The following is a 144,179-nucleotide window of genomic DNA, read 5'->3' as shown; positions in this document are numbered from 1 at the left end:
CAATAAATATTTGTTGCATGACTGAGTAAGCCCTTAAATCAGTCTCTTGTACTCAGGTAAGAGATCTACTTAATGAGCTGGAGAACTACTTGGCATCATATAAAAGAAAAAGTAAAATAAAATAAATAAATAACAAAGGAACCTATTTTACTGGACTTTTGTTTTCTGTTCAGCAGTCTTTGAAGAGCCCTGCACTCGCTTGCTTCCATTAGGAAGAAACTTCTTTCCACTGTTCTTTAAAAAATATCTAGTCATTTTACACTTCCAACAGGAGACACCAGTGCATGGGGCAGCACTGATTGATGTATTTCTCGTGTGAACTTGAAACCTGAGACGTATGTACCTGAACTACAGATTAATCAACACGTGAACACGGGCTGCAGTGTCTAACTGATTAATTATGCTGAATGATGGATACGGGTTTAATCACTTTACCTGATAGATGTAGGGAGCCTGCAAATGACAGTTACCATATCATTTCTCAATAAACTGCTTTCTAACCAGCTTGCGGCAGAAACTTCAGAAGTTGCTGTTCTGGGGATGGGGGAAAAAAAGTATAGTATTTTCCATGCATCACTTGGCATTTCTACTAATTTATCTCTAAGTTTGTTCTTTGGCTAAAAAAATCATACTTATGTGAACACAGTAATTATCCAAGAATTCCATTGTCTGGAAATCTGTCTCATCAACTGGAAAACATAATTTAAAAGGTTAATAGGATTCATAATCAAATTTATAATGTTAGGGGAATAAATAACTCTTTCCTTAAGTTAGAAAACCAGCGACTAATGGTAAAAATCAGATGTCTACAAATAAAGAGGAAGAAACACACCTACAAACCACCTCTTCTGCTCTTAAGAGGAAAATGCTACCTTGATTTACATAAGAAAAAGGGAAGAGCTCAGTGATCACTTCTTTAACTGAAAACAAACAAAAAACAAGATGTATTATATAATTAATATTTTCCTTCTACACAATTCAGTGGACAGCCCTAAGGAGAAAATGAATAATATCTGGACCAACGAGATTTAACAAATTGGTAGCAACCCCTCCCACAGACCATGAAGTTAACTCCTCTTTCCTTTTTCCTTTCACTGCATTTGGTACCTCTATAATAGTTTATCATCTGTCATACTAGTGACACTAGTTTTGTCACACTGTGATAATGTGAAAAATGTATTAGAGTTATGGATGTACATTGGACTCTCCTTCATTCTAGGTGGCCTAGAAAACAGTGGCCATCATATCTTATTTAATACTGTTCTTGGGGCGCCTGGGTGGCTCAGTTAGTTAAGCATCCAACTTCAGCTCAGGTCATGATCTCACAGTTCATGAGTTCGAGCCCCACGTCAAGCTCTGTGCTGACAGCTCAGAGCCTGGAGCCTGCCTCAGATTCTGTGTTTCCTTTCTCTCTGCCCCTCCCCCACTCACACTCGCTCGCTCTCTCTCTCTCTCAAAAATAAATATTTTTTAAAAAATGCTGTTCTGTACAATGTTTAAATAATTCCTTACTGGTAGTTGGTACTCAAAAAATCTTACTGAATTAAGTTGAATACATGTACAGATTCTGCAGAGGAAAAAGTTAGTTTGTCCATTCCTGATCTCTGTAACTCCTTTCAGCTCTATGTAAACTGCCTTAAACTTCAGCCTGACTCTCCACCCATAGAGGGCTACTTTCTAATTTATGGGCAGAGTCCAGCATTAGCTGTGAGTGCCAGGGTATCTTCCAAGACACCCTCTCTTACTCTCTGTCACTTTGCATAGGCCATTCCTGAGCCCTCTGCCACGCGGCTCCTTCATGAGCAAGTCTGTCTCCCTGTGGGGCATTAGGCTGAGCCTGCTAACAGAGATGTGTAAATTAATGCCCACTGCTGAAATCTCAGCCTAGTCAAGAACTTGAGTAATCACATTTTCTGGAAACTTCAGTTGCTGACATCAGGTCTTATTTTTATATCAAAACTTAAACTCTTTCCATTATTTGTTCTAGGTCTAAAGCAGCCATGGTGAAGTTCCCACACTCAGCTGCACCAGGGAACAGCCACTATTCAAGGAGCTAAACCAAAGTACGGTGGTCAGGGTTCGTGCGTGACTGGCCTGAGACTTCAACAGACATGTGAGCAGGATCTCTGGGGTTGTCTTTGAAAGTAGAAGAGTAATGGCAGAGGGTCAGGTTCAAAAGGCTGTTTTGTAGCAGTTATGAGGTTATCAAGATAACAAATAATTTGGAGAGGGAGTTCCTTAACCAATTCCTTCTTAACTTCTGTAAGCTTCAGTTTCTTCCTCTAATAGAGATATTACCTGCTTTGTTGTAAGGTTTAAGTGGTGAGGGGAGAAAGTATATAAAGTTCCTAGTATAGTACCTTGTTTGTTCATACTTAACAAATATTTTTTTAAGTTTATTTATTTTAGAGAGAGAAAGAGAAAGCAGGGGAGAGGCAGAGAGAGTGGGAGAGAGAGAATCCCAAGCAGGCTCCACACTGTCAGCGTAGAGCCTCATGAACCGTGAGATCACGACCTCATCTTGACCTGACTCAAAAGTTGAGCACTTAACTGACTGAGCCACACAGGTGCCCCAGTGCTTGACAAATGTTAACCACATTTCATTTTCTCTATTCGTGTAAGAGTGAACTGCAGTTTACTCAAAAAGAAAAAAAAAGCAGGCAAGAGAAGTGAACATAGCCCTGGACGTGACCACTGACCTAGGAGGAAGGACTGAATTGATTCAACCCTAAATGGTGCTGATTCCAGTCATGAAATAAGGAGAACTATATAGCCTTACTCCCTGGGACACCTAACCCTGACAGACTCTCAGTGTTGTGGTGACAACCCCAGACCTGTGCCTTATGCCAACTCTGCTGCTACAAGGCAAAAACTGGGCACAGAATTTACAGACAGGCCACTCCTAACATTTGCAGGACCCAGGACAAGAGTACAAATGGAATCCCATGTATCTTATATCTAAATATTTAAAAGTTACAAATAAGGCTATCATACCATTAAATAAAACAGGTTCTATTCTCTGGTGTTACAGATATCCCTTCCTATAACCAGGAAAGTCAGGTTTGAACTTACTATTCTTGGATACTTTAAAGTTTCCTGCTGGAATGTGGATGGTACAGGGAAAGCTATCTCCAAACCCTTGTCTGGCCCAGCTTAGGTCTTCATGGTGAGGGTCTTGCTGCATTCCACCCTCTTCAAAAAGAGCCTCTCAAAAATCCATTGGGCATAAGCATAAGCAAATTGGTGGCTTGGTCTATTTTCAGGTGTAAAGGATCAAGGAGTAGCCTTGTACAGCCCCTGGAAGTTGACGTGGGGTCATGTGGCATGGACAGGACACTGGGTACTCGGGGTATGGTCTAGAAAAAGAGGTACTGTCAACAGTGAGGACATCCCCATGGTCTTATGCTTTTTCTGATTTCAGCTACAGGAATCTTCTAATGCCCAGGTCCTGAGGAAGAAGTCTTACTTGCCCAAGTCTAAGGCCAAGATGCTTAACTGATAGGTTTGGTAACAGAAGGGAAGACCACTCCCTGAATGTAGGAACCACAGCCTCAGGTTACAAAGCAGCATGAGTTATGTCCAAGGATATAACATCTAATAATCAGTTCCTGAGGTGCTGTGACAGCGGCTTGGGAATTTTGCATTGGGAATTCTTTTAATTTCTTTTTTCTCTTTCCCTGTTTTCTTCTCTTTTTTTTTTCCTGGCTTCCGTGTGTGCACAGTTATTTTATTGTATGGAACTAGCTAGATCTTTTGCCACTCACATGATAGGTATGTAGTCCTTGAGTCTTTTTATTAGAAAAATTTACACATAACTTTTATCTGGGTAATCTATCAATATTTTTATGTGAAAAAGCATTGAAGTGTTCTTGCAAATAATACAGCCCACCTAAGACCCTCTGACCAAGGTTCTATCTACAAAAGACAATACAAGATTAAATAGATTTAGAATAAAGATTTAAAACTTCTAAACCTGTATTCCATTCCATTTTACACCTAGAAGAGTTCTCCAAAGCAAGAATTGGAAAGTTAGCTATCTATCCAGAATTGCTACATTTGGTGAAAAAAGTCTGAATGACAGGCAGTTACTTAGATACTAAGGCTTTTATTATTCAGATTATTATGACACTAACATTAAGATGGTAGTTCTTTATAATAAGTATAATCACAGCAATTTTAAGTTGGTAGAGACTTAAAAATGATCAAAATCACTGTGGTGGGAAGTATATTTGAAAAAAAAATTCAAGTGGTTTAGTTAGTTGCTCACTGTCCTAAGAAGAGACACTGGTCTCATTTCTTCTTCATTTTTTTTTTTATTTATTTACTTTGAGAGAGAGAGGCAGAGAGAGAGGGAGAGAGAGAATCCCAAGCAAGCTCTGTGCTGTCAGCATGGAGCCTGATGCAGGGCTCAAACCCAGGAACTGTGAGATCATGACCTATGCCAAAATCAAGAGCTGGTCACTTAACCAACTGAGCGGCCCAGGCACCCTTCAGGTCTTCTTTCTAGCTAAGTGTAGGTCTTAGTCACTTTGGGCTGCTACAACAATTTACCATAGAGTGGATGGCTTAAATAACAAACATTTATTTCTCTCATTTCTGGAGGCTGGGAAGTTCAAGATCAAGGTACTGGCAGATCCTGTGTCTGGTAAAGGCCCTCTTCCTGGTTTGCACATGGCCACCTTCTTACTGCATCATCACATGGTAGACGGATCATCTCTCTCAGATCTCTTCTTATAAGGGCACTATTCCCATTCATGATGACTCCACCCACATGACCTCATCACCTCCAAAGGCTCTACCTCCTGATACCATCACAATGGAGGTTAGGATTTCAACTGTGAAGTTTGGGAAGATACACACATTCAGTCCATAATAGTGGGCTTTCCTCTGTAAGGAGGAAGAGTCAAGGATGGTGAATAGAAAAGTGCATTTCCAGATTTCCTTGGATGACTTAAGATAAGAGTGAGAAGCAGTGGTAATGAAAGGAGAAAAAGGAAGAAAAATAGGAGCCTCCAAGTGCCTTAGGGTATCTAGAGAGGAGACTCTCCTGGGTCAGACACATCCACAGAAGCTGCCACCTCTTCCAGAACCCCGTGCCTAATCTGGAACTGTTAGTATATTACCTTTCTAAAGAAATTTGTTGATATAAAGATAGAAATAAAAGGCAGAAATCAGGGGTGCCTGGGTGGCCCAGTTGGTTAATCATCCCACTCTTGATTCCGGCTCAGGTCATGATCTCACAGTTCATGGGTTTGAGCCCAGCATTGGGCTCCCTGCTGACAACACGGAGTGTGCTTGGGATACCTCTCTGTCTGCCCCTCCCCTGCCCATGCTCCTCCTCTCTCTCAAAATAAATAAATAAGCTTAAAAAAAAAGAGACAGAAAGTTAGCAAAGAGAATACCACCCAGGAATTTGAAATATTAAACATCGAGCTTGAATTTGGTTTGAATCATCATCCCACCCACTTGTAAATTTTCATGAAGTACAGAACTCACAAGGCACAGGAAGATGAGTCAAAGACTTTTCCTCTACAGAAATCACTTTCTGAGTTGCTCTTTGGGGAAAAGAGCTGGGTTAAATGAGACCAAATGCTTTCCATGTTTGATTTGAAGTGGTTCTGACAATGACACACCAAGGAGGCATCGGCATTGGTAGCCAGAGTTGGCGCTGCTAAGCAGCAAGCTAGAGGCATAGAAATCTATAACAACAGAGAATCAGCCCAAATAGGATTAATTTAGGACTGCCTGTCAGTTTCGACTCTTGGGCCATTTGTATAAGGAGGACTAGCTGGGGCTGCAGAATGGCCTTGAACTTGTTTTTAGTTGTCACTAGCTCTATGGACTTGCCCTGTACATTTAGCACACAGGATGAATGATTGAAAGGCAACTGATGGAAGGTTAGTGATTCCCCAAGGAGGTAGTTTCCCTCTTACACAAGAAGATCCCAAGGGCATGCATTCCGAGGAACATGCTTGCAATATTAATTGACTCAGGATGGGAGCTTCCATTTGCAGGGTGAGACTATCTGTCACATATCGAATACTGACTTGGCATCCCCTCGAGAAACTTGGGTATAATCCCTTGAAAAATAGAAAAGGCAGCATCACATCAAGGGTAATGTTGCCAGTGGATTCCTGGCTACCTTACATGAAAAAAGCAAATGTGTTTTGTCTAAAATACAGAAAAAAATAAAGTCTCTTCTAGAACCACAAAATATTAGCCATGGAAAAGACCTTGGAGACATCTATTTTAATCTCCTTATTTCAGAGATGAGTAGCAAACTTCTAGAAAAATTAGTGGACAGAACCAAGATTACTGAGCCAAAAGAGAGGAACTATAGAGTAATGACTTTACAAGAGTGTTCTAGCATCAGATTCCCTTGATATAAATGTTGCCCCCCCTGATTACTGGCTGTGTAACTTTGAGTGAGTTACTTAAACTTTCTGCACATCAGATTTCCTATGTAGAAATGGGGATCATAGTTTCTACTATACTGAGATTACTATAAAGATTAAATAAAATATTTTGTATGGAATAGTTTGTTAGTTGCAAGTCAGATGGTAAATAATAAATTCTAACTAATAATAATAGTGTAATAATAATAATAATAATAATAATAATAAAATGATGATGATGATAAATTCATCATTTTTGTTATGTGACAGGATAAGAATTAGTCCAGAGATCTCCCCTTTGTGCTCTCTGATACAGCAATTTCAGAGTCAAATTTAGTTAACTAATCAACTATAATCAAATGAGTTTTTCTACTTAAAGAGATAATTGTGTTACTGGCAAGGTAAAGACTAAAGTACTTTGGAGGAGTTGAAGAGACTGGGGTGGATAAAAGGACAATTAAAGAACTAAGGAACATATTGGAACCATGAAACGTGAATGGATAAAAAGTTTTGGACAGATGTCAGCCTAGGAGAGGGATCTAGTGAATTGTCACAAAATTCTGTCTTTAGTTTCATTCTGGATAATATTTTCATAAATATACCCTCAACATAGAAGACAATGCTTATCAATTAAGGGGATGAAATTAAACTGATAGGGTCAAATGTTGGCAGGCTACAGCCAAAAGATAAATGTGTAAGAAAAAGTATAAACAGATATATTTAGATTTTTAAAAATCAACTCCATAAACAAAAGACAACAGAGATGTGTTTTAACAGTAGGCACTTGTCAAACATTTATCAATTTTAGCTGCCATTAAATCTAAAATGATGCAAAACCCAAAGGGCAACAAATTTATTGGCAACAAACTCATGCATCATTTGTATACTGTGAGCAAACATTTTATCAGGGATTTGAAAAGCTGAGTGACTACTGCCTCTGTGGAATAATGTCACAAAGTAGAAATCAAAGTCCTTAGGAAATAAACGGTGAGGAAAGTGGCAGAGATGAAATAAAAGCTGACAGATCTTTGAAAAGAAGGAGACAAAAAGTAAAATCAATTCAAGAGAAAAGATAAAAATGGGAAGCACATAAAAGTAAAGAAAAAAAGTCAGAAAACACAGGCAGAGAGGAGAGAAATACAGTAAATTTATGAAAGAAATAGAAGAAACAATAAACATAAATGAGCAAGAAAATGATAGAGAAGCAGGCAAAGGGAAATCCAGTGTACACCCTCATAGGGTCTCCAAAGAAGGAAACAAGTTACTGGAAAAAAAATAGAGTCCTAGTTCAAGAAACGTTTCTGAAATAAAAGTAGATTTGAATTTTCAAAGGCACATCTTTGCTAGAGAAACTGACCCAGAAGAGTGGATACCAAGAAATATAGACTTAAACGTACAGAATCCTTTTCACAGCCAGAAAAACATGTTAAAATGTGAAATTATGGAAAAAGCCACAGGAACATTCAAGCCTATAGGATTGTTAACCAATATAAAATTAAATAAAGAAAATATAAGCCAAGGAAATTATATCAAGCCAAATTATTTTTAGCTATAAAAACCACAGGCAAATAGTGTTGAATAATGAGAACTAAGTAAAAATTGTTCCCATGAGTCTTGGGAAATTACTGGAGGGCAACGTTCAGCCCCCAAGAATAACAGGGGGGATGACAGTGGCAGGACAGGCATAGACAGGCATGGATGAGGAGCACGAAATGGTTAATCGTTCAAAGTCAAAGGATATCATTTAAGGCTGACAGACCAGCGGTGCCTGGGTGGCTCAGTTAGTTAAGTGTCCAACTCTTGATTTCAGCTCAGGTCATGATCTCACAGTTGGTGGTTTCAAGCCCCACATCGGGCTCTTTGCTGAGCCTGCTTGGGATCTTCTCTCTCCCTCTATTCCTCCCCTGCTCTCTCTCTTTTTCTCTTTCAAAAATAAATAAACTAAAAAAAAAAAAATTAAAGCCAACAGATCAAATAATAGAATTATAAGAGTATTTACATCTACAATGACAATAATTTAAGAAGACTTTTAAATTGACTGAGGAGAGAGAGGAGGGAGGAGAGGGGAAAGGAAGTGGAAATATGATAATTGTATCATCTCTCATATAATCAAAATTCATTATTTTTAAAGGATTAAGGTTGTTATATAACTTTATTATTTTAAAGGAATGCAACCCTGCCTAAACGTCAGAATTACACACATAACCACACAGAAAAATGAAGAAAATGGAACACATAGTGAAACGCACAAAGTTATGAATAAAGCAAATCATGAACTGTTTTCACAGAACTAATATAAACATATACCATTATTTTATTAAAATAAAAAAGATTAATTACAGAATGCATTAATATTTCTGTTAATGAAAATAGAATTTATTCATCATCTAGCCTTATTTTTTATTTTCATGTATTCCATCTACCGCTGGCTTCCTTGTTGTTGTAGTGGAACATGACCTTTCTCCTACTGCCTCATTGCCTCTGTGCTTGCTATTTCTTTTGCTTTCCCTGGGATCTTCCCACGACCAGCCAACTCATATTTGTATTCTCTAGGTCTTTAGGTTCCATTCCCAGAAAGAGACTTTCTCAATAGTGTACATATATAGTATTGGCTTGTATGTGTACCTAAAATTTTCTGGAAGGTTAAGCAAGACCTTAACAATAGAAAGGGAAACTGAGTTGCAATTCTAGGGGGAGAATTGTTTACTTGATATAATTTTATACTTCGGATATTTGAATCATGTGGTAATATTACTTATTTTTAAAAATGTCTTAACATAATGACACATTGTGATGAGACCAAAGAAAGGTCACAGAACCCAAACGAAAGTTGTAAAGAGATTTTTTGTGAATATATATTCATAAATGAGTTTTACACTAAAACATGGGACAAGCAAGGAGAGGTGAAAGTGATGGATATCTAGGTGGAAGATGAGATGAAGAAAATCTTTTTTTTAGTTTATTTGTTTATTTTGAGAGAGAGAGAGTGAGTCCACACAAGAGCGAGTGGCGGAGGGGCAGAGAGAGAGGAGACAGGAAACCCCAAGTAGGCTCCACACTGTCAGCAGGCTGTGCAATGTCAGCACAGAGCCAGATGCGGGGTTCAAATAAATTGTGAGATCATGACCTGAGCTAAAATCGAGAGTCAGATGCTTAACTGACTGAGCCACCCAGGTACTCCAATGAAGACAATTTTACATTCACGAATTATCATTATATGTGCACAGAGGTACAAGACACTGGTCCATAACGGGCAAGAGGGAGTGTGGACAGAAGTGAGGTTGGAAAAACAGGTCAGGTCAAGTATATACATCATGTTAGCAATCTTACATCTCATCCTGGAAGCAATAAGAAGCCACTGGAGAATTCCAACTGAGGCTTTCAAAAAGATCACTACCTACCCGAAGTTACCTCAGTTTTTTATGTAATTGATAACACCTGCAATAACTTATAAAACCATAAGATCAACTGGATAAAAAGTATGTGATTCATTTTAGCAAGAATGTGAACAAATTCATTTATACTGTTGGTCATTTTGTAAATTGGTCCAGGCACTTCAAAGAGCAATTTATCAACATATATTTACATCCCAGTGTTTCTCTGTCCAAGTCTATATCTAAGGGAAACACTCATGTAAAAGCACAAGGAAACAAGTACAGGAGATTTTTATGGGATGTTTGTAACAGCAACATGGAAAGTATCTAAGTCTCCATAAACAAAAAAGTAGATGAATATTTTGTGGTATGTTCACAAAATATTATTCACAGGTAAAATGCATTATGACCAGATTACCTTATGGTACACATGTGCACACACACATACACACACACACAAATACAAATCAATCAATAATTATGTCAATCCAGGTAAATAGAGTCCAAATATCCTGTATTCCTATTGTTGCTGTAACTAATTATGAAACTTAGTTGCTTAAAACAACAAAAATGTATTCTTTATAGTTCTGGAGGTCGAAGTCCGAAAAGGGTCTCTGTGGGCTAAAATCAAGGCGCCAGAAGGCTGCCTTCATTCTGGAGGCCCTAGGGTAGAATCTGTTTTCTCGCCTTTTCCAGCTTCTAGGCTATCTACTTTCCTTGGCTTGTGGCCCCTTCTTCCTTCTTCAGCAGGGACTAATCAAGTCTTTCTTCTCGCCTCCCTCAAACACTGGCTCTTCAGTCTTCCTCTTACATCATTTAAAGCCCTTTGTGATCCCATTGGGCCTATTTAGATAATCCAAGAAAATCACCCTATCTCAGATCAGCTGATTACAAACCTTAATTCGATCTGTAATCTTAAGTCTCTCTTTCATATCATAACATGTTCCCAGGTTCTGGGGAATAAGATGTGGGCATCTTTAGGGGGCAATATTTGTGTCTACCATATACCTCTGATAACTGATGATTCTCCACACTCTGATTCTTTATCACGAGCTAAGATTTGCTCAGTATAGTAGTAGGTAATAGTGCAATGCTTACTTATTTAGATAATAGACAAAGTAACTCTGACACACAGATTCAACAGCAACCTCATCATCACCATCAGAATTACGTACATAAACACTACTTTTGAATTCAAGGTTTATAGCACTTAACTGGGCTCAGTGAAGACCTAAAATAACCTTTCAGGAACCCACAACTTAATTAGAGATGTTGTCAGCCAATGTCAAAATAATATCCATAGACATGAGCAATTCACATTGATCAGTGCAGATGAAACCAAATAAAATAGCACAAAAGGCCTTTCCTTCCTGAGTTTTCATGCCATTGAAGTCCAATTGCTAAAATCAAGTGGGCAAAGAAATCAATGCTTGCTTTTGATTTTCCAGACTGCTAACACTCTGTGATGATTTGGAGAGTTGCTGTTCTATTAAACCAATCACAAATAAATGACTGGACACTCATTTCCATTTAGAATGTCTGTTTAAATGCTGATGTGACCTCTAAGTGTACTGGGGGTTGAGTAGTGTATGTAAAACTGTCATTAAAATTGTATATGAAGCACAGGTTAAAACGAAGCTACTATGTCTTGTTGGCTGCTTTTTATTCCCTGGAATCCTGAGAGGAAAGAAAGCAATGGCCATCAATCATCAATAAGATGAGGCAGAACAAGGAAATTTTAATGTTCATTATAAAAATATCTGAGCCTTTCAATTTTGCTTGAGGGAATTAGACCACCTCCTGCTAAAGCACTTTATGGTATTTTAAAAAATATGATAGAAAATAACCCTCTTAAAACATGAGACCAGTGAATGCTGTTCTGTTTTTGCACCGGAAATTAAGGGTGTAGAGCATGTAATATAAATGTCTTCAGACTTTCACAAGAAACACTCAGTGAAAATCCTTTTAAATTTATTTGGTGGTTTACCTCCCACCCTGAGGGGTTGAAAATCTCAAGCACAGGAAGCAGTTACTGATTTACTGGTTGATCCGCAGCCTTTTGCTTCAGTGACAGCTCATTTGACCCATTTCATTTCTCTAAATTGCTTTTTAATTTCCTGAGGACAGCAGTGTTGCTGTAGTGTGTTTAGAGCATCATGTGTTTCAAAATGCTGAACCTGCTCATTTTCTTTCATATTTCATCTCAGTTAGAAAGGCAGATTTCCTTTAGAGGAACACAAGTGTAGGTTTGGAGGGTCAAGGGATCCCAGCTGAGTCCCCGCTCTGCTGTTTGCTAGCCATGTGACCTTGGAGCATTCACTTACCCTCTGTGGGCCTAAGCTTCCAGCATCTATTTAAATAAGGGACTGAACAATATTTCCAAAGGTCCTTTCTGTTCTAAAGTGTTACATTTTTTAAAGTTATCGCTATGGGTGCTTAGCACTAGTAAATCTACACATTATCATTTTTCATACAGTGAAAAGGTGGTTTTGCTAATTTCAGAAACAGTTCATCCATGCATGACTATTTAGAACAAAATAGCATGTTCGGTCATCAAACAGCAAACACTTAACACGGTTCATTCTGTAAGACATGTGGCTTGTCTTTTTAACATGTTTTATTATATATCTCTTTCTTCTGAATAGAATGTTTACTTGGACTCTGGGATGAATCCTAACCAGACATTGGTTATAAAATGCAACAGCTGAGACCATTGATTTTTTTTTCCAGTTCCCAAACTTTTTTCAGGCTGTCACACTTCATAAAATTTTCTCCCCTTCTTGGTTATCTTTTCAAACCTTATCCCTCCTTAAAGGCCTAGATGGAATCCACCTGGTCAATAAGGCTCTGCATGAATAGTCCCAAGTTTTTATTTCCTGAGTCACCTCAGAACAGAATTTGATCATGGCAATGCTAATAAGAACCACAAACATCTATCAACTTGTATGTCTGTGTGCAAATTAGAAGGTATAGAGGAAACATAGAAGGGTAAAACATGACTTAATCATTTTAAGGTTACCTATTGTTAATTATAAAATGGATGACAAATAATCCAGAATTTTTTAAATATTTTTTTACCCTTGAACTATTTTACTTTTACACATGAAATAACTTACCAAATATACATATCCAATAAAGTTAGAAATGCTATGGGTGAAGTGAGGATAGAAAACCTGTCTTCTCTCTAGGTGGATCCCAAAACACATCCTTATAAATTGAACACTCTGAAGAAAATGATTTTAAAACCACAGGGCAACAGGGGTTTGACACTGAATGCATAAAAGAAACACAATCTGGATCATAAGTCTTCCTAGAAGCAGTGAGAATGAGACCAAATTTTAAAAAGATGCATAGATGTTGGGTAGATTAAGGTAACTCCGTGGAAGCCTCACAGGTTAATGGAGAGAGCATGAAGAAAGCATTGAGGGGCCACTGCAAGGAGATTTGGAAATAGAAACAATTATAATGAGAGAAATGCTTTGTAAAATGTATTATCTTTCTTTTTCCATTTTAATGCATGCGGCTTTATCTTTAGTCATTCGGGATTACTTCTCTGTCTTGAGTGGTTGAGTGAGGATGGGAGTGACACAGAAGTAGAAAATGAAAACTTTCAGGCAGAAACAGAGAAAGAGCATTTCAAGTTTTTAATACCAAAAGATTAATTATGAAATAATAGGCTTGAAAGCTACACTTTGAGAAGAAGAAAAATAAGTGGCCTTAATAATTATTAACATATAAGGGGCAGGGCTGCCTGGGTGGCTCAATTGGTTGAGGGTCAGACTTCGGCACAGGTCATGATCTCATGGCTTGTGAGTTCGAGCCCCACATCAGGCACTCTGCTGTCAGTGCAGAGCCTGCTTCAGATCCTGTCTCCCTCTCTCTCTCTCTGCCCTTCCCCTGCTTGTGCTCTATCTCTCAAAAAAATAAATGAAATATTACAAAAACATATAAAGGGCACATTTAGATCATAGAGTTTGGGGCTATTGTATGTGTATGTATTTCTTAGGGAGGCTATGCCTTTTCCCCATGCCAGGTAGGTAGTCTAGGGGGACAGGTTGCCTGTTGGGTAGAAAAAGAACTGAAATGTCCGCATGAGTTTTGACAGACCAAAACTGATCAGAGGTGATAGTTGTTTCTGATGTATAACATGGAACAGGCTGAACACCTAACTTCAGGTCAGAGCACAGGATGAAAGTGATGGGACAAATCTGCCAAGTGACGGTGAGCTTCCGGCATCCCAGGGTCTGAGTATAGTGCTCAGGAACCCAGAAGATTGCTGGAGACTGTGATGATGCATGTGGTATTCAGCAGAGGTCTTCACTGTGTAGGGACTTGGGGACTGATGGCTAATGGCTACGGGACAGACTCAAGAGCCAAATACCAGCAAAGCACTTGCAAAAGGCCAGATAGGACCAGTTTAATTTAGGAGGGACCGGTTTAGGGAGAAGACCTAACTAGCCACAGGACAGCAGAGAGAGCAAGACCAGGGGACACAGTACAGGTGTCAAAAATCTGCAGATTCAAACTTCCACCACCAGAACAAGACTGCAGCAAACACTTTAAACCCAATGCTACCAAAAGGAAGGGAAAGGAGAGAGCAAGCACTTGTGTGAGGTTTTTGAGTCATTAAAAGAAGTACTTGGAATTATTGGACCAGTAGGATTAAACCTAGTCTCCACCAGCAGAAGGTTTGTATGTGATCATACGACTAGATACCCTCAGAGGGAGTATAGGGCTGAGGAAAAGGGTGGAGAAAATGGGAGGAAGAGAAGATGAATTATAGAATAATAAAGATGTTATATTCAGCATCAAGCTCAGTAAAATAGAGCCATGCCAAACAAATCAGTTTGAAAATAATCGAGAATTCATATGGATAAATAATGACAATGAAGACCAGAAAGCTGGGCTAAGTTGTGGAAAATTCCAAATGTAAGTGTTATATGTTTCAAATGATGTCCTTCTTCTGGACTCCATTGGTTCCGAACCCTCTGTCCTCTCTGTCACAGCCTCCTAGGAAGGTAATTTTCCTGCTACTCCAACTATCTCCCAAGAATCCACCCAGTCATTCATCAGATAAACGGACAATCAAATGAAGCATATGACAAAACAAAAAACAAAGACAAATAAGAGGGGCAGGGTATAAGGTGCTGTGAAGGGTCTGAGTTAACAAGTTAGCCTGGCACCATTTCTTGCATAGAGGGAGAAGACATAATACCTCTGAGCCAGAGAATAAGGACTTTATTACTCACAGCAATAGCAACAGCAAAAGGAGTAGCATTTTTCCTGCTTCTCCAGGTCCAAATTCCAATAGGGCAACACAGGGAAAGCCAGGCAGCATTTACTCTCATAGTGGGTTACATTACCAATTGCATTACATAACCGCAGACTTATGGAACTCCCATCTTTTATCTTGGAGAGTAAGCATGCCAGCCTTTCGCCCACAAAGAAAGTTCTTACCTTTATTACATTATTCGGTAAACAAACCTGTTGTCTCTGAAGAGAAACTCATCTCTACTTTCCAATGCTGTTCACTCCACAAACATTCTTGGAAAGATAGTTTGGAACAAAGATAGTCTGCTCAGTGGGGCGCCTGGGTGGTTAAGCGTCTAACTTCGGCTCGGGTCATGATCTCACAGTTCCTGAGTTTGAGCCCGCATCAGGCTCTGTGCTGACAGCTCAGAGCCTGGAGCCTGCTTCGGATTCTGTGTCTCCCTTTCTCTCTGCCACTCCCTCACTCATGATCTGCCTCTATCTCTCTCACAAAAATTAAAAAAATAAGCCTTAAAAATTTTTTTAAAAAAAGATAGTCTGTTCAAAAGATGTACAGAAACATGACAGACCTATGGAGAATTGTCTACCAACACAAGACTGTGAGCCTCTCCCCTTAATTATTCATCTTACCACATATGATAAAGGTTATCATTTACCTCAGAAATGGAGGTTATTAAAAACATTTGAGAACAAAAGTTATTTTTAAAAACCATAAAGAGGAATACTTGTTTTAGTCAGTTTGGACTGTTACAAGATGCCACAGACTGGGTAGCCTAACAATAATTTTTTTATGTTTATTTATTTGTTATGAGACAGAGAGACAGAGAGAGAGAGAACATGCAGGAGGAGGAGGGGGAGAGAGAGAGAGAGAGAGAGAGAGAGAGAGAGAGAATCTCAAGCAGGTTCTGTGCTCAGCACTGAACCCAACACAGGGCTCAATCTCACAAAACCCGTGAAATCATGACGTGAGCTGAAATGAGGAGTCAAATGCTTAAATGACTGAGCCACCCAGGCATCCCAACAATAAATATTTAATTCTCAAAGTTCTGGACACTGGGAAGTCCATGATCGAGGTACCAGCAGATCCAGTGTCTGGTAAAAGTCCTTTTCCTGATTTGAGACCAGGTTGTTGTAGTGTCATGTGGCAGAGAACAGAGAGACAGGAAGCAAGTCCATTTGCACTCTCTCTCTCTCTCTCTCTCTCTCCTTCTTGTGTCTCTTCTTACAAGGCAGGGCACTAATGCCATCACAAGGACTCTACCCTCACGATCTAATTACTTCCCAAAGGCCCCACCTCCTAAAACCACCCCATTAGGGGATTAGGGTTTCAATATATGAATTTTAGAAAGACACAAACATAGTTTAATATCACTGAACTTTGAAAATTTCTTGAAAAAGAGACTAAAGAAAAAGTGACATTTCATTAATCCAAGTGAGACATATGTTTAAAGGTCATTCATTATGTGACTTATATTTATCTTAACTCCTTAACTAGAAGTTTTTTCCCTTTGGAATCCAAACTATATATTATATGAGCTAACTATTTCCCACATCACTAATCACAGGAACGAATGCATAGTAGGCACACAATATACCCCCTTGCTGATACAATGATTTATTAATTTGAATCTGGGGGTTGCTAAAAACAGTGGATACAATTTACCCAAGGGATACAGGAGTGCTGATGCTTAGGGGCACTTGTACCCCAAAGTTTATAGCAGCCCTTTTCAACAATAGCCAAATTATGGAAAGAGCCTAAATGTCCATCAACTGATGAATGGATAAAGAAACTGTGGTTTATATACACAATGGAATACTAGTTGGCAATGAGAAAGAATGAAATATGGCCTTTTGTAGCAACGTGGATGGAACTGGAGACTGTGATGCTAAGTGAGATAAGTCATACAGAGAAAGACAGACACCATATGTTTTCACTCTTATGTAGATCCTAAGAAACTTAACAGAAGACCATGGGGGAGGGGAAGGGAAAAAAAAAGGTTAGAGAGGAAAGGAGCCAAACCATAAGAGACTCTTAAAAACTGAGAATAGGGGCGCCTGGGTGGCTTGGTCGGTTAAGCGTCCGACTTCGGCTCAGGTCATGATCTCATGGTCCGTGAGTTCGAGCCCCGTGTCGGGCTCTGTGCTGACAGCTCAGAGCCTGGAGCCTGTTTCAGATTCTGTGTCTCCCTCTCTCTCTGCTCCTCCCCTGTTCATGCTCTGTCTCTGTCTCAAAAATAAATAAACGTTAAAAAAATTTTTTTAAAAACCTGAGAATAAACTGAGGGTTGATGGGGGTTGGGAGGGAGGGGAAAGTGGGTGATGGACATTGAGGAAGGCACCTGTTGGGATGAGCACTGGGTGTTGTATGGAAAACAATTTGACAATAAATTTCATATTTAAAAAAACACAGTGGATACAGCTTGTAATGACCAGCCACACTGACACAGCAGAGAATATTGTTTTGCCCACACTCTTTCATTACACATCTCATTCCTCAAGGAAGCAACCATCTCTTTAATGCTATTTCCTTTTTGGGAGTTTCTTTTACATTATAATTATAAAGAACACTATCCAAGCTATTTGGATACCTCTAAAATGTCAGTTTATAAGAGAGTTAAGTTTCAAGTGTGTGGCATTGCTCTCTTTTAAATCAAGGACTTGGAAGCTGTACTTCTTTTTTTTTATAACTTGTATTTTTATATCAATGGTAGCCACTGTGTAGCTGCTTTCTAATTGCACAGGACCATTGCTAAAAATTGAATTTCTAATATTGATGCTTCCCATTCTTAATGGCGCAGTCAAGTTTTCTTTTAATTAATTAGAAAAATAATGTTTGTTATAGGAAAACGCCTAAAGCAAAACCTGATTCCAGGTAGCAATCAAAGGAGGAAACAAAACACTCAGTGCTCACTATGTGAACAATCTCTCTTTTAAGGTCAACACAACAGATAAAACTGCAGTGTTTTCTGCTGTTGCTTTACTTAGTAGAGTCAGCACTTTAATTCAGAAGAAAATGACAGCATCTCTTATTTAAGTTTAAAAGTTAACCTTGGACAAATTATGATAGAAGTAATTAACAATAGTACTTTAGTCAATTTAGCTAATTAAGCTTTATGCTGCATCTCTATGATCTCCTTTGATTTCTTCAAGGATTTTCGAACCTCTGAAAATGGAAAAGGAATTTTCATAGGACAAAGTTGCAAAGCAGAATTGAGATGAAAGACTGAATGACTTCGGGAGAATAAGTCCTGTATATTTCATTGTGACGTATGACTCACGCACAGTCACATCTCAGTACTTAAAGAGTGCAACCACTCCACTGTATTGAACTGAAGCCAGGTCAAGTGTTTTTGTTTTTGTTTCTTCCTTTGACCCTCCCTCTTTTAGAATCAGCCATCCATGCTCCATTTTCATTCAGCTTAATCTCATTACATTATTTAACAATTCATTATTTTTGAGGTTTTTACCTCTTCCTAACACAGTAAGACATTTATGATTTCTCTTAGCCTTGTTTTCATTACACATTGTGACTTTCCATGGTGAGTGCAGCAGAGTGAAGACTGAATTATTACAATCCAGGTCCTTATCTAAAACTCCTTGCCAGTGTGTTTTTCTTTACTAATAAAGACAATGGAAAATAAATAATCCTAAAATGTTTTTATTTTTTTTTAATCTTAATTTATTTATTTTGAGAGAGATAGAGGGAGAGCTCAAGCAGGGAAAGGGGCAGAGAGAGAGGGAGAGAGAGACAATCCCAAGCAGGCTCTCTGCTGCCAGTGCAGAGCCTGATATAGGGTTCTACCTCACAAACCGGGAGATCATGACTTGAGCCAAAACAAATCAGATGCTTAACTGACTGAGCCACCCAGGCGCCCATAAAATGTTTTTAAATTCCACCTTCGGAAAGTTATTCTGTTGGACATAAATAAAGGTTTTCTATGTCATTAGGATATTGTGCAAATGTGTGTGTGTGTGTGTGTGTGTGTGTGTGTGTGTGTGTTTGCGCGTGTGTCAGGGGATAATTTCTCTAGCATTGCAGATAAGAAACAAAGCCTATGCAAATGAATTGATTCATAATGAGATCTTACATAATGTGATTTTGTAATACTGTTTTCTCTTCATATGCATATCCATTTTATTGCTGTTAATTCTTGTCTTCTGCTTTACCCTGGAAATATTACTGTTTCCTCCATTTTTCCATGGTAAGAGAGTGCAAGAGGAGTGAGAAGAGGTGTCCTCTTCAGCTCTTATTGTCAATACATGAAATGCTTGCCATTGTCAACACAATCTGGTACCACAGCCATCTTCACATTCCCAGACACCACTGTGCACAATTTATGAGGTTTACATAAAGGTTATGTGGAATAAATCACTGGCCTTTATCTTTGGCTGGTATCCTGTTTGCATTATTTATGAGCAAAGAACAATGCATCACGCTGGACTCCATGTTAGACTGCTATAATTCACCTGGTAAAACATTATTTTCCTGTAGATTCTGACGTTACAGTGAAGAGGCAACTCCTTCTTTTTGAGAAGAGCCAGGCAGCATGTTTCAGATAATACGTCAGAAAGGCAATGACAGCACCTATTTATAATGATCAGTCTTAAGATGCAGCACAACCCACAGAGGAGTGAACTTTCGTAAGCCTGCATGCTGCAAGAATCCCAATTACACCATCCATCCCCCAGACACCAGGAACTCATTCATTCAACAACATTTTGTTGAGTGCTTACCATGTTCCAGATACTACTCTAAGTGTTTGGAATTCTTTAGTAAACAGAGAAGCAACAGTTGCGGTATTGGCCCAGGGTTCTCCACAAAAGGATCTGAGATACAGGCTTGAATTCATGGAGTCTAATTTGGGAAATGACCCCAAGTAACTAGAGTAGGGATGGAAGAGCAAAACATAGAAGGAGGGAAACTTAATTGAAAACTGCACCATTGAACTGATTACCTCGGTGAACAACTGGAGCACCATTCCGCTGAGGATCTTCTGAGGAGCCATGTATGAGCACCTCAGAACTGTCCACCTGAGACAGAGAAGAGCAATTCTAATCCCCAATTACTGAGGTTGTCCCATGGAAACTTAACTCCTCTCCGCATGTGCCACATGGCTGAGCAGATTTCTAAAGGCACCCCGTTTGGAAGTAGCAAAGAAAAATCCAAGGCCAAACACAAAAGATGTGGAGTGTAGGTAAAAGGCAAAGTGCTGTCGTATTATATCTGCTGCATGCACCTGTATGCCACAGCCATGGCTGGACTGAAAATAAGAGCCAAAAAGATACGAGGTGGAGAATGCAAGGGATATCTGATATAATCCAAGTCAGTGGCATTTTATACAATTCAGATGCTTTACTTAAGGTTTTCTAAAGCAAAGAACATGGGCACCTGGGTGGCTCAGTCGGTGTAGCACCCAACTCTTGGTTTTAGCTCAGGTCATGATCTCACCGTTCGTGAAATCAAGCCCTATGTCAGGCTCTGCACTGATAATGCAGAGCCTGCCTGGGATTCCATCTCTGCCCCTCCTCTGCTCACCATGCACATACACTCTAGCTCTCTCAAAATAAATAAGCATTTTTTTAAATTAAAAATAACTAAAGCAAAGAACATAATTAAATCAAAGCAGCTGCACTCACATAGTAGATATAGACAAAGATATAGTTAAATCTCAACTCAAATTATATTAATTTAAGATCATAAGAAAAAAATACAAATGTATTAAAGTTTACTATATTATGGAGTCTCATCATCGAGAAAGATTAAAGTTTTTAGAAAAGATATGTCTAAAAGAATCAATTTTATTGCTGTCTTGTCTGAATTCCTCTTGTTTTATTTAGAAAATAAATTTTCTATAGAATGTAAATGTGGACTTACTTAGTATCAGTTTCAACTGAGTTCCTAAGATCTTGGGTATGAGCTATCACCAAATCTAAAACACAAGGACTTCAAGCAAAAGAAACAGTACAAAACCAGCTTTTCAACCCTTCCCTGAACATTCACATCCACACTTTAAAGATTCTGGAAAAGCAGCCAATGAACTTAAAGAGAGTACTTTGGGAGAGCTGATCCGGTGCTGTGACTCCTGCCCCTGCCATGGGGAGGAAGCTGAGAGGCCTTTAACTTCTCAAAGCCTGGGGCAGAGGCTTCAGCAGTATGCCTTAGAGAGCTTTATCTATTTTCCATGCATCACGGAGTTATAGTAGACATGTGTGAGAAACCTAAAGGGAGTGAGACCAGGGCTGCCTAGCTTCTCTGATAATGGAGATAAAACAGTGAAGACAAAGAAGTTAGGAATTTGGTTATGGGCTCTATTCCTAGAATTCTTAAGGCATAGTCAGAGAACTGGTAAATAATTGTTTGATTCTGTCCAAGAGAGTTGCCTGGATTGGGAAGGTGTCCTTAGCCAAAAGACTGTCTTGAGTCAGAGGCAAAGTAATAAATCATCAGCCAGAGGAGATACGTTTACCCACATCAAGGGAAATACATTTAAAACCTCCCCATCAACGGAGGGCAGAAGGAAGGATCTCTGGAAACTTTACGAAATCACTTCACAGAAGAATGGACATTTTAAAAATCTACTAAATTTGTAGTTTGTCCGCTTTGATGAACCTGAAAGACCCAACATCTAAGGAGATTCAGTCTGGCGCCAACATTCTAAAATGGAACCAAGGAGGGTTATCTTCCATCCTTGGACCATGTCGTAAAAGCAGGATAAAACATAGACCCTACAGAGAGGAGAGAGGAGAGAATGACAGAAAGAGATAAAAGAAAAATTAAACTGGAAGCACATTCAAGGATTGAAAGTACTTGGAAGAGAAGGCAAGTAATTAGAAAAATTCTCTTGTGTTCATGATAGGTTAGTAGAATGAATTTTTGGTGGTGAATGGCTGGTAATGAACTCTACCTGCACATTTTCTGGATATTGTGGGACATTATGTCAAGATCTCACATAATAAAAAGCAAAGAAGGAAATATGAAAATAAAAAAGTATAATGATGCATAAGGTAGGAGGAGGCTTAAAGGTTGGCTAAATTTATCATCCTAGGTCCAGGAGCCAAAGGGGGAATCTCAAATTATTGACTGCATGTTCTGGAATCAACAGCCAACTCACCTTTAACTCCAGTATAAGCCAAGTGAGGGAATACAAGCCCTTAAACAATCACTATATAGTGAAACATAGTAAGATTGACCTTTCTTTCCAAACATGAAAGTTATGGATGGAAAGAGCAATTTCAATTGATTTCAACTGGTTCAAATAAAGATCTTATATCACTTTCCTCATTATGCTGTCTGATCATAACTCTTCAATATCAAGAAAAGCTGGTGACCTAAGTGGATGATAAACCATGACGGTCGATAAATGAAATCAAAGCAACCAGCTGAAAAACTAGAACTTAGGCGATCAACAATTTGCTTTCTCTTTGTGATATCAAGTGACCAATTTGAGTGATTTTCTCTTAAATTACAAGGTGTCATGGATAGGAACTGTGTGAGCCAGAGCATAGTAATATTGAATATACTCTAGGATAACAGGAGCCAATTACAACCTGTCGTACAAATTTAATCAAATGATCGGACAAATAAAACCTTGGGAGGGAGAATTATCTCCTATTTTATTCAGAAAAACTTACCCAGACTTCAAAGATACATCAGGTGCTCCAAAGCACCAACTTTGGCATGCCAAGAGATTTCACTAAAACCAATATTCTCTGAAAGGAAACTATTAGTAAAGTTTAGTGAGGAGAGAATTTCCATTTGTTCTGAGAAGGCTTTGTTCTGGTGTTCAGAATATGATGTATGATTACCACGTTCTCAAGTGAACAGAGCCTCATGAACTTTGAGTTTTGTCTTCCTTTTTCTAGAAGAGGTTTAGCAAGATAAAGTGATGGAAAGTGTGCTTTCACTGCATATGCAGAAGGAAATTAACTGGTTTTTCTTTTAGGAGCTTAAAAGATCCCACAAATCTTGACTCTTTATTTTATATTTGTTTTCTCTATTTTAATTTTCACCTACTATTATTCAATAAATATCTTTCTTTTAAATTTATAGATTCCCACTGCAATTTAATACTGTACACAGAGGCATTGTATAACAGAGCTAATTGATTAGTGCAATTTCAATTTACTTTACTATTCCAAATCTCTGGTGTGAAATACCCATGGTTAATGATCAGCAACTAAACTGAGGTCATTGTAACTATTACCAACTCCCAAATTTAATTTTACAGATGATAAAGAGAAAAAGATCATTAAAGTGTGTGTTTCTCTCAATTTTAATGTCTTCTTGTGTGGATCTTTATAGTCTTTTATCAAGTCTTTTAACACTTTGCTTTCTTCTTAGTGTTTTCCCTTATACGATTAACTCATTTTATAGGCTTTTAGAATTAAAACCTACGTAACCGACATCATGAGCCTTTGTTCCTAACACTTGGCTTCTGGTCCTTGCTTTCTATTATATCACAGTAAATGTGGAGCTTGTCCAGAAATACCATGATTTTCAAAGCTTAATTGTGTTTTCATTCTTTCTACCCTCCCTTTGGAAATATAAGGCTACTTTTTTCAGAAGTCACATCCTTCAAAAAAAAAAAAAAAAAAAAAAAAACAATCCCTGAGAGAAAGAGGAGGAGAAGAAAAATCATTTCCTGTATCTTTCCAAGGTTCTCAACAGGGATTGGGGGATCACCTTAATGATGATAAGCCATATAGTGTTAAGAGCAGCAGGCCCCACTCGGTTACCCATATTTCCTCCTACTAGTAATCCCCTGGAGAACTACAAATAATAATTATCACATCAGAAAACATCTACTCAGCATTATTATGTGTCACAATATGTATTAATATATGTGCATTTATATATAAATATATTAATATACATTTACATATTAAATACTTATAAATTAATAATATATATAAATGCACTATATAGTTTACCTCGCTGAATCTTTAGAAAGATCCCACAATGTTACACTATGTATCATTACTGTTCCGGATTGACAATATTGAGAAAATGCAGACAGAACAAGCAAAATCAGCTCATTCTATGGCTAGTATAACCCAAGATTTGAACCCAGGACCAACTGGCCCCAAACGTCACACAGTAAAAACTTTCAATTCTTCATATCAAATCCTCTGACCCTCATCTGCTTCTGAGGTCTTTGGCCACTTCACCTACTCCAACCACCACGGTTACAACCAACTCTGTGTTCAAACGGACCAAATCTATGCAGGACACCCTGATGAGGCCACATCTTGAACCCACAATGCACACCTCTCACCTTCTGCCACTGAACTTAATATTAATGTTGAGGCAACTAAGCTACCTGGAAGTGTGGAGGTAGTTTATGCCTTGTGGGAAAACCTTTGACCAGCGGAAGATGGAAGCCATGTGTGAGCTTTTCACCCATTATCCTGCCAAAAGTCTGACTTTGGAAGCAATTTCACAGCCTCTCAGAGGCTGAATAAGTGAAATGTCTGAAAGAATTTATTACAAGGAATGAAAAGCTTCTACAGCTGTTGGAAGAGCTAGAATTGTAAGTAAGAAAATGATCACTAATAATCTCATATCACAGCATCAAAGCAGATGGTTCTCGAAAGCATGGTCAGAAACCATGAAACATTTCAAGAAGCTCTGGCAGGTTCCCATCAACTCTCAGTGCTCAACAGTGAGGTGGATGGTTCTCATACCTCATACCTCTTATCGACCTACAATGCTGACTATCCCATCCTCTAAAAAATAATAGTTTCTCCTTTTTACCTTCCTTCCAAGATCCTCCTAGGGACAGAATTTAATTCAGAACTATACAGGGAGGGGGATTTTGGCTTAGGAGATCTTAAGCCAGGGAAAGGTGAGGGTGCTGAACTGACCATCAAGCCCACAGGGGCGTGGAAATTTAACCTTGATATGGGTCCTGATTGAACAGCTGGTCAACTTGGCATCTATAGAGGATGTGGAAATACTATTAGATTTCCACAAATATTACTGGGCTTCCAAACCCACACCCTAGGAATATAATGAGATAGAAAAAAATTTATATGCCACAATTTCCTCTAGGAAACCTATGTGCTTAGAAGAAATATGTTGATAAGCCATTGAGGAAGGCTGATGAGACCACTGGGTAACATGGTGAAACAGGAAGAAAGGGTCACCAACTCTCTTCTAGGAAGCACAGACCTGGTTAACAGCAGGGGTTCCTGTCATGTTAAATGGTGGGCAAGCTGATGCCATGTCACCAAAAGTCCTCCTCTTTATAGTTTATCCACATAGTCTTACCACTCGATCAATGTTGAACAGATATTTAAGAATGTTCTTTTGAAACAACCACAATCATTGGTCTGCATGAGGGGCTCCATGTGACTCAGTACAGATCTACATTCATGTGAACACAATCAGTCAGTTAATAGTGTCCCAGTGAAAAAAGCAAGTGAGAGCCCCTGTTCTAATCCACCTTGTCTATTAAGATACTAGGCTTAAAACAAGGTTCTTTTCTGAGGTCTAAGTACCTTTTTAAACTTCAGTGACCAAGTATTCAGCCAGCAGCATGCCAGGAACTAATTCCTAATTCTGTATTTGCTATCTTTATTTTAATTCAAGACTAATTTTATTTAGTGAATCCTTTCTCTTTTTATTTATAATGTGCCATAACAATGAAGAGCATTATATTGAGTTGATATATAAATAAAGTGATTAACCAGTTGTGAGACCCTTGAGTATCAAATGTTTAGTTAATGCTAATGGAACATTCCCAGTGGTTGCTCCAAGATGTACTTCTGTTGCAAAAACAATAACCATAACCACAAGGGCATATTTATTTAAACTCTATTACACCAAAAATAATGTGAAGTGTTTAGATGATTCTAATAAAGAACAGGTAACAAATTATCATCATGAGTCTCAGTTTAATCCATTTAGGCTTTAAGATATTACTAGTTGCAAGTAATTTGAATATTGCTTAGTAAATTATTAAAACAATAGTAATATGTACAGTAAAACCTTGGTTTGTGAGCATAATTCTGTCCAGAAACATGCTTATAATGTAAAGCATTTGTATATCAAAGTGAATTTCCCCATAAGAAATGATGGAACCCCAGATGATTAATCCCACAACCCAAAAATATTCACATAAAAATGATTACAATACTGTAATATAATACAAAAGAATAAAGAAAATACAAAATATAAAGAAAAATAAACAAATTAACCTGCACTTACCATTGAAAACTTTTGTGGCTGGTGTAAGGGAGACAAGAGAGAGGAGGGTTATTAAGTAGGATGACTTTCTCTATCACTAACAAAGTCACTGCTATCTATTTAGCGGCTTAATGGAATCTTTTTCTTTTCGCGAAACTTAACAAGGAACTTATCCAAAGAACATTTGCTTTTGCCTCCTCTTGAGGATTTCATGGAAATGTAACATTGCATTGGCATCACCCACAATCCCACAGAGAGAGAGAGAGAGAGAGAGAAAGAACCTTGGCTCAGTTGTGATCAGGTGACGTTCCACGTCACATACTACTTGCATTGCAAGACATTGCTTGTTTACCAAGTTAAAATTTATTAGAAATGTTTGCTTGTCTTGTGGAACACTCTCAGAACAAGTTACTCAAAATCCAAGGTTTTACTGTGTTAGTAATGGTGCATTTTTTCCTAAAATTATAGTTAATTTTCTTCTGTACGTTATTCCAAAGACAGAGAGGTCCAAACCAAGGACAATTGGTCCAAACACCAATTGATAAAACTGACGACAACAAAATGTTCTATATATTAAAATTGTATTTGAAACATAATAAGGGGTTACTGAAATGATAGAAATAGCACCAGGAAACAGCAAAATTCATCTAGACTTTTCTAGCTTTTCCAGTGTTATGCTATTCGTCTAAGGTGATCACCTATCACTTCTATAGTTGCTGCAACTCTACCACTACAGTTCCAAAGAGTTTCATTTTTGGTGACTGATGTGTAGTATGCCCTAGAGCTTTTCTAATGCAACAGTGATATTACTGAGTTATCTGAATTCCAGTCTTCATGACGTGCAGATGGAGCTGGATTAGGCATAAGTAACCAATCTGGGAGCAGGTGTATGGGTCATTAAGCTCCCCAATTTCTTGCAGTCTGACCTTCATTTTTCTAGGATAATGATTAAGCACTCATAGCAGCAAATATATAATAGCATAGGGTAAATATATATATATATTTCTTTTTACTAATGTCCCAGAAATTTAACCAAAAATGTGGACCCAATCCTATTAATTATAGAAGTCATATCATTGGAAATAATTAAGCCCTTTGTAAAACTCAAACTAGAATTCCAGAAAGCATGCTCAATCATACTATCAACTCCTGGAAAAGAAATAGAACTTTTCACGGTATATCTTTTCAAAAAGTGCCATACCCTACGCAAAATTATTCAATAAACTATATCCAAGGTTCTGAAGTTCGTCCATTCTTTGTTAAAACCAGCTGTTTAATTTATCATACTCATTAAAGTAAAAACAACTTGTAATAAATTGTCCAATATGTTCTCCCCAATCATGCCCCAAATACTATTTGCATTTTAATAAAACCCCTTGGAAATCATAAAGCAAAAGTTCAAGAAGTATGTACTGTTAGTTAAAGTGAGCTTACAGGTACAAAAATTTAAAAAAAAAAAAAAAAAAAAAAAAAAAAAAAGGGGCGCCTGGGTGGCGCAGTCGGTTAAGCGTCCGACTTCAGCCAGGTCACGATCTTGCGGTCCGTGAGTTCGAGCCCCGCGTCAGGCTCTGGGCTGATGGCTCGGAGCCTGGAGCCTGTTTCCGATTCTGTGTCTCCCTCTCTCTCTGACCCTCCCCTGTTCATGCTCCGTCTCTCTCTGTCCCAAAAATAAATAAAAAACGTTGAAAAAAAAAATTTTAAAGTGAGCTTACAGGTACAAAAGAATCCAGATATTAAAAGCAGAGAAGGGGTTGTTGTTATTTAGGTTATTTGCAAATAGCACGCATTATACCAAAAGTCTACAAGGAAGACTCATGTGATTCGTCATGTTATGTATATGTCATTTTGCATCCCAAAGCTTTTAACTCTCCCTTAGAAAACTACCTATATATATATATACATATATATATATACATATATATATATGTATATATATATACATATATATGTATATATATATGTATATATATATATATACACACATATATATGTATATATATATGTATATATATATATATACACACACACACACACACCAGAATTATAATTCTACAGTGATTTAAGCTCTGTAAGTATAGCACGATTGCTTCTTGCAACACAGCAGGACACATACTCTAAAAGACTTATCTCCTGGGGCTCCTGGGTGGCTCAGTTGGTTAAGCATCCAACTGTTGACTTTTTCTCAGCTCAGGTCATGATCTCACGGATTGAGGTCGAGTCCGGCATTGGGCTCTGCACTGACAGTGTGGAGCCCTCTTGGGATTCTGTCTCCTTCTCTCTCTGCCCCTCCCCACTTGCTCTCTGTATCTTTCTCAAAATAAATTTTAAAAAATAAATAAGTAAAATAAAAGACTTATCTTCTGAATAAGATATATACTTAAATTGTTGTTCATCTAGGGGAAAGAGAAATATCCACTGCAAAAAGAAAGTAAGAGAGTGATTAAGAATTCTGGATCCAAGCTAGAGCAGGAAAGATAACACAAACCAAGGATGCCCAACAATTAAATATTGATACAAATACTAGGCCTTGGGCCATGCATAAGTGGAGAAGGTGAACTATGATTCTACTAGTAAGTTAAGACCATTGGTGGGGACTACAGTGATCGAAGTCAGTAGTGTCTTCTGGCTGCCAGCAAAAGCAAATATAATTCCTCTCTGAAGGACAGATTCTCAATTTAGATCCTCAGCATTTTCAGTTTAAACTCAGCAAAATGTGAACTCAGAATCAAGTATTCTTAAGTGCACAAGCAAACAAGACACTATGATAAAGAGTCAGCAGATGCAAACAAACAAACAAGCAAACAAAAACTACAGATTCAGATGACTAGGGGATTCAGACCCTAAAATTATTAGATATAGGCTACAGGGGCCTAATGATTTATGACATATGTAATCAAATAAAAGAGGCCAGTAATATATTACAGAACAATCTAAAGTTTTAGAAATAAAAAATATGATTTGAAGTTAAAACAATGTGTATAGTAAACTAGTCATATCCAAAGTAATAATTAGTGAACTAGAAAATAGATCTACCCATACTGAGGCACAGACATATGAGAAAATGGAAAATATGAAAGTTTAACGGATGTTGAGAATAGAAATAAATTTAAAATATGCCAAATCAGAGACTTAAAAGAAAATGTAAGAGTTAGGCCATATCTGAATAGATAAAGGGTGAGAATTACCTAAAGCTGATAAAAAGTTGGAATCTACAAATAAAAACAACACAATATAAGTATAACACAATATAAGATAAAAAGATATTAAATTTGATATTAAAATCATAAAATGGGTGGGGGGCAGAGTAAAAATAGATTTAGAATATGTTGGAACTTAAGTTGTTATCAACTTCAAATGAACTGTTATAAATGTAAGTTGTTATATATAAGCCTCATAGTAACCACAAAGCAAAACCCATAGTAGATACACAAAAGATAATGAGAAAGAAATATAAACACACCACTAAAGAAAGTTATCAACCCCCCAATAGAAAAGAGCAAGAGAAAAAGAAAGGAACAGACAGGAACTACAAAACAGCCAGAAAACAGTTAACAAAATGAGAATAAGTACATACCTATCAATAATTACCTTAACTTTAAATGCACTAAATTCTCCAATTAAGACAGAGAGGCTGAATGGATTTAAAAAAAAGAAAAAACAAAACAAAACAAGACCCATCTATTTGCTGCATACAAAAGACTCACTTCAGATGTAAGGACCCACACAGACTGAAAATGAAGGAATGGAAAAAGATATTCTAAGCAAATGGAAACCAAAAGAAAGCTTGGATAGCTTGGATACTTGTATGAGACAAAATAGGCTTTAAAACAAAGACCAATAAGAGAGAAGGCCATTACATAATAATAAAGGGTCAATCCAACAAAAGGATATAATACTGTAATGATTTATGCAGCCAACATAGGAGCACATAAATATATAAAGCAAATATTAACATACCAAAAGGTTGAAATAGACTCCACTATAATAATAATAAGAGACTTCAGTACCCCATTTACATCAATGGATAGATCATTCAGACAGTAAATCAATAAGGAAATGTCAGCCTTTAATGACACTTTAGACCAGATGGGCTTAATGGATATATGCAGAACATTCCATCCAAAAGCAACAGAATACACATTCTTATCAAGTGCATAAAGAACATTCTCCAGGATAGATCATATATTAAGCCACAAAACTAATCCTAATATTTTTAAGAGGATTGAAATCATCAGTCATTTTTCTAACCACATGATATAAAACTAGAAGTCCATTACATGAAGAAAACTGAAAAATTTACAAATATGTGGAGATTAAATAGCATGCTGCTCATCAACCAATTATCAGTGAGAAATCAAAAGATAAATGAAAAAAAAAGGGAGGGCTCAAATAAATATAACCAGAAATGAAAAGGAGACATTACAACTGATACAACAGAAATACAAAGGATCATAAGACACTACAATGTACAAGTATATGCCAAAAAACTGAACAACCTAGAAGAAATGGATACATTCCTAGAAACATATAACCTTCAAGATCAAATCATGAAGAAATAGAAAATCTGAATAGACCAATTACTGGGGAAAAAAATTGATTGATTCATTAATCAAAAACATCTCAACAAACACAAGTCCAGGACCAGACATCTTCACTGGTGAATTCTGTCAAACATTCAAAGTATTGATGCCAATCCTTCTCAAACTCTTCTAAAAAATGGAAGATAAGAGAAAAATTCTAACCTCATCTTTTGAGACGAGAATTACCCTGATACCAAAATCAGACAAGGATGCCACAAGAAAAGAAAATTATAGGCCAATATCGCTGATGATGCAGAAATCCTCAACAAAATATTAGCAAACTGAATTCAGGAATACATTAAAAGGATTACACACCATAATCAGGTGGGATTATTCCAGGGTGACTAGGAAGGTTCAACATCTGCAAATCAATCAATGTAATACACATCATTAACAAAATGAAGAATAAAAATCAAATGATCATCTCAATTGTATGCAGAAAAATTATTTGACAAAATTTAACACCCATTTATGATAAAAACTCAACAAAATGGTTATAGAAGGAACATATCTCAATATAATAGAGGCCATATATGCCAGGCCCACAGCTAACATCATAATCAGTGGTGAAAAGCTGAAAGCTTTACTTTAAGGTCAGGAACAAGACAAAGATGTCCACTCACTACTTTTATTCAACATAGTCCTGAAGGTCGTAGCCACAGCAATTAAGAAAGAAAGAGAAATAAAAGGCATCCCAATTGAAAAAGAAGGAGTACAGCTGCTACTGTTGTAGATAACATAATATTATATGCAGAAAAACCTGAAGACTCCACCAAAAAACTTAAAGACCTAATGTTAGACCTGAAACCATAAAATTCTTAGAAAAAAATGTAGGAGGTAAGCATCTTGACATTGGTCTTGGCAGTGATTTTTTAGAGCTGATTCCAAAAGCAAAGGAAACAAAAACAAAAATAAACAAATGGGACCACATCAAAACAAAAGTCTTTTGCACAGCAAAGGAAATCATCAACAAAAGAAAAGGTAACCTACCCAATGGGAGAAAATATTTATAGATCATATAAAGATATACCTTTATCTTTATATATCTTTATCTTATAAAGATAAGAAGTTAATATCCAAAGCATGTAAAGAACTCATACAACTCAAGACAAAAACTACAACAAACAACATACAACCCAATTAAAGAATGGGCAGAGGATCTGAACAAACATTTTCCCAAAGACATACAGAGAACCAACAGGTACATGAAAAGATGCTCAATATCAATATCATCAGGGAAATGCAAATCAAAACCACAATGAGATATCACCTGTCAGAATGGCTATTATCAAACAAACAAGAAAAACAAGTGTTGGCCAGGATGTGAATAAAAGGGAACCACTGTGCACTTTTGATGGGAATGTAAATTGGTAGAACCACTATGGAAAACAGCTTTTTGGTTCTTCAAAAACTTAAAAATAGAGCTACCATATTATCCAACAATTCCACTTCTGACTATCTAAAGAAAATAAAAACACTAATTCAAAACTTATATGCACCCCTATGTTTATGGCAGCATTATTTATAATAGCTGAGATATGGAAATAACTCAAGTGTCCATTGATAGAGGAATGGATAAAGAAGATATGGTATATATATATATATATATATATATATATATATATACACACACCATATATATATACACACACACATACACACACACACACACACACACACACAAAAGCATATTATTCAGTCATAAAAATGAATGAAATCATGCCATTTGAAACAACATGGATGGACCTCAAGGACATTTTGCTAAGTGAAATAAGTCAGACAGAGAAAGACAAATACCACATAATTTCACTCATATGTGGAATCAAAAATAAACAAATAAAAAACAAAAACCAAGCTAACAGATACAGAGAAAAGATTGGTGGTTACCAGACATGGGTGCTGGGAAGTGGATAAAATAGATGAAGGGGTTAAAAGGTAGAAACTTCCAGTCATAAAAAAAAAAAATGTCATGGGGATATAATGTATAGCATAAGGACTGTAATTAATAACACTGTATTGCATATTTGCAAGTTGCTAAGAGACTAGATCTTAAGTCCTCATCGCAAGAAAAAAATTTTTGGTAACTATGTATGGTGACATGTTAAGCAGACTTATTGTGGTGATCATTTCTCAATATATAAAAATATCAAATTATTATGTTGTACACCTGAAATTAATGTTATATGTCAATTATGCATCAATTTAAAATGCATCATATATACCAAGAAGCATATATAAGAAGAAATCCACAAATAAATTCATCATAATAAAATGGCAAAACATTGGTTTGCCTGGGTGGCTCAGACGGTTGAGCATCCAACTTCAGTTCAGGTCATAATCTCATGGTTCGTGAGGTCAAGCCCCTCTGCTGTCAGTGTAGGGCTAACTTCAGATCCTCTGTCCCCTCTTTCTCTGCCCACCACCACTCTCACGTGCTCTCTCTCACAAAAATAAATCAACATTAAAATTTTTTGCAAAATTTTAAAACAGCAAAACATTAATGAAAGGATAAATTCTTAAGAGTAATTCAAAAGAAAAGACAAATTATTCACAAAGAACAACTAAATTTTCAACAGGAATAATAGAAGTTAGAAAACTATGATGATATACTGAAAATAATGGAAGATAAAACTACTAATTCAAAATTTAGTATCTAGCAAAACTATTTTAAGAATGGAGATAGAGATAAAATCATTTTCAGGTAAAAAACAAAACAAAACAAAATAAAACTGAGTTTGTCACCAACAAAACTTCACTGAAGGAATTTTTTAAAAAAGAAAATGACCTCAGAAATATGGTGGGCAATGGAGGAAGGAATGGTAAGCAATAAAATTGAGAGACGAGATAAATCTGAACAAACTGCAAAAGTAATATTGATGTCTAATTTTTTTTTTTTTGCTTAAAAATGACAGAAATAAAGTATGAGAAAATAAGGGCCTGCTGAATAGTAAGAGGGAGTGATCACAGTTACAATCCTAGAAGCAAGCATTACTCTGGAGTGGAGACTTAAATACTGATTTGCATTCAATGTTTCAAAGTTAATATGGTAAATTTTCAAGGGTAATCACTAAAAGATACTGTTCCTTTAGTAAAGTAGAAAAAAATCAGGAAAACAAACAGAATGATGAAATCAACAATACCAAAAAGAAAAGGAAAAGAATCAGAAGATCCAAATTAAAATAGCATTAAGAGGTTCAAATATAATAGAAATCACATTAGATATTAAGGGACTAAACTTATGAGGTAGTGAGTAAAACTTTTCAGATTAGATTATATATTTGAATGAGGGTTGTGTGTCTGTGTGGGAAAGAGAGACAGAGGGAGAGTGAACACTCATAAGAACATGAAATATTCTGAAGCAAAATTATAGAAAAAAGTATGTTAAACAAATACCAGCAAAAATATTGTTGTGGTAGATATATTTAAGTAGGACCAAAAAGATTTTAAGATAGAAAGTATAAATTAGGCTAACCATTACATAATAATAAAAAGGTTGATCTTATTAGGAAGATATAAGTTCTAAACTTATATGTATCAAATTGAGAGACCTCAAAATACATGAAGTAGAAAAATCTATAGCATTATGGGTACAAGTGGGAAAATCTATGATTATAGTGAAAATTTTCTAAATTTGTCTCTCAACTATCAGTAGATAAAGCAGGCAGTAAAAGTAAGTCAAGTAAATATACACACTGAGCAATACAATTTAAAAGCTTGATTTAAATGAATATATATATATATATATATATGTGTGTGTATATATATATATATATATATACATACACAAAATCACACTTCCAATTATTACAGAGTATGTTTTTCTTCAAGCACACATATGCTATTTATAAAACATGACCTTAAAAAAAATTTACTACACTATAAACATGAAAACATTTACTATATCATAAAGCAAGTCTCAACCAATTTCCAAAAATCTGTATACCACAAATTATGTCCTCTTACCATGATGTAGTGAAATATCAATTAAAAGAATATAAACTTAAGAACACAAATATAAGAATGGAAATTAACAATCACATTTTTAATAACCAAGGATCAAAGATCAAATGACACAGAAAATTTCAAAATATTCAGAACTAAGCACCAATTCCTACACTCCATTACAAAGTTTGGGGGACACACTTAAAACAGTATTTAAAGGAATGTTTTGATTAGAAAAGTTATTAAGTAGCAAAATTTAAAAATTAGAGAATTAATGCCAAAGAAATTCAAAAAAGGGTAGAAGGAAAAAGAAAATAACAAGCAAAAATTAAAGAACATAAAAACAAAGATAAAAGAGACACCCAGTAGAAGTCGAAGTTGGTTGTTTTATATATTAATAAAACTTCTGGCAATATTCACCAAGAAAAAGTAGAGAATATCCAAAGGATCAATATCAAAAAAATTTTTTTTTTTAATTTTTTTTTCAACGTTTTTTTATTTATTTTTGGGACAGAGAGAGACAGAGCATGAACGGGGGAGGGGCAGAGAGAGAGGGAGACACAGAATCGGAAACAGGCTCCAGGCTCCGAGCCATCAGCCCAGAGCCTGACGCGGGGCTCGAACTCACGGACCGCAAGATCGTGACCTGGCTGAAGTCGGACGCTTAACCGACTGCGCCACCCAGGCGCCCCAATATCAAAAATAATTTTTTAATGAAGCATAAAGCTACAATCAGCAACAATTTTAAAGAAAGCGCAATATGACAAATGGCTTTTTGTTGAAAACTTTTAAATGCAGACAAAATAAATTCCTAGTCAAATACAACACACCAAAATACCAAAACTAAACTAGAAACAAAACAAAACCAGAAAACCTGAGTTTACTTATGACATTTTATTTATTTTTTAAGTTTATTTATTTATTTTGAGAGAGAGGGAGAGAGAGAGAGCGCATGAGCAGGGACAGGCAGATCACGACCCGAGCTGAAATCAAGCCCCAGATGCTTGACTGAGCCACCCAGGAACCCCTACCACATTTTAAAAGAAATTAAACTTATAGTTTAAAATCTTCCCTCAAAGAATACATCAAGGCAAGCTGAACTTAGATGGGATATTTCATTTTAATTTACACAAGTCCTCTCAGACAATGGGAATCAAGTAAACATTGCCTAATTCACACGGCATCATACTTTTCTAGGAGTACTCAGGCCTCAGGCAAGTCCTACAGCCTCAATCCAATCCTGCTTGGTTTACACTTGGAGTTTATCCTTTTCATCTGTAAGGACACTGTGGAGAGCTAAGCTACATCCCACCTTGGGGATTCTGTATACTTAGCTAAACCACTAGGAATTCTGATTAGTAGACACAAAGAATATTTAAAAATTTTTCTAGCGTTTATTCACTTTTGAGAGCGAAGGACAGAGCATGAATTGGGGAGGGGCAGAGAGAGAGAGGGAGACACAGAATCCAAAGTAGGCTCCAGGCTCTGAACTGTCAGAACAGAGTCCCATTTGGGGCTGGAACCTGCAAACCGTGAAATCATGACCTGAGCCCAAGTCCAAAGCTTAACCGACTGAGCCACCCAGGCGCCCCTGAAACAATATTTAATACTGAACTGATGGTTCAGATGACTTTAGGATTCCTGGAATTTAAAAAAGTTAACAGCTTTATTGAGGTACCACTTTCATACTATAAAATTCACCCATTTTATGTGTGCAGTTGAATTATTTTTAGTAAATTTATAGTTGTGCAATCATCAGCACCGTTGGTTTGCAAATTCAGAGCTTCTGGGGTGAAGTTCTGAAACCGGCCCCTTTCTCGGAGGGCAAGGAGAGGCGGAGGAAGGAGGCCAACCACTCCAGATTGCGAAGTAGCAGGCTGAATAAGCAAGGGGACTTACGTACAAGGCTTGTCTTGGTCCCTGCAAGATGCACAAATCATCACACTCCCGCCAGAATCTGAAGTTTATACGGAGACTGTACCCGGGTTTAGTCACCACGCAGACTTGCTTTCTCGAGGCTGCATCCTGGAAAACGGCGGGCTGCAGGAAAAGTGAGCAGAATGTACATTTCAAGGACAGGGGAGGGGCGAGGAGCCTTCACTGCCCTGGCCCAGCTTGCAGGTCAACTGGAGGTTATGTCCTCTCATAACTTCCTCTTACAATTCAGTCTTACAATATTTCCATCACTTCAAAGTGTTTTTCTTTTCCTTTTTTTCTTTCTTTCCTTCTTTTTCTTTCTTTCTTTCTTTCTTTCTTTCTTTCTTTCTTTCTTTCTTTCTTCTTTCCTTCCTTCCTTCCTTCCCTCCCTCCTTCCTTCCTTCCTTCCTTCCTTCCTTTCTTTCTTTGTTCACTGCAAAGTATTTTCTTATGCCTATTTAAAACCAATCCCCACTCCTACCCCCAGACCAGGTAACCACTCTTTTCTGAGTAAGAAGAGAAGAGCTCACTCAAACTCTCTGGGTGTAGCAGTGTTATCCTGAGGAAAGACAGCAATATAAATACATATATATTTTCATTAACATAAAAAGTGTACTTGTGCCTCTGTTTTATTGGTCTTCTAACCTGAGAAAATTTAAAGACATTATTTGGTATACAGGGGGACAAAAACCCTAAGAATTGAGATTAAAAACCCTAAGAATTGAGATTAGCAGACAGAAATAAGAATACACTAGATAAGCCAGCAGTTTCAATGAGTAGAAAATGCAGCTGGATCAGACACCATGTCTAATGTGCATCTTTTTATCTCTGGCTTTCATATAATAATTGAAGTAGGCCAGACCACAAAGGTTGGTGAAAATGACCTTGACTCAAATAGAGGTTATTTTCACTTCAGTGTACTATTAATCAGAATGTAAGCAGTGCAAAGAGTATAACTAGATAAAGACACAAATAGGGGCACCTGGGTGGCTGTTAGTTAAGCACCCAACTTTGGCTTAGGTTATGATCTTGTAGCTTGTGGGTTCAAGCCCTGTGTCAGGCTCTGTGCTGACTGCTCGGAGCCTGGATCCTGCTTCAGATTCTGTGTCTCCCTCTCTCTCTCTGCCCCTCCCATGCTTGTGCTTTGTCTCTCTCTCTCTCTCTCTCTCTCAAAAATAAATAAGCATTAAAAAAATAATAAAATAAGTTTTTAAAAAACCACAAAGGAGTAGATATAGCACCATGCCTCCCTAAATCCTCATTTGTACTGAAAGATAGTGTTCACTGCAGCCCTGACATAGGGGGAAAAATCCCCTTGTTCAATTCCATGGGCTCTTTGCTTTGTATTTGGTCAGGATGAGCAAAGGGCACTCTAACTTTTCATTCAATATTCTATCCAGTAAGAAATTCTTACTATGACATAGATACGCACTTCTAAGTCTGCGGCCAGCTAGCCATTCTGCAGTATACTGCTGCCCCATTTTTTTTTCCTTTTTGAGTATAGTTAACAAATAATGTTCTTTAGTTTCAAATGTTCAACATAGTGTTACCCTGGCCTTTTATATGTGTTTTGAATTCAGTTGGTAACTGGCCCTTCTCAAAATGCACAGCATTGCTTTTGTCCCCATCTTTGCTCACAGTGCTCTAATGCTGGTATAAACCTTTTCTCATTTTAATTTATTTATACATTTCTCATTACTCAAGGCACAGTTCACTCACTCTAACTCCTAATTGGAAATCACTGTTTCTTCCTCCTTCTTCGAATTTCAAAGGAAGCTTGTGTCTCCTTAAAAGTATCTATTTAATCCACCTTATAAAGTAATTTATTTGTAACTATTATATCCATCCTTCTACAATAGAAAATCCCTAAGAGTGCAAACCTCTGTATAATATAGTCCCTGCACTTAGGCGCCTGGGGTGGCTCAGTCGGTTAAATGTCTGACTCTTCGTTTCAGCTCAGGTCATGATCTCACAGTTTCTGAGTTCAAGCCCCACATGAGGCTCTGTGCTGACAGTGCGGTGCCTGCTTGGGATTCTCTCTCTCCCCCTCTCTCTCTGCCCCTTCCCCTGCACAGTCTCTCTCTCTCTCTGTCTCTCTGTCTCTGTCTCTCTCTCTGTCAAAATAAATAGACTTTAAAAAAAAAGATTAAAAAAAACTGTATAATGAATGACCTCTCACTACCATCTTTACTCCTTTTATTCCAGTTCCACTCATTCCCCCGTAGGCATTATTTTCAATAGTTTACTTTTGTCCTTAAGTTTTAGGCTCTTTTTTTTTTCCTCTAAATAAGCAATAGTAGTTTCCATGTTCTGTGTGAAGTATGCTCACTCATGCTTTCCTCTCCTCAGAATTTTGGTAGGAATCAGCAATGCAAGTCATTGGCAGAAGCAGTGTATGGGAGGGAGGAGCATGAGGTTGGGTGTTGATTCCCTTGGTTGCCTTTCTGGGAGCTCACAATAAGCTTGCCGGATCCCTGGAACAAAGGTCACAGTCCAGTTAAGAGGTCTTCTCCTCCAGGTAACTGTTCCCTCCACTTGTCTTTTCAGTCCTAGAGGTGTGAATCATCACTGCTGTTCTCAGCTCTGGGGTGAGTTCACCATCCTTGTGGGTTTCCGGTATGCTAACCATAGCTTTGTGAATAGTTATGTTAAACTCCCTGCAAACGAATCAATTAGAGGGCACCATCTGTTTCCTAGGAAGACCCTGACTGACACTGTTAACAGTGGCATTCTGCTGTTCTTTTCATATCTGCAGGAGTGTTAACCCAAGGCCAAACTGACCTGGTCTTTGTTATGTAAGACAAAAAGATATCTAATTAAGTCTTCTCTTTTTTAAAAAGAGTAAAGTTTATAGTGAACAGTGAACTGAAGCTTTGTCTCACTAAGATGGCTGTTTTTCAGTGATGGGAGGGCCACGTGGATATACAGAAACATGATGCATCATCACTGTAGTGCTCCAGTCAGCCCCCTCAGTAAGAATCTCCCAGCGCAAGAGTCCAATACTCTGACCTGCTGAAAATGCAGCACACTTTCTCCATAGGTAAGTAAGGACTCTCCTTAAAGACTGCTCATATTTCTCTTCCTTATAAATGAACTCAAATACGTAGTTGAAAAGTTAAAAAAAAATCATTCCTATATCTTGCCATATCTCGTCAAACTTACTCTTAACACCAGAAGAATACAGGGTCTCTAAAAAGAATATACAGAATATAAGTTCACATTCCATTGTTGTCTCAGACCTTAACTGCAAGTGTTAATTTTTGTATGCTGCTATATTAAATAACAAGCTATTGAAAAGAACAGATTTTTCTCTAGACTAAATGGCCACACTACCGTGTTTCATCATTTTTTAGGTCTATTTTTTATACTTGCATACTTTCCTTCATTGTTGATATTGTGATTTTCTCCCCAACATTATTCTAACACCTCTTTTGAAGAGCAGTCATGGCGTTTGGAGTGGGAGGCTGGCTTTGACCTTTCTCACAGTTCCAGAGGGATAATCTCATTCTTTTGCCACAATCATTGTTTCACGCATGACACTGTCAGGACTTAACACACTATTCCAACGGAAGAAATTGATTGGTTCACACGTGGCAAGATCGGGGGGGGGGGGGGGGGGGCAGGGCAGGGGGAGAAGCTATATGCACCAAATGTGAATTTGAAAGCACATTGCTGGCATCATATTTCTGAGCTATGAAAAGCCAGCCTAAGGATAAAACCAAACACAGGGTTATGAAGCTAAGAGGATTCTAGAATTGACATCCTGATTGCACTGTGACTGATGGCCACCATACCATGGGTGTTTTCCTAGTTGCATAATTCAATAAATTGTTTTATCTGGTTTAAGTTGAACTTTTGCTGTTTACTTTAAAAGTCACCGATAGACTTTTCTGGCAATTAACCAGAACTCCATTCTCTGTCCTGTTTGTCACTATGTTGGTCTTAGTGTCATCTAAGTGTCATTAAAGTGTCACCCAGACTTTAATTTCTATCTTGGGTATCTATTTGATGCAAATAGTAGAAAAGACCAGTCAAGCTTGAAGGTTTACTTCTATCAAATACCTAGGATTATAGGAGAAAGCCTAACAGTTGCTCTATATCATGGCCATCAAATAGTATTCAAGCTTTGTGGTAACAAATTTTCTCACCACTTGGAGCTCATTTTTGCACCCTTAATATGTATGTTCAAGAAGGCTGAACTGCCGGATGCCTAATTCCTAGATCAATGAGAAGTATTTGTACCTACCGATCGCTGCAAGAATACACATATGTGTGCGGTCTGGGGAGACCCTTCTTCCTGCCAGGGAAGGGAACTAGAATAAATATAGTGGATTATTCTTTAAATGGTAGACATTATTCTTTTTTGGCACTTACTTGTTATTCATTGGACTCATTAGAAAGTCTGATGCTAAAACAGTTGGAATAGCAAAAATTACAAATTTACAGCATATTGCTGAATTTCAATGCAGTGATACTTCTTTCAGGCATCATGTATTATGTCAGAACATTGTTTTAATAAATTAACAGCGCCAGAAAAAAAATAAGAACGGAAATAGCTTGCCATCTTTGGCATTGTAATTCTCAATGCTCTCAAAGCCTGACACCTAAAGCACAACAGGAAAAGCCTGAATTATAACGTGACCAATTCAAAGATGGCCCCAGAAAAGAGTTTCCTATGATTTGAGATGTCAAGGTCCATCAGTAACAGCTTTGCTCATCAACCGAAAGTGCCAACTTCACTGACACGGTTTAATTTTCCTCAACAATATTCAACTAGATTCCTTCTGCGGCTTCTCCTAGAATATATTGTCACTCTACAATTTGTTGTTGTTCTTGTTGTTCTCATAATCCTAAACTGTATTACCCTGATAGTATCCTTTTAGGTATACTCATTTTATCCTTTTGGGTAGATACCTGGAGAGAGGGAACAGTGTCCCTTTTCGCTTCTTGCACCACTACTAGGGACTTCTAATGTATAGCCATATCCAGTTACTCTCTCCTTCTGGCCACACTGGAGGATTACACTTCCCTGGCCCCATGCATTTGTGGCTGCTCATGTGAGTATTTATACCCAGTAAAATGTGATTGGAAGTGGTGTTTGTCACCTCTTGGCTGAGATAGTGAAAGAAATCTATGTGCAATTCTCTAGTTTCTCTTTCCTCACAGCAGTGAGCCAGGAAGGTGTGTATCCAGGTGAAATGCTGTAAGATAGCAAATTGCCATCCCCTTGGACCTCTGAGTAAAGCTTCCTTATCTTGTACAGTTTAAACACCATGTAAATTCAGTCCTATTAAGTCACTAAGATTTGGAGTTTACTCTCTCAGAATAAGAATAGATTATTAATGCAATCATGTATATGAGAAATAATTATTAAATTTATATTATTTAATTGGCTTTTAATCAAATCAGCCCTACTCACTTATCATCTGCCATTTGGGGCTCTTTTCTTAAAAGAAAAAACTTTTTAAAAAGTTAGGACAGCATATTTGTTTTTCCCTTTCCTTCAGTATAGGTGCAACTGTTTGTCCTGGGTGAAAAAATTCTTTAAAAAACTCTGTTAGAAGTTCTTACACGGGGACCAACTTAACATTTCAAACACCTTGAGACCTAAGTGGGTTGTCTTCTGTACATTCTGATGGGAGTAACAGATCCTTAGCCTTTTATCACATTTTTAAGTGTCCAGAACCACAAATATATATAACTCCTAGATTAGGTGAAATCTGGAATTTCTATAGAACAGGTCCTTAATATATTAATATATTTAGGACAACTGAGAAAGTTGAAAGGAGATGTCCTTTGTCTATCGTTCTCTCATAAACATATAAAATAGTGAATTAAACTAACCAGATATTTCCTCACATCTCAAAATGTTCCTTAAAGTAGACATGCTAAGTCACTGACTCTTAAACTTTTCAACTAGTTTTGATCTCATTTAAATTGATGAAAGAGGCATGCTTGGGTGGCTCAGTTAAGTGTCTGACTTCTGTGGCTCAGGTCATGATCTCGCGGTTCGTGGGTTTGAGACTTGTGTCGGGCTCTGTGCCAACAGGTCACAGCTCAGAGCCTGAAGCCTGCTTCATATTCTGTGTCTCCCTCTCTCTCTCTGTCTTTCCCCTGGTTGCACTGTCTCTCTCTCTCTCAAAAATAAAATAAACATTAAAATTTTTTTAATTAAAAAATATATTGATGAAAAACAAAAATACAGACTCAAAGAAAAATCTTTAAATCACTCATTTTGTAACAACAGATCATGCTACATGGTCAAACAGTCATATCATTGGACCAATATAATATTCGAATAGTTCATATCACCTTGATGAAGTCAACTATCATGTTAATGTATAACCACTAAGAGACTGATACCAATCCACATCCTTATAAGTTTTTACAGTATGAGTCTCTTAGTAATCTATTTCAACTATTTCTAATAAGTATTCAATTACTAATAGGTTGTTGATTCACATAACCCAATGAACGTAGCCCTTATCCCAACTTCCAGAAAGACTTGAAAATAATAATTCTGCTACAATACACTCAAAAACAATGGTGCCAGAAAGTCTGAATTGTCATGATGTTGAAGACATTCTTTCACTGCATATTCCAAGGAATAAACATTTCTGGCTTTGTGAGCCACTTTTTCTCTTAGTATCCTATCTTTTATCTCCACCAGGTCATGGTTTATAAGCAAAAACAAACAAGAAGAAAAAAACAAAACTTCTATCTCCTGGTCATCACTTTGAGTACACATATCCTTGCCTGAGTTCATGAGAACCCATTAGTATTCATCTACCTTTACCTATCTCTAGACTTCATAAACTAGATGAACAATTAGTCACAAACCTTGTGCTATGCAAAATAAATGTTTCATTTTTTTCTCACATCAATGAAGTTGCTTATTGACCCACACAGCGAATGAATATATCAAGATTTGCGATATGGTTACTCATATGTGTCTGTGTCTTGGGTCATATGGTGATGCCAGGTCATTCAGAATAAAGATCATGTTATACTTATATCTGTGACTCTTACAAGCTTCTAGTGCATTACCTTGAACATAGCATGTCCTTGGTAAACATGCCCTTACTTATAGTTACACACTGGGTGGGTGGGTCGATGGATGGATGGATGGATAGATAGATAGATGATAGACAGATAGATAGATATATGACAGATGAATAAATGCTACCAAATCAATGGAAATAAGAAAGCAGTGTGTTACTTTATATATATATATATAATATATATATATATATTTATATTTATAATATATATTATATATATATATATTATATATATATATATATTTGAATGTAGGAGACTAATCCCAGATTTTGCCACTAACTAGCATTAACTACCCAGAAATTTTAGACAAGTTAGTTACCACTGTGGACTCCAGATTCATCATCCATAAAATAAGGGAGCTAAGATTATGTGGTCTTTTGTCACTTCTTTACTATTAAAAGTCTGTGATGGATAATTGCCCACTAAGCTTGGTACTATAGTATTTCAAGTCTCTCTCCTTTTCTTTTCATCAGTGGCCTTAAATATCTTTAAGTAACTGTCCATTTTTCTTTCACCAATAATCCTACACAGGCTGAAATAGAAACCCTACAGAGGAAGATCAAGGAAGAGCCTGTAACTTTGATCTTTAGTCTCTAGGTATAAAACAGCCCAAGGATAAGAAGCAAAGAAAGGCAATGTCAGACTAGGCAGGCTTGAGAAAAAAATGGATGATCTGCAGGGGGGGAAATCTGGAGTTAACTATTTTGCAGAGAGTTTCTGAACAAAAAGTTGGGGCTTTGAAGTGAAGGAAGTTGCAAGGAAGAGGAAGTTGATGATTCACCAAATGACAGAGAAATGTGGTGATAAAATGGGTTAGATGTGTCTGTATTCTGGGGAGTCTGTAACTGGAATAAGACACTCTGAAAAGCCATGAGTAGAATATACTAAATTGTTTTATTCTCACATAGAATGGAAGAACTCATTTCCTGATACTACAGACATGATAGAGGCAGTAGGGAGTGGCAACTAATGGCATCGGTCTAGGATTCAGACAAATTTACCCCTTGGGTGACTTTCTGGCAAGTATCAGGTCTCAGTTTCCTCATCAATAGTAAATACGGCTACACCATGGGGATGTCATGAGGATAAAGACAAAGCTTTTGTAGTCCCAGCTCAGTGTCTGGCATGACTAAGTGTTCAATCATTATTAATTATTATTAGTCATGAGGAAGAAAATAAGATAGTCTATTGTTTGAAGGCCTTTTGTCTCTGATTGAATACGGCCAAGTCAGAATGAGGGTGGTTGGAAAGGTACCAAAACCAGCCCAGGAAAGCTAGCACAAATGTGGCTGGTGAAGAGCTATCAAGTAGTAGGACTAAGGGAGCAAGTTTTCAGAAATTGCCTCCAACTGAATTTGCATCCAAACCAGAGATTAAAGGCAGTTTCAGAACTAGTGAGAGTTGACAGCTAGAGTCTAAACTGGGTAATTTACACCAAGAAACCTCCCATTTGTGTTTGGTCATTACTCTGCCTGTCAAGCAGTAAACCACTGTTCGATTCAATCTAGTCTTCAATACCATAGACAAAGTCATCAATAGCTCTTGTTAGTTTTTATAGGTTAAGCATTGAAAACATTTGATCTTATCTCTCAATTCTGTTTCTTTTATTTAGCTTTTATAAGATTAAGAGAGAAAGTGTATGTGGCTGGTGGGGAGGGGGAATGTGACAGCTTTTAAAAGATCTTCTCCAGGCAACTGGAAACTGAAACACAAATTTAATTGATCATTTTAATTATCTTCCCCCAGACTTAAAAATGTACATTGAAAAATGTTTCATTACATGGTATTTTAACTAAGACAATAATTTACATGTTAGTGACCGAGTGGCAACCAAGAAATTTTAAGACCCTTTTGCTGCATTTTAAATGTTAAAGCTATATATATTTAAATTTTCAACATTAGGCGTTGCAATTTCAATTCCACTTAGAATATGGTGAGGGAAAAGAAAAAGTAAATATAGAGTAATAACACATCTAATTAAAGCATGTTTTCTCCACTAAAGGCACATTTTTGACATAGATATGATATTAGACTTGAAGATGTTCCTTAATGTGTATATAGGAGGAAAATTATATATTTTCAAGATTTGTATAGGAGTCCCTAGAGTGATTTGGTTTCTCAAGCACATTTATATCTCATTTACTCATCTCCTATTGCCTTACACCTCAAAATGCACATTTTCTGACTCCTAACTGTACAACTCATCAAGTGCCAAATTCAAGAAGGTACAAGGTATCATTCAATGTAAGAGATAAAAAGAGACACATTCAAAAAGCATTTGAAAGCTTTAAGCAAAAAGTTCTATCTTATATTTCATGTTTCTAAATTCTGGTTTCATGGAGCAAATTCCAGAAATGAAAAGAAATGAAAATCTCCTGATTTTCTTTATTTTCTTAAATCTGTCTTTGTTACTTGTGCTCTGTCATATACTACTTGTAAGAAAATCACATACATATTCAAAATAAGATATTCATGTTTAATATGTTGATGGAGAATTCTGTTTTCATAAAATGACTTTTATGATTTTTTTCAAACAATAAGCTCTTAACAAGCATGCTAAACGACAATGCAAATACATTTATTTTGTTTTCAAAATCGTGTTTCTTGAGTGGAACAAACAAAAAGCTTAGCCAAATTGATTTTATTTTGATTATTTAATACATGTAGATAAATTGTCTTTCTCAAGTTCCCAGACTTTGGAACAGTTGGATCAGCATATTTACAACATTATAATACACCATTGACATTGGCATTGGGAAAACAGGAAAGATGAAAAACTAAAACAATAAACCTCAAATTTCACAGAATTATATTTTTCACCAATAACTTTGCCACCCAGGAGACACCAATTAAAGATCATTATAAGAACAAACAGCAAGTGCACAAAATTATGCTTAAAAAACATATGGTAGGAACATCATGGAGAAAGCAAGTTCAGAAATGAACTAATTAGAACTACAGAAAGTGGGGCACCTGGTTGGCTCAGTTGGTTAAGTTGCGCTGGGCTCTGTGTTGACAGCTCAGAGCCTGGAGCCTGCTTCAGATTCTGTTTCCCTCTCTCTCTCTGCCCCTCCCCAACTTGTGCTCGGTCTCTCTGTCTCTCAAAAAGAATTAAACATTAAAAAATTAAAAAAGAAAGAACTAAAGAAAGTAATAAGAATATCTTTAATTATAACTATATTATCAGATCAATGACACAAATAGTTATTACTTTTCTTTTCCTTAATACCTTCTCTATCTCATCTTACCATATCTGTTTGAACTAACACAGAAGTAAAATGCTGCAAAATAATAACACATTTTGGAAGGTATTATTTTTAGTAGACATTTTTAAATGTTTATTTATTTTTGAGAGAGAGAAAGAGAGTGTGGGGAAGGTGCAGAGAGAGAGAGGGACAGAGCACATGAGGTGGGCTCTGTGTAGACAGCGCACAGCCCCATATGGGGCTCAAATTCACAAACTATGAGATCACGACCTGGGCCAAATTGGACGCTTACCCAACTGAGTCACCCAGGCATCCCTAGTAGACTTTGATTAAGAATAGGTTTTTTTTTTTTTTCTTACTTTACATAGGAAATAAATTATTTCTTTACAATTTTTTCTAGGTAAAAAAATGTTTAAAAAATACTAACCTTTTTCATATTCCGATCATCTTCTCTCTCCTCCCCATTGATAATTCTCTATTTGGGGCGGGGGGGGGTGGCAAGGAAGTTGTAATTTCAAGTTTTTATTGGAATTCAGTTAGTTAACATACAATACAGTGTAGTATTCAATTCAGGTGCAGAATTTGGTGAGTCATCACTTACATACAACACCCAGTGCTCATTACAAGTGCCCTCCTTAATACCCATCACCCATTTAACCCATTCCCCCATCCACCTCCCCTCCATCAACCCTGTTTGTCTTCTTTGGCCAAGAGTCTATTTTATGGTTTGCCTCTCTTTCTCTTTTTTCTCCAATGTTCATTTGTTTCTTCATTCTCTGTTTTTTTGTTTTGTTTGTCTCTCTTTCTCTCCTCTCTCTCTCTCTCTCTGTCCACTTTCTGCTTGATTTCAAAGTTTACTTAAGGCATATATTTCTAATAAATTGAATAAGTCATTGACATGACTAAATATATTTAAAAAGTTAAAAAAATTAAATGGTTAATAATACCATATCAAGAGTGATGCAAATAAAGTCCAACTAGAAAACAGATGGCAGAGTGTAAAGTTTGACCACTCCATGTGACTTTTAACCAGTATTTACATTTCTTTGAAGTTTAACTATTTATGTAGGTTATCTTGTATATTAATTTTATTCTCTACCACTAAAAAAGTTGCTAAGGGTAATAAATAAACACTAAAAAAAAAGTTGTTAAGGGCAGATGATTCTGAAGAATCATCTTCAACTGTTTAAGTTTCTAAATTTTATAGGTAGACTTTGAACTAACTCTCAGCAGCCATTCCAGGCAATAATATGAGCTGCTTTCTCCTCCTCCTCCTCCTCTCCCTCCTCCTCCTCCTTCTGCTTCTTTCTTCTCCTCCTTCTCCTTCTTCTTTTCTTCTTCTTCTTCTTCTTCTTCTTCTTCTTCTTCTTCTTCTTCTTCTTCTTCCCTCCTCCTCCTTACCCTCCTCCTCCTCCTCCTCCTCCTCTTCCTCCTTCTAGTTTTAATGACTTTTGTTAATTCATATCTTCAACTTATATTTCTTTGTTGACATTTCTATCTTAAGTATCTTAAGGTTCTTTGTATAGATAATTTGTTCCTAAGGATGCCTCAATGCTATCTTATTGAATGATAAGTATTGTATAAGACCAGCAGAAAGTGTTTCAGAGACTCAGAGCTTTCAGAAACAAGGTCTCTTAAAGCTTGCTTACACAAATGAAGATCCACTGAAATTTAGCACAACTTCATTCTCAGGAGCAAGACATAATGTTCAAAATAAGTGACTAAACTCCACCTCATAAATTATGTAAAGTTGGTCAAAGAATATGATATATGAAATGATAGAGAAATTCCCTAGAATTTTTGACCCTGATGTCTCATCAAATAACTTTGGTCAATAAGCATGTACGGTAATCATTTTGAAAATATTTAACCAACTGTTTTCAGTCTCCTTATTTAAAACTCCAAGGATTTTTTGAAGACAGCTTGCCATTACCTATCTCCAAAATAGCAATGCTATACCTCTATTTCTTACCTTAAAATAATCCTTTTTTTTTTAAACCATCTAGCCATATTCGGTGCTTCATAATAGGATTAAAGGAGTTAGCATTTATCAGGTCCCTGCTATATGCCTGGCACTAACTAGTTACTTCAAAAATGTACAAAATTAAATCCTAAAAATCAGAATTCTATTTCTGGCAATAGAATAATGAAAGAGTCAGGTAATTATCTGTAACAGAAAATGAATTTAAAATAGACTGAAATTATTCAAAATAATCACTTCAAGAACGAACTAGAAATGACCAAAGACAGGCAGCAACTTGAGAAGTGCTTACTCATCAAAGTGTTTATTCATCCAAATCTGCTGTTTCATTGATTGAGAAAGATGAATCTTTGGTCTTTCTACAATGGATTGTTTTCATCTCCAACTTGGAGGATGAAAATCACAATATTACTTGCCAGAAGTAGACATTTGGTTCAAGGTGCAAAGCACAACAACTAGAAACCAAAATGGAGGAGGTTGGAATCAAGATATTCATCATAGAAAGACTGAGATAAGCTCTACATACATCCCTGAATGACTTCTAAAATATGTATGCAAGCAGGACAAAGAGCCCAGTGAAAATTAAAGCCTTGAAGAAATTTGAAAAATTGCTGCATTTTGAATGCATTCCTCAATCCACAGCTCAAGGAGCAGAGGATAGAAGATTTTTTTGGCTTAAAAAAAAAAAGATTTATTGGCTTTTGGTGTCTGAAAACAGCCTCTGTCTAAATCATTGGCTGACTTGTGAACTACACAAGCACAATGTAGACCCCTAGGGACCAAGGCTAGACAAGAATGACCGGAGACATCAGTGGATACACACGGCAGAGAAGATAGATTTCACATTTGAGGACCAGGAAAGTTCATTACCTCCTAGAACAAACAAACAAATAAAACCAGCAACTCCCCAGAAAAACAAATAGAATTAAGAGTCACTGCAATGAATTATCTAGTATCTGGCTTTCGGTTGAAATTATTAGACATGCTAATAAACTGACAAATGTAACTCATAATCAGAAGAGAAAAAAAAGGAGTTCAAATGCTGGATAAAATACACAAAAAATTAAAGCAATTACAATATGTATGTTCCAAATTTAAAGGAAAATCTTCCCAAGGAATTAAAAGAAAATGTGCTAATAATAAGTGAGCACATGGAGATCTCAAAATAAATTAAAAGAAAAATTTAAAAACAAGTAGGAATTCCAAAGCTGAAAAATAATAACTAAAGGTAAAAATTCAACTAGCTGAGTTCAACAGCAGGATTGAATGACAGAAAAAAAATTATATGTGAATTTGAAGATATATCAAAAGAAATTATCCAATCCAAAATGTAGAGGAGAAATAATTAAACAAAAGAATGATCTAAACCAGAAACTAAATCTTTCAAGGATCCCTGAAACTGAAAAGTCTTTAGCTAGAATCAATATTATTTAGCTAAATCTTTACCTAAAAGAAGAAGAAATGAGTGAAATACACATTACTAATATTAGGAATGAAAAAAGGGATATCAATACAGAGCCTACAGATACTAAAAAGATAGGGAAATATTATGAATATTTCATGCCAAAAAATCTTTTACAAAAAAGTCTTTGAAGGACAAAAATTATTAATATTAACTCGAGAAAAATGGATAATTTGAATATTACTATATTTATTAAATACATAAAGTTGGTTATTTAAAATCTTCCCTCAAAAAATATAGGTCTAGATAGCTTCACTGGTGAATTCTATCTAGAAATTATGTCAATCTTGACCAAACTTACACAAAATAAGGAATATTTCTAAATGTTATGGAGCCGATATTACATTGTGATATATTTTATACACACATTATATTATATTACATATATTATACTGATAACCAAGGCAGACAAAGACATCATATGAAAACAGCAGATCAATATTCTTTATGAACATAGATAAAAATCCTTAACAAAATATTAGCAAATCAAATTCAGCAATATAAGGATAATGCATCATGATCAAGAGACATTTATCCTAGAAATGCCAGTTTGTTTCAAATTTTAAAACCAATCAATGTAATCCATCATATCAAAAGATACTCACCTATGAATTACTTTCTCCCCTGGCACATACTTCAACTCATTTTATTTTCAGTCTTCTATGTAATTGTACTTATTCTTGTTTTTTAAATGAGGAATCGGAGATCAAGAGGGATTCAGTAATTGACCAAATGTCACATATCATATAAAAGGGAATAAGAATTTTAGCTCCATGCTGCCTGACCCTAAATTACTGTTTTCACTGTGGACTCTATCTCCCACTGCTGACCTACAATAACATAAAATATATACATGGACAGATGAGAAGGTCTTGAGAATCTCTTTAATAGTTTGTGCAGGCTCCAGTAGTACCTTTGCCAACATCCTTTATGTTCTGGGTAATAAACACTTAATCCAAAGCAGTACATTCCATGCTGCCAGACCATAATAACTGCTTCACTTCCCTTACATAGCACCAGACACCCAGACTGCAGTCTCAGTAACAGTTTTGTAAGCTATGAACATGAAACATTAAATACATAAAAGTTCCCTATGTTCCTTTTGGTTAAGAAAAGACTGTCATCCTATCTGAGGTCCAAGGACAAATGCAAATGCAAAGAAAGGGCTTGAGTCCTGCTTCAGAAGATGCTTTCTGTTTTCCACAAATAAAAGCAGCATGGCAGCTCCAGTGAGTTAGTACATGTAATTAAAATCTATAACATGAGAAATAAAATGCTCTTCTGTATATAAACATGCATGCATGCTCTTGCATTGAGCCTACAAGATCTTTTGAAGCATTTAAACAAAAATATTGTGAAGCAAAACAATAATTGACTGTGTGAGAGCATTTGAGACATGGTAGTAAACCCCATGGGAAGTCAGATTAAACTCATTCTTTAGAAATGCTTCTAAAGGACGTTTCAAAAAAATATTAACATTGAAATGTGCAAAACTCTTCTTTAATATTTAAAAAAATGGTTAACACAGAACTTTCAGATTTAGACATCCAAACGCTAACTAACATCACTCTGTTCTGTAGCACCCATTTCAAGTCCCGTCCTCAATTCCTTTCCCAGATTCCACATGGACCTTCAAACTTTCTTCTATAAATATCATTATGTAGTTAATATCTAGAAATATAGAAATAGAAATTCTATTTCTATAGAAATATAGAAAAATATAACTATCAAATCTGTTTATAAGATCAGACACATTCATTTAAATAATATCATAATACACACACTTATACAAATATTTATATTTCCTTTACTGGTACTTCTTACTGCTGAATTTTTCTATTTCTGGTTTCTGTACTAGGATCTTTTTCTTCTTCCTTAGTGACTAGTTTATAGTTATGCCTATAAAGGATGCCCATGTATAGATCTAACAGTGATGAATATCAGCACACTGGAATAAGATTTGAGGAAGACTTTGTGCAGCTAATGATGTCTCAAGTCTGAAAATTAATATCCAAATTAATTGATTAGAAATGTAGGTGTAAGCTTAAGAACCATCTGGATTGCTTGTTAAAAATAGGAGTTCTCTGCTTCTGCCCACAGATGAATTCCAAGAGGAATCTACATTTTTAAAAAATATTCCTGGGGTGCCTACGTAGTTCAGTTGGTTAAGCATCCAACTTCAGCTCAGGTCATGATATCATGGTTTGGGAGTTTGAGCCCTGCGTCAGGCTCTGTGCTGGTAGCTTAGAGCCTGGAGCTTGCTTCAGATTCTGTGTCTCCCTCTCTCTCTGCCCCTGCCCCCCTCAAAAATAAAGAAACATTAAAAATTTTTAAAAAGAAATATTCCTGATGATTTATATACTTATACCCGGATAATCTTTGGCACCAGACTTTAACTTGGAGAACGGTTCATCCTTTTATAGAGGTTAGACTTTTCTTGGGTGTTTTTAGAGGGACTATAATTACTGGCCACAAGGCAGTGACTCACCAAAAGACATGGTCCTGCGGATGGTACGTGTCAGGATACAGGAACTTCTAGCAATAAGTCTTAGAGGGGCAGTTAAGTATTACTTAGGTTATAAATTACCAAAGGAACCACAACTATTAGGCACTCTGCCCTCATCTCCAAACAAGGCCTTGCTGGAAAAAAAAAAAACCTACCCTCACCAGCTTATACGTTTTCTCCCTCTTAATTGATAATGATATTCTGCAAGCCCTCTACCCCTCAGAAAATCTCTCTAAATGCCCAACACATTCATATATTATACTTGTATATGAACTGCTAGCTCAAGAATTACCTATTATAACAAACCTTCTTTAAATATAGTATGGCAGTTGATTCCTATATCAGGATGTCTTAGCCTGAAAGTTAGAGAAACCCAAGCTCAACCAGCTCAAACAATAAAGATAGGAAAGGTGCCAAGAAAACCAAAACAATATACTGAGAGTAAAAGAAAAAGGTATTGATCTGGCTTCCTTCACTTTGGATTTTCTATGGCCGAACAAAAAAAGGGAGGACATTTCCGAGGAAAAGTTGATTATCCTTTGTGCTTACAATAAATTCACAAAAGCATGGAATGGAATGTTTGCCTTTGTCTACACCAGGCCCTATCATTCCTTCCTTGAGTCATCGTCATCTCTGTGACACTACTCTTATCTCATAGCATGATTCCCCCCCCCCCATTCATTTTTTTCTAGTTTATGTTAACGTGTGGCTTGAGATAACAGGTTCTGTGTGTACCACCTGGCCCCAGATATGTCATGAATGAAGACAGGATTGTGCATGGGGTCAGACTGGCTCATCTCAAGAATGCAACACTTTCCTGTTCAGTTAATGGTGAGATTGAGTCTAGTAGTTACCAGCTCCTCAGATGCCATATCACATCAGTGTAGAAAGCCTCCATCTGGTCTGAACTAAGCTGTCATATTCCATGTAAGCCATTCCTTTCTATTCTGCAAATATTCCAATAAAGGTGTCAGACTCAGTTAGGGAAATCAAGTATAAGTGTATATCATCAATGCAAATATAAAATCAAATCAGTGTTAGGTCGTCAATACATTAAACTCCTGTCAAGTCTAATTACAGCTCCCTCCAACATCCTTTCATTGGAGAACACTTGGTATTGCAGGAAAGGTAACAGGGATCTTGTTGCAGACATTGCAATTCCCAAGGACAAAGGGCCAAGACTTTCATCTGGGCTTATATGAAATGGTAGCATCTGCTTCCCAAGCAAATCCATTCACTTATTTAAGACCTTCTTTAACATTTAGAAGCATTTAGTTTTTCAAAACTATCAGAGCTATGCATTTTAATATGAGCTAAGCAGAATATTGGAAATGACCATCCAAGTCACTACTAGTGTGGCTCTACTCTTACCATTCTTCAAACAATTCAAACCAAGAACTAAAATTTAGTTTATTTTTGAAAAACCTCCCTGTGTTTTAGTCTCATCTTTGGTCACTGGGAGTCATATCTTGGCATAAGTGATATTTAATTTTTTTTCTTTTCATTTTCTTTTTTTTTAAAAACTAATTTATAGGTTCAGTGTTATTGTTAGTATTGTATCAACACTCACAAGAGCCAATTGTTAAATACTTAAGAATTTCTTTAAAGCTAGTGTTAAAATCATAGGTATCCAGGGGTGCCTGGTGGCTCAGTTGGTTAAGCGTCTGACTTCGGCTCAGGTCATGATCTCATGGTTCGTGGGTTCAAACCCCGCGTTGCTTTTTGTGGGCAGCTGAGAGCCTGGAGCCTGCTTCAGATTCTGTGTGTCCCTTCTTCTTTGCCCTTCCCCTGCTGCCTCTCTCTCTCTCTTTCTCAAAACTGAATAAACATTAAAAAAATTAAAAAAAATAAAATCATAGGTAGCTGGAATTGGCCATGAACAGAGTATTTACACCAGGGAAATTGGCAAGTACTACAAATCAGAACTCTCTGTCTCTCTTTTTTTCCCCAGAGAGTTGGTTTACTAGCAAGTTAATGGCTATAGTGGAAAATTGTAATACCAAGCATAACCACATTATCTTCTAATCTTTAGGAAGCTTCTCCATTCCTAGTTTCTACTGAGAGAAGTCTCTGTAGGTTCTTCTTTAAGCCCTGGAGGGCAAGTTCTGGTTTATATGATGCTATCTCTTCCTCTCCAAAGTTTCAGATACTTGTACCACCATAGTGAGTACCAAACTTAAGTACAATCAACATTTCAACAGCACAATAACCTATATGATGGCCTAGTATGAAAAGATATCTAGAATGTGTGATTGTAAATAAGTAGCTGAACCAATTCTTTTGCTTCACCATCACCAGAAAAATTACATTAGTAGAAGGAAGAGAATTATATTGAAGCCAAAAGACAAATGGAGAATAAGGGAGGGGCATAATGATGGATCATAGTTTTACAGAGCTGGGGGGAAAAAAAAAAACACTTCTACAGAAAGACTTGTTCTCAGCTATCCTGAATTCAGAACCAATTTCTAACACATAACATCATAAGACCTGCTGCCATTTCTGAGATTCCAATCTCCCCTAATACCATCTATATCCTTACTATCAACCCTCAGGACTTTAGTTCACTTTTACGTGCATTTCTCTCTTGCAACCAAAATACTCAATTGACAAAAACCTACTTATAATGTATACTCTTCACTGAGTGATAAATTATAGTCAGAAAGGGTAATAGATTATAGTCTTTTTACTTTATAACTCCAAAAGTTGTTCATTGAGCCTAGAGCTCTCCAAGCTCTACCACCAGTGGCTGGGTATCCTGCCTGGAAACTAAATAAACTCCTTGCAATTTGAGTGCCCCAGACCTATATCCTTTGATGATAAAAATGTCCAACACCTAATCCAAAATATCTTATGCCAACTGGCCTTTCATATGATCCTCAGTGATCATGTGCTTCATGTTTGAACTTTAAGATTATTTAGACTGGACAAATTTAACATCCATGTGTGCACTTCATGAGGTTCAAAAAATTATTTTTTAAATGCTACATATATGCTGAATGTAAGCATTTCTAAGGAGGAAGTCTCCAGAACTTTCAAAAGATTCTCAGAGGCATTTATGACTCTGACAAATGTTTGAGTGACTGTGATAGATTTTATATTTTTTTTTTCAACGTTTTTTTTATTTATTTTTGGGACAGAGAGAGACAGAGCATGAACGGGGGAGGGGCAGAGAGAGAGGGAGACACAGAATCGGAAACAGGCTCCAGGCTCCGAGCCATCAGCCCAGAGCCTGACGCGGGGCTCGAACTCACGGACCGCGAGATTGTGACCTGGCTGAAGTCGGACGCTTAACCCACTGCGCCACCCAGGCGCCCCGATAGATTTTATATTTTATTCAGTCTTTGTATTCATTAGGGTAAAGCTAACTGCTTTAACAAATAGTGTCAACCAATAAGGGATTATCTACTGTCCATGTAACAATATGGTACAAATGAATAGATTGTCAAGGAAGTCTTTATGCCACCATCCAACAATACAGGCTGATGGAAGCTTTGCTATATTCAACACATGTCTTCCAAAGTTTCCCTAAACTTTTCTCTATTTGAATCAGCCATCTTGAGAACAAGCAAGGAGAGTGCATATAGAAGATCATAAACCAAATCTGTCAATGGTACATGTCTTGTCATATATGATGGTCTAGAAGTTATTCATATGCCATATGGGTTTTGGATACCTAACACCTAATCTAGCTTGAGTAGCTGTATTTGTGCTTTCCCTTTACTTTTACATTTGTATGGTTCACCTAGTTTAAACAACTTTATGGAATCAATTCACTGTATCCTCTATAATAAAAGACCTCTTGACCTTGGGGAATGTTGTCAAATTCTGTTGACATGCTTCAATTCCTAATCTAGACACTCAACCTCACCTTCTCACAGTCATATGAGACTCTTCTAAAAGATAAATTAGCACCTCACTTTGGGCAACTTGCTCTACTTAACTCAAAACTTGGTTAATATCACTTTTACTCCTTTATAATAATATTTACAGCCCCACTAAATTTGAATTCTAAACCTTCGTAAGTAAGGTATAAGTGATTGGGTAATTATGAAGCCCAAGTCAACGAACTGTGCACCAGGCACTCCTTTATCATGCTCACACACGACTTACTGTTATTTCATATAGAGAACAACAGCAAATGTCCACACTCTCTTTATCCTACTCAAGAAAGTGTGCGACAGCCCTTTCCTTGCCATAGTGACCCACTAGCAGGCATGTAACTCTCAGCTTGTATCAGTCAAGTGCATGAGTTCAAGAAGAGAGCAGAATAACAAAGTATTAGGTATCTGGACTATGCCTTCGTAGAAAAGAGCATTGTAATAAACGCATACATGGAGTATAATTATTCTGAGGACTGGAATACAGGGAGTGGTGTTGTGGAAAAATTTGTAAAATTGCAAGTGTATGGGGTTTATTCATTTTCACACAAATTACATATTCATTACAAATTTTGATGTTTTGAAATGAGGAGCAAATCAGTAGTAATCTATTTGGTAAAATACTCTGGCAACATTCTCAAAACTAGTGTACAGTTGTGAGAAAAGCAACAGTGGTAACATTTCATCTCCTTTTTTTTTAACATGAAATTTATTGTCAGATTGGTTTCCATACAACACCCAGTGCTCATCCCAACAGGTGCCCTCCTCAATGCCCATCACCCACTTTCCCCTCCCTCCCACCCCCATCAACCCTAAGTTCCTTTTAAATACTGTATATCTCAGGGTCCTCAGGAGTTCAGTTTGGCCCTCTTCCAGCCCAATCACATACAACAGATTGATGTGAAACATTTCTCTACAAAGTGGCGAAAGTCCAACTGGGAACAAGAGAAAGAGACCCATCTGTAAATTTCATCATCAACTCTGTTTGTTTATTAATAACTGGGATTAGTCCCACATTTAGATAGCTGATCTCTACATCAGAATCAGAATATTAAAACTGAAAAATCGTATAATCTAACTCCATCTCCTGAAATGAGGTAAAGACAATGGTCCAAGGTCAAGGAGTGAATTAACACCAGAGTCAAAACTGTAACCCAGTGTTCTTTCCACCTCGTCACTTAAGCCTTTATTCAAAGGACTATATGCTTATATAATTTTAGGTTGTATGCAATTATTATAGAGTGCAGACTAGAGTTTATTGTGAAGTGTGCATTAATCTGTGTTCACTCAGATAACGGAAGCAACAGGAGAATGTGGCACAAAACAACCAATGTTTGATAGGAATGTAAAACCACTACATTAACCATAATGTCAGTTGTTTTAGCCTGCAAACATTAATTTTTAATCTCCAAAAGGAGAAAAGGGAATCCCTGTCTTAACTTTCTTTTTTTTTTTTTTTCTTTTTCTTTTAGGGGACTTGTCGCAGTGGGGGAAAGGGCACAACCTGCTCATTTCTCTGGACTCTAATGTCCCTTTGAACTCAACAGGGTATAAGTGGAATTATTTACTGAAAGTTTCCCTGAGGCTAATAACTGGCATTTCTTCCAAATCTAGCCTTTTACGGCTGCAAAAATTAGCACAAACAACATCCATATTCATTAGCTGCCTAGAATATGAGCACATATGATAAGACTTTAAGGCAATCTCACCACAGAAGTCAGAAAATGGAAAGAAAGGGAAAAAAATAATAATGAGTGTGGGGTTCAAAAGGTTCTCTTTAATGTGCATCAAGCAGTTTTACGTAATGCAAGTAACTACAGGGATTTGCTATTTAGCAGTGATGGGTCATGCACAAGCCGGGCTTCTCCCGATCCCCTGTCGGGCTGGCAGCATGTGTTCAGTACCAGTCATCTGCCAACATGTGAAGGTTGCTAACAGATTTCCCTATAATGAGCTCACTGGACTGGAGCACTAGTTAAAGGAGAAGGTCAAAGATTCATGTTTATTTAGCTTCCTCCAACACGTCCACATCTTCCTCAGATTTGCAAGAAGTAGCTTTATCTTGCTTGCTACTGTTTCATGCTAAATTAGCCTACTTGTCAAATGGATCAAGGTAAAAAGGTCGTAGCAGCCAAAAAAAAAAAAAAAAAGATAGAACAATGTACAGAAAACTCTATCAGCTACATACATTAGCATGAGTCCCCATTTTTTAGTCTTTAATGAAGTGCGGATGAGCCTTAAAGATATTATACTCTGAGAAAGTGAACATCATATTAATACTAAAATATTCCCCTAAGGCATAACTCTGGTGTTCAGCCCACAAGCCTATCATGCCCTTAAGCACATCATTATTCTTCACAAGTAAATAATGTGAGATGAGCTCACGGACGTTTCCAAGTAGAAACATTTTTTTGTCAAACTGAAAGATAGCTGAGCCAAGGTGCAAAAAAGGAAAAGACACAATGGTAAAAATCTGAATGAATACAACATGTCAGGGTGAATTCTGTTAAGTCTTCATCTAACACACTCTTAATCCAGTGTTAAATTATTAATGTCTTGCTTCAAATACTCTTTCTCAACAGCATGGCCCCCATCACTGCACGTACCAAAAAACCCCAAAATCTTTCTAAAAGGTCACTGCTGAATCCCTCTCTCCTGGTGTGCCTCCATTTTGCTCCTATATCATATATGGCTTATCCTACAACAGAGTCTTGCCAGACAGAGAATAGTACTCAAATGGTCCAAGAAACCTAACAATATATTTACAAAGATGTGAGAAAGGTTAATGAACCCAGAAATGGATGCTAAGTACCCAGAGATTGGCAACAGTGAGATACCACTAACACTCAAAGGAATAAAACAGCAAAGGAAGCAAAGAGTATTATGAAAGCATTGAACATTAGGAGCTCAGGACAAGCAGAACTGGTTATCTTACAGAAACTGTAGTTATGGTGGGGGTAGCGGGACAGCATCATCAGAAAATCCATTCCAGCTCATGAGGGAGAGGAAAAAAAGCCTCGATCTCTCTTTTTTCCCACCTTCGAATTTCCTAATGGTGACTCCTTTAGACCAAGCCCAACTAGAAGCCACAAGGCAAGGTGATTCAGAGCCCAGGGTCAACTTCTGGGTGAGGAAGGTAGGCAGACAAAGGAGGGGAGTGGATGGATTTGGGGAGGAGAGTAGGAAACTGAATAACTCTTTGGCATACCTTCCTCGTGGGATCCTTAAGATCAAACTGTGTTTTCTTGCCTTTGGGTGCTCTGCATTCAGCAGTGTTGAGTACATGGTACCTGCTCAACAACCACTGAACAAATAACCAACTGAGACTGACAGGATAAATATTTTGTTTTCAGTGTCAAATGTGTTCTTCTACTATACCACTGTGACCCATGTTAACTTGTTCAACCTCTGATACATCCATCAGACAAGGGAGATCCCTTACGAGACCTTGAACCTTGGGCTCATGTCATCTTACAACTTAGCCTTGAGTTGACCCACTTTCTCTTCAAGGCAGCTTCCCTACTTTTAGTGTTGAAGTATCTAACTGCTCTCACATGCAGGGTGAGGCAATCTTCCTGTAATTCCCAGAAGTCCGTAGTGATAACTGGCATAGAGAGAATAGAGTATCAGTAACTCATCATCACTCACTGAAAACTATTTTCTAAACAACACTTAATATTGCTTATATAACATAGAATCTGTCATCACTTCCCTCACCCTAAACAGAGATCTGCACTATATGGCTACTCCATAACTATGCGTTAGATAAGGTGACCCAAAAATCTTTTCCTTCTCTTCCTCCTTCCTCAATGGTGTCATGATTCTTGTAATTAAATCAATATTTGGGGGTGCCTGGGTGGCTCAGTCAGTTAAGTGTCCGACTTCGGCTCAGGTCACGACCTCATCATTTGTGGGTTCAAGCCCCACATTGGGCTCTGTGCTGACAGCTCAGAGCCTGGAGCCTGCTTCAGATTCTGTGTCTCCTTCTCTCTCTGCCCCTGCCCTGATCTCACTCTGTCTCTCTCTCTCTCAAAAATAAATAAAACACTTAAATTTTTTTTTAAATCATCTTTTGGAGGTTGAACTGCATATTCAATTTTTCAAATTGTGAGCCATTAGAAGTAGTGGAATCAATTAAGCTGACCAGTACCAGCATTCCTTAATGTGATAGGGCAAAAATAGTAGAAGATAGAAATGAATACAATAAAACGAAATAGACAAAATAGATAGTGAGGTAGCTGTGGTCACTATGAACTACATGTATGTGTTTGTGTGTATTGTATTGTGGAATGTCTTTCTCAGTGTTATTTATTTATATGTTATGATAAAACAATGTTTGCAAACCATGGTACTAATGGATATTCTCTTCAAAAGCATTCCAACCACAAAGGGGTCATTTCTGACCCATCCTTCTGAAATGGGAATCTCAATAATACATCCTGCTTGTATTTTCTTTTTTTCCTCATTTTACATACCTACATTCAGTTTAAACATAATTCACTTGATTAATAACACTTCCTGCTACAAATGTAGCCTTTTTTCACTGTACCATCATCAGTATATAAGGATTTTCTATAATTCCCCTTAATGTATGTTGAAGGTAGTTTTTAAAAATTCAGCTCTGTTGCCTCAGTGTCTTCCAACATTAGGATAAATTCTGTTTCCTACCTCAGTTTTGTGTTCCACTTTCTTCTTCCTCATCTGCATTTCTAGAAAATTAGGTTGGAAAAGAGTAGAGATGACCTCTCATAGACCACAGCAGAGGACTTTGTCATGAAGAAGAGACTAAACTTACTGCCCAAATTCCACCTTTTCTTCTCTAGAAGGATTGTGAGCCCGCGATCACTGGTTGTGGCTGCTATTGGTTGTGGCTGATATTATACAGATTTCTGTGGAAAGATATATGCTAAGTAAATACAAAAGCATTAGAAATTACATTCATGTTTCTAGATAATTAAGCAAGTTACTCAGTTTCCTAAATTATGAAATTGTGTCATAATACTATTACTGGATAGAGAACTCGTTCTGAATTCACATTTGTTGGCTTGCCACTCAGAAATCAGTACTCAAGAGATAAGTAATGGTGGGAAAGGAAAGTTGCTTTATTTGGGGGTCTGGAAGCCCAGGGAGATGGTGAACTAACATCTCAAAGACCATCTGCCCTGTCCAGGCAAAGCTGGAGGGTTTTAAAGGGGAAGGCACGAGAAATGGTGGGAGCTGCATGGAGGAGAAGCAGGTGCCCAGGAGGTACTCCTGTGTGGACATGAGCCTGAACAGACTTGCTGGCATCAGTGGCAGCTGTTTTTGAATGTGATGAGGCTTTAGCTTCCGGAAAATTTTGAGCCTTCTTACCTCGAAGCCAGCGGTCTGCAAAATCTCAAGGAAAGTAGGTTAGTTTCTGCTACAAACCAAGGGATTTAGTTTAGCAAGCAATGATTGCATCAGCGTGAACCACATTAACCCTTACAGGGGCGTTGAAGTGCTGTTACAATACCTACAATTGAATTCATTTCCATTAATTGCTTACTACCATATCTAGTTCAGAGTAGGTAGTAACAAATAAATGGTATCAGTCATTGACAGAATCCACAGTACATTTGGATTTGGATTAATTTGGGAACTTACACCTGAGGTCTGAATCATCACAATCTGCAGATTGCACCATAAGCATAGATCTGACAGTCACTTTGCAAAAGTCATCTCTGTAATCATGTCACTTCTCTTCAAAGCCAACTTTTCATCTTGGGACCCATGAGTGTGGGGGCTGTGAGAGTGTCACTTTCTGATCTCCAGCTACAGTGAGTGCAATTGACCTGTAGCCCCAGCTACCAGTTACCAGTTACCCTCTGACTGCCATTAAGATTTTCTCACGAAGTACCACACACCACAGGCTGCTCCTAGCCAAGCACTGGATGTGGTCAGGAGACCAAGGCATGTATGTCTGTTTCTAGAAGATGAGGGATTCTTCTGATGGGTTACTTTGATTTGAGGACCCTCAACAGCTTGATAAACCCTCTTAGAACCATACCTCAGTCCAAGATGGTCTCACTGAACCTTCCTTCCTTCTATCCCTCCCTTACCTGAGACAGATTTACATTGTGTCTGAGAGCTCCCCCAGGTTCCTCCAGCTGTCTTACCTTTGTTCTTCACAGAACTCACTCAGAATAAATCTCTGCCTCTGGAGGGTCCAGATGGCTAACATAATAACCCATAATTTGTGTGTAAGATTTTGTGTGTGGGAACATATATCCTTTATTCATAATGAGAACATCTTGGGGCGCCTGGGTGGCTCAGTCGGTTAAGCGTCCAGTTTCGGCTCAGGTCATGATCTCATGGTCTGTGGGTTCGAGCCCCGCATCAGGCTCTGTGCTGACAGCTCAGAGCCTGGAGCCTGTTTCAGATTCTATGTCTCCCTCTTCCTCTGACCCTCTCCTGTTCATGCTCTCTCTTTCTCTGTCCCAAAAATAAATAAATGTTAAAAAAAAAATTAAAAAAAAAAAAAAGAACATCTATCAGTTTCATTGGCTTGATGGGTCTGTGACCAAAAAATATTTAGGACTACTGCCTCTTCAAGTTCTTTTCAAATGATATAATACCACCACCACTGCCCCAAAGCTAAAAATGTGCTTGAGCAAGGCCAGTGTAGAATTTCCACATGCCTAAGAGTTCTCATGACATCATTTTGATATATCAGGGTCCTATTCTTACAGGCAACATAAAATATGTGAAATTATATTATTGATACTATTTATACCTATATATGCCTCAGTGTCCTGTTTTATATACTGCTAACCTATAGCCATTTGATTTGTAACTTTGTATCTCTGAACATAACTTTCCTTGCCCAAGTTAATTACTTTATATAACATGTAACCCACATTTTGGTATTTACACTCTTAACATTCTGAATCTATCAAATGTGGCACTTAGGAAACATTTGTTTCGTTAAGGAAAAACTAAAACTTACTTATGAAAACTCTTTAACTCTTTGTAGACTTTTGAAAATGATTCTTTGGGTTGCATTAGAAAAATCGTTAAAATTTGAAGTCAATTAAAATTAATTTTTTACAAGTTAAAGCATTCATAAAAGTGTCCAAAACTTTAAGTTGTAAAAACTTTAAGTACATACATTTTGTATTTTTAATGCTACTAGAACCCCAAAGGTTTGGAGCTCACAAAATAGGGGCTTGCATTCAAGTATAGTAAATCTTCTCTTTCAGATCTCATGCTAACAATCACCAATGAGAAGATAGGACCGAGTTAAAAATTAATCTTTTCTTCAACTCTTACTCTTGCAATGATGCTTGATTATGTATAAATGTTTTATTTTTTAATTTGATTTATTTTTTCCAGCTTTATTAAGATATACTTGACATATAACATTGTGTAAGTTTAAGGTGTACAACCTGCTGATTTGATATATTTATGTATTGCAAAATGATTACCACCATAGCATTACCTAACACTTCTGTCCCATCACATAATTATCATTTCCTTTTTGTGGTGAGAACATTTAAGATCTACTCTCTTAGCAACACTCAAATATATAACACAGTATTTTTTTAATTAGTTAAACCAGAACAAACAAACAAACAGCAAATAATAATTCACCTATATCTTCCACCCCCCCCACCCCCCCGCCTGTACCTCTGAAAACACCAATATAGTCTCCATATCTATGAGCTTGGTTTTTGGCTTGTTATTTAGGTTACACATAGAAATAAGATCATATGGAGGGGATCGTCGGACAATGGCAGCATAGGAGGACGCTGGGCTCACCGCGCGTCCTGCTGATCACTTAGATTCCACCTACACCTGCCTAACTAACCCAGAAAACCACCAGAGGATTAGCAGAATGGAGTCTCCGGAGCCAAGCGCGGATGAGAGACCCACAGAAGAGGGTAGGAAGGGCGGAGAGACGGTGTGCGCTCCACGGACTGGTGGGAGGGAGCCGGGGCGGAAGGGCGGCCGCTGGTCAAGAGGAGCCCTGAGTCTGGCTGGCAAAAGCAGAGGGGCCTGACGGACTGTGTTCCGACAGCAAGCGCGACTTAGCGTCTGGGAGGTCATAAGTTAACAGCTCTGCTCAGAAAGCAGGAAGGCTGGAGGACAAAGGGAGGGAGAGTTGCTGAGCCCCCGGACGACAGAGCTCAGCTTGGTGGGGAACAAAGGCGCTCGCCAGCGCCATCTCCCTCACCCATCCCCCAGCCAAAATCCCAAAGGGAACCAGTTCCTGCCAGGGAACTTGCTTGCTCCCTGCAAACACCCAACTCTGTGCTTCTGCAGAGCCAACCCTCTGGCAGCGGGTCTGACTCCCTCCCGCTGCCACAGGGCCCCTCCTGAAGTGGATCACCTAAGGAGAAAGGAGCTAAGCCTGCTCCTCCTGCCCCCGTGCACCTTGCTTACCCACCCCAGCTAATAAGCTGGATGCCCAGCACCACAAGCCTGGCAGTGTGCAAGTAGCCCAGACGGGACACGCCACCCCACAGTGAATCCCGCCCCTAGGAGAGGGGAAGAGAAGGCACACACCAGTCTGACTGTGGCCCCAGCGGTGGGCCCAGGGGAAGACGTCAGGTTGGACTGCGGCCCCGCCCACCAGCTCCAGTTATACACCACAGCACAGGGGAAGTGCCCTGCAGGTCCGCACCACTCCAAGAACTATCAAAAATGACGAAACAGAAGAATTCCCCTCAAAAGAATCTCCAGGAAATAACAACAGCTAATGAACTGATCAAAAAGGATTTAAATAATATAACAGAAAGTGAATTTAGAATAATAGTCATAAAATTAATCGCTGGGCTTGAAAACAGTATACAGGACAGCAGAGAATCTCTTGCTACAGAGATCAAGGGACTAAGGAACAGTCAGGAGGAGCTGAAAAACGCTTTAAACGACATGCAAAATAAAATGGAAACGACCACGGCTCGGATTGAAGAGGCAGAGGAGAGAATAGGTGAACTAGAAGATAAAATTATGGAAAAAGAGGAAATGAGAAAAAGAGAGATAAAAAAAAAAAATCCAGGAGTATGAGGGGAAAATTAGAGAACTAAGTGATACACTAAAAAGAATTAATATACGCATAATTGGTATCCCAGAGGAGGAAGAGAGAGGGAAAGGTGCTGAAGGTGTACTTGAAGAAATCATAGCTGAGAACTTCCCGGATCTGGGGAAGGAAAAAGGCATTGAAATCCAAGAGGCACAGAGAACTCCCTTCAGACGTAACTTGAATCGATCTTCTGCACGACATATCATAGTGAAACTGGCAAAATACAAGGATAAAGAAAATTCTGAAAGCAGCAAGGGATAAACGTGCCCTAACATATAAAGGGAGACTATAAGACTCGTGACCGATCTCTCTTTTGAAACTTGGCAGGCCAGAAAGGCATGGCAGGAGATCTTCAATGTGATGAACAGAAAAAATATGCAGCCGAGAATCCTTTATCCAGCAAGTCTGTCATTTAGAATAGAAGGAAAGATAAAGGTCTTCCCAAACAAACAAAAACTGAAGGAATTCATCACCACTAAACCAGCCCTACAAGAGATCCTAAGGGGGATCCTGTGAGACAAGGTACCAGAGACATCGCTACAAGCATAAAACATACAGACATCACAATGACTCTAAACCCGTATCTTTCTATAATAACACTGAATGTAAATGGATTAAATGCACCAACCAAAAGACATAGGGTATCAGAATGGATAAAAAAACAAGACCCATCTATTTGCTGTCTACAAGAGACGCATTTTAGACCTGAGGACACCTTTAGATTGAGAGTGAGGGCATGGAGAACAATTTATCATGCTACTGGAAGCCAAAAGAAAGCTGGAGTAGCCATACTTATATCAGACAAACTAGACTTTAAATTAAAGGCTGTAACAAGAGATGAAGAAGGGCATTATATAATAATTACAGGTTCTACCCATCAGGAAGAGCTAACAATTATAAATGTCTATGCGCCGAACACCGGAGCCTTCAAATATATAAAACAATTACTCATAAACATAAGCAACCTTATTGATAACAATGTGGTAATTGCAGGGGACTTTAACACCCCACTTACAGAATTGGATAGATCATCTAGACACACGGTCAATAAAGAAACAAGGGCCCTGAATGATACATTGGATCAGATGGACTTGACAGATATATTTAGAACTCTGCATCCCAAAGCAACAGAATATACTTTCTTCTCGAGTGCACATGGAACATTCTCCAAGATAGATCACATACTGGGTCACAAAACAGCCCTTCATAAGGATACAAGAATTGAAATTATACCATGCATACTTTCAGACCACAATGCTATGAAGCTTGAAATCAACCACAGGAAAAAGTCTGGAAAACCTCCAAAAGCATGGAGGTTAAAGAACACCCTACTAACGAATGAGTGGGTCAACCAGGCAATTAGAGAAGAAATCAAAAAATATATGGAAACAAATGAAAATGAAAATACAACAATCCAAACGCTTTGGGATGCAGCGAAGGCAGTCCTGAGAGGAAAATACATTGCAATCCAGGCCTATCTCAAGAAACAAGAAAAATCCCAAATACAAAATCTAACAGCACACCTAAAGGAAATAGAAGCAGAACAGCAAAGGCAGCCTAAACCCAGCAGAAGAAGAGAAATAATAAAATCAGAGCAGAAATAAACAATATAGAATCTAAAAAGACTGTAGAGCAGATCAACGAAACCAAGAGTTGGTTTTTTGAAAAAATAAACAAAATTGACAAACCTCTAGCCAGGCTTCTCAAAAAGAAAAGAGAGATGACCCAAATAGATAAAATCATGAATGAAAATGGAATGATTACAACCAATCCCTCAGAGATACAAACAATTATCAGGGAATACTATGAAAAATTATATGCCAACAAATTGGACAACCTGGAAGAAATGGACAAATTCCTAAACACCCACACTCTTCCAAAACTCAATCAGGAGGAAATAGAAAGCTTGAATAGACCCATAATCAGCAAAGAAATTGAATCAGTTATCAAAAATCTCCCAACAAATAAGAGTCCAGGACCAGATGGCTTCCCAGGGGAGTTCTACCAGATGTTTTAAGCAGAAATAATACCTATCCTTCTCAAGCTATTCCAAGAAATAGAAAGGGAAGGAAAACTTCCAGACTCATTCTATGAAGCCAGTATTACTTTGATTCCTAAACCAGACAGAGACCCAGTAAAAAAAGAGAAATATAGGCCAATATCCCTGATGAATATGGATGCAAAAATTCTCAATAAGATACTAGCAAAGTGAATTCAACAGCATATAAAAAGAATTATTCACCATGATCAAGTGGGATTCATTCCTGGGATGCAGGGCTGGTTCAACATTTGCAAATCAATCAACGTGATACATCACATTAATAAAAGAAAAGATAAGAACAATATGATCCTGTCAATCAATGCAGAAAAGGCCTTTGACAAAATTCAGCCTCCTTTCTTAACAAAAACCCTTGAGAAAGTTGGGATAGAAGGAACATACTTAAACATCATAAAAGCCATTTATGAAAAGCCCACAGCTAACATCATCCTCAATGGGGAAAAACTGAGAGCTTTTTCCCTGAGATCAGGAACACGACAGGGATGCCCACTCTCACCGCTGTTGTTTAACATAGTCTTGGAAGTTCTAGCATCAGCAATCAGACAACAAAAGGAAATCAAAGGCATCAAAAGTGGCAAAGATGAAGTCAAGCTTTCACCTTTTGCAGATGACATAATACTATACGTGGAAAACCCGATAGACTCCACCAAAAGTCTGCTAGAACTGATACATGAATTCAGCAAAGTTGCAGGATACAAAATCAATGTACAGAAATCAGTTGCATTCTTATACACTAACAATGAAGCAACAGAAAGACAAATAAAGAAACTGATCCCATTCATAATTGCACCAAGAAGCATAAAATACCTTGGAATAAATCTAACCAAAGATGTAAAAGATCTGTATGCTGAAAACTAAAGAAAGCTTATGAAGGTAATTGAAGAAGATATAAAGAAATGGAAAGACATTCCCTGCTCATGAATTGGAAGAATAAATATTGTCAAAATGTCAATACTACCCAAAGCTATCTACACATTCAATGCAATCCCAATCAAAATTGCACCAGCATTCTTCTCGAAGGTAGAACAAGCAATCCTAAAATTCATATGGAACCACAAAAGACCCCGAATAGCCAAATCAAAACCACACTCAGATACCACCTCACGCCAGTCAGAGTGGCCAAAATGAAGAAATCAGGAGACTATAGATGCTGGAGAGGATGTGGAGAAAAGGGAAGCCTCTTGCACTGTCATTCACTGGTGGGAATGCAAACTGGTGCAGCCACTCTGGAAAACAGTGTGGAGGTTCCTCAGAAAATTAAAAATAGACCTATCCTATGACCCAGCAATAGCACTGCTAGGAATTTACCCAAGGGATACAGGGGTACTGATGCATTGGGGCACCTGTACCCCAATGCTTATAGCAGCACTCTCAACAATAGCCAAATTATGGAAAGAGCCTAAATGTCCATCAACTGATGAATGGATAAAGAAATTGTGGTTTATATACACAATGGAGTACTACAGGGCAATGAGAAAGAACGAAATATGGCCCTTTGTAGCAACGTGGATGGAACTGGAGAGTGTGATGCTAAGTGAAATAAGCCATACAGAGAAAGACAGATACCATATGTTTTCACTCTTATGTGGATCCTGAGAAACTTAACAGAAACCCATGGGGGAGGGGAAGGGAAAAAAAAAAAAGAGGTTAGAGTGGGAGAGAGCCAAAGCATAAGAGACTGTTAAAAACTGAGAACAAACTGAGGGTTGATGGGGGGTGGGAGGGAGGGGAGGGTGGGTGATGGTTATTGAGGAGGGCACCTTTTGGGATGAGCACTGGGTGTTGTATGGAAACCAATTTGACAATAAATTTCATATATTGAAAAAATAAAATACAAAAAAAAAGTGGGGAAAAAAGACTGAAAATCAGGTGTTCTGTTGGAATAAGGAGAAAGTGGAATGTAAAGACAACTTGAACGCCTTTTTTATTTTAAATAAATAATATTTCTACTTCCAAAAAAAAAAAAAAAAGAACTAAGATCATATGGTATTTGTCTTTCTCTGTCTGACTTAATTCAATTAGTGTAACAGTCTCAAGTTCCATCCTTGTTGCAAAAAAATCACAATAATTCATCTTTTTTATGGCTATATATCATATATGTATGTATGATATGATACATATATGTATTTTATACGTATGATATGACATATATGACATACATACATATATCATACAAATGACATGTATATATGTATGATATACATATATATATATCATACTTATCCATTCATCCATCAATGGACACTTAGTGTGTTTCCATACCTTGCTGCCATGAACATAGGGTACACATGTCTTTTAAAATTAGTGTTTTTGTTTTCTTTGGATAAACACCCAAAAGTGAATTGCTGGATCATATAGTAGTTCTATTTTTTTTTTTTTTTTTTTTTTAATATATGAAATTTACTGTCAAATTGGTTTCCATACAACACCCAGTGCTCATCCCAAAAGGTGCCCTCCTCAATACCCATCACCCACCCTCCCCTCCCTCCCACCCCCCATCAACCCTCAGTTTGTTCTCAGTTTTTAACAGTCTCTTATGCTTTGGCTCTCTCCCACTCTAACCTCTTTTTTTTTTTTTTTTCCTTCCCCTCCCCCATGGGTTTCTGTTATGTTTCTCAGGATCCACATAAGAGTGAAACCATATGGTATCTGTCTTTCTCTGTATGGCTTATTTCACTTAGCATCACACTCTCCAGTTCCATCCATGTTGCTACAAAAGGCCATATTTCATTTTTTCTCATTGCCACGTAGTATTCCATTGTGTATATAAACCACAATTTCTTTATCCATTCATCAGTTGATGGACATTTAGGCTCTTTCCATAATTTGGCTATTGTTGAGAGTGCCGCTATAAACATTGGGGTACAGGTGCCCCTATGCATCAGTACTCCTGTATCCCTTGGATAAATTCCTAGCAGTGCTATTGCTGGGTCATAGGGTAGGTCTATTTTTAATTTTCTGAGGAACCTTCACACTGTTCTCCAGAGTGGCTGCACCAATTTGCATTCCCACCAACAGTGCAAGAGGGTTCCTGTTTCTCCACATCCTCTCCAGCATCTATAGTCTCCTGATTTCTTCATTTTGGCCACTCTGACTGGCGTGAGGTGGTATCTGAGTGTGGTTTTGATTTGTATTTCCCTGATAAGGAGCGACGTTGAACATCTTTTCATGTGCCTGTTGGCCATCCGGATGTCTTCTTTAGAGAAGTGTCTATTCATGTTTTCTCCCCATTTCTTCACTGGGTTATTTGTTTTTCGGGTGTGGAGTTTGATGAGCTCTTTATAGATTTTGGATACTAGCCCTTTGTCCGATGTGTCATTTGCAAATATCTTTTCCCATTCCGTTGGTTGCCTTTTAGTTTTGTTGGTTGTTTCCTTTGCTGTGCAGAAGCTTTTTATCTTCATAAGGTCCCAGTAATTCACTTTTGCTTTTAATTCCCTTGCCTTTGGGGATGTGCCAAGTAAGAGATTGCTACGGCTGAGGTCAGAGAGGTCTTTTCCTGCTTTCTCCTCTAAGGTTTTGATGGTTTCCTGTCTCACATTCAGGTCCTTTATCCATTTTGAGTTTATTTTTGTGAATGGTGTGAGAAAGTGGTCTAGTTTCAACCTTCTGCATGTTGCTGTCCAGTTCTCCCAGCACCATTTGTTAAAGAGACTGTCTTTTTTCCATTGGATGTTCTTTCCTGCTTTGTCAAAGATGAGTTGGCCATACGTTTGTGGGTCTAGTTCTGGGGTTTCTATTCTATTCCATTGGTCTATGTGTCTGTTTTTATGCCAATACCATGCTGTCTTGATGATGACAGCTTTGTAGTAGAGGCTAAAGTCTGGGATTGTGATGCCTCCTGCTTTGGTCTTCTTCTTCAAAATTACTTTGGCTATTCGGGGCCTTTTGTGGTTCCATATGAATTTTAGGATTGCTTGTTCTAGTTTCGAGAAGAATGCTGGTGCAATTTTGATTGGGATTGCATTGAATGTGTAGATAGCTTTGGGTAGTATTGACATTTTGACAATATTTATTCTTCCAATTCATGAGCAGGGAATGTCTTTCCATTTCTTTATATCTTCTTCAATTACCTGCATAAGCTTTCTATAGTTTTCAGCATACAGATCTTTTACATCTTTGGTTAGATTTATTCCTAGGTATTTTATGCTTCTTGGTGCAATTGTGAATGGGATCAGTTTCTTCATTTGTCTTTCTGTTGCTTCATTGTTAGTGTATAAGAATGCAACTGATTTCTGCACATTGATTTTGTATCCTGCAACTTTGCTGAATTCATGTATCAGTTCTAGCAGACTTTTGGTGGAGTCTATCGGATTTTCCATGTATAATATCATGTCATCTGCAAAAAGCGAAAGCTTGACTTCATCTTTGCCAATTTTGATGCCTTTGATTTCCTTTTGTTGTCTGATTGCTGATGCTAGAACTTCCAGCACTATATTAAATAGCAGCGGTGACAGTGGGCATCCCTGTCGTGTTCCTGATCTCAGGGAAAAAGCTCTCAGTTTTTCCCCGTTGAGGATGATGTTAGCTGTGGGCTTTTCATAAATGGCCTTTATGATCTTTAAGTATGTTCCTTCTATCCCGACTTTCTCAAGGGTTTTTATTAAGAAAGGGTGCTGGATTTTGTCAAAGGCCTTTTCTGCATCGATTGACAGGATCATATGGTTCTTCTCTTTTTTTTTGTTAATGTGATGTATCACGTTGATCGATTTGCGAATGTTGAACCAGCCCTGCATCCCAGGAATGAATCCCACTTGATCATGGTGAATAATTCTTTTTATATGCTGTTGAATTCGATTTGCTAGTATCTTATTAAGAATTTTTGCATCCATATTCATCAGGGATATTGGCCTGTAGTTCTCTTTTTTTACTGGGTCTCTGTCTGGTTTAGGAATCAAAGTAATACTGGCTTCATAGAATGAGTCTGGAAGTTTTCCTTCCCTTTCTATTTCTTGGAATAGCTTGAGAAGGATAGGTATTATCTCTGCTTTAAATGTCTGGTAGAACTCCCCTGGGAAGCCATCTGGTCCTGGACTCTTATTTGTTGGGAGATTTTTGATAACCGATTCAATTTCTTCGCTGGTTATGGGTCTGTTCAAGCTTTCTATTTCCTCCTGATTGAGTTTTGGAAGAGTGTGGGTGTTTAGAAATTTGTCCATTTCTTCCAGGTTGTCCAATTTGCTGGCATATAATTTTTCATAGTATTCCCTGATAATTGTTTGTATCTCTGAGGGATTGGTTGTAATCATTCCATTTTCATTCATGATTTTATCTATTTGGGTCATCTCCCTTTTCTTTTTGAGAAGCCTGGCTAGAGGTTTGTCAATTTTGTTTATTTTTTCAAAAAACCAACTCTTGGTTTCGTTGATCTGCTCTACAGTTTTTTTAGATTCTATATTGTTTATTTCTGCTCTGATCTTTATGATTTCTCTTCTTCTGCTGGGTTTAGGCTGCCTTTGCTGTTCTGCTTCTATTTCCTTTAGGTGTGCTGTTAGATTTTGTATTTGGGATTTTTCTTGTTTCTTGAGATAGGCCTGGATTGCAATGTATTTTCCTCTCAGGACTGCCTTCGCTGCATCCCAAAGCGTTTGGATTGTTGTATTTTCATTTTCGTTTGTTTCCATATATGTTTTAATTTCTTCTCTAATTGCCTGGTTGACCCACTCATTCGTTAGTAGGGTGTTCTTTAACCTCCATGCTTTTGGAGGTTTTCCAGACTTTTTCCTGTGGTTGATTTCAAGCTTCATAGCATTGTGGTCTGAAAGTATGCATGGTATAATTTCAATTCTTGTAAACTTATGAAGGGCTGTTTTGTGACCCAGTATATGATCTATCTTGGAGAATGTTCCATGTGCACTCGAGAAGAAAGTATATTCTGTTGCTTTGGGATGCAGAGTTCTAAATAGATCTGTCAAGTCCATCTGATCCAATGTATCATTCAGGGCCCTTGTTTCTTTATTGACTGTGTGTCTAGATGATCTATCCATTTCTGTAAGTGGGGTGTTAAAGTCCCCTGCAATGACCACATTCTTATCAATAAGGTTGCTTATGTTTATGAGTAATTGTTTTATATATCTGGGGGCTCGGGTATTTGGCGCATAGACATTTATAATAGTTAGCTCTTCCTGGTGGATAGACCCTGTGATTATTATATAATGCCCTTCTTCATCTCTTGTTACAGCCTTTAATTTAAAGTCTAGTTTGTCTGATATAAGTATGGCTACTCCAGCTTTCTTTTGGCTTCCAGGAGCATGATAAATAGTTCTCCATCCCCTCACTCTCAATCTAAAGGTGTCCTCAGGTCTAAAATGAGTCTCTTGTAGACAGCAAATAGATGGGTCTTGTTTTTTTATCCATTCTGATACCCTATGTCTTTTAGTTGGCGCATTTAATCCATTTACATTCAGTGTTATTATAGAAAGATATGGGTTTAGAGTCATTGTGATGTCTGTGTGTTTTATGCTTGTAGTGATGTCTCTGGTACTTTGTCTCACAGGATCCCCCTTAGGATCTCTTGTAGGGCTGGTTTCGTGGTGACAAATTCCTTCAGTTTTTGTTTGTTTGGGAAGACCTTTATCTCTCCTTCTATTCTAAATGACAGACTTCCTGGATAAAGGATTCTCGGCTGCATATTTTTTCTGTTTAGCACACTGTAGATATCGTGCCAAGCCTTTCTGGCCTGCCAAGTTTCAAAGGAGAGATCAGTCACGAGTCTTATAGGTCTCCCTTTATATGTGAGGGCACGTTTATCCCTTGCTGCTTTCAGAATTTTCTCTTTATCCTTGTATTTTGCCAGTTTCACTATGATATGTCGTGCAGAAGATCGATTCAAGTTACGTCTGAAGGGAGTTCTCTGTGCCTCTTGGATTTCAATGCCTTTTTCCTTCCCCAGTTCAGGGAAGTTCTCAGCTATAATTTGTTCAAGTACCCCTTCAGCACCGTTCCCTCTCTCTTCCTCCTCTGGGATACCAATTATGCGTATATTATTTTTTTTTAGTGTATCACTTAGTTCTCTAATTTTCCCCTCATACTCCTGGATTTTTTTATCTCTCTTTCTTTCAGCTTCCTCTTTCTCCATAACTTTATCTTCTAGTTCACCTATTCTCTCCTCTGCCTCTTCAAGCCGAGCCATCGTGGATTCCATTTTGTTTTGCAATTCGTTTAAAGCGTTTTTCAACTCCTCGTGACTGTTCCTTAGTCCCTCGATCTTTGTGGCAAGAGATTCTCTGCTGTCCTGTATACTGTTTTCAAGCCCAGCGATTAATTTTATGACTATTATTCTAAATTCACTTTCTGTTATATTATTTAAATCCTTTTTGATCAGTTCATTAGCTGTTGTTATTTCCTGGAGATTCTTCTGAGGGGAATTCTTCCGTTTGGTCATTTTGGAGAGTCCCTGGCGTGGTGAGGACCTGCAGTGTACTTCCCCTGTGCTGTGGTGTATAACTGGAGTTAGTGGGCGGGGCCGCAGTCCGACCCGATGTCTGCCCCCAGCCCACTGCTGGGGCCACAGTCAGACTGGTGTGTGCCTTCTCTTCCCCTCTCCTAGGGGCGGGATTCACTGTGGGGTGGCGTGTCCCGTCTGGGCTACTTGCACACTGCCAGGCTTGTGTTGCTGGGGATCTGGCGTATTAGCTGGGGTGGGTAGGCAAGGTGCACGGGGGGCTGGAGGGGCAGGCTTAGCTCGCTTCTCCTTAGGTGATCCACTTCAGGAGGAGCCCTGTGGCAGCGGGAGGGAGTCAGATCCGCTGCCGGAGGTTTGGCTCCGCAGAAGCACAGAGTTGGGTGTTTGCGCGGAGCGAGCAAGTTCCCTGGCAGGAACTGGTTCCCTTTGGGATTTTGGCTGGGGGATGGGCGGGGGAGATGGCGCTGGTGAGCGCCTTTGTTCCCCGCCAAGCTGAGCTCTGCCGTCCGGGGGCTCAGCAGCTCTCCCTCCCTTTGTCCTCCAGCCTTCCCGCTTTCCGAGCAGAGCTGTTAACTTCTGACCTCCCAGACGCTAAGTCGCGCTTGCTGTCGGAACACAGTCCGTCCGGCCCCTCCTGCTGTCGGAACACAGTCCGTCCGGCCCCTCCGCTTTTGCCAGCCAGACTCGGGGGCTCTGCTTGGCCGGCGAGCCGCCCCTCCGCCCCGGCTCCCTCCCGCCAGTCCGTGGAGCGCGCACCGCCTCGCCGCCCTTCCTACCCTCTTCCGTGGGCCTCTGGTCTGCGCTTGACTCCGGAGACTCCCTTCTGCTAATCCTCTGGCGGTTTTCTGGGTTCTTTAGGCAGGTGTAGGTGGAATCTAAGTGATCGGCAGGACGCGCTGTGAGCCCCGCGTCCTCCTACGCCGCCATCTCGGCAAACACTCCCTAGTAGTTCTATTTTTAATTTTGAGGAATCTTCATTCTGATTTCCTCAGTGACTGAACCAATTTATATCCTCACCAACAGTGCACACATTTTCCTATTCTCCACTTCCTCACAAACACTTCTTATTTCTTGTCTTTTTGATAATAGCTATTGTGACAGGACTAAGGTGAAATCTCTTTGTGGTTTTGATTTGCATTTCTTTGATTAATGATGTTGAGCTTCTTTTCATGTACCTGTTGACCATCTGTATGTCTTCTTTGGAAAAATGTCTATTCAGATCTTCTGCCCATTTTTTTGTTAATGTTTATTTTTGAGAGAGACAGACAGACAGAGCACGAGTCGGGGAGGGGAAGATAGAGAGAGAGACACAGAATCAGAAGCAGGCTCCAGGCTCCGAGCTGTCAGCACAGAGCTTGATGTAGGGCTCAAACTCACAAACCTCGAGATCATGACCTGAGCCGAAGTCGGACACCCAACCAATTAAGCCACCTAGGTGCCCCTGTCCGCTTTTTAACGGAATTGTTTATATTTTGTTATTGAGTTGTATAAGTTATTTATTTTGGATATTATCCCTTTTCAGATATATGATCTGCAAATATTTGCTCTCATTCAGTAGGTTGCCTTTTCGTTTTGTTAATAGTTTTCTTTCCTGTACAGAAGTTTTTCTACTTTGATGTAGTCCCTATAACACAGTTATTATTACCTATAATCACCATGCTGAACATTAGATTCCCAGAACTTGTTAATCTTATAACTTTAAGTTTTTACCCTTTGACCAATATTGTTGATTTATATTTTAATGCATCTATCTTAGCATATAATCTTTAATCGTCCCTTTTAAATCAAACAGGTAACTTATTCATTTCTTCCCATTTACTCCACTTAAGCACGGTTTGGGCTACTGTGATTGCTTGTAAACCCAATCAATATCTGGCTCCTTAAGATTCTATGATCAAAGTCCTGAGACACGACACTAATCTTTTATCTATAAACAGACCCTGGTCATTTTGTCTCTCTAATTGCTGAGAGAGCTTTACTGCAGCTTGGCATTACACTTTCTATCAGACCTGGTTTGGGACTCCCATCTCACAGATTTAATCACACTACTGCCAATTGTGTTAACCTCACGTAGTTGTTCCTTTTTGAATAAATTCCTCTCATTTACAAGGGAAAGCACCTTTTAGTGGTGTAGTTTCTGACTACGCTTCTAGCCTAGAGATGAAGGCCTTGACTCCAGGCAGGTGGTAATAAGCTATTTCAATCCCATACATCAAATGAATATTTACATTAGCTTTCTAAAGGTGTTCTTTCTCCAAAATCAGTCTCCACCGACCCTTGGTTCTAAAATTCACAATTTGTAGAGAATAGAGAAAACAGAAATAACCCTTCAGTTTAAGAGGGTGACTTAAGAACAAGAACTAGACTTTCATCTTGATATCTATGTTATGCCTACTTATCTCTCCCATTTGGCCCCACATTATGATATGGATGGGGGAAAGCAGTTTTATAGATCTTTGTGTTTTGTTTATACTTTTATTTATTTTTTTAAGTTTATTTATTTAATTATGAGAGAGAGAGAAAGAGAGCATGAGCAGGGGAGGGGCAGAGAGAGGGAGAGAGAGAATCCCAAGCAGATTCCATGCTTAGCATGGAGTCTGACATAGGGCTTGGTTCCACAAACCACAAGATCATGACCTAAGCTGAAATCAAGAGTCCATCACTCAACCTACTGTGCCACCCAGGTACCTCTTAGTTTATACTTTTAAAATTAAATATAGCAGAGTAGTGAGCTATTGCTGAGTTATCTCAGCAAATTTACAATGGCTGAGAAATGGAGAAAGAAGAGTTACGATTATTATAGTCAATGGTGAATTCAAATGAGACAGCAAAAGAAAGCCAGCTTCTACCTTTGTCAAGGAAATGAACTCCCAGAAGTAACAACCACAAAATGACCATGCTCTAGAAAGACAATGACTTAGATTTCTTTTCATAACTGGAGATAACACATATGTTTTGGAAAGTTTAATTTACTTCCTTTGTGATGGGGTATACCAAAATGATTAAATGGAACATGGCAAGCATAAGATACTTCACATCGTTTCATACATTGTAGTTACATATATAACATTAGATTCTCCTTCCTTCCTTTTCCCCTTCCTTCTGTCTTCTTTTTCTAAAATAACTTGAAAGTCCTAATCCCCATGAGCGCAGGGACCTTGTCTTATTTAGTTCACCAGTGTGTCTCCAGTGCATGGATTCATACGTGTACTAGTTAAAGAAAGGATTTGGACCAATCATCTTTATTGAGTGTCTGCTTTTTGGCTTTGTGCTAAGCCTGGATGAAGCGAGGGTCATGGTGAATTTGACAGTGTTCTTGCCTATAAAATGTTCACAACATAGTGGCAGAAATAGGGATATACAAGCATAGACATTATGTAGGCAAAGTTTTGTAATGAGAAATATAGTATCCAAAAAATATGAACTTTTGCCATGAGAAAAAGAAAATATTATATCCAGAGGCCCCTCTTAATTATTAAAAGATTTCCCTTGAACTTCAAGACCAAACACGAAACATTGATGGCTTTGTTATTCTTGTTGCACATCTGTGGATGAGAGACAAACAAGAGAAAAAAACATTCTGATTATACTGTTTCCTTATCTGAGAATAGAAGTGCTTTTATAAAATATTTATTTATTTATTTTGAGAGAGTGATAGAAGAGGGAGCATGAGCACAAGCTGGGGTGGGACAGAGAGAGAGGGAGACAGAAAATCCCAAACAGATTCTGCACTGTCAGTGCAATACGGGGCTCAAACTTGCAAACCTTGAGATCATGACCTGAGTGGAAGTCAGACACTTAACCGAATGAGCTGCCCAGGCAAGCTGAATAGAAGTACTTTTGCGCATTGGTCCGAGGAATATCAAGGTCAAAGAGCCAAAATGAGGGGAGTCACAGAAGACAGCAAGAAAGGGACAAAAATGGATGCAGAGAAACTGAGTAGCTGGGTGTGAATTCTGGCCTAAGTGGACAAGAACAGGAATCTTCATGCTTTTAACTTATTCCCAGATGAAAGGGATATTGGCTTGGCTTGGATCAATAAATGAAATAACACATAGCTGAACAAATGATGTTTAAAATGATAGAATTGATAGTTCACACCGAATTCCAGCTTTTGCAAAAAAATTGAGGAGCGAGAACATTCTGTCTTATATTGGTCTCTGAAAACTACAAATACTAACTCTCTGTAAATGGTTGCTAAGTGAATGAACAAAAATTGATTAAACATGATAAAAGAGGTCATTCATGTGAAGTTATAGCTTTCCCATGTAAGGTGAAGGATGATAACATGGAATCATAGAATAAGCATTCAGTTTTGAAACAATACAGGTCTGGATTTAAACCTTAAATCAACCTTTTACTATATGTGTAACCTTGGAAAATTCCATTTAAGATTCTGAGACTCAGTTTCATCATTTGTGAAATATGGATGGTGGAGTAACTTATAGGATTATTACAAGGATTAAGTAAAATTGTACATATATAAAGCCTTTGTAAGTGTTCCACACGTTAATTAACTAAATATTGGATATTGTGCATACCAGAATTTTAAAATCTATTTTAGCTGCCTCTCAAAACCTCCCATTAGAACGCAAGCAAAAACTTGGGGTGCCTAGGTGACTGAGTTAGTTAAGCATATGACTCTGGATTTCGGCTTAGGTCATGATCTCATGGTTCTTGGGATTGAGCCCCATGTCCAGGTGTGAGCTGACAGCATGGAGCCTGGTTGGGATTCTCTTTCTCCCTCTCTCTCTCTACCCCTCCCCTGTTCATGCATGCAGGCACGCATGCTCTCATTCTCTCTCTTGAAATAAATAAACATTTTTTCAAATAAGTAAAAAGTGTATAAAATTTTGAAAGGGTAAATGAGAAAAAGGGAGCACCTGGAAAATGATCTGGAAATAATCTAAAATAAGATAAATAGAAACTTTCATACGATATTGAGGAGTAAGGGGCAGGATTTAAATGCAATAGTCTTGCTTGCAATTTGATGGAATTCACTTTACATTACGCAGATGTCAACTGAAGCACCTTAATTAAATCATTCCAAACCTAGGGACTATGGGTTGACTTTCCTGTCATCCAAACCGGTCTTCAGGGGCCCTTCTAACCAAATCAGCTAAGTCCAAAGCTTTTTTTTTCTTGGGCAGATAGTCAACACCACAGTCAGCACTAGATTGATTGTGGCCTTTGGGAAGTCACATGGCTTGATGTTCAGAATCCCTAGCTGCTTGTCAAGGTCAAGCATGCCTTGCTTGAATGAGATATTTATTTTTGAGAACACGCTGCCAGTCCTGAAATTTTCTTGAGGACCTAGGTAGAGCATTTCCCTTGAGGACATTTGCACTGGGGGGATTTCATTTTTGCTCATGTAGTCTGTCAAGAAAAATCACTTGAAAATGTGCTTAATTTACCCTATTACTGAGAGGAAAATGTGCTCCAGTACTGCAGTAAAATTACTGCAGAATAAATATGTTTTTAGATGCCTTCTAGTATATAATATTGAAAGACTGTAATGTGTTTTTCTGAAAGGATTGGTAATAAGATGCGGAGTGGAAATCTTAATTAAGAATTGCGCATTTTAAAAAGCAAAATGTTCTCTTCTCTTCTGAGAAAAGTCTCTTGACAAATACTACCCTTCAATAGTAGCACTTTCCATTGAGTTTCTATAAACATTACTATTTACATATGTGTATTTCTATCATTTTTGAAACAATTAAATACATTTTTATCAAGTTAAATAATTAAATACTTAATTGCCTTTTAATTGTGCTTTTAATTGTACTTGATTTCACTTTCCCTTTTTTCCTGTAATAAAATTGCAAATTCATTGAATATAGATGGATTGATTTCTCAAAGGTCACGCAACAAACATTTATTAAGCACCCACTATGTTCAGGAAGTACCCATGATACTCTAGAAGATAACATGATGTAGTAAGTATATTTTAAAAACCCCTGACCTTGGGCACCTGGATAGCTCTGTTGATTAAGCAGATGACTCTTGGTTTCAGCTCAGGTTATGATCTTATGGTTTGTGAGTTCAAGCCTCGTGTTGGGCTCTGCACTGAGGTTGTGGAGACTGCTTGGGATTCTCCCTCTCCCTCTCTCCCTATCCCTACCCTGCTCGTGCTCTATCTCTCTAAAAAAATAAATAAATAAACATTTAAAAAATGAATAAAATAAAATGAAAACGAGTGACCTTGAATTTAAAATCAGCTTCTATAATTACAGCCAATCTGTGGCCATTTTATATCAACTCCCTGAGCCTTAGTTTCCTTAGATGCTTGATGGTACTAATGGAGCTTTATGAACAGAGTCACTTCAAGAGTTCAGTAAAGCAATATTCAGGGCCCAGATATTTCTTAACATAGAATATGTACTCAATAAATGTGAGCCCTTCCCCAAGCCCCATGTGTCAGGTGCTGGAAAGCTACATGATAAATGTCTCATACTCCCAGGGGCAAGGATAACAATTATATTTATAACTCAAGTCTTTGCTAGCATATTAATCATTCTAAAGGCAACCTTGCTTACTCAAGCTCCTTGGTTCTACCAAGAAGCACTAAATGAGACCTGATATTTCCAGAGCTTTATTATATCTCATTTGGGATATTTCCTAAAGAAGGGTAAGAAATCTTGGCACTAGCAAATCTAAATACATTCATAGATTTGACTTCAGCTTGTTTTATGCATTCTCTTAGATATAAAGCACTTCATAGTTTATAAATGAGCACAGTTAATTCACATACCCCAGGGTGGTTTTGATTTGCTTGCATTTAAACAGGAGAACTCTATCAAATGACGGAGTTTATCATTTTAATAATTAGGAAGAGTTCTATTAAATTCCACCAAGGCCATTCTTTCAACTTAAAGGTTGTAATCTCTATTCAAAAAAAATGTAATTACCTCCTTAACCCCTCTCAATTCCACTATGATTTATAACTGATTGTAATTTGCCTCCTTCTGGGCCATTTTTGGCCTGGTGTTCACAGCTCTGCACGCTTCCTCTCCTGTCTTAACTGACTTCTCAGAATGAGAAATTTGTTAACACCTTATTCTTGTTTCTCAGAGTCCTTCTGGTGTAAAGAACAACATCCATTTGACATCCCAAAGTTGCAAGAAGACTATGCTATTTTGCACAATATTTTGCACACTTCTTTAATTACATACATATTAGGTTGTCAATAAATACTGTTGACTGACAGGTTTTTGTTGCATTAGTTTAAGAATTAGAATGAAGAAGTGACATGTGTTCTTTATCATACACTTGTTGGAATACAACTCTTAGAATCTTCTAGATCCAGCATGAAAATGGACCAAATGGGGGAAAAGAGAGTGTAAAAAAAGTACCCAGCTGCCATTATGGTTCCATATCTAGAAAAGACTGCAGACAAGTCATGGATATCCAATGTCTCTGTCCCATTCAGATATATCTGGCTCTATTTTCACTCCTGGTTTTACTCTTTCTCAAATTTGGAAATGCCTTTCAACTTCTTTATTCATGTTCTCTCAAATGTAACTATTGTCCTTGTCTCTGGGCAAATTCTCTGGAGAAATTAGCTTAAGCTTTTTGGTCTTTTCCTGAGATAGATGAAACTACACTACCCTCTCTTTCTAGTTTTCAAAGCAATCATGAATTTGTAAGTCCCCAGGAATATGTTATTCTTCTACAGGGCAGTAACAATGACTAAAATGGTTAATAAAGCATTGTAGACATGGATTGTAAGTGAACATTGTAGCAGAGAAATTGGGGATCAGTTTCTGGAGTCAGATTTCCCAGAAATGAAACCCAGATTTACTACTTTCTAGCTGTACAACCATGAGAGAGCTACTCAAAAATCTCTGAGCTTCTTTCTTATCTGTAATAGATGGATAACAGTGTCCATCTCTGTAGGGGTTTTTGCATGATCAAAGTAAATAACCTTTTGTTAGTGAGCATAACATAATTATTGTTATGGAAAGATACCTTGATTTCATTTTGACTGAACTATAACAGAAGCCAGATCACTCAAGAAATAGAAGTCACAGTAAAAATCCCATGAGAAATGGTTCTGTGAAGAACCAAAGATCATAAATACTTTTCTAACATGTCTCATTTAAGAAAAATACTTCCTCTTTATTTCAAGACTACCACGTAGATCCCTCCAGATTAAAGAAAAGGAAAGAAGCAAGAGTAAAGTAACAACGCTGACATGATCCATCACGGTAAGAGGCCTCCTCTGATGCAAGCATCAAGCTGCAATCAAAAGGCTAAATGAGCAGTATTGTTGGAAGGAATGAGAAGAAATGATGAGAACTCACTAAGAGAACCTCCTGCTACGGGCTGTTGAAAATTCATCTCTCAGAAAATGAAGCAAAAAATAAATAAATAAAATAGAAAAAAGAAAGAGGAAAGAAAGAAAAGATAGTGCCAAGTCTTTTTAATTGATGAATAATTTATGGATGATCAGCAGGAACATCCATCCAGGCAGCTGATTAAATGCAAAGTATTTTGATAAGCAGAGTTACCACCACAGGCCTCCAAGGAAAAGGAAGCATTTCCAGCAATCAATGTCAATTTATATATTGATGAGTGTTGCCCAGTCTCTTGCTAGCGGCCTATTTTCCCACACCATCTACCTTTATCACTGGCAGGAAAAGTTACCTCCTCTGTGAGTTTCATTCTCCTGTCAAAATGATGGAGGTTAAATGTGGATAAGAAAGGCAATTAAAATAGATCTGTCACAAGTATGCTATCCCAGTGTGCCATCCTGATTTCCTTCTCTAGTGTGAACTGCTACCAAAGGACGGTAATTGAAATTTGTCAATGTTGACAGTTGATGACTAATATGGAGATTTTCATTACATATCCCTCCTGGAATGAAAAGAGATGAGTGTGTATTAAACTCCAGATGGAGACATCCATAGGACAGAAAAATGCAGACACTACTCAAGCCAGCAGTGCAAAGACTGTTTGAGAACCCTAAGACCTTCTGAAATTACACTGTATGGAAACAGAGATGGCGTTAGTTTTCTTCATCTTCTGTCTGTGTAACCTCATCATGTTCAACATTACCATTAACCTCACAGCCCACTCATGTTGATATCACCTGGAGGCCCCACCCACTAACCTTTGGCAGAGTCAGTTTGAAAAGGATATAGGAGTTCTTCTACTTCTTCAAGTTTGAAAGTGTTGTGATTTTATAATATAGAAACCCAAGAGTCATTTCTATTATTAATTTGTTATTTTATATTTTCTATGTGGTCTTCCTACAAAAGAAATATGATTAATCATATAATTCTGCCAGAAGATACCAGGAAATCACCTTTAGTTAAAATTTTCTGAGTTTTGTCATTGGTCAAGACTGAATACTTATTTAAGTGGATTTCTGGTGTGTGAGACAGGAAGCCAAATGGCTCTAAGATTGTGGTTTCAATGTTCCAGCTAACTGTTGTTACATAACAAACTACCCCAAACAGAGTGGATGAAAACAACTTGTTTATTATATCCATTAATCTGTGGGTCAGAAATTTGGGCAGGGCTCAGCTGGGTGATTCTTGAGTTCCACGTGGCACTGACAGAGTTACCCCTATAGTATCCAGCTGGCAGACGCCCTGATCTGGAGAATCTAAGATGGCTTTACCCATATTTTTGGTCATATTAACTATATTTTCTTATTTTCTGTATTCTTGGCGCTCTGGAGGCATCTGGATCCTAGCTGACCTGGAAGACTGTCCCTCCCAGGGCTAGCCAATTCCTAAAGATAGCAAAGTACCACCATGCAAGATTACCCTTCATATGCAAACCAACCAATCCAAAGTTTGTATTCTCCACCCATCCCATTTATTAGTCTCTCATAGAGTATTTGTACTCAGGACCAATATTTCCCTGTCTAAATCACCTCACATCCAGGTACCAGACAAATAGGGTCAGTCCCTATACCTGAAGTCCACTGAAATTACTCAAATTAACAAATTTCTCTGCTTTCCCTGCCTCTTCCATTCCTGTCTGGGAAAGAAGAATAAGAAGGAGAACAAGGAGAAGAGGAGGAGAAGGGGGAAAGGGAAGGAGAAAAGAAAATAGAAAGAGAAAAATAAAAATAAAATACAGTAAAATAATAAAATAAAATAAAATAAAATAAAATAAAATAAAATAAAATAAAATAAAATGAATAAAAAGGGTGCCTGGGTGACTCATTTAGTCAAGCGTCATGATTTTATGGCTCATAAGATCGAGCCCCATGTCGGACTATGCACTGATGGTGCAGAGCCTACTTGGGATTCTCTCTCTCCTCTCTCTCTCCCACTCCTTCACTTGCATACATGTGCATGCACACGCTCTCGCTCTCTCTCCCTCTCAAAATAAATAAATATTTTTTAAATAAATAAATAAATACATAAATAAAAAGGGCCTCACCCATGTTTTCCCCTCATTCTTTCTGTCTCTTTACCAACCCCAGTGCTTCCCCATGTGGCCCTGCATGGCATGGCATGCCCCCTCCTCTTGGTGACTATGAGTTACTTCGTAACTATCTTTCCAATGGCAGTCATCTCCTGATCTGTTGGCCTCACTATTCCTGAATAATAATAAAACCTACACTGAAACTTAAAAAAAAGGAAAAACCCTAAAACAAAAAAAAAAATCCTTAGTGTCTTGGAAGAGATGACTAGAAGGCTGGCTCTGCTGAAACTATCATGTAGGGAACCAATACATGACCTCGAAGCAGTCATACTTCTCCAGAGGCTCTAGGCTCCCAGAGAAAGTGTTCCAAGAGCTCTTACCAGGAAGTTCAAGGCTTCTTATGACCTTGCCTTGGAAGTCTTGGAATGTCATATTCTCTAAATTGGTCAAGTCAATAGGTAAGCCCAGACTCAGTGGAGATGAATTAGCCTCCATCTCTCAATGAGCAGGGTAATAAAAAGTTTGCAACCATATTTAATCTATTACAAATAAGCTCACTTCAGTCAAGCCTTTATAGATCCCTAACTGAAAAATAGTGCTGGTGGTAATTCTAAAGGAATTCTAAGGAAAGTTGGTTTGTAATTTTGTGATCTCCTGGGGATTAGACAGCCTTGTCTAAGAGTGCTACCTAGGATTTCTGCAGGATTTCAGGCTGAGTTCTATCTGATTAGTGGAATCACTGGTGCAGAAAGCAAGAAATAAAAACAGCAGTGGTAGGGGAGCTCCTCTTCAGGAGATAAGCTCTGCTTGTAGTAGAAGTAACACAAATAAATGTCTCTTCTGATTTCATGGAGGGAGGAATGACATTATGATGATTATAAAGAGCTCAGAGATAGAGATAGGCGTGTGCAAATGCCCCTAATGAAACATTAGTGTTGGAATTGAATCCCATTTGTTTTCCAAACCACATGCTTTCTAAACATGTATTTGCATTTGGATATAATGAGTGTAATTTACTCTTACTGACCAAAATTACTTTATATGCTACAATGCTGAAGCTTTAAAGTGAATAACTCAGCTGATCAATCACTGGCATGCTAATGGCCCCCAATTTCACCAGGAGTGCTTCCCCCCAAGAGCAGCCAGCTAAGACCTCAGCCCCATGCCAAGAGTGCATTTAGAGTTCTTGAGTTCACTCAATCTCTGACGGAAATGTTGTCACCACCAAAGAAGAAGGGAGAAAAATGCAAAAGAAGACATGTTTTACTCTCCTTAGCCTCAATGAAGGACATTTATGTGTGACAAAACATTTTTTAAAATACTGTGCCTATTTATTTTGTATCAGCGTGTGGTAAAATATGAATACACCCAGAATCTAATTACATAAAGAATAGTACACAAGCAACTTCCTTACATTTCACCAAAAAAGAGCAGTCATACTGCTGGACTACATTCAAGAAGTCATTGCTTTCCTTTCACCAGACAATTGTGCTGTTTTACATAATCAGTATTCAGGGGATGGTATTTTGCTAATAGGCAAAATCCTACAGTGACAATTTAAATGGTTTGAAACATGCACGAGATAATTTAGAGTCACAGCTCTGCCAATTGCTAAACAAGTGCAGCAGGAATGTGGGCTTTCGATGCATCCTGAGTGCTGTTGGGGGAACAGGCTGTCCTGTTCAATCAAGGAAACTTTGCTCACATCAAGCTCAAGCCAGCTAATATCATCATTTCAGTCTCTTACTAGAGGAGATTAAGTGTCTTCACTGGGTAACTCCGTTGCTCACCATGGGTGGGAACAGAGAACAGGCAGATGATTTTTAGTGGTTAAGAGTGCAAACTCAGGCTATATAAAAATTTTAAAAAAATCTCGGTTTGAGTCCCAGTTCTACTGCCAATCAGTTCTATGAAGTTGGATAAGCAAGTTGATCTCTTTTGCACTGATTCTTCATCTTCATCTAGGGGGACTTACCCCCTAGAGCTGTAAGGGTTATTGAAATATTACATGTAAGACAGCACAAAGTCTGACAAATTGTAAGTACTCCATAAAAGTTAACGTCTATGGCTTAAACTGGAAAATTAATATAATTTGGAACTGATGAACCCGACATGAATGGGTTTTAGGCTAATTAGTGAATCTCCAGTAAATGCGACAAAATTCTGAATTTTTCTGGGAAAAAGTTTCATGGCTTTCATTAAAGTCTCAAGTGGGATTATAACAACAAGAAGAAAAAGTAATAACCATTTTCTTATGTATTTTTCAGTATAGAAAAGTTATGTCTATGAACCTTCAACAAATTCTTGACATTTTACTAAGTATCAGCCACCATGCTAAATTTTGCAGCTATAACACTGAGTCGAAGTGCCTTTCCTTAAGGAGGTGGGTGTGGAGAAAGGGTGAATAGACATTGGTAACTAATCCATTAATATGTGTGAAATGTGATAAATATTATGGAAGTGAAGAGGGGGACACGTAAAGTAGAGGAAAGTAATCTAGATAGTTTTTAGGTAGTGTGCTCAAGCCTAAGAGTTGACCAGATTTGGCTACTGGTGGACAAGAGCTCAGTGTCCCCACACTTGTCTGAGGTGGACACAGATGGTGGCTGCCCACCTGGACCATGTGATTGGAGCTGTGTGTGCATCTGCTATCTTTCTTCAGGAGTCCTCCTCAGAGCCCACTCCTCACGGAAGTAATCCTGTGCTCCCACTGATTTGCACCTAGATGTACCACACAGCTGGCCCTTTCTTCTTCTTTTAGGATTGATTTATTTCAAAACCTCAACATAGTGGGAGCATAACACACATTTATTTTTCCCCAAAACTGCCCCCTACCAGACTATTTCATGTCCCCTTTCCTAAACAACAACAACAAAAATTTTATAACAGTTTAGAGTAACAGATGCTAACTAGACTTATTATTATGGTGATCATTTTGCAAATTATAAAGATATTGAATCATTGTGTCATACACCAGAAACTAACATGATGGTATATATAAATATACTTCAATTAAAATTTTGTATTTATATTTTTAAAATGTCTATAAATAAATATAAAATAAAAATGCAAATAAATAAATAAAAATAAGTGTGTCTATACACAGATACAAGTTTATATAAATGTGTTAATAGATTATAGAATATTTGCTCTTTTTTGGGTGGCCTTTCATTTTCTTTTGCTTTTTTTTTTCCCACTTCTGCCTCTCCCTCTTGACTACATTACTGCCCCAATAACACTGCCCTTATTAACAATTCAGCTCGTATTATGTAAAAGTCTACATGAAATTGTATCATTATTCATGCTTATAAGCTCATATCTTGTGTTTGTGTATCAAAAATAGAATCATACAACACTTTTCTACATCTTGTTCATCTTAGTTAATATATTATAGACATTCCTCCAAGGTAATTATTACAGTTCTATTCAATTTTTTTTAACAGTGCCTTTTTCTGTGCAAACCTATTTTTTTTAATTTATTCTCAATTTGCTAACATGCAGTGTAGTCTTGGCTTGGTGAGTAGATTCCAATGATTCATCACTTACATATAACATCATATACATCACATACATATAATATATATAACTTGTTGGGATGTTGCTCATCCCAACAAATGCCCTCCTTAAATCCCATCACACATTTTTCCCATCCCTATCAACCCTCAGTTTGTTTTCTGTATTTAAGAGTCTCTTATGGTTTGCCTCTCTCTCTGTTTTTATCTTATTTTTCCTATCCTTCCCCTATGATCACCTGTTCAGTTTCTCAGATTCCACATATTAATGAAATCATATGATATGTGTCTTTCTCTGACTGACTTATTTCGCTTGGCATAATACCCTCTAGTTCCATCCATGTTGTTGCAAATGGCAAGACTTCATTCTTTCTCATCGCAGAGTAGTATTCCATTGTATATATACACACCACATCTTTATTCATTCATCAGTTGATGGACATTTGGGCTCTTTCCATAATTTGGCTATTGTTGAAAGTGCTACTATAAACCTTGGGTACATGTACCCCTTCAAATCAGTACTACTGTATCATTTGGATAAATTCCTAGTAGTGAAGGTCATAGGGCAATTCTATTTTTAATTTTTTGAGGCACCTCCACACTGTTTTCTAGAGTAACTACACCAGTTTGCATTCTCACCAACAGTGCAAGAGGGTTCCGCTTTCCTCACATCCTCCCCAATATCTGTTGTTCCCTGAGTTGTTAATTTTAGCCACTCTGACCAATGTGAGGTGATATCTCAGTGTGGTTTTGATTTGATCTCCCTGATGAATGGCAACGTTGAGTATCTTTTCATGTGTCTGTTTGCCACCTGGATGTCTTCTTTGGAAAAGTGTCTATTCGTGTCTTCTGCCCATTTCTTCACTGAATTGTTTTTCGGATGTTGAGTTTAGTAAGTTCTTTATAGATTTTGGATACTAACCCTTTATCCAATATGTCATTTACAAACATCTTCTCCCTTTCCATCGGTTGCCTTTAGTTTTGTTGATTGTTTCCTTTGCTGTGCAGAAGCTTTTTATCTTGATGAAGTCCCAATAGTTCATTTTTGCTTTTATTTCCCTTGCCTTTGGAGACATGTCAAGTAAGAAGCTGCTGTGGCTGTCAAAGAGGTTGCTGCCTGTTTTCTTCTGTAGGATTTTGATGGTTTCCTGTCTCACATTTAGATTTTTCATCCATTTTGAATTTATTTTTGTGTATGGTCTAAGAAACTGATCCAGTTTCATTCTTCTGTGTTTTGCTGTCCAGTTCTCCCAGCACCATTTCCTAAAGACTGTCTTTTTTTCCAGTGGATACTCTTTCTTGCTGTGTCAAAGATTAGTTGGCCATATATTTGTGGTTGTGGGACCATTTCTGTGTCTCTCTTCTATGTCTGTTTTTGTGCCAACACCATACCGTCTTGATGATTACAGCTTTACAATAAAGCTAAAGTCTGGGATTGTGATGCCTCCAGCTTTGGTTTTCTTTTTCTTTTCTTTTTTTAAAAAAATTTTTTTTAACCTTTATTTATTTTTGAGACAGAGAGAGACAGAGCATGAACGGGGGAGGGTCAGAGAGAGGGAGACACAGAATCGGAAGCAGGCTCCAGGCTCTGAGCTGTCAGCACAGAGCCTGACGCGGGGCTCGAACTCACGGACCGTGAGATCATGACCTGAGCTGAAGTCAGACGCTTAACCGACGAGCCACCCAGGCGCCCCTGGTTTTCTTTTTCAACATTACTTTGTCTATTTGTGGTCTATTGTGTTTTCATATAAATGTTAAGAATGCTGGGGCACCTGGGTGGCTCAGTGGGTTAGGCATCCGACTTTGGCTCAGGTCATGATCTCACGGTTTGTGGGTTTGAGCACCGCGTAGGGCTCTGTGTTGACAGCTCAGACCCTGGAGCCTGCTTCGGATTCTGTGTCTCATTCTCTCTCTGCCCCTACCCCACTTGTGCTCTGCCTCTCAAAAATAAATCAATGTAAAAAAAATGTTAAGATTGTTTGTGCTAGCTCTGGTAAGAATGCTGGTGCTATTTTCACTGGGATTGCATTGAATGTATAGATTGCTTTAGGTAGTATTGACATTTTAACAAAAATTTTCTGTCAATCTATGAACATAGAATGTTGTGTCTTCTTCAATTTCCTTCATAAGCTTTCTATAGTTTTCAGTGTACAGATCTTTTACCTCTTTGGTTAGGTTTACTCCTAGGTATTTTATAGTTTTTGATGCAGTTGTAAATGGGCTCGATTCCCTGAAATCTCTTTCTGTTGCTTCATATTGGTGTAGTAAAATACGACCAATTTCTGTACATTGATTTTATATCCTATGACTTTGTGGAATTCTTGTATCAGCTCCAGCAGGTTTTGGGGGAGTCTTCTGGGTTTTCCATGTAGAGTATCACGTCATCTGCGGAGAGTGAAATGTTGACTTCCTTGCCAATTTGGATGCCTTTTATTTCATTTTGTTGTCTGATTGCTGAGGCTAGGACTTCCAACACTATGTTAAACAACAGTGATGAGAGTGGACATCCCTATTGTGTTTCTGACCTCAGGGGTAAAGCTCTTAGTTTTTCCCCCATTGAGGGTGGTATTAACTGTGGGCCTTTCATATATAGCTTTTATAATATTAAGGTATGTTCCTTCTATCCCAACTTTCTTGAGGGTTTATTAAGAAAGAATGCTGTATTTTGTCAAATGATTTTTTCTGCATCTATTGACAGGATCATATAATTATCCTTTCTTCCATTAATGTGATGTATCATGTTGATTGATTTCCAAATATTGAACTAGCCCTACAGCCCAGGAGTGAATCCCACTTGATCATGGTCAATAATTCTTTTAATATACCTTTGAATTTGATTTGCTAGTATCTTGTTGAGAATTTTTGCATCCATGTTAATCAGGGATATTGGCCTGTAATTCTCCTTTTTAGTGGGGTCTTTGGTTTGGAATCAAGGTAATGCTGACTTGAAAGAGTCTGGAAGCTTCCATTCCATTTCTATTTTTTGGAACAATTTGAGAACAATAGGTATTAACTCTGCTTTAAATGTCTAGTAGAATTCCCTTGGGAAGCCATCTGGCCCAGGACTCTTATTTGTTGGGAGATTTCTGATAACAGATTCAATTTCTACCTTGGTTAATTGTTCAAATTTTCTATTTCTTCCTGAGTTTTGATAGTGTGTGGGTGTCTAGGAATTTGTCTATTTCTTCCATATTGTCCAGTTTTTGACATATAACTGTTCATAGTATTCTCTAATAATTGTTTGTATTTCTGTGGTGTTGTGATCTCTCCTCTTTCATTTATGATTTTATCTATTTGGGTCCTGTCTCTTTTCTGTTTGAGAAGTCAGGGTAAGGTTTTATAAATTTTGTTTATTCTTTCAAAAAACCAGCTCTTAGATTTATTGATCTGTTCTCCTGTTTTATTTTGTTTGATTCTATATTGTTTATTTTTGCTCTAATCTTTATTATTTCTCTTCTTCTGCTGGTTTTGGGCTTTCTTTGTTGCAGAGTTTCTAGCTCCTTTAGGTGTAAGGTTAGGTTGTATATTTGGGGACTTTCTTGCTTCTTGAGATAGGCCTGAATTGCAATGTATTTTCCTCTTAGAACTGTCTTTGCTGCATCTCAAAGGGTTTGGACTCAAACCCTTTGGACAAAGGGTTTCATTTTCATTTACTTCCATATATTTTTTAATAACTTCCTGTTTGACCCATTCATTCTTCAGCAGGATGTTCTTCAACCTCCATGTATTTGGGGGCTTTCCAAAATTTTTCTTGTGGTTGATTTCAAGTTTCATACCAGTGTGATCTGAAAATATGCCTGGTATGATCTCAATCTTTTTATACTTGTTGAGGGCTATTTTGTGACCCATTATGTGATCTGTTTTGGAGAATGTTCCATGTGCACTCGAGAAGAATGTGTATTCTGCTGCTTTTGGATAAAAAGTTCTGAATATATCTCTTAAGTCCATCTTGTCCAATGTGTGATCCAGAGCCATTGTTTCATTAATTGATTTTCTGCCTAGATGATATATCCATCGATGTAAGTGGAGTATGAAAGTCCCCTACAATCAGGGTACTATCATCTATACATTTATTTATGTTTGTATTTAATTGATTTATATATTTGGGTACTTCACATTGGGGGCATAAACATTTATAATTGTTAGCTGTTTTTGATGGCCTTTTAACCATGATATAATGCTCTTCTTCATCTCTTATTACAGTATTTGTTTTAAAATCTAGTTTGTGTGATGTAAGTATGGATACTCTAGCTTTCTTTTTATGTCCAGTAGCATGATAGATGGTTCTTCATCCCCTCACTTTCAATCTTCAGGTGTGCTTAGGTATAAAATGAGTCTTTTGTAGGCAGAATATAGATAGATCTTATTTTTTTATCCATTCTGATACCCTATGTCTTTTGATTGGGTAATTTAGTCCATTTACATTGAGAGTTATTATTGAAAGATGTGGATTTAGTGCCATTGTGTTATCTGTAGGTTTTGTGTTTGTGGCGATGTCTCTGGCCCTTTGTATTTTTTGCAGCATTCCACTCAGAGTTCCCCTTGGGATGTCCTGCAGGGCTGATTTAGTGGTCATAAACTCCTTTAGTTTTTGTTTGTCTGGGAAAGCCTTTATCTCTCCTTCTATCCTGAATGACAGCCTTGCTGGATAAAAGCTTCTTGGCTGCCTATTTTTCCTACTCAGCACATTGACTATTTCCTGCCACTCCCTTCTGGCCTGCCAAGTTTTGGTGGACAGGTCTGCTACTACCCTTATGTGTCTATCCTTGTTAGCTAAGGCCTGTTTGTCCCTCTCTGCTTTCAGAATTGTCTCTTTATCTTTGTATTTTGCCAGTTTCACTATGATATGTCATGGTGTTGACCTGTTTTTGTTGATTTTGAAGCGAGTTCTCTGTGCCTCTTGGACTTGGATGCCTGTTTGCTTCCCCAGATTAGGGAAGTTCTCAGCTATAACCTTCTGCCCCTTTCTCTTACTCTTCTTCTGGAACTCCTATGATATGGATATTATTTCATTTCACGGAATTACTTAACTCTAATTCTCTCCTTGTGGTCTAGTAATTTCCTTTCCCTCTTTTTATCAGCTTCATTATTTTCCATAATTTTATCATCTGTTTCACCTAATCTCTCATCTGCTTCCTCCATCCTTGCTGTCACTGTATCTAGCTTATTTTGCATCTCATTTATAGCATTTCATAATTCATCATGACTATGTCTTAGGTCTCTGATCTCTGCTGAGATTATAGATAGATTCTCTACTGTCATCTATGCTTTTTTCAAGCCCAGCTCTTAGTCTTATGACTGTTATTCCAAATTTTTCTTCAGACATATTGTTTATATCTGTCTTGAGCAATTCTCTGTCATTTCTTCCTGGGTTTTCTTTTGAGGAGAATTCTTCCATTTTGTCATTTTGGCTAGGTTTCTGTCTTTTACATGCTTTAATAGCTTGTTATGTGTCTTGCACCTGTGAACGCTACTATATTAAAAAAGGGTCATACACTGTCTAGGGCCTGGCACTTGAAGAAGCGTTTTTGGAGTGTGTTGTGTGCACTCTGTTGTTGCGTTTTGACTGCTCTATCCCACTGGTCAATCCTCTGCAAAACTCCTCCTTGTGTGTAGTGATGGAGTGTTCGGACCTTCCACCAGGTGTGCTTTGATTTGTTCATTGAAGTAACCCTCGATCCCACCAAACTGTCTCCTTCCACCTGTGGAGATCCTTCTGCCAGTCCACAGATTGATTTCCTTGGTGTTCCAAGTGATCTGACTTCGATACAGCTGTGTTGAAGGGACAAGGGAACTCCTGCTCCCCCTACTTCTCCACCATCTTAACTCCCCCTGTATTTAATTTTTTAATGGCTGCATAACATTCCATGATATGATATATCATGTTATATCATGATATATCATGTTATATAAAAATTAATGATTGTTTCAGTAATTATTCTAATGTTATGTACTTACCTTTCCCATGGTTTTATACCATGAACAACTTGGCAATAAGTACCCCTGTCCATATACTCCTATATACTGGAAATTTCCAAGAAAGGCTCTGCTTAGTCAAAAAGTACATATCTTTGTAATTTTATTAGCTACAGGCAATTTGTTTCCCAAAACAACTCAACAACCCACTTTTTGTTCCCCTCATCAGTATGTGTGTGATACTCAGTGTTAGCTGCTGTGTCCTATTCCCAGCCTCAACCCTGCCCCAAAAGACTTCACCCTGCCAGGTGTTGCATGAGTCACAGTCCACGAAATTTCACCACCCTGCAGATCCTATGCCTTGAATTCCACTTTATCATTTAACAAATATTTATTGAGCTTCTACTACATGGCTGTCACTTTGTTGGGCACCTTAGAATACAGACGTAAACAAGAGAACTGAAAGCAACTACAAGTGAATGCTACCAAAAGCAAGTTTGAAGTGCTGAGAAGAATTTTTAGGGAAAGGTCACCTAGTCTGGGGACACTTTCCTGAGGGAAGAAATAGTCAACATTTTTGGTCTTTTTTAAAACTCATTGTATTGGCTTCCTATGGCTGTTATAACACATTACCACAAATTTAGTGCCTTGAACACTTTGCTCCCTTTTGTGCCTGTATATTAGTTTCTTGATGTGACTCCAATAAATTACCACAAACTCGGTGCTTAAAAATAATAGGCAGTCATTCTCTCACAGGCCAGAAATCTGAAATTGGTATAAAATCAAGGTGTCAGCAAGACTATGCTCCCTCCAAATACACTAGGGGAGAACTTGGTCATTGTATCTTTTAACTTCTGATCGCCACTGGCATTCCTTGGCTTGTGGCTGAATGCCTCCAATCTCTGCCTCTCTGCTCACATTACCTTCTCCAATTCTGTCTGTCTCAACTCTCCCTCTGTTTCTCTCTCATAAGAATACATGTGATTGCATTTAGGGACCACATGGAATAATTCAGAATAATCTCATCTATCTCATGTCAAAATCCTTAATCCCATCTGCAAAGCCATTATTTGTCATTTGAAGCACTATTCACAGGCTTTGTGGATTAGGTCATTGGTATGTCTCAGGGGAAGGAGAAGGGTGTTATTCAGCCAATCACACTCATTTATTTTATTTTTGTCTTGAATTTATATACAGAGATTCCTATTTTAGGTGAGAAAATTTTAGCATATACTTCATCCATGATTTTGGAAAAATAATATAGACAGTTACCACCAAAAGATCAAGAGATCTTGATCCAGTTAAGTGGGGTGGGGTGGAGATCTGAGGCCTTTATTAGTTACCTTAAGCCATAGTTTCATTATTTTGAAACAACCAACTGCCTCCAGGGGACTGTATTGCTATATTTGAAATATAAGAGATACCATTTTCAAAGCACTATATATGCAATAAATATTAAATACCATTATTGAATTTTCCCACAAAGCATCACAGAGTAAGAAACAGTTCTATATCTGTATTCCAGCTCCAATCTGATTGCTAAATGGGAATTCTTGGTTAAGTCCATTTTTCTTGCACTAGCATGAGCTGTTAAGTATTAGCGTGTACTTTTCCCCTCACACTTTAAAAACAAATTTCCCATTGTCTGTTTCCCTTTTTGGTTCTAGCCTTTAAGCCCTTTATTTTCTTCAAATGACCCATTATGTCTCAGCTTTGTCCCAAGAACTGTGTAATCAAATTTCCAGTTTGCCTTGTACCCAAAATGTTGAATGAGGATGCAACCTAATTATTTGTTTGCTGAATAATATTTGTATATCTCTTTATAAAATGTCACAAATTTTCATGAATGAAATAAATTATTTAGAGCCTTAAAGAGACAAGAATTTATTTTTCTACCCTCTTTTTATTTATTAAAGTTTTTTTTTTTTTGTTTTTGTGGTATTGTGTTGTTTTGGTTTGGTTTGGTTTTGTGTGTGTGTGAGAGAGAGAGAAAGAGAGAGTGTGTGCAGCTCAGAGCCTGTCTCAAGGTTTCATTCCATGACCCTGGGATCATGATCTAAGTCGAAATCAAAAATCAGAGGTTCAACTGATTGAGCCACCCAGGCACCCCTTTTAAACTTCTTTTTCTACCTTCTATGTTAACAAGAAAGAAAAATTCTCCCCAATTCTCAGATACTTAACTTTAAAAAAAAAAAAAAAACCGTTTAGAATAATGTGTGTGTGTGTGTGTGTGTGTGTGTGTGTGTGTGTGTGTATGCCCCTAAGTTGGCACAGATCCATCCAATCTCTTATAGTAACCAATCTTATACTGGCATTTATGTTTTTAACAAGAAATAATCCATCATTTAGCCAGAACAGACATAGTTAGCCAATCACTGATGCATGCTGTTTAGCTGATTCTGGTTTTAGAGCCCTCTTGGATAGGAGACTCCAGAGTCACCAATTTGTCAGAGCTGGTACCTAAGGGGAAACCTCTTTATCATCCCTGGAGAAAGTCACCCATCTTGACTTTACTCTGTGTCTGAAATGTGGTCATGAATTTACTCAGGTTAATGCCACAGGGAATTTATGGGTTATTTTATTTCATTTAAGTTTTAATTTTTAAGTGTATTTATTTCAAAAGAGAGAGAAAGCAAGCAGAGGAGGGGCAGAGAAGGGGAGAGATAGAATCCCAAGCAGGCTCCTCACTACTAATGCAGAGCCCAATGAGGGGCTTAATCTCACAAATTGGGAGATTCTGACCTGAGCTGAAAACAAGAGTCAGACACTTAATTGACTGAGCCACCCAGGCACCTCTATTAATTTATTATTTTAGAGAGAGAGAGAGAGAGAGTGCATGGGCAAAGGAGAGAGGCAGAGGGAGAGAGAGAGAAAGAGAGAAAGAGAGAAAGAGAGAGAGAGAGAGAGAGAGAGAGAGAGAGAGAGAGAATATATTAAGCAGGCTCCACACTCAGGGTGGAGCCCATCGTGGCAATCAATCCCACCATTCTGGGATCATGACCTGAGCCAAAACCAAGAGTCAGACACTCAACTGACTGAACCTCTCAGATGTCCTGAGAACTTATGTTTTTAAGCATACTTTCATTAGAAATAGAACTCTATGTGCTACTTCTTTCAGCAGGTTACTTTTCTTGATTAACCTTTAAGAATAATAATAGCCAATAATCATGGGAAGGAAAAAGTCATGTTCTATATTCTCTATGGCATGCATGTTTTTTTCCATTCTTCTACGCTCTGGAACTTTCTCTTTTTCTTTTTCTCCCTGAACAAAATAAATAATAATAATAATAATCATCATCATCATCATCATCACTGTTTTAAAATAATATGTATCATTTTACAATTCTCTGCACAACAGTTTGAGATGTTATAAGTTTAACAAAAAGTGAGATGTGTTTTGAAGTTCTTTCTAGTCATGAATTAATGATATTGTTTATCTCAACACCACAAGAAATCCAATAGATCTTGAGGTGAAAGACAAAGCTTTCCTATGGGAAGGCAGATGACTGACACCTCAGAAGAGTATAGGAAATTAAAAATTTCACAGACAAAATTGGCAACTTGTTTTAAAGCTTCAATGTTAATTCCCTTGCAAGTGAGTCACAGGAAAGTGACTGAAGGCTGAAAGTGACAAAGACTGAAATATCATATGTAAAACACAAACCAAAATCACTTTTGGTGACTCACCTTCCTAAACAGTACCAATGTATTTTAGACCAGTCCTCCCTCAAACTGTGGTTTATGTTTTTGTTGGAAGAGGTCATTGAGAGGATATGACCTGTGGTCTGGAGCAGGGCCATGGGAGGCTCCTCCCCCCACCCCTACCCCTGGAAAGAACACTCTGTCCACCGTTTCTACAGCAGGAAGTGTTTAGGTGCAGCCTTGAGAGGGCAATGTATTGTGGAGACCATCTGGACCAGCTCTGTGACAAACCAGGTAAGGCCTTCATATAAACTTTTAAGATTCTGGCAGGTGGGTGAGGAAACCTATCATCCTGCAGCTGCTCTCACAAGCCTCATAAAAATTCAAACATTTGTTAGTTCCCTTGCTTATTAAACCAGCCATTTACACAGGAATCTGGAGTGGCCGACCTCTTCCACCTTGTCCTCTGTGGATGGGGGCCAGTTACAAACAAAAGGCTTTGCAATCAAACCGGTCTGAACTCAAATTCTGTCCTGGTATCCAATTAACTGGTAATCTTAAACAAGTCACTTTGTTTCTCTGAGGTCCTTTCTCCTCATTTATAAGAGGGAAAATGTGACATTGTCCAAATTAGTCCTTGCCCCAGAGCTTCCAGATAAAATACAAGACACCTAGTTAAATTTGAATTTTAGATGAACATCCGATACTTTTTTAATGCTTCGTATTTACACTAAAAGATTATTCGGTGCTTATCTGAATCCAAGTGTATCTGGGAATCCTGTATTTTTATTTACTAAATCTGGCAACCCAATTTTTTCTTACTATTGTCTTTCTTAGCAACCTGCAGTTTTCTTTCACAGCAATTGCATTGCAGTGTTGATTATTTATTTAACATATCTCTGTTCCACTGGACTATAAAGCTCCAAAGGGCAGAATCTCATTTATTTCTCTCCTACACACCTAGCAATAAGCACAGTGTCCAGCACAAGAGGTGATAAAAGCAATCCGGAAGAGTAGAATTAATGAATGCATAGATACTTACATGGAGGGAGGTATGAGTTTGAGTCCCAAAGTTTATAAAATGCAATGTTACTTATTATAATTTATCTCTAAAATTAGTACTTGGACTATCTAATCCCCACAGACTATCTGAAGTAAAAATTCTTTGTTTACATGCTTTATAAAAAGCAATGGCTCGTTAGGACTTTCAGTGCAATAATTCCTAAGATTCTGAAATAGGGGCACCTGGGTGTCTCTGTGGGTTGAGCATCTGACTTCGGCTCAGATCATGATCTCACAGTTAGTGAGTTCAAGACCCACATCAGGCTCACTGCTGTCAGCGCAAAGCCTGGATCCTCTGTTCCCCTCTCTGCCCCTTCCCCACTTGCACTCTCTCAAAAATAAATAAACATTTAAAAAATAAAAAATAAAATTCTGAAACAGTTAGACACAGCCATAATGATAGATACGGTTATTTGGCCAACTACCAGATACTAGATATTTTAATTACATTACCTCTAGTCCGTGGATAGCCTTTCAATATACGTATTAGATACATTTTGAGAAGAGAAAATTCAAATTCAAATGTTTGTCCCAGATCACAGAGACAGGGAAGTGACTATAGTTTGTTTTAGTCAACCTCCATTTGACCTTGTAAAGCTCAAATGAACATTTCTCAGACCCCCTTCAAGCTAGGGTTCTAGATGTGAATCAGCTTCCACTGATTACATACACTTGTGCATGATTTGAGCAGGGGCAGTGAGACAGAGGCAAACTTCTTGTGGCTCTCGGCTTTGGTTGCTGGCAAGTAAAACCACGACAATGTGAGATTTTGAGCCTCTAGGATGCTGGGAAGAGCTGTAGTGGCGGTGCTCAAAGAGTCTGCTGGCTTCCAGCACAGCACTGCAAGACAGCATCAAAAGCAGAGCTCTCCTACAGGAGCAGCTCCTTATAGCTCTCGGAGTCACTCCAGGGTACAGCCTACAACCCGTTTCTCTAGCCTCTCTAACAATTTTGTGAGCCCTTATGCCCCTACATTAAACTCCCTCATGCTTTAGATACCCACAGTAGATTCTGTTTCCTGCCCCGAACACTGGTGGATACAGCAAGCAGTCAACAGACTTCAAATTTTATTCCAAATTTGGTTCTAACTCTTGCTTTTTCCTCCATACTGTGCTGTATATAATTTTTTATTTTTCAAAGAAAATGTTTTTTTAAACGTTTATTTTTAAGAGATAATCTGTTCTTTCCTTCTATAAGTCGATAGGAAAGTCTATTGTACAGATAGGTTCTCAAAAGGATTGTAATAAAAAGCCTGACTCCATTTTTGGATCTTCAATTGCTTAAAAGCTTGTAAACCTCCCCCATTCCCTTCTCCTTCTGGCCCCGTCTGGTGAAGCTCACGCTAAAGCCTCAGATGCTACCTTCCTCTGGTTTTGGCAGGAAGTTCAGATCTCTAGCAGGACTCCTTACCCTGGCCCTCCACTTCTAACTGCCTTGAAAAGCCAAGCTGGTCTCCTTTCTTTGTTCTCTCAAGCCATTTTGAACCAGTCTGGGGTCCCACCCTGAACTCTCGAGAAAGTCCCATTATGTCAGAAATAAACTTTTTCATACCATCTTGGTGTATACGTGGCATTGTCATCTTGCCACCCAAACCAAATTTTGGATGGGGGCCCACCCTGCTTTCACAAAGCGACCACAGCAATGGTTCTTAGTATTTATCTTAGTTCAGATTGCCATGACAAATTATCACACCCTGGATCGCTAAAATGACAGAAATTTATGTCTCACCATTGTAGAGGCTGAGAAGTCCAAGATCAAGGCGATGGCTAATCTTGTGTCTGGTGAAGGCCGTCTTCTTGGTTTACAGTGGACATCTGCTTGCTGAGTTTTCACATGAGAGAGAGGTAAGAGAATATCTCTCTTGTGTCCCTCTTATAAGAGCACTAATTCTATTCCTGATGACCCCACCCTCATGACCTAATCACTTCCCAGAGGTCCCACCTCCAAATACCTTCACATTAGAGATTAGGACTTTGACACATGGATTTTGGAAGAGAGGGTGCCCAAACATTCAGTCTAGAGCAGTGTTATAACATGCCTAAAGATATATACATATAGATATAGATAGATAGATAGATAGATAGATAGAGATATAGATAGATATAGATACATTTTTTTTTGAGAGAGAGAGAGAGAAGAGAATGCACCGGGGAGGGATAGAGGGAGAGGGAGAGAGAGAGAGACAGAGAGAGACACAGAGAGAGACAGAGAGACAGAGAGAGAATCCCAAGCAAGCTCCACACCCAGGGCAGAGCCTGACGTAGGGCTCAATCTCAAGATGGTGAGGTCGGGGTGCCTGGGTGGCTCAGCCGGTTGGGCGGCCGACTTCGGCTCAGGTCATGATCTCACGGTCCGTGAGTTCAAGCCCCAAGTCAGGCTCTGGGCTGATGGCTCAGAGCCCGGAGCCTGCTTCGGATTCTGTGTCTCCCTCTCTCTCTGACCCTCCCCCCGTTCATGCTCTGTCTCTCTCTGTCTCTCTCTGTCTCAAAAATAAATAAACGCTAAAAAAAAATACTTAAAAAAAAAAAAAAAAAGATGGTGAGGTCATGACCTGCCCCAAAATCAAGAGTTGGACACTTAACCGATTGAGCCACCCAGGCACCCCACTCCTAGAAAAATACTTTAAGTAGCAAAAAAGGAAGAAAGAAACAAAAATAAAAAAGAAAGAATATGTGATCTAACTAGAGGTAAAATTGATTCAGAGAGAAAATTTCTTGAGGACAAAACAGCTTTATTTGAAGAACCCTTACCTACAAACATATTATGTGAAATATCTATGCATTGAAAACTTTTATGTGAAATCCAATTGTGATTCATTCTAATAGCTTCAATAGAAATGCAATTATTTCCAACATCCAAGCATTTTCAGAAACAGCCATTGTGTTAAAGAGCAGTTTTAATGCACAAGCAATATGAGGTTGTTAAATATTTTAACTACTGCATGAGTGACTAAGAATTAATATTTCAGGATTAAAATTCATTGATTATTGAATTTCTGCTATCAAGTCATTATAAATCAATGATGAATGTGATTTCCATGGGATATCTTTTAGTTAATAACTTGATAAATCTAACAGCCTAAACAGGGGCAAAAATCACACTTTGTATTTCAAAGTGGCTTTGAAAGAAGACAGCATTTCTCCATTGGAGTGCTATTTGTGTTTCAACAAAATGAAACAAAATCACAAAATTTTAAACCTAGGCAGACAACTTGAAACTTAATCTGTAAGCCCTTAACTACAAAAGAGAAAACGATTCATACAAGTCAGGAGTCCAGCAGTCTATGAGTGAAAAGACTGGGCCTATACGGGCACCAGATCTTACAACAATTGGCTCAAAGCTCTTACCCATTAAATACCTCTGTAGAAATTCTGACGGGTAGCAAACAGGATACTAGAAAACATATTTTTGGAATGTTTTAATATAATGTCTATTAGATAAATCCATTTGTCCTAGTTAGAAAAAAATTTTGCTCACATACACTCACTAGCTTGTAAACAGGATTGCTGTTAGCTATATAGCATCTTCGTGCAAGTAGAAAAAGACATCCCCTCTGGGTAGATGTAGCAGGGTGCAAATGAGCCATATTGTCCGCACCCAGGAACCCCACAGTGGGTGCCTTTGTGCACCATACACAGTGCCTCTCGTACTCAGTGACCCAGATTATGCAATCAGTCTTTCTCTCTCCACTGTGTGTGAATGTGTGCATTGCTCACTCTTTCCTCAAATCTCCCCCTAACTCTCCTTCCCACTCTCCATCTTTTCTGCATCATTTTTAGTTTACTATAACAGTATTTGCGTTTTCAATTTAAGCCTTTGCTCCATGCAATGTGAGAGGCAATATGCACTGTGGTGATTTGCAACATGAGCTCCAGAACCACTCACACTAGGTTTGATTCCCATGTCTGCCATTTACTAGGTGTGAATTTTGTCAATTTTCTCAACCTTGCCTGGCACTGTTTTCTTTCTTTATTTTTTGTTTTTTAATTTTTTAAATGTTTATTTATTTTTGAGAGAGAGACAGAGTGTGAGTGGGGGAGGAGTAGAGGGGGAGAGAGAGAGAGAGAGAGAGAGAGAGAGAAGACACAGAATTCTAAGCAGGCTCCAGGCTCTGAGCTGTCAGCACAGAGCATGACAACCGGGCTCGAACCCACGGATCTGACCACGAGATCATGACCTGAGTCGGAGTTGGACACTTAACCAACTGAGCCACCCAGGTGCCCCTAGCCCTGTTTTCTTACCTACAAACTAGTCTTAATGATATCACTCTCCTTATGGAGTGTTGTGAAGAGTTAACACATGTAAAACATTTTAAACCGTCCCTAATACACAGAAATCTCTACAGAAATGCTTCCTAAGCCTGAATTGCCTATGAAAGTCACAGTAAAAGTCAGATATGATGTTTACTCTATGACATGTGAACATGGCAAACACACTCCTCAGAACTTCATAACCAAGAGTCTGTTCCTGTACTGGCCAGAAGGCAGGCAAATGATCCCCACTAGAATATGAACCATAACGTGTAAAGGGCCACAGGGGGCTGGGGAGGCAGCAGCTTGCTCCAGAGAGGAGGAGTGGGTGTCCTGACACAAGTTTCAAATCATGGGGCCTTGTGAGGAAGTTCAGTGCTTGTGAGCAAGATGGACAATCAGTTCCTATGGTCAGTGCACCCCTCAAAAAAGGTCCACATCCTACTCCCAGACAAGGAACTCCATGGGTTGATTAAGTTACTGTTACTGAGATGAGGAGATTAGCCCACAATATCTGACTGGTCTAAATTTAATCACGAGAGTTCACATAAGTGAACGCAGGAAGCAGAGTGGTTGAAGATGCTGTGGTGCTGGCTTTGAAGATGGAGGAGGAAGGCCACTAGTTAAGGAATGTGGTGATCTCTAGAAACTGGAAAAGGTGAGGAAGCAGATTCATCCCAAGAGTCCACATGGAAAGAATTCAGCCTTTTAATACAGTAAAACCTTGGTTTGTGAGCAGAACTTGTTCCAGAAACATGCTTGTAAGACAAAGCACTTGTATATCAATGTGAATTTCCCATAAGAGATAATGGAAACTGAGATGATTCATTCCACAATTCAAAAATATTCATATAAAAATGACGACAATACTATAATAATAATATAGAATAACAAAGAAAATACAAAATATAAAGAAAAACAAATTAACCTGCACTTATCTTTGAAAACCTTGTGGCTGGTGTGAGGGAGACAAGAGAGAGGAGGGTTATTGTGTAGGACCATTTTCTTTTTTTTTTCTTTTTTTTTTTTTTTTAGGACCATTTTCATTATCACTAACAGAATCACTGCTATTTATTGGCTCAGTGGAATCTTTTTTTTTTTTCATGCAACTTTAACCAAGAACCTATCCAAAGACACTTAACTTTTGCTTCCTTTGGAGGATTTCATGCAAATGTGACAATGCATTGGTGATCACTTACAATCTGGCAAGCCAGAGAGAGAGAGAGAGAGAGAGAGAGAGAGAGAGAGAGAGGGGAACCATCAGTTCATTTGTGATCAGGTGACATCTGGCATCACGTACTACTCATATTGCAAGATGTGGCTCATTTATCAGGTTAAAATTTATTAGAAATGTTTTCTCATCTTGAGGACACTTGAAGAACAAGTTACTTGCAATCCAGGGTTTTACTGTACCTTGATTTTTTCTCCATGAGGCATGCATTGCATTTCCAACATACTGAACTGTAGGATAATAAATTTATGTTGCTTTAAGTCAGTAATTTGCTGCAGCATCGATTAGAAATTAGTAGAGCTTCCCAGTGATTCTATGTCTTGTGATTTTTTTTCTGTTCTACCAAGAAGCACAGTTAAGTACCATCGCTATACATGGCTACCGTGAAGATACGAGCACATCAAGATGTCAGATTGTGTGACGCCATTGGTATTTGTCCAGCCAGCACTTCTGCCATTGATACACATCTGCTTTCTGGTCCCCTATCCTAAACAATCCAAGAAAAGATTTGGTCTCATTTTCCAAATTTGGTTGAAATTTACTTCTACATGTTTTCTGTGAGATATTTGAATTCTTAGGTTATTTTTCTCACACTGTAGAAAAAATGTTCTGCCTCCTACTCGTAGAAGAAGAAGACGACATATTTTGAAATCAAGGGAGTTCTTCCCTTAACTCTGTAGTCATTCAAGGGCAAGGTTACCCGGAAGAGAAATTGCCCTTACCTTGTACTAGGTGTCTGTGCTGACTGTTTCAGATGCTGTCGAGGATTTCTAAATCATCAACTTTCTTCCCATCCCTCTGTTAATCTTGTCCCAATAGTTTAGTGAACTAAATTAATCTCTTAGCTCAGTTCTCACCCCAACATAACAAGATGTTTGGTACTGAAGATACATTGTCATTGCCCCTTACTCTTCATGTATAGGTCTGTCTTTACCCAATTTCCTGAACTCTGAGCTACACAGCAGGTGAGTGATCAATGACCACCACCTTGTCCTCTAACCAAGCATTTCCTGACCTACATGTTTTCAACTTCTGAAACTCAAGGCTCTTTCAAAGGAGTAAAGAGACTATGACCCTGAGAAATGCACACAGAGACCCTCACCCAAGAGCAAACCCAAGGTTTCTCCCTTATACATAGTGAATGTTAGCTACTACATGATGATTTTATTCAATTCAATCCAACAAGCATTAATTGAGACCTTACTCTGGGCAAAGAATAGTAATTAAGTCACACATGGCATTAGGGAAACTGCTGACATTTGTGTTGATGATAGATACTAAAGAATTAACAAAATTAGAAGGGAAAACCTAAAAAAAATTGCTGTGGTGATATAAGAGTAATACTAATTACAGTAATTTATGGGAACTGCTTATCACTAATGCCTAATTACTATGCAGCAAAATCATGAGGATGCATGCCATTAAATGTGTGTATGAGGGACTTTGGTGTGTGTTGTGTTAGATTAGATTAGAACAATGAAATATAAACATGCATGCTCAGTCCTCATAATGTGTTACTATGCAGTAATTTGTCATCTGTTCACAATTTTTAAAAAGTTAGAGAGAAATGCTTAGCCTATGAATAATATAACTTGGTTCTTTTATACCAGGGAAGCTATAAATTGATTAGTGCACTTGATTTTCTAAATGAGTTCCCTATTGTTGCCATCAAGAATTGTAGTGTGTTTTTTTTTTTCCTCCCAGGCTTTCTTATAAATAATTTTTCTTTTCCAGCATTTGATTCTAGAATAAATGCAACTCTGAGAAGTTTGTTATCTTGATAATCTGCAGAAAGAATGAGATAGATAGAATGAGTCTGATCAAGTCTGTGTGGTCAAACCAATCCATCAAGCTGTTTGCAGATTACTTATCAATCACACAAGAGTACCAGGTCCCAATTACTTCAAGTTCAGTTAAATTGATGTTCACCATTGATGTTCTATCATCTCTCAATGCCTTTTCTCATTTAAAATCCATGCTATCCATTAATATGGGCTCACGGAGTTTGATTTTGCAGGTTGTGCCATGTACATAAGTTTCCCATATGTAGGAGCTGAAATCCAGCTAAAGCGCCACAGTCTAAAATCTGAGCCATGGTCCAGGGCGTTATCAAGATTTTCTAATCATACACAGGCAATGTGTAGCTGGTAGTCACCCTGCTTTTAAACCACCCTCGTGTCAATTTCACCATCATTTTCTGAACTCCTGAAACTCACCCACCTATGCATGAGCTTCCAGTCCAGACTCTGAATTTCCACTGTGTAGCACAGTGCCTGACACATGATAGATCTCTAATAATTTTTGACAGTCTTGTGACATCGAGGGCTGCCCTCTATTTCTAAACCCTTTTATGCCAGAAGTTTTCATTGAATTTTCAGGGTGGCCCATAAATGTCACGTTGCGCATGGTTCAACCATGTTAACAATAATGCCATCTTGCTCTGTTACTTTAACTTCCAGTCCACCACTTGCTCCATGATTACTGATGGTAACTTCACATCTATGTTAATGATCCTTAAAATGCCAACCTCACATACCCTCAACTTCCTGAACATCCTCAAGTTCATTTCATTTGGTTTACTTTACCTTGAGTCTTGTCATTATTTGAAATTTCTCCACCTCCAAGATCCAAAAGTCTGAATCTCCCTACTTTGACCATGCCTTTCATTTCTCCACTTCATCTGCTCACTCACTGTGTGGTATATGTTCTTTCCTCACCAGGTTACCTCTTTATCTCTATGACGCATGTGGCTCTTTTCCAAATTCATTTGCCTTCATACCAGGTTTTGGTCAGTTACTCCATTCACTGTTACAATACTCACTTGAATGTTCATATCATTTATTTATATTGCCTTAAATTATATCAAACCCCAAATAGATTGCACTACCCACATTCTGCACTCATACTTGCAGGCAGCCAAGCATTAGTGGCAACAATTCCACGGCCAGGTGTGTTGAGTCAACTTCCATCCATCTTCAGTTAGGTTTTTGGTTCTGCTGCTCAGAAAAACATTCACAACATTGTACCAAGAGGACATACCTAAAATTTGTGTCTCCATTTCTTTATCCATACAATGAGGATAATAATGTGTATAAATATAACATATAATCAAATAATATAAATTAGCTAAGCCAGTGTTTTCTACCTGTTAGCATGTCAGGGTGTTAATAAGCATTTGTTAATAGAAATTAACCCCAAATAAACCTAACAATTATAGATGCTTCCTGACAAGTAGGCTTTTGACTCACCAAAATATTACTGCAGCACTCAGAAAATTTCTGTAATAATTATGAATGGGTGGGCAGCAGACACATGGATTGAGACTTCAGAAGAGTTTAGAGAATCTACAAAAGTATAAAAAAGATACACTACAATGACAAAGGGGTCTTATATTCTTCACTTTCTGCATTAGTTGTGCATTTCTATATTCCTTGCCATTAAATGAAGCTTTATGCCTAGTAGAAACTTTTCATTAATCACATTACCATGTTGTTGCAACAAATATGCATCTAGTATCTTCTCCCATCTCTCTCTCAAAATGGCATTCTATCTGCCCTTTTTACTCTCAATTTTTAAAGAAAGATAAGAAACTTTTTTTCAAGCCTAGAACTTTGGGTTGTTTTTATCTAAATTTCTTCTTTTACCAGAATGTCAGTGCCCTGCATCCTTATTTTTTTCTTCTCTGTTGGATCCTTTGTATGAGGCTACAGATTTTTCATCATTTAATATTTTAAACTTTATATGTATCATGAAATCCTCAACTGGTGATTATCAACCTGCACACAAGAGCTACTTTCTCTGTGAAGATATTTTTATTTCCAAATTTGACAGTAATAATTCCATCCCTTGAAATAATATATCAATCCCTCTAAAACTTCAACCACAGATAACTACAAAACAAGATATAACATGAGATCTCTGGGGCGCCTGGATGGCTCAGTTGGTTAAGCATTCAACTCTGGCTTGGGTCATGATCTCCTTGTTCATGAGTTCCAGCCAGGTGTTGGGCGCTGTGCTGACAGCTCAGAGCCTGGAGCCTGCTCCGGATTCTGCCCCTCCCCCACTCAAGCTCGCGGGTGCGGGCGTGCACGTTTTCTCTCTCTCTCTCTCTCTCTCTCTCTCTCTCTCTCTCTCTCTCTCTCAAAAATAAATAAATATTAAGAAAAAAATTTAACATGAAATTTTCACAGTAGTTGAAGCTTCCTTGTAAAAGGATCTATGGTTACTGACTTTGATAATTGCAAGTAGTAGACGCCCAAGGAAATTGTTGTATCAATTAACTTTCAATCACACTTAACAACAACAAAAAAAGAGTAGGTGGTTTTGATTAGATAATGACAGCTACTCCAAAGGTTTTCCATTTCCCCCTACTGAGCTGAGCCACTGTTTTGGGTCCTGAGAAAAAGCAAAGACAAACCCAAGTGTTTATGTCCATCTGCAGGAAAAACCTGTTTCTCTTTCCATTCCTCTCCACTGCCAATACTTCACTCTGACATAAGATGTGTGCAGTCATAATGTGGGAACTTTTCTGTACATATGTTTTATTTCAATTACAATCTCATCAGAGTATAAAAGTACCAAAGCATCAAAGTATAAATCAAAAGCCAAAATTTAGAGCATGAATTATCAAGATTTAAGATGTTACCCCAGCTCTATTTAGAGGCAAATGCACAGCTGTAAATGCTTTTATTTTTAAGGAAGAAGTAAATTAAGTATGTCACATGAGCAGTTCTGAGAAGAATACCAAAGAATTTAGTAAAAAGAGAAGGAATTTATCAAATATTGGCATACAAGTAAATGCATTAGGAAACTACAAACAGTATAGCCAAAATATTTATCTCAGACTTGTTTCCTTAAAAAAACCCCAAAACACAGATAAACCACTCTCTGGCCTAATGAAGATAAAAGAGTGCAAACACAAAAAACAATAACAATAAAAAATTAAAAATTAGGGATAATTTTAATTTTTTTATGTTTATTCATTTTTTGAGACAGAGAGAGAAAGAGAGAGAGAAGGAGGTAGTGTGAGTGGGGGAGGGACAGACAGACACACAGAATCTGAAGCAGGATCTCAGCACAGAGCCCTACATGGAGCTTGAACTCATGAACCACAAGATCATGACCTGAGCTGAAGTCAAATCCTTAACTGACTGAGCCACGCAGGTGCCCCAGGAATGATTTTAAAAGATAAGGTGACTATTTTAAATCACACACAAAATACATGTGTATTTACTAGAGAAGTACTTAGAATGGTGGAAACATGGCAGCAATTTAAATTTCACTAGGAGGGAACTGACCATTTAATATTGGTATTTTTATGTAATAGATTTTATTCAATGTTATGCAACTATTCAACAGAGTTACACAGATACAGTTTTACTTGTTCACAGGATTTATATAAATGTTATGTAACAAAATGTTAGCTTTTTATCTCTGGGTAGTGGTATTACCTCTTAGTGAAATTATGGAAATTATTAAAAGAAATAACATGTTCATTTTTTATATTCAACAATTTCATTCCAACACTTTCTATGTGTCAGACACAATGCCAGGTAGTTAAAGAAAAAAGAAAAACCAATGCTTTCACTTTCTGATTATCTACTTTTTGAATTCAACATTAATCACAGCACCACATAAATGAAGTACAATGAGTATAAAAGGTATATGCAGTGTAGTTTGGGAACATGTAACAAGTACCTAACAATTTGGCACGTAATAAATGCTCAATCCAGGTGTGTTGGTCTTTCTTCCTCTTTCTGATACCAACTTACTTCTCTTTTTAGGGATTATATTACTTCTCAAAGGAATCCAGAATAGACTCATCACAATTTCCTAAAGTAATTACAAAAAAATAATAAAATCAAGGAATAATAAAACCAGTTTCAACTCAGGACATTGGGGAAATCAGGCCCATTGTGTGCTAACGACATCCAATCTCTAAATCCCAACCATGTAGGCTTGCTAAAATTCACAGCTCAGGAGAATGAGTAATGAGATACCTGCCCCTGGTACCTCATTATCAGTCAAAAATAGGTTCAGGCACCAGGCTAATGAAAATGCAAGTATGGCTTACAAATCCACGTGAAAGACTGGTTTAGGCTGTTCCTGACCATTCACAGGCCTCTAATGCACTTGTGCCAATATTACTACAAAGGTATAGGTGGTCCCATTGGTCACAGGTAGGACCACTGAGAAGAGTGTATATATGCACCATATCACTCTTCATGATACTTCATAATGCCCTTCACAATACTTACCATTATGTGTAATGACATATGCCTTAGGTGTGCTCCTGTGATTATTTGATTATGCTTTACTCACTTTGTTTTAACTTTCTCCAGAGCATTTTTCACAACTGACTTTTTTTCTTATTTCCTCCACAGCTGAGTGGAAGAAAGAACAGGGAGACAAGATGGCGGCTTCTAGCAAGGAACTCTGTTACTTCTTTGTGAAATCCTGGGGAAAAAAAATGATCCCAAGAGTAGAAAGGTTATACAGGTACTTTAGATTGTGGGTTCTGGAAGACCTAAAGGGTGACATTTAAGCTAAATGGCCATTAGAAGCACCCATACATCCATAGGGAAAGTCAGTTCTTAGCAGTGGAACTAGATCATGGAAAGGCCTGATAGCGGTGAATGGGCTTGACTTCTTGTAGGAACTTAAGAAGCACTATAGAATGGGAGTTCAGAGGGTGAAGGGAAAATTGATACTGAGGAAGTTCAAAGAAATAGGTAGTACAGAGATCTTGTAGGGTTTTCTAAAGCTGGGAAAGAAATTTATCGTTTGTACCAAATATAATGAGAAGCCCTACACTATTTTTCATCAAGGGAATTATGTGGTCTTATTTATATATTTTTTAAATTTTTTAATGTTTATTTTTGAGAGAGACAGAGCACAAAGAAGGGGCAGAGAGAGAGGGGTACAGAGGATCTGAAGTGGGCTCCATGCTGACAGCAGAGAGACCAATGCAAGGCTCAACCTTCCGAGCGGTAAGATCATAACCTCAGCCGAAGTCAGACGCTTAACTGACAGAGCCACCCAGGCAGCCCAAGTCGTATTTATATTTTTAAGAATTACTTTTACTGCTGTACAAAGAATGATTCATGGAAGGGTCCAAGTAGAACTGAGAAAAACAATCAGGAGGTTTTTGTATTTGTCAAGGACAGAGGAAATGGGTTTGGGCCAGCTAGGGTGGTGGTAGCAGAAATGGAAAAAGAAGATGGTTTGAGATATGTTTTACAGGACGAGTGAGCAGTATGTACTGATGACTTGGAGATGAAGGATGTAGACAGATAAATAAAAAATAACACCTAGATTTTGGTCACTGAATACGAATGCTACTGGAGCTTTTTACAGAAAGGTGGAAAAGGAAGGAAAGGAGGAGCTGCTTTGGACGGACAAACCATGAGTTCACTTTTAGTTTGAAATGCCTGGCAGAAAGTCAAGTGATGACATCAAAACATGTGGTGATTTGAAATCTATGGAAATATGATTGCAGTCAGGGCTCAAGGGCCCAGGAAATATTTTGCCTTTTTGAAAAAAATTTCACACATTTTTGCTCTCATCTATTATATTTGTGTTTTATTGCTTAATCCCAGAGAACAGATGTATCTTCTGTCTTACTTTCATGATCTAGGGAGATGCTTTATTTTAGCCCCTTAATAGAAACATGGGATCATAATCCCCAGTCACTGCACATGATGAACCTTAAAAACCTATTCCTGACTAATAAGGTTCTCAATGACAAAATACCTAAATTGTGACAACCAGTGATATGTATACATATATATACATATGCGTATAATATATATATATATATATATATATATACACACACTTCCTTTTTTAAATGGCACAAAGTGCTCATTCATGGTGACAATGACTCTGACTCACTGGGAATAATTGCTTTAAATATAGGAACATGGCTATTTTAGTTCAACACTTAAAATAAAAAGATGCTAGGAACTTGTGTTTGTAGCTGGCCTCCATCTCCAGTTATCTGAATGATCATAGTCAAGTTATTATAACATTCCAGTTTCTTCTACCATAAAATGAGAGTCCCCAACAAGATAATCTTCAGGTCCCTTCCATTCACAAAATTAAATGTAAAAGAAATCCACAATTCTCCCAGCACCAGGCACCCTTAACTGCACCTCATAAATAATAATAATAATGTTTCGCAGAGTGTATGGCATGAAGTAAGGATTGTTTGCAAAATGCAATTTAAACAGATCGCGTTTTATGGCTTGCCATTTACCGTAGTAGTAAATAGCAAATAGGCAGTAGTGCCTATGTGTATTTGCTGATCTGTCAGACATTGGAAATAAGGCCAGTGCGTTATCCCCTTATGAACCAGAGCACGCACTCATTCTCTGGGAGAGGCATTAAGTTTTTATTGAAAACGACAAACCACTGCAGCTGGGGTGAGCCACAGAGGGGGCTCCTCCATTACCATTTAACATATGCATACACGTTTTTCAGAGTGAGTGCCAGGGTTTTCTTAGCCTTGTTCTGCCATGTGTTGGAGTCAGCATTCCCATCTATTTCAAAGATTTTAAAGACTACCATTTTCTCATCACATTTTATCTCCCCATGTTGGGCTTCACCAGCTCTAATTATGTGACTTCCTTTCCTTCTGATTCTTTTGGCTCAACGTCTCCAATAGGATTTGGTTCCACAGCTTCTTCGACATTCTTTCCAGGCCCCAGGTGGCTATTCCTTCACAGCTAAAATCTGCTAATGCTCTTAAGATAATGTCCTTCACCGTTGGAAATAGAAAAAGAAGAGCAATAATCACTGATTCTCAGTATGAAATCTCTAAACATTGTATGCCTTCTTTCTTTTAAATGCCTTATATCCTTTTTTGTTGTTTAAATGAAGTAAAAAGCACCTGGGTGTTATAGCATTAGCTCTCTTACGCACGCTTGAAATAATCAAAATTTGATGTGATTTATGCAGTTATGGAACTATGAGTTGGGATTGTATCCACAGTATCTTCATCTATTAAATTCATATAATGAACTTACGATTGATACAGTACATTTTCACTCAGTTGCTGAATTACACATTGCCTGAAAATGAGAAACAATTCTCTGAGTTACATTATATAAATTGCAGAAAAATTTATTCATTCTCTTCATACAGATAAGAAATGAACAGGATTTAAGGACTAAGTCTGACCTGGTATAGAGTTTTTACAATTTAGGGGCAGCTGATCAGATGATGGAATTGTTTGCTGATATTTTAATCTGCACCTTAGGAGCACCATGTACAATTCAAAGGATACAACTGGTTAATTTTGTTCAATAAATCCCCAGCACTGTGTAGAATTTAATGTAGAGTTCAACCAAATTTTCATATACCATATATAGAATGGAGCATGTGGTGTTTAGGTTCAGGGGAACCGATAAAGCATTCTGGTTGGTAGATGGTTCTGTTTGTATTTGAGTGAAAATGCTAAGACACTTTCTCTTCATATGTGCATGTACTTGTAGATTAGTACAGGTGTAAAACTCTCCCAAGGTCACATATACACCTTGAAGTTTACTCTGCTGTCTAGTACCATTTTACAAGATGAAATTGCATAACTTACTGTCTTACAATAAAACAGCAGTTGAAGGATGGGAAAAGTGCCATTTACTAGAAACTAATTCTTCTAAGCCCAAATATTCCTGAATATTCTTCTTCTTTTCCCCCAATATTATTAACATGTCAGAGTAAGCATAGTTAACATGTAATTTAGAGCAAAGATTAAATCACAATCATGCTTCGTGACAACAAGATAAACAAGAGAAGATAGGAAGCCTCCTTCCTTTCTTCTATTTATCAACCCACTGATTCCAGTCCACTTGAGAAGTTCCACTCAAGGCCTGTGGTCTCTGCCACTCCAGTCCAAGGGTCACCCCTTCTGCTCCTTTATCATACGTCAAGCACAAGGTTATACTTCCACTGTGACTTTCACAATAATGGAAAGTGAGGCATTGATTGTCTTCTTGAATAGCACTGACATTGATGCTTATGTAGAGAAGGTGCTATATTTTAATATACGGTGCATTCTTGAAATGGTGCTTAATTAATAGTTGAGTGTCTAAAAGAAAACAAATAACCTTGAAGGTTTTAAATTAAGGTTCCATTTTCAGAAAACTAAAACTTTTTACAAATTCCTTATTGAAAATATACAGGCTTCTTGAGTTTGTTGCTATTGTTTTCCTTTAGGTTATCCAATCTCTACAACTTCTTCAAATGTTAACAACTTCAATTTCCATTTGCTATAAATCATACAAACTAATTTTATGTATATTTGGAAAGCTAACTTTTTTAGCTAAATTGAAGTGATACTGAGTATAAAGAGAAATCAGTTCTAATATCTGGAAGAAGATATTAAGACTGAAAATATTGCAAGGGGTTACACGTGGATTAAGTCTGGAATTTGTGAGGCTGTGGTTTTGTTTTGTTTTTTGCATAGTCCACAGATAACAAAACGTAATCAGAGGAAAGAGAATGGCAATCTTCTCCAAACAAAAGATTCTCTGGTGACCTATAATCCTATCAATAGGTAGGCAGAACTATGGACTTCCCTTTGCATTTAGATCACTAGAATGATGTTTTGATACAAGTTCTTGTGACTGATCAAGTCACCTGAGGTCTTGAAACCTCAGTTTCATAAAACTGGAAATAATAAATCATTGTTGGGACACAGTGTTCCGTGGGTCTTTCTTATTTCTACATGTCTTGTGAATCAAGGTCCTGACAGCATTTTGTTCAAAACTATCTTTTCAAAAATGTCTGCAGAGCAAACAACCTTGGAAGATAGAGACAGAGCCAGGGTAGAAGCACTACCTTTTGCTTTTTAGAATAATAACCATAATGTCTCCCTCCAGGGCAAGAATTTGGAAGGTTTGCTTCTAGCTGCTTTCAAGGACTGAGCTTTCCTCAACTTGGGATTCCTGGCTATTAATATAACCCAAGAGTCACTTGGCCCTCATTGCATTGCCCTGTAAGAATCTGGGCTTATAGAACTGGTATAAACACTGACACTGGCTTTTGCTGTTTCTGTAATAAGCAGCTCATTGTCTCTGATTCAAGAGTCTGTATCTTCTACCTGTACTCATTAATCTGTGTCATGCCAACTCGTTAGTTGGCAAATGGAATAAAATCTCAGGCCCTTCACACTTCCTGGCCTATATTTCATACAGTTATTGTGGGAATCAAATTATACAATGCATTTTTTTTTTATTTTCTTAAGCTTATTTATTTATTTTGAGAGAGAGAGAAAGCAGGGTAGGACCGAGAGAGAGAAGGGAGAGAGAGATTCCCAAACAGGCTCCACACCATTAGCACAGAGCCCCATGTAGGGCTCGAACCCATGAATGATGAGATCATGACCTGAGCCAAAATCAAGGGTAAGATGCATAACTGACTGAGCCACCCAGGCACCCCCTACAATGCATTAATAAACCTTAGGTCTATGTTTGGGAGAGAAGCATTCAAAATGTTTAGCTATAATATTATTAATTATTACTCAAACCACAGTTTAATAACTTCCTCTATATAGGTATCATTAAGCCTCACCTTTCAAAACTGGATTCAATTACAGATTTCTAGAATTTCATATCATTTAGCCTTTTATTTTCTTTCATAATTGAATTAAATTTAATGAACATTCAAATGGATTAAAAGTTTCACTTTTAATGTGCTTAATATTTCCATCTTTTTAGCACTTTTAATTTTCTACTCATTTCGAAAGACATTATGACATTAAATAGTCAAATAATTTGCACAAACACTGTTATACAAAGATATTAATAATGCCAAAATCAAACAGTTGGCAGACATCCCAAGCCTGAGAAAGTGGCAAATATTTGCTAACTGATGTATGAAAGCAGATTCATTATGAGAAGGTTAGTTGAGGGGTGGGATTGATTATTTTAAGACTATGTACACCTGTTGATGGATATAAACATAAAACTCAAAATTTGTACATCCACTCACTTCTTTTCCAGCTATGAATCAATGTCTCTCATCTTATAAACTTTTCCTATGTCTACCTGTGATCAAACTACCAAGCGGGAAAGTGAAAGAAGTCAGTCAAGCTAGTATTAACATTAAAAAAAATGACCAAACAATTAATATTAAAAATAAAGATTTATTAATAACATCAATTTTTTGAAGTTTGGGTTTGTAGCATATAAATAAAATATTTTTTCAGTTTAAACTATATATAGATGTTGCACAGATAAGGAAAATGCACATTCAAATATTCCTGTGGTATCTAAAGCATCAACACAGATAAAAGTATGTTGAGTGTATCTGAGGATGTATTTGAGAAAGATGTATGTGTACATGAAAGATGTATTTGTGAAAATGAGGGAATTTTGTTACAGTAAAGATTGCCCACACATACACTAACAAAAACAAAATAAATTTAGAGCACTTTTCATATATTAATTTACTGGGCAATCTATAAATGGATCCCAAATATAAAGTCAGCCAAGTACCAATGAAGAACCAGAAACTATATTCCAGAGTCTTTTTTATTGCTTAAAGTTAACAATATATGTTTTAAAAAATAATTGGAAAGGCACACATGGGATTTAAAACAAAAGAACAAGAAGCTTGGGTATATAGATATATGCTATCCTTAAAGCAAAATGAACTCACGATTTAGAGTACTAAAATATTAGAAACATTGTTGTAGTGTACCTCTAAATATTTAAAATGTTTCCCTCTGTTTTAAAATGCAGATTTTATTATTCAGGTATGGCGGGCCGACAGATCAGGGGATGACTGCTATTGAAAAGGTGGTTAGACTCACAGATCCCAAGAGGAGGGGATGTGATACTCCATGATGGAGCCACAGAGAAGTGACAGTAGCAGTCAAGAGGGAGAGGAAGCAAGGAAAAATGTAGGACTGTGTTGTAGTTTCTGGGAAGAAACAGCAAAGCAGACTAAGAATTGGCTAGTTGGAATAATTTCAGTGGGCTCTGGGGCACAGGGGCTGTCCCTAGTTGTCTGGTATATGGCCCTGTGCTGATTAGGGGAGGAGAAAACTGGTCTTGAGTGTGAGAGCCTGATAGAAGAGGTGGATGGTGTGTGTGCTGTGGAGTGGATGGTACCCACATGAGAGAGAGCCTTGCCGGCAAGTCCTTTTCCATCTCTTGGAATTGGTTAGACCTGGAAGGGGCAGTCCTCTCAAGGTTAACAAGGCCCCCAAGATACCAAAACATCAGAAACATATGGTTAATACATCCTACCTTTCAGGAAAAATATGAGGCTTTATGAATCATTATTTATGAATACATTATGAATATGTTGCTAATAATTACAGTTACATAGCATTATGGCCTTGTATTAGGGTTCCACCAGACAAACAAAAGAAATAGGAGACGGATTGATCTATCTATCATCTATGTATGTATGCATGTATGTATGTATGTATCTATCTATCTATCTATCTATCTATCTGTCCTTCTATTTATCACAGATTGATAGAGATTGCAAGGAACTGCTTTATGCATATAGCAGCTGGCTAGACAAGTGAGAAATCCATAGGGCAGGCTATCAGAAAGGCCCAGTTGCACACTGACCAGCAGGAGCTATCACTATAATCCACAAGCAGAATTTCTTCTTCCTCAGAGAAACCTCAGTTCCCTTCTTAGGTGCTTCAACTGATTAGATCATGCCCACCCAGATTATCTCGAATAATATACTTTTTAAAAAATGTTTTTAATGTTTATTTATATTTGAGAGAGAGAGAGAGAGAGAGAGAGAGAGAGAGAGGCAGACAGACAGAGGGTGAGTGGGGGAGGGGCAGAGAGAGAGGGAGCACAGAACCCGAAGCAGGCTTCAGGCTCTCAGCTGTCAGCACAGTGACATCATGACCTGAGCCGAAGTCAAATGATTAACCGACTGGGCCACCCAGGGACCCCTCCAGGATAATATTCCTTAAATAAACTCAACTGACTGTATATGTTAACCACATCTACAAAATACTTTCAAATCAACACCTAGATTAGTGTTTGATGGATTAATTGGGCACTGTAACCTTTACATTATCATATTAAACTAACCATCATAGGCCTCATCATCTGGAAAAGATTTTGGGGCAGGGGGTGTATTTTGTGTGTGTTGTTATCCAAACTAGTGGAGGAGGAAGAAGTGAGAATAATTGAATAAAGATACAATGAAGTTGATTGGAGTAATTTTCTGTAACAAGAACTCTGCAGAATTATTTTCCTGAATAATTTCTGAACCCAGTTACTGAGCTGAATTTAAAGAACAATAAATCTTCTCTACAAAAAGAAAAGTCACCAATTAAGAAATAAACTTTTACAATATGTTGCCTTTCCTCAAATTAATACCAAGCAGGTAATCAATAAGTATTGAATGAATAAATGAAAAATTATAAGCAGTCTATATAATATTTGATAGATGTTTGTATTCTCTTTTCAACCCTCTATGGATTTTGTTTTTTTCATTGAAGGAAATCCTTTTGTTAATTAGAAAGAAATGTTTTATTACAGTTAAATGGTATTAATATAGGTATTCTTCAGTATCCAAGTAAAAGCATCACAAAACAAATAAAATGAATAATGAAAGCAGAGTGTCTTATTGGAGATTATCAAATTAAAGGTTTATTTCACATCCACAAAAAAATTCCCTAACAACTGATATGAACATTTTCAATGAAAAAATTTTTAAATGAAGGAATTTTACATCCTTAATATTTGAAGATCTCCAAGCTTTTAGCTATATGTACTTACATACAAATACACTTCCTGTTGTGTATGTTGTTCACACAAAAGGAAAATGTAGAACGCTTTATTCAAAGTTACATAAAATTCTCTCACGACAGCTAGGTATCAACTGCTCCTTACTGAAGTAGGTAATTAGGTTACTATTATACTCCTTGCATTACTTGAGTTTTCAAAGTGAGAGAGACGTACAGACTAAGAGGAGGGAAGGTAACTAAAATATATACAATAAAACCTTGGATTGCGAGTAACTTGTTCTGTGAGTGTTCCACAAGACAAGCAAACATTTCTGATAAATTTTAACTTGATAAACAAGTGATGTTTTGCAATATGAGTAGTGCATGAGGCCAAATGTCACCTCATCATAACTGAACCAATGGTTCTCGAAATTTGCTTTGATAGACAAGTTCTTTGGATTACAAGCATGTTTCTGGAATGAATTTATGATTGCAAACCAAGGTTTTACTGTAGTGGACAATGTGGTGGTTAAGGGTGCCAACTTCCCTCAACAGTTGGAAAATCTGCATATAATTACTGACTCTCCCAAAACTTAACTACTAATAACTTACTATTGACCTAAAGCCTTACCTATGACATAAACAGTCAATTAACACATATTTTGTATATGTATTATATACTGTAATCTTACAATGAAGTAAGCTAGAGAATAAATGTTATTAAGAAAATCATAAGGAAAAGAAAAAAACACTTATAGGACTGTACTGTAAAAAAATCCCCATATAAGTGTAGAAATTATCAAAATGTTGCATTAAACTTTATTTCAAAGAATGTATGTATATCTTCTACACTAGAGTTATAACAATAAACTCTAGAGTCCAACAATAGAGTTATAAAGTATCCATATTCATCTTTGAAAACTTATCTTTTTTTTTTAATTTTTTTTTAACGTTTTATTTATTTTTGAGACAGAGAGAGACAGAGCATGAATGGGGGAGGGGCAGAGAGAGAGGGAGACACAGAATCGGAAGCAGGCACCAGGCTCTGAGCCATCAGCCCAGAGCCCGATGCGGGGCTCTAACTCACGGACCGCGAGATCATGACCTGAGCTGAAGTCGGACGTTTAACCGACTGAGCCACCCAGGCGCCCCTGAAAACTTATCTTAAACAATGACAACTCAAAAGTCGGTTGGAGTTTCAAAACCATACAGGAAATATACAGTAGGAAAATTCAGCCCATTAAGATTAAGAAAGGCTGAAGACTTCCTTAAATATACATAAATTCATGCTTACTGACCTCTCTACAAGACTAGTCTTTATGTAACAGTGTTCACCTTTAGAGTCCCTTATCAATAATATCTAATTAATAAGAATAGACAAATCCTGCTGTGTCATCCAATGTTCTCAAGTCACTTTTCTATGGTTTGGAGCCTAATTAGATCCATATGTACTTGTTTCTCCTCTATAACAAGTTAGCAACAATTATACAAACCATATAAAGTTTTAGGGAGCATATCATCTGAACAATTTTAAATCCCATGAAATTCTTGGGGTTTAAGATTTGTTTCCTAACACTACCTGAACACTCTGTTCTTCTCCCCAAGTTTTCATAACTAAGTGCTTTTACCTCGACAGATGATTGTCTAAACTTCTTATTTGACTTATGTAAAGGGGAAGATAGAGAAGGCATAGCTCACGCAGAGATTTTAATCTACGACAAATAAAAAAATGTAATCAGATGGCTTTTTTAAAATTTTTGGTTAAAAAATATTCAATGCCTATTACACCTCCCAATTAATGATATGGCCCAAATATTAAATAAATAACCTTTTTGAGGGGAAAATAATTTACTTAGTTTATATTTATTGGTTTTTTTTTTCTTTTGGAAGAGTCTGCTCATGTTTCCCTAGGCTTCTTTTTTGTTTGTTTGTTTTGAATTTTATTCAATATCTCTCTAAGCTTCTGTTTTCTCAGTCAATGATCTGATACAATAAGTAGATTAGAGCCAGAAAATGTCTTTCCCACAGAGATAGGAAAACTGTCTAACAGAATATTAACAAATCCTAGTTCCCAGTATAGCTGCCTTACTCATTGCTCTAAATTAATGACTTCGAAAAAGGGAAAGAAATTATAAGTGGGAGGACAGACAGGGATTTCAATATGCCCTTTCCCGTGTCTGTGATTACTAATAGAACCATTGCCTTTCCCCCAAATCTTTGGATAATATTTGTGATGTGATATGTATTCAAAATGGCCAAAAGGATTGTAGGCAAAATAAAATAAAATAAAATAAAATAAAAGCTTGTAGTGATCAAGTAAAAAGAAGATGAGAAAAATAATCAATATAAAAAATCAACAAAGAAATCATTATCAATGATGTCTTTGTTCCATGTTCTAAACATGGAAGATAAATATCTTTCTGCATCAGGGAACTTACAAGTCTTACTCTTCTCTTAGAAAAGTGTACCAATGACTAGGTAGTGAATGATTTGTTCTCTACACAGGCCTTCATTCCCAAAGAAATTAATAAAGGATCGCAGAACAATTTTGCTGTTTATTGTACCAAAATGTTACTTCTGGCCTCACTAGTAATTTTAGCTAGGAGGAACATTCTATGATACTTAGCATATTTATTCCAGCTCAGTAAAGAAAAATCTAAAGCCCATACTTTACATGGGATTCTCCAAGAACCATCCTTGCTCACTCATTCTTGCTCATGGGGCTTTATAATATTTGCATAATCCAGGAAAATTCCATGTCAGAGCACAACATGAAATTAGCAATGACCTCTAACTTGATTCCAGTATCAGTTCCTTGGCTCACTAACAGGAATTTAGTTGTTTTTTGGTTTTGTGTGAATGTGTTTTTGAGCTTTTGGGTTTTTGTTTTGTTTTATTTTGTTTTTTTGAGATAGGAATTTAGTTTTTAGGGAATATTTTACTCTGTTTTCTTATTGTGATTCATATTTCTCTCTCTCTCTAAGGATTTCAAAAACTCAGTCAAGTTTTTCTTTTTGGTAAAGCTGTCCTGGTTGCTGAAGTGGAAACCAAAGAAGTATTCTACAATGTATAAATTGAAAAGAGTTATTTTGTTTTGTCAGACAAAATTAGGTATTAATCCAAGCTCTGCCAAATGTTATCTGTGGTATCCTAGAAAAGTAATTATATCTAGAAGACTTTATTTTTTCATGAGTGAAATGGAATAATAATAATTAGCTTACAATGATTTTGAGAATTAAAAGAGGTGGTGGAATCATAGTACTAATCATAAGTACTGGTCATAATAAGTACTCATAAAAAATTGAGGCTGTTTTTATTGTTGTCAGTGGTTGTGTTTCTGTGATAAGAATTAGCTTTTGTTTTTCAAGAGACGACAATTAACTTATAAATATAGCATGAACAATAAAAAAAGATAATATTAATTTAATCAGAATTATTTTCTCACACTGTATATTTAGATAAAATCAAATAGAGGGAGAATATGGTGATCCAGCAATGGTCATAGATGGAATGAAGGATCAGAATGAACTCTGAAGGGCAAGTGGTCCAGTTATTTGGCCAACCAGATGAGACTATAGGAAACAAAGCTTGAACAAAGGCTTTTAAGGTAGAATTGAGAAATCATAAAAGAATTTCAATCTTTTTAAAGATAAATAAAACTTGTGGATAACTTGAATGTCATGCCATTGAGTGAGGACTTGACTCTGACATAATGGGTAGTCACTTGAGAATACACATCTATGTATTCTTTTTCCATGAAAGCAGTAGCATGGGATTGACATTTTAGAAAGATAATTATAAAGCCATGTGTAGAAGGAAATAAAAGTGAGAGGGAATGGGGATGGAAAGAATGATGTGAGTCAAGGACTATTTGGAAGAGAATAGAAGCTATGGGAATACAAAAAAAATAAAAAAAGAATTGGATGCACAAGATATTTCAAAGGATGTATCAGCATAAATTAATGGACTAAATATCTAAAATAATCTAAATATCTAAAATTAAAGAACTGAATGTTTCCATTGAGGCTTCTTCTTTTATATTCCATTCACACAGCTCTTACTTCTAACCCTCGCTTGACCAGTCTCTTTGGAGAAGACAAAGAATAATAAACAACCTCATTATTTATGTCTCAAGTCTATATTCATATCCTTGGCTCTCAAAATATAAAGGCCAGATTTATAAATCAAGTGAGAGAGAAAATACAGTGTAGCATGGGCATAAGTTCTTTTCAACTTGAGTTGAATCAGTGATAAGATGTAGTGGCTCTGTCATAAGCACTTATAAAAACAGAAGGATCTAAGGTGAGAATAGTTCCCTGATCAACCACCATGCCTAGGACAACAGACCCAATGGCCTTCTAATCATATAAAACAACTAATGCATTTAATATAAGTTTTCCCAGAAAAGGGCTTGAAACATATGATCCTGTTTCTAAGACAGAGTACCAGTGAACTTATTTAAAATTTTGATAAATTTCCATTTATAATTTTGATTAAAAAGACATTTTGTTAGCAGGAAAACCATTTCTACAAGTAAAGTTTCACATGAAATCTTCATTAAAACAAGCAAAGCTGTTCTAGTGAAATCAGGAGGCTGGTCTCAAAGTTCTGACAGTACTTTCCTCCCCTCACAAAACGTCACTGCAGGAATAGACATACTGTAAAACCCCAAATTCTTTGCAGAACACAGTTTGAAAACCACTGCCTCAATGTATTTGAGGTATTGTTATTGAACCAATATTTATAACAGGGTTGAAAATGAGGTTCTAAAATGGAATCATTCTCTCTATAAAATCAATTTTTAGGGTTAAAATATGATCTTGGACTCATCTTATGTGTACCTATCTGAGCTCACTAGGCTAATGCACAAAAAGACAAGTTTAAACATGAAAAAAAATCACTCACCCTCTTAATTTAATTGATTTAGGTGCAAATAGTTTACACTTTTAAATCTACATTTGGTTTGGTCTCTTATACATGAAGCATCCTATAAACTACCTACCATTCATTCACAGGATGACGGGCTGGCAAGTGTACCTCCCATATTCATGGCCACGTAAGAGAGTACAGCAAGAAAGACAAATGAGGATGATGAGACAAAATGAATGAAAGTAACATTTCACATAAACATACTGTTTAAATAATTATTTTCAGTGCATAATCCTATATAATCTTTTTAGCACACTCAAGGAGTAAGCAACATTATTATTTCTATTTTATAGGCAAAGAAGCTGGAAACTAAAACTTAGAAAATAAAATTTATCCAAGGCCATATGAATATAAAGTGGCAAGGCCATGGCTCACTCAGAACTTCATTTTGAGTTCTGAAGAAAAAAGAAAAATAAGAAGGGAAGATGCAAACAAGAAAGACACCTACAGCATGATTCATGGAATAAAAGATTCCTAAATGAGATTTCTTTAAAATTAAACTCTTCTGATCCATGAAAGACTATTAAGAGAATGCAAAGAGAGGCTTCTGGGTGGCTCAGTCAGTTAAACATCCCTCTGCCACTCAGTTCATGATACCACATTTTGTGAGTTCAAGCCCCGCTTCGGGCTCTATGCTGTCAGCTCGGAGCCTGGAGCCTGCTTCTGATTCTGCGTCTCCTTCCCTCTCTGCCCCTCCCCTGCTCACTATCTCTCTCTCTCTCTCAAAATTAAATAAAGATTAAAAAACTTAAAAATAGAAAAAAGAAAGAAAAGTGACTGGCAGAAAACATTTGCCAAACATATATCAGCTTAAGGACTAAAGTATCCAAAATATACAAAGAATTCTTAAAACTCAACAACAGGAAAAGTAGCAACTCAATTTAAAAATAGGCAAAAGATCTGAACAGACACCTCACCAAAGAAGATATACAAAAGGCAAGTAAGCATATGACAATATCCTCAACATCATAAGTTATTAGGGAATTGCAAATTAAAACAATGAAATACCACTACACACTTATTAGAATGCTGAAATTCAAGGCAGTGACAACCTCAAATGTTGAGGACGATCTGGAACAATAGGAAGTCTCATTAACTGCAAAAGAGTACTGCAAAATTAACTGCAAAATAGTACCCTCACTTTGAAGATAGCTTGGCAGTTTCTTGAAAAGTTAAGCATAGTGTTACCATAACATCCAGTAGTCAGACTCTTTTGTATTTACCTATACTAAGTGAAAATGTATGTCCACACAAAATCCTGCACATGGATTTCATAGAAGCGTTATTCAAATTTGCCAAAACTTGAAATTACCCAAAACGTCCTTCAGTTGGTGAATGGATAAACAAACTGAATATAGTTGAGCCTTGAATAACACAGGTTTGAACTGTACAAGTCCACTTATATGGAGATTTTTTTAAAAAATAAATACACTACAGTACTGTGACTGTATTGTCTCTTCCTTATGATTTTCTTAATAACATTTTCTTTTCTCTATATTACTATATCACATATTATAATACATCTAACATATAAAATTTGTGTTGACTGTTTACATTGTTGGTGAGGCTTCTGGTCAACAGTATGCTATTAGTAGTCAAGTTTTGGGGGAGTCAAAAATTACATATGGATTTTTGACTGTTGGGAAGTTTGGCTTTCCAACCCCCATATTGTTCAAGGATCAACTGTCCATTCATACAATGGGACATCATTCTGCAACAAAATGAAATGAGTTATCAAGCCATGAAAAGATATGAAGGAACAGCAAGTGCGTATTACTAAGTGAAAAAAGCCAATCTGAAAAGGCTATATTCTGCATGAATCCAACCACATAACATTTGGGGAAAGACAATAAAAAGATCAGTTGTTGCCAGAATTTCTGGAAGTGAGACAGGGAGGGATGAGTAGGTGAAGCATAGGGAATTTTACAACAGTGAAATTATTCTGTATGACACCATAATCATGTTATACATGGTGTTATACATTTTCATAACCCATAGAATGTACAACGCCAAGAGTGAACATTAATGTAAACTATGTGCTTTAGTTAATAAAAATTTTAAAAAGAGAGCAGGAAAGAATGAAGGGAGATAATAAGAAGGAAAAAAAGGAAAGTTGGAACAAAGCCAAGAAGGCAATGGCTAGAGGCATCATTGCTGACCACATACATTTCTGGGCATTAGCTCAGGGGCTGTCATTACCTTTGCTCAATTAACTGTTATTATGTAATACTTCTTTTCATATTTTCCCTTTCCTGTTCATAAATCTTTATACCAAGTAGTCTGCAAATTAATCTTAACCCACCTCTGAATCAATCCTTGTGTCAACAAATCGGATGATGAGACAGATTATTCTTTATTATAAAGACTTAATGATGTTCCACTTAATTAACCTATATTTTCCATAAATAATGATTTATCTATTGGCATCCTTAAAAAAAGTAATGTACAGACAGACTCAAGAGGCATATATATACATACAACATACACACACACACACACACACACACACACACACACGCACACAAATGCATACACCTGACAAATACAAGCCTCTGCTTTTTACTACCAAACCCTGACTAAACCTGACAACAAAGTCACTAGAGAACTCTACCCAAGGAACATGAAAAGTATGAAACTCCTAAAATTTCAAAATATAGAAATTAAAAAGAGACAGATGACAAGTCAATAATCATGATATGATTATCATAAACATGCTGAAAAATAAATGGAAAATCTCAGTAGGGAAAGACATTCTTTGGAATTTACAAGTAAGCCACTAGCCCTTGGACTTAATTCTCAGTTTAAAGGGCCTCCAAATAATTGAATAAACAATAAATGGCTCAGGGAGAATTAAGGGAGAGGCACGATTTTACATAACCCATCCAGAGAATGGGGGGGGGGGGGCGAGGAGGGAGTTAAGGATGAAAGTGAAAGGATTAATATTCAGCCTTATTTTTATTGCAAATATCGACAGGATGATAATGAATTCTGGGCCTGGCTCCTGAGATGCAGGTTACCTCCATCCAGGCGAAGGAGGCATGAATAATTAATAATCCACTTCAAAGTTCACAACCCCCATCTCCTCCCCAAGGTAGTCATCAAGAGAGGCAACAGCCAGCTAATGGGAGGATTGCTTAGTACATCTCATGCAAATTGAAGCTTCTGTGCCTCAAGGTTTGCTCTCCTATGCCAGCTCAGGAAGCAGCTGGTTCCCTGAACTCCAGGAGAGAACATTTAGCCCCTTTCAACCACAACCCAAACACCCAGTCTTACCTTCCTGAAAGGTTCAGAACATCGTAGGGGTCTGGCCATCAATCAGTGATTGTGTTTTTTCCTCAGCTTCACTATAGCTGGAATGTTATTTTTGCTGAAGAACCAAATCTGTTACCCAGACTACAGATCTCAATATACACCCAACATACCCAGTTTGTCTGTTCAACTAAATCCAAGCAAGATAGCCATTGTTTTTTAGGGGGAAACATCTTAAAAGCCAGCTTTCTTCTTTAATAACTAAGCGAATATCAGGCTAAGTGCATTTGGTCATTTTTGATGTATCTTCGAAGTTCTTCTACCAAACCCAGTATCATAGTTTCAGACTTGGGTGTTCATAGAAGTTGTCTTAGAAAATGCATTAAAATGGAAGCTCAGTCAGAGAAATACAGATATCACATGTTTTCACTCATATGTATAACTTGAGAAACTTAACAGAAGACCATGGGGGAAGGGAAGGAGGGAAAAATAGTTACAGTGAGGGAGGGAGGCAAACCATAAGAGACTCTTAAACACAGAAAACAAACTGAGGGTTGATGGGGGGTGGGGGAAAGGGGAAAATGGATGATTGGCATTGAGGAGGACACTTGTTGGGATGAACACTGGGTGTTGTATGTAAGCAATGAATCATGGGAATGTACCTCCAAAACCAAGAGCACACTATATACACAGTATGTTAGCCAACTTGACAATTAATTATATTAAAAATAAATAAATAAATGAATAAATAAATAAATAAATAAATAAATAACATTAAAAAAATGGATGCTTCTAGACCCCACCCCTGGAAGTTCTGATTAAGTAAGTCTTAGGTGGAGCTGAAGAATCTGTATTATTACTAAAAAGAACTTAAGTTATAGTGATACAGAAATTGTCGAACTAGACCTTAAGAAACAGCAAGGAACACACAATTGGCACTTACACAATTAGTATCCATGGACTAAATTTTTTCAGTTTTGATTCTTTTTTTATCAAACCGCAACTGTGAATGTCATATGTAATAGATCTGAGGCACTGAATTGAAACCCATGCACAGCATAAATGAATTTGGCTTGTGGAAGCAAGCCAATAAGCTAATATGTTGCACATCTCAAGATGGCTTTGTTTTGTCTGCTTATTATTTTTGAAGTGATCCTCACAAAATGGCTTCCCCTTCCCTCCCCCCCAAAAAAGGAAAAAATATCTTCCCTGGAAAATGGTCATTAAATGAATGAGAAATTAACATTGTTTGAAAATGTAGAGACGCATAACAGCATGATGGAAAAACAATCCAGAGCAATCACAATGAACTCATGGAAGCACCTCTATATGATTTTAGTATTGGTCAGTGATAAATAAGAAAATAAGGAAATCTGCACACGTGCGCGCGCGCGCACACACACACACACAAACACACACACACACGTGCATTCATATGCATTCATATTCAGTCACAAAAAAAACAAACACACACAAAACAGCCTAAGCTCCTCATCTACAAAATAAAATTATTGGACTAACTTCTCTGTGGCACAAATATCTATGACTTCATTTGCGAAAAACTTGGCTGAACTTTACTGCAGTGTCTGTGATAGTGTTATTCATTTTACCTTAATACTAAAGCACCGACTTTTTTTTTTAATCTCTGAGTTTTTTCTCTTTAATTGTTTTCTTTTCTGTTTGTGTTTCGAAGCTGCCCATCCATATTTAGAGAGGACTCATCCATGGTATATGTGAGTACATGTCTTATACACCTATATTAGTTAGCTTTCTAAAAGTAAGTAACACTCAGAGAGGGTACCTTGTATGAGTTGAATAAACACAGTATTTTAAAGTTTATTTTTATTTTATTTTGAAGAGTGATTCTAGAAGAGAAAAAATTAGAAAAATTTCCAGCACAATTTCCCTTATATCTTCTGAGGAAATCAATGGCAGCCCAACATGAGGTTTTTGAGAATTCCCACTGGCTTAGCAGTTCTCTTAGACACCTCTGAATTCACTGTCCTATTGAAGTTTAGACTTACTGCTCATTTTGCCTTCGGAAGGTCATTTTATCTCGTTGCAGATCACTTCGGGCTTCGGACTTGGCTGCTTTCCCTTGATTTCTACAAAGCAGCCCTTGCATGAGGCCTGTGTGAGCAGAGCAGACTTCACTAAATGGTTGGGGAAGGAGGGAGGTTTTGACCACAAGAATGCAACAAATGTTGAATTCCATGTTCTCCAAAGACTTTCACTCCTTCCCACCCATTTAGGCTCCGGTTTCTCATCATGGTTTTGGGACCCTTTTCCCATCGATCATCAAATCCTAAATAAAGATCCATCTTAAAAAGTAGTTGAAGGAACCTTAGAAATCACGTAGTCCTCAAGCCTCTGCTTCTTACCAAACCCCACGCATCTCCCTTGCTCTGTTTCTTTCCCCTTGTCACATTGTCCTATAACTTCTTTAATTACCATCTCACTGATACTCAAGGCTTCAGAGGCTTTTTTGAGGATGGAGTCATTATCACATCTGGATCACCAGGGTCTGCCATCATATGTTAATAAAGTAGGCACTCAGTTAATGCCTTTTGAATAAATGTGTGACCTTCCAGGATATGACACACTCTGCTCATCCACGGGTGTGCACACCCCCACCCCCACCCCCTTTCATCACGTACAAGTTTATAAAAACTGAGGCTCTGAGAAGAGAAATAACATACCTCAAAACCCCAGTACAAAATCCAGGTATCCTACCTACTCAGATTAATATTTTCCATAATGCTCTGCTACTCCAGCTGTTTACATGTAAATGTGTTCAATGAATTTCCTTATCCTAGCTCTGCTATAAAACATCTTCACAGCTTTTTCTCAACAAATTAGATTTAAGAGGAACAAGTTATAGAAAGAAATTTTCTGCTGATGGAAACATTTTCTACATCAACATCCTAGCATTTTCAACATGTGTAAATTCACTGTATTTACAATCTTAATTAATATTGAGAACTCCAACTAGGACCAATCCTTGGAATTGGTGCTAAACCAGAAGAGGAAAGAAATTAACATGTGGTAATGGCTATTTTGGCCTCAAAGGACAGTTTATCTCTAATGTTCAACCTAACACTCTGGGCCCAAAGCTTTTCTCTGCTTAAGGTAGAAAAAAAAAGTGCTTGTAGATGATATGTTTTATTTTCCTAATGAAAATCTATGAAGGAAATTTTTTAAACATTTCAAAACATCCCATTGCAAATCTGTTAACTTTTTGTAGGAGTTTTCTCTTCTTTCATCAGAGAATGCTGCTTATGATTTCATTATCACTGATAATCCTTCTGTGACTCATTAATTAGTTTCACATCCAAAATGAACTGAATATTTTTACTCAACTCTTTATGCCATTTAAAACCTGACAAAATGAAAACACAGTATCACCTTCTGGAAGTCTCTGTGCCTCCAGGCTGACTGCATTCCCAGGTACTCGTGGGTGTTACCAATTGTAGAAAAAGAAATTTGCCCTCTGTACAACATCTTGCAGACCCTTCCTGCCCATACCACATTCTGAAAATGCTTCTTCTACCCATAGCTTTCCATTATCTACTCTTTTTGTATGACTTTTATGGACAACATAAAAGTAATGTTTTTTGTTTGTTTTGTTTTTTAAATTTATTGATTTATTTTGAGAGATAGTGCGTGACAGGAGAGGGGCAGAGAGAGGGAGAGAGAGAATCCCAAGCAGGCTCCACATTGCCAGTGCAGAGCCTGATGTGGGACTTGAACCCATGAACCATGAGATCATGACCTGAGCCAAAACCAAGAGTCAGATGCTTAACTAACTGAGCCACCCAGGTGCCCCAAAAGTAATGTTTTTATGATAAAGTCACTTCAGGAATGCATTTTTCATATAGCCAATTGATTTATTTGTATAAGTCCTCTACTGGTTTATGTTTGACAGTGTAAAAACAGCTCTTTTGGTCACAGCTGTTAACCTTTTCTCCTTTTATCTCATCCTATATATAAATAAATGATCCAAATATATTAGGCTTGTTCCCAAACTTACTAATCAGAATCTACTAGACAGGAGGCAGGTAATCTACATGTTTTAAATCACCTGCAATAATTGTAATGATTAGCTAGGTTTGGAAACACTCTACCAAGTCCAAGAATGGATCCATGTAACCACTGAAATTAATTGTGAAATACTTCTGTGCCTGTGTTAATGTATTTTTTTAGAGAGAGGATACTTTTCCCTTTTTAAATTCTAAAAGTCCTCTTTAAGAATAGGACAGACCCAAAGATGAGAATAATTCATATACTGAAAGATTTAGAGTATTTTAGGACCTCAAGTCCCTTGACATGAGAACAAAATAGAATCACCTTTCCTAAATTCTGTTCTTTGTTTATGAAGAAGAATTATAGTTCCAGAGCTCATGGGTCTAAAAAAACCATAATAGGATGGTTCTAATTTTATACCAAAAAAGTATTTCTAGATACTCCAGTTAGCTTGTACACCTTCCTTTATTGACCCACCCAACAAACTCTAGTATCATTTATTCCTTCTATATCATTATCTGCTATAGAACATATAATCCCTTCCATAGCCACCTTTCTTTCATCATTTACCCTAGATTACTGTGTACAGCTAAATAAGTTGGCCATGTTCAAGGACATGGGGCAAGAAGTTATGTGGCTCTATGCATCAACCTAGTGCTGCATCTACCCAGAAGAGGTTGCCTTTTTTCAAATTCACATAAAAGTGGTGCATGGGCTAGCAGCTGCCCTGCCTTTTCACACTGTTTTTTCTTCTTACTAGAAAGAATAACATACACAGATCCAAAAATGGGAAGTCATACATAACTTGTCCCCTTTCATCTCATAACCTTGATCCTTCTTAGGTCTTCTAAAGAGTAGAAATGTTGTGGGGCACTTGGGTGGCTCAGTTGATTAAGCGTCTGACTTCGGCTCAGGTCATGATCTCACAGTTTGTGATTTTGAGCCCCGCATTGGGCTCTATGATGACAGCTCAGAGCCTGGAACCTGCTTCTGATTCTGTGTCTCCCTATCTCTCTACTCCTCCCCTGTTCATGCTCTGTCTCTCTCTCAAAAATAAACAAACATACAAAAAAATTTTTAAAAAGAGTAGAAATGTTGTAAATCTATTTCTGTATCTATGCATTAACCACAATAAAGACAAATCAGAGGTGAGATAGTAACAACAATCTTCCTACTTAATAGTCAGCAGATTCTACAGTATGTTGTGACTTTTGATAAGGACTTTTAAATTTTTTATTTGATTCCATTTCCTCATATGTGAAATTAGAGACTTCACTCATTGGGTAGTTGGAAGTTGGGAGAATCTCAAGAGATAATATACAGGGAATATTTTGTAAAATCATACAATGATGCAAATATAAAATGGCATTAATATCATAAATATGATTACTATTAAAGTTTACAGTTGACAAAGAGACAAGTGCTTAAGACTATGAGAATAAATCATGTCTCTGACTTCAAAGACGTTACAAATCAGTGAAGGACCTAAGACAATTCTGTACAAATAATTTACCATAGATTAGAGTGGAATATTAAGTTCCAATTGGGTCGAGTGAACAGTAGAAGCAAAAATAGAATCATTTAATTGGCATAGTCCAAGAAAACTCATGGAAGGTAGAAGGTAAGCTATACTTTAAAAGATGGTTACAAGTTGAGTAGAAGGGAAAGCCTGACAAATGCTACTTTTTTTATTGTTTACTTATTTTGAGAGAGAGAGAGCATGTGTGCGTGTGTGTGTGAGAGCTGGGGTGGGGCAGAGAGGCAGAAAGTGAATCTCAAGCAGGCTCTGTGCTGTCAGTGCAGAGCCCGATATGGGACTCCATCCCACAACCCTGGGATCATGACCTGAGCTGAAATCAAGAGTAGGACATTCAACCGAGTCCCCCAAAATGTAGCTTTTAATTAATACTCCTTTTTTAAGTTCTTCTTCTAAGGAGTGTTGCAAATTTTAAGAAACTTCTAATCCTCCCAGGCAAAGCCATTAGAAGTATAGCATAATGAAAGAATTAATAATAGGCAGGCAAGGATTCATGAGAGAAAGGCCATTGGGGGAAATGAAAGGTCACATTAGCTTAGAACTTCATTTTTTGTGTAAGAGTGCCCGTTGCCTTGTCATTTCCACCTTGCTCATGGTAAAGGGTTCATTTAAAAGTTCGGCCTAAATATAATCAGATGGTAAAAGAGATATTTTCTAAGTGCATACATGCCTTTGGGCATGGAATATAGAGATCTGTCTCCCAATTTTAAGTCCTCTTTGAGAAGGGCTCTCCTCAGGGAAATACTCTGTGGAGGGATTCTTTTTCTCATGCAGTTTTCAATTTATGCCTCAGGTCAATTTATGCTCATGTTTATGAGGTTTAACTTGAATACTGGCTTGTTAAACTCAGGCTTTCTACCATCAGAACCAATTCATGTAATTTAGGCCAAAAATAAAACAAAACATCTTTCCATTCATGTAGGCAGAGAGAATACTGAAGAATTTGAAAATTTCCTATTAACCCCCCAAAATTCACATAACACAAGTCAGACTGCAACATTTCTCTTTGCCCATATTTTTAGGGGCATATAATATAATTTATGGCAGGTGAATTTTTGGTTAAACCAATGATTACCCTTCAAAGGAAAGCAGGAAGGGAACACAAGAACACAGTTAGTCTTTTCACTGTAGCCCTCTTGTTCTTTCTGAAAGTTCTCCTGTAATTGGTCACCTGATGGCTCATGACAACTTCTGAAAGAATAAATATCAAAAATATGTGTTGAATAAATGAATGAATGGATGAATAAATTGATAAAGCAGAGATAAAATTATGGGAGCACTTAAACCTAAAGGCTTATAGTTACCAAATCAAACTTTCATTAGCATTGGCAACAACAGCAGTGGACCCATCATTTGTTGAGTGCTTTCTGTATGCCAGGTGCTTATATATTTGCACTCAGTAATGAATATTCATCACAACAACCCCTTTTGGTAAGTTCCATTATTATGTCTATTTTATAGATGGAGAAACTGAGGCTCAGTGACATGTCAGAGGTCACACGGCATCAAAAAAGCCAGACTAGAATCCAGAACCAAATCTATCAAATTCCAGAGCTGAGCTATTAATATCTTTAGAATTTCTTTCTATCCCTACTACTCCTTCAGGCTTCACAGATTTCTGTAGGTGGACAAAAAAAATGACAGAAGAGGACGTGAACTGTTGGGGATGGGATGGAGCTTATGTGTAGGAACTTGAATTGTAAACTTGGGTAAATATATAAGATAATTAGATTATATAGAATGGAAGCAAACTATAATTTTGTGCACATTTTCTGTACAACATGTTACACTGTTAACTTCAACCCAGTTTTGAATTATATTTTTTCCAGCTTCTTCGGGTATGGTTGCCATCAGTAATAATCATAGCTACAATTTTTAATAAATTCACAGACTCCACGGGGGCCTACACTCTAATACTGTTTAGTAAGAAGGAAAAGTGCCTGGAGATCATGGCCAACCATCCCCACAGTCACATGGTTATATCACTTGGTAGCCTACATTATCCCTTCTCTGTGCAGTGGAGACATCTCTTGTCACAAATAAACTATTTCTAGGCAGTAAAAGAAACTTCAATCATTTATCTTGGTACTATCTTGTAGGTCTATGTTCTAGAGGCTTCAGTCTAATACTTTCATTCAGTGCTTACTTCCTTGATCTACTCACTTTATTTATCCACAAATAACTGAAGCAGGTGTTTTTCTAGTGAAAGGAAACTCATATCCAGAGTTCAACTAAATTCACTTGGAATATTATCTAACCAACTGAGCTTCTGTTTTCTTGGCGGTAAAACAAAATAGAATATAACAAATTAAAAATGGAGGGGGTATCTGTCTAAATGTTTTTGTTCCATTTTGAAGAGATTACATCAAAACTATAGGAAGACAATATGAAAGCGTTAGCTGTTGCATTAAGGAGACATAGACACTCTCAGGAAAGGAAGACTTTTATTAACTATTTTCCAAAATTCTATGGGACTGGGTGACAAGACATTTCTGTTTTTCCTGGAATCATTTTCTCCCATTGCCTGTAGTCAAGCAATACCAAAACAGTGACTCAGCTCACTACCAGATGATTTGATATAAGCATGTAGAATAGTGCCTGCAGTTTGCCGTAATGCTAAAATGTATTTTCTTCCTTAACTCTTAATTTTTTTAAGTGCTGTTTTATTTTAAGTTACAGGGTACAACACAGTATTTCTATTATAGCTGAATTCACTGCCTCTACTAAACATTTCTAGACAGAGCAGGTAAGAGAATAAGATAGGTACAGGGAAAAAGACTATTTAAGGCTGGAGATCTTAGAAAATGGAAAAAATAGTTAAGCATTTTTCCATAAAAAGATTATTTATTTTCCCGTAAGTCATTGTCAATTTATTGTCATAAATTACTGAGTTTACCTGTATCCTCATCAACAAAATGCCATTGTTATTTCCATTATTGTTAACAAATACCTAATTACAAACCAGGTTATTTACCCCACATAATTGTATTTATCAGCCAATTTTAGAGATAAAGAATTATGTGCTAACAAACCAGCATGTAAAAATAGATCTGTCTGACTTTGAAGCCTGAGTTCATTTTTTTGTGCTGTACTTATGTACTAAACATACTACTGTTTATAACAATTTGTGAGAAGACTTCATTATGAAATTATTAGTATTTGGTTAATTATATAATGCTCAGTTTGCTACATTCCTAAGGATGAATATTTTCTTATTCTTCAGGATTCAATTTTGATGGGAGTATATTTCAGAAATTATATTATATATGGGGGAAAGATGGCTATTATACAAAAATCTGATTTACAAACCTTTGAGTTAAGAGATATACATTTATCATTGAATTTATTTTTCTATGATATATCAACATGCAAAATGAAGGTTTTGTCTTTTAAAGATGTGTTGCCTGGTGCGGTGCCTGTGTAGCTCAGTCAGTTGAGCCTCCGACTTCAGCTCAGGTCATGATCTCACGGCATGTGGGTTCAAGCCCCGCGTCACTGTCTGTGCTGACAGCTCAAAGCCTAGAACCTGCTTCGAATCTGTCTTTCCCTCTCTCTGTGCCCCTCCCCTGCTCATACTCTGTGTCTCTCTCTCAAAAATAAACATTAAAAAAAATTTTAAGATGTGTTGCCTGGTGAGAATTTCATAGGTCTTGGAATAATGCAATCTTGCCCTTGACTGAAAGTATCTCTGTAGTTAGATCAGAATGAAATAGAAAAAAAATAGATTTCTTTCATGAACAATACATGTTTCATCAAAAGAACAAAGACAAAGAGCTCTAAATGCTGGTTTTTCTGCTTCTCTGAGATGTTTAAGATCATCAGAGGATGACAGGTTCTGATATTCTCATTCTGAATTTTAACCTTCTGACATATTCTTACACCATACCACACTCCAGACATTCGAGGAATATAGGTTAGAGAAATGACATTTATTGATTGTCCTCTATATGGAAGAGAGCTAAACTTTTATGTATATTACCTTGTATGATCCTCACAAGATCTGTTATCAGTTTATAGAAAAACATTATGGCATACCTCTCCACCAAAACTTAAAGAGAAGGAAAATAAGATTGTCTGCTTCATTATTACATCAACACATAATGAGATCTGCAATAACATTTTAAAGAAATGATATGGGTTCTGTGCCAGCAAGACTTGATTTTGGCAAGAATGAAAGTGTCTGCATATTCTCCAGAAAGAAAGAGGGATGGTCATTCATGTGAGAAGAAAGAGTCACAGGGATTAATTTGGCAATGATTCTCCGGATATACACTAGAAGGGAAGGATCCTTACAAAACAAGCACAGCTATCCTCATCCCAATGGCAAGGCCTTCCCTGCAAGGAAGATGGATAACAAGATTCTAGCCAAAGAAATCCAAATGCTCCAGTCTCAAAGGAATGTCTCAGGATGTCTTATCCTGTTGCTGTTCAGCAAGTTATTAACCTACCTGCCTTTGTTCAGGATTAGCGTTCTACAAACAACCTTCAGTTAGGACTTGACTTTCCAGACTTGTCTGCTGGAGGGTGGAAAACAGGCTGCTTGTGGAATCCTTGAAGATTCCCATCTCTGGGGCAGAATTTTACTTTTTAATTACAAATCAGTATGCTGGCATTCTGATTGTGGACCGGTTTGCCAAGCTTGTCTACAGAGAGAAAATGGACTGGACAGAAAGACATGCCTTCCAGTGCATGGGAGGGTTAGATTGCACGTGGGAAATTGACAACTCATCATTGTGACTCTATACATCAATGTCATATCCTGGTTCATGTGAATGCATTTCTAAAAGGGATGTGGTCACTACGAATTGCATTCTGAGACAACAACCTGCAAGCTAAGCCTTAGACTTTGGTATTTTCACTGAGAGTTTCCTGTGACTGCCATAACAGATTACCACAAACTTGGTGGCTTAAAACAACTATTTATTCTCCTACGGTTCCAGAGGTCAAAAGTCTGGAATCGGTTTCACTGTGACAAAGTCAAGATGTCATCAGAGTCATGCTCCCTCAGGGGCTCTAGGGAGGAATCTGTTTTTTCACTTTTTCCACCTTCCAGAGCTCCATTCTTTGCATGTTTTGACTCTTGGCCCCTTTCTCCATATTCAAAGCCAGTGGGGCAGCTTCCTGATTCAGTGGTCACATTGCCTCATTTTTTTGTGTTAAATTTCCCTCTGCCTCCCTCTTATAAGAACACTTATGATGTCATTTATGTCCCTCCCAGAAAATCTCCTTCCCTCAAGATATTTAATTGAATAACATCTCTTTTTACATATAAGATAATATTTACAAATTCCAGGTATTCCCAAAACCTGGATGTCTTTGGGGCCATTATTCAGTCTACCACATCATCTTTCAATGACTTTTCAAGCATACACCTTTGTGTGTTTGTTGGATGGATACTTAACCATTTCCTTAGAAATTCTACAACCATTATGTACCAATCAGGGTTCCATCAAAAAATAGAATTCACCCCAGATGGTTCAAATGAATATACAGAGGACAAGATTGAGGGAATAAACAAGGCATGTGAGGTACTCAGAGATTAGCAACAGTGGGAAGCCTTTACTTGACTTCGTCAGGTTGTTAGGCACAAAGAGAAATTATTACTGACGTAGGGTGAGAATAGGAACCACGAGAAGAATCCACCTGGCAAGAGCTGTAGTCATGACAGGACATAGCCACTTCTAGAACTTGGGGTCAAAGTAGTGAGGGAGTGAGGACTAAATATCTGGTCTTCTCTGCCCTACCTCTGGTACCTCCCACTGGCCAATCCCAACCTGCTATCAGGCAGCAGGGGGCTTCAGGGGAAGCAGTCACAGGAATCAGTCTGTGAGGCAAAGGGAAGGAAAGAAAAAGTTGGAACCTGGATACAGACTTGGAAGGTGGGGAAGGACACAAATTATCCCTATATCACCTGTAAAAAAATGAGTTTCAGAAAAATGAGGAATTCAACCAAAGTAACATAATACGTAGTTGACCTAAAATTCGATACTCCACCTGAGACTCGAAAATTGTTTTGCTCTCACATTTCTCAAATTTCTCTCACAGCTTGCTACTTTATAGCATTCAGAGTTTAAGTTTGCCTCATTTTGTATATCTGCCTATGAATTGCTTAACAACAGTCAAGCGGTGAGGAAGTCATTTCTGATTTTCATAACCATTCAATATACAAAATTATATTATCTTCTCATTTATAATCTCAAATTGGTTTGAGTGTCCCTCCCACTGTGTCTCTCCCCCAGCATTGCTTCTCTGGCTGGAAGAAGAATAAAATGTCCTTGATTGTGCTCAATTATTCATCCTCACAGCAAACTTGGAATCGAGAATAATTAAATTCAATATTTCCGACCCCTGATTCTATGCTCGAAATAGTTTTAGGTTTCTTCTGGGATGGGTCTCAGTTTCTAAGAATGTTCTTGCACACTCGCCCGTATGAGAATATTGATTTATAGGTAAAGTTTACAAACAGATCCATTATCCATTAAGTCCCTGCCTGATTTCCAGACTTTACATTTCTCCAGAAAAGTCACTTTAACCTGGAGCTTTTTCCAGGCAGAGTTGATGCAATGGGCATGATCTTCTTCAGAGCACTGCCCTCTTCTTGTTTCAACTGAACTCACTTCTGATCCGCTCACTGGAGCACCCTCCCACCCATCTTTCCAGGGATATCCTTGGCTCAGGACTGCTGCCTTATACATCCCTACTCATCACCGTTCCAGAAAGTCTGTGTTGAGCGGCCCTGTATCTAATTTCCACTTCGGAAATTAGAGCCTGGCTCCAAATCCCATGCACCGTTAACCAAACACCTTCCCCTTTGCCCTTCTCTCGACACTGCCTTGCAGCCGGAAACTCCCAGAAGAGAAGCGGAGAGGGGCAATCAATAGCGTCTCTAAACGGAAGATGCCATTGGCAAGGAGGTAGCACTCAGCCACGACAGTGAACTGCAGGCCTCTGATTAAGACACCTGCGCGAGCCTGATTGATCTGCCTGTCCGCACTGCATGTAAACCAGCCACCTACCCTCCCTCTCTGTGCTGCTTCACCCCTCACAGAACCAAGAGCCCTTGAAAAGGAAAGTGGTGCTCCAGTCTATGAGAGCTTAAAAGGAGTTCTGACAGCTGATTGTTCTCCTTGAATTCAGATTCTGTAATCAATTAGGAGAGGTTTTCTAAAAATGGCAACTGGAAATGAAAAATCCCCATTAGGCCACACTAACCAAGCTCCTTGTAGCCTTCCTCATTACAGAGAGTCAGCTCCCTAAGGTCTGTTTGTGCAACTTGATGCGGTCCAGCTTTAGACCGTGCTGGTGTTTTCCAGACATCAGGGACCTATAGGTCACAGTCAGATGAGGCTCACAGCATTTTACATACAGCCAAATTCTGTAATGTGAAACTGGACTGTAGGTCTGGTGAATTTACTTAGGACTTCCCCAACACGGGAAATGTTCAAGGTAATTTCATTTTCTGAGGGTCCAGGTGTATATTCAATATATACATAGATATGTAATACCTAACACATAATGTATACACACATAAATGGCAAAGCATGGTTTACAAAGTCGTAAAAGCTTATAATATGTGAACAGGCTATATATTTTTATTTTATGTATGATATTATGTAGAGTACCTATGTTTATTATATATTTATAACCTATTTATATAGTATATATTATGCTGATTTGTATTACGACAGTACAATATTATGCTTACTGTATGTCAGGTCATGGGATCAGCCACTGTGAGAGGGAAAGGTAATAACTGGCATTTACATCCTAACATGTCCAAACATTTTTATATATCATTGAATTTCCCTAAAGCTCTGCAGTGTGACTATCATTAGTCCCATTTTACATAAGAAATTAAAACTTACAGAAGTCAAGTAACTTGTCCTAGTTTGTGCCACTAGTGAATAGCAGAGCTGGGATTAGAACCATATGATTTATTCATTGACAGGGAGACAAGAATGGCCATGGTTCCTGCTATCCAATAATTTATAATAATACTGTGGAAATAATTATCTATAGGTAAGAGGTCAGGTGATATAATACAGGAGCACATAGAAAATGTCCTGGACAGTAAAAATGACTAATTCCAAAAAGAATAGTATAAACAATAAGTACTTGGAGTTCAGCAGAGAGAGGGAGAGGGAGAGAGAGGGAGAGAGAGGGAGGGAGAGGGAGAGGGAGAGGGAGAGGGAGAGGGAGAGGGAGAGGGAGAGGGAGAGGGAGAGGGAGAGGGAGAGGGAGAGGGAGAGGGAGAGGGAGAGGGAGAGAGAGTGAGCTTTCTTTTTTTCAGTTGCTTGCAGCCATTCTGGCTGAAATCCTTTTTCCCATTTGCTTCCTTCCTAGGTGTTTATACACACCACAAACCTCTGGGCAATTGTTCTTCCCATCATCTTGTTATTTACTCAAGTTTATTATATACTTGGCCTCTGATGGTTCCTAAGAACTCAATACTTCCAACTTGCCACAGACCATATTTTCTTTCATTTCATTGAACTTTTTCCAACAGTCCTATCTTTCTGGAGTCGTGCCTCTTCACCAAGCAAAGGAGCACATCAGTTCAAATGAAGCTAGGAGTTGCCTGCAAGAAACCCCCTAAGTTCTACTTCTCCCTTCTGCACGTCATGAGTGGGGTATTTAACCACAAAAATGTTTCTCAAAGAGAGCAGAGCTAAGAGTGCACAAGCTTTGCCAATCAGTGATAGATAAAAGGCATGGTCGGAGGAAATAGCTTTAGCAAGAGGAGGAGACACTGAAACTTGACAATAGTCTGTAGAGAGTTTGGGAAGCCCTTCATTCATTTAAATCATGGCTATTTTTTAAAGGAGTACTTCAGTTAGCTGCTGGCTTCATCCTAGAAGAATATCTAGCTCCTACACCAGTTAGGATGGAAATCAATTCAGTAATACCTGTCTTACAAAAGAAAGGAAGAGGGGTGTTTGGGTGGCTCATTCAGTTAAACATCTGACTTCAGCTCAGATCTTATGATCTGATGGTTCCTGGGTTCGAGCCCCACATTGGGCTCTGTGCTGACAGCTCAGAGCCTGGAGCCTACTTCAAATTCTGTGTTTCCCTTTCTGTCTGCCCCTCCCCCATTCATAGTCTGTCTCTCAAAAATGAATAAACATTAGAAAGAAAAAAAGAAAAGAAGAAAGAAGATAGAAAATAAAATCTTCTTATAATAGAAAAGTTGATCTTACTATATTTCTGTTATTAAAAATTTATTTACACCCTATCTTCTTTAAAAAAGGGTTTCAGCATTTTTTATTATAGACATGTAAATCCACCAATGTAAGGATGTGTAGATATTATGACTGAACATTAAATCTAGCTCTGAGTTTCCTAGGAGCCAAAGAAAAGGGAAAAAAGTATACAGAGATTTACACTGTCATTATTTGATAATGAAGGAGCCAATATCTTCATGAATGACTAACTTTTTGCTGCTTCTGTATTATAAGGCACTTACTATGTGAAAAAATGCTCTTCATCTCTAATTTAAGCATAATAATAGTCAGCACTAACTAGTACTTATTCTGTGCCAAGCACTGTTTTAAGTGAATATTAAACCAATTTAATATTCATAATAACTTTGGATATAGGTACAATTGTTATCCTTATTTTACAGATGAGTAAATCAAAGTACAGAGGGTTAAGTGATTTGTCCAAGGCCACATCACTAGTAAGTAGTATTACTTGAACTCCTCAAACCTAAGCCTGGTTCCAGGATTCAAACTCTTAACCATGAGACTATATTGGAGCTCATTTTAATCTTCTATAGTGGAGTACTAGAAGGAAGAGGATGGAGTTATCAAATGAGGATCACTGAGACAAGAATTTTCAGACTTTGGGTTCAAATCTAGTACTAATCAGTTCCAAAGCTTACACATGTTCCACTGAACTCCACTGTGGTCCCCAGAAGGGTGGTAACTCATGTGTCTTTATGCATAGGGTAGTCAATAATTTAGATTATGTGCTCTACAGGTGCTCTTGTATTGACTCTTGATAAGCATTAAAGTTATGGCATGAAAACTTCACTAATTAAAGACATATTTTCTAATGATCTAATTTGATTCCAAGAATTTCCTTAGTCCTGAAGAAATAATTGAAAAGAAAATCCCTTATAAGCTTTTGAGACATTTTTTTTCTTACTCTTTTGGTAGAAACTGGTTATTAGCTGGGAAAGGAAGACTCACATACTGTGGCTGAGGAGACAGATAAAATATTCACATTCTCTCATAAAGAATCGAGGATTTTGATCTGAAGTTCTAAGAGGATATCAGAATGCACAGTTGAGCTACAAAGTGACCTACAAGGAAATCAGATTAATTAGAACAAGTAGGTACTTTGGACAAAGATATTTGCTACTCACCAAAAATCTATGTACTATCCATAGGTTTCCAAGTTTCTCTCAGTTAAGTGAGGCCATATGATAAGTTCTGGCCACTGGCACATGAGCGGGAGTGATATGT

General features: G+C 37.6%; 1 long non-coding RNA gene across 4 annotated transcripts; it reads left to right on the top strand.

The window, feature by feature from the left end:
- The first annotated feature begins 39,077 nt into the window (after positions 1 to 39,077).
- LOC122221399 lies at positions 39,078 to 114,658 on the top strand. Of its 4 annotated transcripts, none has more exons than XR_006203191.1 (5): positions 39,078 to 39,185; positions 39,569 to 39,707; positions 101,521 to 101,628; positions 111,649 to 111,763; positions 113,946 to 114,658. It is a non-coding gene; the product is annotated as an uncharacterized LOC122221399 (long non-coding RNA). The 4 variants fall into 4 exon arrangements; XR_006203189.1 differs by lacking the exon at positions 113,946 to 114,658 and adding an exon at positions 112,149 to 113,027; XR_006203188.1 differs by lacking the exon at positions 113,946 to 114,658 and having other exon boundaries at positions 111,649 to 113,027.
- Positions 114,659 to 144,179: the final 29,521 nt, after the last annotated feature.

The sequence above is a fragment of the Panthera leo genome, chromosome B3 (assembly GCF_018350215.1).
Source record: "Panthera leo isolate Ple1 chromosome B3, P.leo_Ple1_pat1.1, whole genome shotgun sequence".
NCBI lineage: Eukaryota > Metazoa > Chordata > Mammalia > Carnivora > Felidae > Panthera > Panthera leo.
Note: the sequence above shows the minus strand (reverse complement) of the source record. Positions and strands in the feature narration are given on the sequence as shown.